General features: G+C 38.5%; 12 protein-coding genes and 1 pseudogene across 22 annotated transcripts in view; 4 read left to right on the forward strand and 9 right to left on the reverse strand.

Annotated features, from left to right (window-relative positions):
* Positions 1-13787: 13787 nt before the first annotated feature.
* LOC103706250 (vacuolar-sorting receptor 1-like) lies at positions 13788-20783 on the forward strand. Of its 4 annotated transcripts, XR_015968368.2 has the most exons (13): positions 13829-14630; positions 15640-16332; positions 16449-16537; positions 16641-16710; positions 16795-16878; positions 16981-17057; positions 17139-17220; positions 18866-18948; positions 19045-19102; positions 19362-19490; positions 19906-20012; positions 20352-20570; positions 20676-20783. XR_015968368.2 is itself a non-coding variant. In XM_008790304.6 (12 exons), exons 1-12 carry the CDS (start codon positions 14327-14329, stop codon positions 20448-20450), a joined length of 1875 nt encoding a protein of 624 aa, XP_008788526.1. In that variant the 5' UTR covers positions 13788-14326; the 3' UTR covers positions 20451-20783. The 4 variants fall into 4 exon arrangements, 2 of the variants coding, with proteins under 2 accessions (XP_008788526.1, XP_088559525.1); XM_008790304.6 differs by having other exon boundaries at positions 13788-14630; positions 20352-20783; XR_015968369.2 differs by lacking the exon at positions 19362-19490 and having other exon boundaries at positions 13844-14630.
* Positions 20784-22536: 1753 nt separating this feature from the next.
* On the reverse strand, positions 22537-29997 carry LOC103706251 (protein FATTY ACID EXPORT 3, chloroplastic-like). 3 transcript variants are annotated; one of them, XR_015968370.2, is made up of 9 exons: positions 29250-29997; positions 27989-28376; positions 27675-27842; positions 24924-24970; positions 24766-24803; positions 23076-23177; positions 22913-22951; positions 22730-22829; positions 22537-22631 (listed from the first exon to the last, which is right to left on the reverse strand). XR_015968370.2 is itself a non-coding variant. In XM_026804355.4 (6 exons), exons 1-6 carry the CDS (start codon positions 29505-29507, stop codon positions 23090-23092), a joined length of 987 nt encoding a protein of 328 aa, XP_026660156.3. In that variant the 5' UTR covers positions 29508-29997; the 3' UTR covers positions 23075-23089. The 3 variants fall into 3 exon arrangements, 1 of the variants encoding a protein (XP_026660156.3); XR_003385530.4 differs by having other exon boundaries at positions 22537-22829; XM_026804355.4 differs by lacking the exons at positions 22537-22631; positions 22730-22829; positions 22913-22951 and having other exon boundaries at positions 23075-23177.
* Positions 29998-44523: 14526 nt separating this feature from the next.
* LOC103706252 (uncharacterized) lies at positions 44524-49018 on the forward strand. Its single transcript, XM_008790307.6, has 2 exons — positions 44524-46534; positions 47237-49018. Exons 1-2 carry the CDS (start codon positions 45093-45095, stop codon positions 48699-48701), a joined length of 2907 nt encoding a protein of 968 aa, XP_008788529.4. The 5' UTR covers positions 44524-45092; the 3' UTR covers positions 48702-49018.
* A 5871-nt stretch (positions 49019-54889) lies between these two features.
* LOC103706253 (uncharacterized) lies at positions 54890-70187 on the reverse strand. Its single transcript, XM_008790308.5, has 4 exons — positions 69587-70187; positions 69241-69490; positions 64839-64963; positions 54890-56065 (listed from the first exon to the last, which is right to left on the reverse strand). Exons 1-4 carry the CDS (start codon positions 69707-69709, stop codon positions 55607-55609), a joined length of 957 nt encoding a protein of 318 aa, XP_008788530.4. The 5' UTR covers positions 69710-70187; the 3' UTR covers positions 54890-55606.
* A 4321-nt stretch (positions 70188-74508) lies between these two features.
* On the reverse strand, positions 74509-80630 carry LOC103706255 (elongation factor P (EF-P) family protein). The gene is made up of 7 exons (XM_008790309.5): positions 80348-80630; positions 80173-80250; positions 79352-79458; positions 77326-77403; positions 75340-75441; positions 74959-75040; positions 74509-74846 (listed from the first exon to the last, which is right to left on the reverse strand). The coding sequence occupies exons 1-7, from the start codon at positions 80481-80483 to the stop codon at positions 74728-74730; spliced, it is 702 nt and encodes a 233-aa protein (XP_008788531.3). The 5' UTR covers positions 80484-80630; the 3' UTR covers positions 74509-74727.
* An 803-nt stretch (positions 80631-81433) lies between these two features.
* LOC103706256 (U-box domain-containing protein 62-like) lies at positions 81434-90558 on the forward strand. Of its 2 annotated transcripts, none has more exons than XM_088703401.2 (8): positions 81434-82273; positions 82356-82635; positions 83812-83893; positions 84592-84649; positions 88099-88187; positions 88292-88387; positions 88463-88533; positions 90090-90558. In XM_088703401.2, exons 1-8 carry the CDS (start codon positions 81814-81816, stop codon positions 90178-90180), a joined length of 1227 nt encoding a protein of 408 aa, XP_088559527.2. In that variant the 5' UTR covers positions 81434-81813; the 3' UTR covers positions 90181-90558. The 2 variants fall into 2 exon arrangements, with proteins under 2 accessions (XP_088559527.2, XP_008788532.4); XM_008790310.5 differs by having other exon boundaries at positions 90106-90558.
* A 2110-nt stretch (positions 90559-92668) lies between these two features.
* On the reverse strand, positions 92669-95094 carry LOC103706315 (vicilin-like seed storage protein At2g28490; annotated as a pseudogene).
* Positions 95095-97241: 2147 nt separating this feature from the next.
* On the reverse strand, positions 97242-101347 carry LOC103706316 (vicilin-like seed storage protein At2g28490). The gene is made up of 5 exons (XM_039124902.3): positions 99368-101347; positions 98980-99164; positions 98794-98874; positions 98293-98700; positions 97242-97848 (listed from the first exon to the last, which is right to left on the reverse strand). Exons 1-5 carry the CDS (start codon positions 99714-99716, stop codon positions 97396-97398), a joined length of 1476 nt encoding a protein of 491 aa, XP_038980830.3. The 5' UTR covers positions 99717-101347; the 3' UTR covers positions 97242-97395.
* A 953-nt stretch (positions 101348-102300) lies between these two features.
* On the reverse strand, positions 102301-105416 carry LOC103706257 (taxane 13-alpha-hydroxylase-like). Its single transcript, XM_008790311.6, has 4 exons — positions 104915-105416; positions 103586-104154; positions 103005-103198; positions 102301-102908 (listed from the first exon to the last, which is right to left on the reverse strand). The coding sequence occupies exons 1-4, from the start codon at positions 105397-105399 to the stop codon at positions 102594-102596; spliced, it is 1563 nt and encodes a 520-aa protein (XP_008788533.5). The 5' UTR covers positions 105400-105416; the 3' UTR covers positions 102301-102593.
* An 8657-nt stretch (positions 105417-114073) lies between these two features.
* On the reverse strand, positions 114074-119219 carry LOC103706258 (putative serine/threonine-protein kinase PBL1). Its single transcript, XM_008790313.6, has 5 exons — positions 118952-119219; positions 117379-118057; positions 116241-116498; positions 115497-115616; positions 114074-114914 (listed from the first exon to the last, which is right to left on the reverse strand). The coding sequence occupies exons 2-5, from the start codon at positions 118018-118020 to the stop codon at positions 114285-114287; spliced, it is 1650 nt and encodes a 549-aa protein (XP_008788535.4). The 5' UTR covers positions 118021-118057; positions 118952-119219; the 3' UTR covers positions 114074-114284.
* A 7178-nt stretch (positions 119220-126397) lies between these two features.
* On the forward strand, positions 126398-129319 carry LOC103721160 (chalcone isomerase-like protein 2). Its single transcript, XM_039124904.3, has 5 exons — positions 126398-126539; positions 126662-126742; positions 127753-127908; positions 128536-128762; positions 129019-129319. Coding segments are annotated over exons 1-5 (627 nt in total). The 5' UTR covers positions 126398-126538; the 3' UTR covers positions 129181-129319.
* Positions 129320-130415: 1096 nt separating this feature from the next.
* LOC103721156 (RING-H2 finger protein ATL74-like) lies at positions 130416-133791 on the reverse strand. Of its 5 annotated transcripts, none has more exons than XM_089925079.1 (3): positions 133509-133791; positions 132673-133223; positions 130416-132545 (listed from the first exon to the last, which is right to left on the reverse strand). In XM_089925079.1, the coding sequence occupies exon 2, from the start codon at positions 133216-133218 to the stop codon at positions 132673-132675; it is 546 nt and encodes a 181-aa protein (XP_089781205.1). In that variant the 5' UTR covers positions 133219-133223; positions 133509-133791; the 3' UTR covers positions 130416-132545. The 5 variants fall into 5 exon arrangements, with proteins under 5 accessions (XP_089781205.1, XP_089781202.1, XP_089781204.1 ...); XM_089925076.1 differs by having other exon boundaries at positions 132673-133234; positions 133509-133745; XM_089925078.1 differs by having other exon boundaries at positions 130643-130780; positions 132673-133234; positions 133509-133746.
* Positions 133792-134282: 491 nt separating this feature from the next.
* LOC149753066 (uncharacterized) overlaps positions 134283-142646 on the reverse strand; it is a 9757-nt gene continuing 1393 nt past the window's right edge. The window contains exons 2-3 of the mRNA XM_089924972.1: positions 140405-142646; positions 134283-134336 (exon numbers count right to left, since the gene is read on the reverse strand). The exon at positions 140405-142646 is cut by the window's right edge and continues 663 nt beyond it. Of these exons, the coding sequence (XP_089781098.1) occupies positions 134283-134336; positions 140405-142646 (2296 nt within the window). The remainder of the gene's footprint in view (positions 134337-140404) is intronic.

Below are 142646 nucleotides of genomic sequence, written 5' to 3' on the forward strand. Positions count from 1 at the left end.
TAACATTTTATTGACTCATGTATGATTTCAATAAATATTTATATCAAATTATAATATGTTTATTAATAAAATAGTTTAATTTCATGGAAAAATTTATAAATTGAAGAGTGCTAGAGTTACAGGTGCATCTCCGAAGAGAAATCCTTCATGTACTGTCTGCTTGACACAGTACAAAGACATGCTCAACCTTGATTTCAAGTTAAGTTTCATCGCCTGATGCATGTGGTATATGTATCAGGCAAAATTTGTGCAATAAAAATCAGCAATCCAACAGCTGAGGCCAAGCAGCACACTGAAAAGCACAGGATTTTTAGACTATGAAATATTGCTTTGCAATATGCAAACCAGTTTCTCTGCAGCCAATTCAGTCTGGATTAACATGGATGTCGGCAATGTCGATGCTTGAATATTTTCTTGGAGGAGAGAACGCAATTCCTGCTGGTATCTAAGATTTGAGGCTCTGGCCTCTCAGGTTGTATTCCTCAGACATTGTGATTAATGGTACATGACATCAAGTTTATGTGAGTTATCGTATAAAATTTCGTGTCATATTTTACCATTAAAGTATCATCATGAAGAATGTTGTCTCTCACCTTCAATGGACAAGGTATCTTGATTCATCCTTAGAAGCTCATTAATTAGGCCGCTTAAGTCACTTTTCGTACCTCTTCAACCTATAAATTAGAAATCAAAAAGTAAGTGATTAATAAGATTAGCAAGAACGCTGCCACATTTTATCATTCAAACAAATAAGAACTTTTCACATGACACTTGAAGACATTACCATCACCATCAGTGCTCGTATATGCCCTACAATACATTTCTAGCCTTTCTTCTTAAAGAGAAAGAGATATTAATGCTGCTAGTTTAGATGAGAACAACTTGGCATAGAGAAATAAATTCTTTGTCTTCAAGCTCCAAATAATTAGTAAGCACAGATGACTGAAAAAAATAAGAGGACATGAAAGCAGTGAAATATTAGAATTCAATCAAGGGATTTTTTTTTTTTTTTTTTTTTTTTTTGTGTGGTAAAAAGGATGTGGCAGCATGTCTGTAGTTTTATTATGTTCTTTTGAGAAAGTACATCCATATGGATTAGCATTTGCAAGAGTAGATAGAGCAGATAAAAGATTTGCTACATCAAATAATGATGTGAAGCCCTGAACCCCTTCTCGCAGCCAACCAGTCAGCAGGTTTGTTGCATCTTGTAAAGATGTGGGTAGTAGAAAGAATCAATAATTGACCAAGGGTCCAATAGTAATGGATTACTAGAATCAGGACCCACTCTTGGTCCATTAATGCAGGAAATAAAATTGTTGCTGAATCAGCACTCTTGATGGGTTAGGTAGCTTGAGAGCCAGCTCTGTGTAAGTCCCTCACAAACAGCTCCGAATTCATCCTGCGTCACATTACCAATGCGAAGATGTCTGCAACCAGCAATGAGAGCTCTGCCTTCGTGGTTTTGTCGTAGAACCTGTAGTCCCACAAATCAAGGGACAATCAAAGATGACATGATCAGCGTCTTCCACCTGAGTTGGGAGGTCCCAAGAGATCATGTATCAAACCCCTGGTGGAGAACTGATATTATTTGACTACCAAATCCATCAGAAATTGGCATCTTGCATGGAACTTGATTCTGCTCGTCCGATGGTAAGGTATAGATATCCTATAAATGAACTGTAGTGGAAGTATTGTTGTTCCAACGCATAACATCATGTTGAAAATTCCTTGGAATAACTAGGCAGTGAGGAAATTCAATGGACCATATCTGAAGGAAAGATTTGATGCAACTTCAAAACATATCCCAGTTCCGGTCTGTAGTCAGAAAGTCTGATGCTCTTAGATTTTGAATATCAATATCCATGTTGAGAGGCAGAGGCCACCGACTAGGAGTGGTGGTAGTGATCCCAAAGTTGATAGAAAGAAAACACTGATATCAGAACCTGAAGAAGTGATCCACTTAAATAAAAAAATGACTGGAAACAAGATCAGTATACATTGTTTAATTGTCCAATTTATGCATCTAATTCTCTTCAAATTTTTCTGCAACTCTGCAGCAAAACTATAGCTGTCTTTTGAGTCAGTTACAACTTACAAGGTTGTAGGTAGTAATTTCTCAAGGCACTCTTCCAAGAGGAACTTCACCTATCAAGCCCCAATACAGTCTTAGCTGCGCGCTGCCAAAATATGGGGTGACTTGAAAAAACAATACCTAACAAGTTTATTGTCTCAAGAACCTGGTAACTCAGGGGAAGGGAAATCCATCCACATAAATTGCCATTGTTGGATTACAGCATCCATGGGCTCCCCATCGTGGTACCAGACCCTTAAATAAACCATCCTTGGAATGAGGTTATGCATTGTCAGCCAACCACATTACCAAGTAGGATGAAAGCATGGGGCTTGGTGGACTTTTAAATGAACACAGAATAGGGGAAAGGAAAAGTAAAATAAAAAAATAAAAAAAATATTATATGATGATTTTTTCCACCAACTAAATGCATATCTGACATAAGGGCGTTACTTTTCATTTTCCTCATAATTTTAAAATGAAAAATGTGTCAACAACAAATAATAAGGTCAGGATAAGCATAACACTAGCACCAACTGCATGCTTTAAATTATAAAAGCCCCATTAACGATAAATATTTTTTACAAATCACAGCTTTTAGTGTAGAAAAAAAAAATGCATTACTTAGGTGAAGTGCATGCACACACTCTTTCCATAATGATTTTCATCTTCTAGATTTCTTTGCTTTTCATCTCTAGTCCTTTTTTTCATCTTTCCCTCTTTCCCTAGTTATTTTAAATTCTTAATTAATGATAAAAATGAATGGAATATATAAGAAGGCACACCCTCTTTTGAGAAAATAGCCTGGATCTGATAAGTGGTCATAATCTATTTTCAAGTCATTTCTTCTCTAAGGCATATACTTTCCCTTCCAAATTTATTTTTTCCTTAAAATATGAACTATATTCCAGTTGGTGGTATTATACAAAAATAATTCTCCTAAAGTTAGTATGCATAACTGAGGATCATTACTGATAAAACTCGCATATCAAATTTCCTAAAATGAAATTCTTCACTTGGGTGGGAAGGGTAGCAGTTATTAAAACTGTTCTTCGTTTAGAGCACCTTCAGCACATCACATCCTTGAAAGTTGTATTGGAACTGAAGTTGGTCGAACTCAATTTCCGTACAAACATTACAATAGTTCTCTCATGCAAGCCTCCTTTGCAAGGTGACCAACTACCTCGTTACCTTCTTTAAAGATATGATTACAAGAGAAGCAACCCTCATACTCCTGATAAACCGGGTTTAATGGGGGATTTTTATCATTTAGCCAAGCAACTACTCAGCCTGGTGTCGAAAAGCCGAAAGAAATTGGAAGAAAGGTAGTGCTTCCCAAGGGTGGATACAAAGCCTGCCAACCTAATTGGTAGCTGCTTCAAATTCCATATATCTATGTTTTTATTAAAGCCTTGATAGGGACCTCGTAGCACACAACCATGCCAAATACACTAGAGCACAGCAATGAAAGAGAACCAAGCTCGATAGGGAATGTTAAGATAGTGAGCTTCACCAAAAAAAAAAAAAGAAAGACTGTAAGTACAAGATCTTCTTTTAGATGAATCTCCTTCCATTTCAATCTTATGTGCCTGTATCCTGTGTATAGCAATTTTTAACCCATGCCAAGAAGACATTTATGCTGTCGCCCTGCTTTTATTTCCCTAGGCCGGCAATTGGCACGGCCAGATTTGATGGTTATATTTTTCAGTTGGGCCGGGGCAAATTTTGATACGTTCTGCTGCTAGGGTCAGTAATTTCAGTAGGTTGATCGAAACAAGGTTGAGATTTGTACGGTGTTTTTTTTTCAACACCTTTATGAAACAAACTACAGCACCTGACTTCATTTAATCTACAAACCATGCCTTCTTGAGTATATAGTAGGTTCGAACTTTAACGTATAAAGTGGCCTCATCTCGAGTGTTTGAGATGTATTGGCTATGTATCTAGACCAAATGGTGCCAATTACCAAAGGCCTTGTAACTAAAACAAAATAAATCATGTGAGGACTTATGAAAGAAGTATCTATAGCTCCAATGGTAATCTGCACACTACCTTAGCTTTTGTGGGTTGGCTTACCGAATGTCCTTTAGGCATTTCTGGTTGTTTTGCTTCAGGAAAAACCAACAGCAACAATGGACTCCATGAAGTGTGCACTCAGATGAGTATTGTAATATGTATACAATGGACTTTAGCTACCAAGGAGTAAAATCTCAGTAGTCAGTGGAAAGCATATTATATAACTGGTATTCTGAAGTTGCTGCCAAGAGTTTAAACTCAACACACAGAGTAACCACAAAACATTTCAAGGATAAACATATCTCATAAAAAGCAAGAAAAATGCTGATGAAAGAGAAGAGTCGCAAGAAAATAGGTCTGAGACATCTCTCATCCACTCACCCTAAGGGCTTCTTACCTACAGTGGAGAGCATGTGAGGAGAGAAGCCCTTGAGGGAGAGCAAGTACTAGATGCCTCCAAAGAACACAAACTCTCTTGGTTATATTTCTCCAGTACTAATTGCTTCTTAGGTTGCTTCACATTGAGGACAAGCCAGATTCTTCATATAAATCTCTGTATAAGGAACAAACATCAGTGATTAAGATCTCCCATTACAAACTGGATAGAGAATAAGATCCTCCTGTCGCCCACTAGGCGCGCACTTTTCCATTACCCCATTGAGATTTGTTATCAAGGGAAATCAGTCTTGGCATTATGTTCAAATTTTCATACTTTTGTTGTGGTTGACTTCTCAATGCTGCTCCTTGTTGGTCTGACCCTTGGGATGCACCAAAAAAATAGTGTATGCTATTATTAGAGAATAAAGGATAAAGAATTGAAATAATGTTCGCTGAATTCAACTTGATGTCTTTGAGATGGGATGCAAGGAATGCATGGATGAAGATGCGATGATTCAACTTGCTTCATTGGATTCCAAAGATTATCTTTGATGGGCTTCCTTTGCAATTTTTAGTTGGACAGTTGACCATGATGCATGGAACTTAGGATCATTATTTCATCTCACCATTAAAATGTCCTTTTAAGTTGTTTTAAGCTGATTGTATTCTGTTCAGTTGTCTATAGAGCACCAGCTGGTCATAGGTAACATAATCTGAGGATGGTCTATTTTAACTGCAGAAAATGTTTGTTTTGATTTTTAAGTCTATGGTTATGATAAGTCGTTCCTCTTCCGAGGACCGCACCTAATCAACTTCTAATGCCAAGTAAGACGTAGTGATTAGCTTTTGAGAGACCATCTTAGACATGGACATATATAGTTCATTATCTGAGAAAGCTCTTACAGTCAGTACTTGAAAGATTCAGCCTTGTGAAGATTAGGACACCAGTTTTAAGGTGTTTATGTATAGAAATACATTGTGTAAGTAACTAATTATAATTACAAATAAAGGGCATATATTGCTCGTTTAGGTAACAACTTCATCAAGAAGGTCTGATATTTTTATACTGGAAGAATGGAATTGTAAAACTTGCAAATATAACTGCTGCGATCAATTTCAGTCTAGGAGCTTTTCCTTGGTATATATAGCTCTTTTTTCGAGAATTTTGATATATATAGCTCGTGTTTGCTTGATCTTTTCACTGCATACTTTCCCTTTTTAAGCATACACTATTGATGCTTTGATAAAACATGAAGCTAGTTCATCTGGTATTAGCTGTCCATTCAGCCAATAAACCATTAGACTATAAGAGGTAGATGTTAAATTTTACAAACTTATATAGAAGACCCTTTGTACATTTCATCATTTTCTTCTTATTTTGAAATGCCAGTCATTTCGATAACATAGTTGCTAATTTTTACTGTAGGATCTGGGCATCTCATCAAACCTTTTTTTTTATGACCATATGCGGTTACATCATGACCTAGACTCTTTGAAGTCATCATATTGTGTCAAACTTACTCATAGTGGATATCAAAGCTTTATCTTCATTGATCAACTAACCAAAGAAATTGAAGACATGAGTCTTGCAATTTTCTCACATCTTTCAGGTTTTTTTTCCTTGTTTTTATTTTTATCAATAATAGTGGGGAAAGACTTGATGATTATGGTTATAGTATTGATCAAAGATGATATACTATATAATAACAGGTAGAAAGGGAAAGGATTACAAAGGGAAACATAGAGGCCAAATAATTGAATAAGAAGACAAACTACAAAAAGCTTCTAAAATGACAAAGAGAGCCAACGAATTCATGAGTAAAAGATAAATCATCAGATATCGCTAAATTCAATAAGACCTTTAAGTTCTTGATATTTGAAGTTGTTTCTTCATGCAAGTGTTTAATCATCGAAATCATCTCCAACAACTATTAGTAAGCTTTAATGAGTTTCTTGATTTTTCAAAATCGTAACAGCGAGCAAGTTATGGCTTGCTATCGATCATTATCCGCAATATGCTTAGCTGATGAAGAAACACTTGTTCTTCCACAAGGAGGGCTTCTTTCTCTCCTGCCACCTCATTAAATCATTATTTTTTAAACGCCACCTACTCATCCTTCACTTCACTCTTCTTAATAAAGAATGGCCATTCCAACTTCTAAGAGAAGTCTAAAAAATTATTAATGTTACTTAAAACCATTTCATGTGCCAAAGTGATGATGTATTACTCCATCCATTTTATATTTTTGGTAAATACATCCTGATTTATTTATTCTTTCTTTATAGCATTTACTTGTTTCTTAGAGAGAGCTTTGAACAGTGATGCCTAAATTTCTTTCAGTGCGCATCTGATGAATATTGCATTGTTAAGTAGGAGAAGCCCATCTTTACATATACATGCAGGAACATGTTTTCATTATTCATTTCGTTCACATGCTTAATAAATAAAAATATATATACGATTTGAGCCTTTGATACATTCTAAATGCTTCCATATCTATCAATAATTAATCAAAAACTTATGATTAGTTCTCTTGTTTTATTTTTCTAACAAGAGTTCATCATCTGTTATATTGCACAATATGAACTTTAAACTTCCATTTAACAGGAAAAAGCAAAAACTAGAAAGAAAATTACAGCTCCTTGTAAACTCATTTTCATTGCACTTCTTAAAAGAGTATCAGAAGCTTGTTTGTACAAATTATATCCCATTAAACATAAAGAAGGGTTAATCAATTTCAAGCAGTGATTGATGGAAATCTACTCTGTTGTCTCTACCTGGATAGCTAACCTGGATATATTTCAACTTTAATAAATGGATTCAACAAGGGAGTAGGATCTTCTACAGGGGAAAGCTTTGAGCCTAACCGGAAATTTAGGTACATATTTACTGGTGATTCACCCGTTATCTTAGCTTTGTTGGTTTCAGTAAAGAATGTCCTTTAAGGAGCATGAATTCTATGGGCATGCAAATTGCCGGCTGTTTTGCCTCAAGAAAAGCCAATAGCAATAGACCACCAATGGAAGCTAGTAGCAGCCTAGCAGGATTTATTGATGACTGATGAAGAACCAGATTTTAGACCTTATGAAAGCATAGGAGACTGTTTTACCTAGATTTTGTCAATCTTTCGATTAAAGGAAATCATAACGGGATTCTTACGAAAACTACTTAGTTTTTGATTTTTATGATCTCAATGTTTTTCATTGAACTCAGCAACTGAATAGTTCAATCTAAAGAGAATAAGCATTATTTGAAAAAACAAACCATGCCAGTAGTACAATTATTTTCCTTCCCTCAAGAAAAAAACAAATTATGATTGTTTGCTCGAGTGTTGCACTTGATGCAGAGTAATTGCACAGCATTTACAAACATAAGCTACTCTAGAGGGAAGCCAAGGAAATGCTCAGAAGAAAAGGTGATAGCAAGTACCAAAGCCTGAGACATCTCTCCTTCACTCTACCCTAAGGGCTTCTGACCTACACTAACAAGCATGTGAGGGGAGAAGCCCTTGAGGGAGAGTGAGTGCTAGATGCCTCTGAAGAACACGTCGTCTCTTGAAGCGTACTTGTGTAGTGCTTGTTGCTTATTAGATTGCCTCATATGAGGACTCATAGGACGCTTTATATAGATCTCTGTATGAGGATAAACATCAGTATGTAAGATCTTCCATAATGCACTAGATGGAGAATAAGATCCTCTTATCCATCCACCTGGACCTTCTCCGTACTCCCATCGTGATTTCATTTCAAGGGAAATCGATCCTAGCATTGTGCTCTAAACTTTAGCTTGTGATTGACCTCTCAAAGCTACTCAACGTGATTGAGTTTTATGGTAGCTTTTATGTTGTCTTCTGGAGGACTTAAAAGAGGTTGCATTGTATGATTCGGATATGGGGACCCTTCTGAACTGGCCCTTGGGATATATGAGGAGTTAGCTTATTCTATTATTAGAGAATAAAGTTTGAAGAATTGGAATCATGTTAGCTGAATTCAGGTTGATATTCCCCCCATATCTCTAACAAAGGATAAGATGATTCCCGAACTCATTTCCTTGGCATGCAAAGGTTTTCCTTGATACATTCCCATCACCATTCAGATACAGGTAGGTGGCAGTTACGCGCGACTTCAACGTCAGAGAGAGCAAACCTACTCGTAAAACATGCAATCCTTTATAGTTTCAGGCAATCTGTCCTTTGGTTCGGTTGTCTCGAGTCCAAGGCATCACCCCAGATATATATACTATGGTTCAACAACATGACCACTCCGTGATCACGATGTTGTTGAGGCATTGTACTTCAAAACTCTACATCTTAATTAATTCTAACCTATGAGTTCTATTACAGTAAATTGTTTCCAAGGACCGCTGCAAAAAATTGAAAGTAGTTAAGGTTGAGATCCAGGCAATGCTCATGAATCATGATCCGAGAATGCATCCACACGTAGCTTTCAACCTTGTGTGGACACCACCTTTTTTATACGTTAAGACACTAGATTTTAAGGTGTTCATGTACATTATCTACGTAGCTCAACACTGTTGCAAGTACAAAATAAGCATGTTGATACTACCTTATTGGTGATCTCCTTCGTCAAACATGTGTTGTATTACAGCTGAAACACGCCGGACTAATATTGCATGGCTTGGTTCCTTCGAAATTGTTATTGAGAGCACCATCTGACGGTGAAATTGCTCCCACAGCTTCTTATGCTTGCAAGCACTGATGCATTTTGTTATAGCTTGATCTCCCCTTATATTCAAAAAATAACAAATAAAAAAAAGAAGAAAACTGTGTATATCTACTGAAATGAACAACTGATGCCGCTTGTGAAGTTATTATTCATTGTTTTGCATGAATATCCTCCTAAATATTAAATTTTTCATGAATACCTTTCTAAAATTAATATTTGCATGTATACCTTCGTAAAACACTTATTTTACTAATCTACTTTTTTTTTATCCTTGTTTTTGCATATGTACTCACGCTATCTAATACCTTTAAAAATTAACGATTTCAGATTAAAATTAAAATGATTAAAATATTCTTAATGGGTAGATGTGCAAAAAGAAATATTTATAAGGCGATTGTGATTGAAAATAAAAAATTAATTTCAAAATTTTATTTTATTTTTAATTAAAATAAACATGGCTTTTATTAAATATGTTAGAAGAACCGTTATTAGGGGCATTTGTGCAAAAACAGTATTTTATGAGGGTACAGAAATAAATATAAATTTTAAGAGGGTATTTACATAAATTTAATTTTTAGAAGGGTATTCATGCAAAAAAATCCTATATTTTTATTTATCAGCCTATGAAATTTTTAGATTTGCATATTAACTCTTGTGTTTTCTTATATTTATATTTTAATTTCTGAAATTTTGTTAGGTTAAATTAACTAGACGATAACAAAATATTCTGCTTATATTCTTCCAGCGGTATTGATTTTATATTTTTTATTTTCCTATTTTTATCTCTATCGCTTACACTTAGTCAACCCCTTAATCCATGCCACTCAACAGTTGGATTTTATATTGATTTTATATCAACTCTCTAAATTCCAAAATGCTTGCCAGCGAAATGGGCCACATCCCTTACTAATAATGTAAGATTGAGCCTCGTAAGAATGGCTAAGACAATTATCGGCCCAGTTTTATTGAGAACAGATCCAACCCGACCCAATCGAGCCTAGTTGACTCACCATGGACCGGTCCAAGCCTGGTGATGCTACATCTCACCATGGATCGGTCCTGGGGCATTTGAAGATGATTATTACCCAAAGAACGCCAAGATGTTAGCTTATTGTGCTCGCCCTGTTGGAAAACGCTTGCAGTATTTATTTACGGGAAGGCCCGTGAAGATCCGTGTAGGCGTATGTTTAGTTTCATATCGATTATTCGTTAGATAGATTTTGGATACTTATACAAAATCAAAAAACTCAAATAATACATTTTAATTAGTTTTTTTGGATGAGATCCTGAGTTATTTCAAATAGTATCAAAGTGGACTTGGCCTATAATCTATGTGGACTAGAAGACATTGCAGCATGAATTTATTAGAATTGACTACTAGCCGATCATGGTGCTTGTAATTAAATTTGAATGAATTTGAACTCTTAACCTCACGTGGATTTGAATGGATCAGTGTAGGTATATGTTTAGTCCCACATCAATTATTTGTTGGATCGATTTTATATATTTATATAAAATTAAAAATTTTAAAAAATATTTTTTAAAGTCAAGGCCAAAGCCACGGTGCCCGCGCTAAGTACACGTTTTTTTTATATATATACAAAGAGAGAGGACGCCAATCAGGGCGCCCGAGAAACTTACGTGGCGAAAAGGTATTGGGAGGCACACGTGCGGCTTGAGGCCTCTTCGCCAGAAATGTTGCAACGCCCAACAATGATACCAAAATGGATCGCCGGCCTTCATGTGTCTGGGGAGGAAAGATGAGAGAATGAAGTTTAAATGACACTTATTAGAATTGGAACGAGTCGAATGAATGACACACATCCTCTAAATCATAGACCGGCAATTATTAATTGATACTTTTAAATTTTCACAGAGACATCAACAATTGAAGCGATATCATTAGTTGATATTATTTGCACAGTATTATCGAACTAATGCTATCTAGATAGCAGGTAATCCGTGCCTTCGATGAGGTTGATGAATGGTAATACATGGTGGGGTGAGGTTATGGGATGGATTGGCCACCGGTTTCCCTCTGAACGCTTGCAACAGGGAAGGTTTGGTATCGCAATTGGGCCCCCAAGCACTCCTTCCATTTGGAGTTGTTTCAATTCACGTGGTTCACGCCTAGAAGTCCAATTTTGTCATATTATCACGTCGCTGTCGGCCGTGCGTCCTGCACCCAAACCCTGGTCCCCGCGTCATTATTTTTTACCGGTCGTCATTGGCTCATTGCACCTTAGTTCAATCATGCGATCTTGGTTAATTTTATGTGTTTTCTATTTTACTAATTAAATGCCATTTACTTATTACCCTCTGATTCTAATCACCCAACACTAATCACATGGAATGGAAAATGTGAATGAGGGGCTCCACTGTTAAAATGGAGATCTCTATTATACTTTCATGGTCCATGATAAATGGCTTTCCAGGTGCAACATTTTGCTCCACTTTTTATTTCTCCTCCGAGAAAGAGGAACGAGAAAATGCTAAGACTTAATCTTGGATGATGCATCTTCAAAAATCTAGACTTCAATAACTATAGTGTAAATGGGTCCCCTCCTCCCTTTCTTTTAATAGAAATTTTATAATGCAAGAATTTTCTAATCTCACATGTGTGGCCATCGATGTGATTAGCAATATTTACACTCGATGTTTAGTAGCCATGCATGATGTAGATATGAGCAGTGCTTGATCTATAAGCATATGATATTAATGGCTCCCTCGTCACATGAATTTTGCTCATCAACTTGGATATTGTACATATCATGAATTCATGCTTGATGTATCGTGGTAATCCCAAACAAAAGAATTTCTTGGGCAGTATTTTTTATTTATATCATCAAGCTTTTGCACATGAGATCAGGGTAGGTTCCAAATGAATTTCACGTAGCTACGTGTAGTAAAACAATTGATTTAAGAATCTATGTTGGTTGTTTGCCACTCAAACACATCTCCATGCATTTGTCCACTTATCAATAAATTCTCCTTAATCCCATCTATGACCCATCAATTGTACATAAATTTCTAGCCTTTGTTTGCATTTGTTGGGAGAACAGGTGGGAGATCCATTTTCACTGATATTACCTAGATCTGGATTTCTAGGGATGTATTATCTAATTGTTAAATAACATCTGATTGCTAATTAAACAAAGTAATGTGATCACTGAGACCAGCTCCTGTTCACTTTGGTCTTTGTTTTCATTATTTCATTCCTATAATAAGATTATGTTGATTGGCTTGCTAGCTTTCAACATATTAAAAAAAAAACCTTTGCTTATGCATGATAGATACTTATGATGCAATACATTATATTAAATATTAATATATTTATTAAACTCATTCATTGAGTCAATGTTTTGTTTGCATGGAAAAGTAGTTGATAATGATCATAGAATGATAATGATAAGTAGTCAAAGGCTAATCTTGAGTCTATACCATGCATCACTAGTCCATAATACATCGTGAATTAATCATCTACCTTGGTTTCCTTAAATTGAGATTATGTGCCATTTTTCTAGTATCTTTGTTAAAAGATTGCTATATTACCAAGTATGTAATATAACTTTGGATAAAAAAATTTATAGTTAGTGTACTATTAAAACATTATCATTGTTTACATCTATTGTTTGCTCCTAATTGCTGTTAAGCATGTCTTGAATAAAATTGTTTGATAAATTAATATTCATAGAGTTAGTTTTAATTAATTGAGTAAAGTTTCGATGGTGATGATTATAGTCATGACATAACCTGTATTTAATTAGTCTCAAAAACTGTATTCCGCTTGTGGGACAATTTTATTAAAATTATCCATCTGACAAATATCTTTAATCATCATTATACTAATTGCATTAAAAAAATATAGAAATACCCGTCCAAGTTTGGGCTATTTACATTTAAACCTTAAAAGTTTAAGAGTACCAATTAATCATTAAAACTTCAAATTTGTTACAATATGGTCAGTCGTCCATCTAGATTTTGACACCATTGATAGAGTGAGAAAGAAGATAAAAATACCTTTGATTCAAAAGAACCGGTTTGTAGCTTTCTCGAGATCTCAAAATGCTCCATTCAAGATCATTCATCTATCTATAGAGATCTTAATCTGCTACATCCTCTATCTATTTGCTTGCATAATTTTTAAATTTCTCTATTGCTATCATCCATCCACTTATATAGATATCAAAATACTCCATCTTTTGTCATCCATCTAATTGCACAAATATCAAAGTACTCTATCCTCTATCATGTATATGTTTACACAGTTGTCAAAGCGCTATGTTCGTGTGACTCTTTTCTCTTCACCTTTCAATTTGCATCAAAATAAAAGCTCTTGCTAAACTAGCGGAAGGATGGTTCTAGGATTTTTAAAAAAATTACTTATAAGGTGAAACCTCACGTGATAACATTTAACAATGATGGCTATATAATATTGCAACAAATTTAAAGTTTTAGTAGTTATTTTATTATTTTTTAACTTTTGAAATCTAAACGTAAATAGTTCAATTTTTAAAAAGTATTTATAAATTTAATTTTCTATATATATATATATATATATATATATATATCAAACCGTCCATCATATTTGATCAGGAATATTAATAAATCTTCCTTTGGTTGGACCGTCGGTTGAGAAGATAGATCATAATGGTTAATGCCTTGCTATAAATATCCGTGCGAACAGTTGTCAAGTTTGAAAATTCCAAGGAGAGGAAGCTGCAAAGGCAAACACGTCGCTGCGATCAGTCCTGCCGCTACGAAAAGAATACCACCGCTTCGCTCCCATCTCAAACCCTAGAACCAATAAAAGACTCCCCTTTTTTGGAGAGATCCGACTTTCCAATTCGAGTTTGCTTCATTTATTCCGTCCATCCTTAAATAGCGATCAATATCACACCAATCGGTTATCTTCAAAATCTGATCTTTCGAGGGGAAAATTAGCTATCTAGACGCTGTTTTTCTTGGATTTTTGAGCTGCCCGCAGAAAAATTTGGTTTTCTGATCTGATTTTTCTTTCTAGATCTAGTTTCTGAGCTAAAGATTGGATTTTTATGATCGTGGTTTGTCTAATTGAAGTTTTAGACGTATCGATCTGGATTTTTCTCCCTAAGTGAGCTTTTAGGGTTGAGTTTAACTTATCGTTTTTCTGGGAGACTACGGTTGGGTTTTTGGATGTGGGGAACAATGAGAGGAAAGCTGTGGTTTTCGGTCTGGGTTCTGTTTCTCTGGGGCTCTTCTTTGGGGAGATTTGTGGTAGAGAAGAATAGCTTGAAGGTGACTTCACCTGAATCACTGAAAGGGATCTATGAGTGTGCTATTGGGAATTTTGGTGTTCCCCAGTATGGTGGGACGATGGTCGGGATCGTGGTCTATCCGAAGGCGAATAGAAAAGCTTGCAGCAAATTTGATGATTTTGACATCTCCTTCAAATCTAAGCCAGGAAGTTTCCCCACTTTTCTTCTTGTGGACAGAGGAGGTGAGATTTGATGTTATTTATACTAAATTTAATTTAGTTTGTGTTTCATTTTGATCCATATGATTTTCCATCAATACGGATTTTCTTGAACTTTTTGGTGCGATCTTTTTCTGCTTAATCTTGAATTGACGAGGAAAAAAAAAATTTGTTCAACTATAACTGTGCAGATATTTTTTTCTTTTTTTCATTCGGCTGGGTTTAAATTGTTGCAGTGATATTTTTCCCTCTTGTTGCTGTTTTTTTTACCATAAAGTGGTCTTAACTTTTTGATTTTTAGTTTCATGTAGTGCATGCCTTATGTATTTGCTCTGGTAAAACAACTATTAGGAAATTTAAAAAATTGGGCTGCTTTATGTTATGTTGGGCATCTTTTTAGCTGGAGTCCACATATGTTAGCTCTTGCTCCTTGGGTTGGTTTATGTTGTTTGAGTACATGTTTGGCCATTGATTGTGATAGTGGAGTCTGAGAACTGATTCATGAAGTTGCTAGCTATTAGATGTTTCCATGTTCAGCATCTTTAACATGGTTTTGGTGACATATATTTGCTCATGAGAATGTGGATCTTCTCCTAATTATAGAAGGCAGTCTGAAGAACTGATTGAATTTGGGAGCTAGGTATGTCAAAAGCTAGATGTCTACATCATGCTGAAAATGCAAAAGCTTTCTATTTCTTTGAAGAGTGCTTCATATGATCATCTGTAATTGATTGAAGCAGCCCACCAATGGAATCATACTCACTCCCAAGTATAGTTTGATATTCAAGCACATTATGAATGTTGGCACTTCCCTTAGCAATTCTATTTGATTTCAAGTTTTTAATTTTTTAAATAGAAAACCTTATTTTGCTAATTGCATTTTCTTCTGAACATTGCAATGCAGACTCATCTGCAGTTTGCAATTCATATCTAATGATGACAGGCTGTTGATGTTGAGTCTCTTAATATATTGGTTATTTTAGGTGCCTCCATGTGAACTAACTAATATTCAATTTGTTCTCATGATGAGCAGATTGCTACTTTACGGCAAAGGCATGGAATGCACAGAATGCAGGAGCTGCTGCAATCCTTGTTGCTGATGATAAGGTAGAACCTTTAATAACAATGGACATGCCTGAAGAAGAAAGTGGCGGGGCAGATTATCTTCAAAACATCACAATTCCTTCAGCACTTATTAGCAAGAGCTTTGGTGATAATCTAAAAAAAGCACTAGATAATGGTGACATGATTAATGTCAATTTAGATTGGAGGGAATCTCTACCTCATCCTGATGAGCGTGTGGAGTATGAGTTTTGGACCAACAGTAATGATGAATGTGGCCCAAAATGTGACAGTCAAATTGAATTTGTAAAGAGCTTCAAGGGACCAGCACAAATACTGGAGAAAAAGGGCTATACCCAGTTCACACCACATTACATTACTTGGTACTGTCCTGAAGCTTTTATCCTGAGCAAACAGTGTAAATCGCAGTGCATCAACCATGGCAGATATTGTGCCCCTGATCCAGAACAGGACTTCAGCAGAGGCTATGATGGGAAAGATGTGGTGATCCAAAACTTGCGCCAGGTCTGCGTATTTAAGGTTGCTAATGAAAGTGGGAAGCCTTGGCTGTGGTGGGATTATGTGACTGACTTCTCAATCAGGTGCTCGATGAAGGAAAAGAAGTACACAAAGGAATGTGCTGAAGAAGTAATCCAATCACTGGGTAAGTTTGACAGTTCTTCCTACTATCTATGCTGTTTGATAGGTTGCTTTACTGATGAGGGAAAGCAGATCTGTGCTAGTGAAGCAGGATCAGATGATTTTTGATGGTTTTTACAGGTGTTGATCTCAAGAAGATAAATAAATGTGTTGGAGATCCTGATGCTGATGAAGAAAACCCTGTGCTTAAAGCTGAACAAGATGCTCAGGTGAGCCTGACATTCTTGTACTAGGTTATAATATCTTAATCATGTCTATGGCATTATCTATCCACCTGATTTATTACTTATATCTTGTAATTTCGAAATTTAGATTGGGAAAGATTCACGTGGTGATGTTACCATACTACCAACCCTTGTCATTAACAATAGACAATACAGAGGTGTGTTTTACAAGCAATTATGATGTGCACAGTGGTTCTATAGGACTTTGGTGAGCATTTCTTTAAATCACTTGTTATTGTTAGGTAAGCTGGACAAGGGTGCCGTGCTTAAAGCAATCTGTGCAGGTTTCCAGGAGACCACTGAGCCAGCTGTTTGTTTGAGTGAAGGTAGCTGAGATTTATTTGTAACTTGTGTTGCATTGCTAATCTCATGATATATGTGTAGGAGATTTGTTTGTATTTATTTCTTATTTGATGTTGATTTTGCAGAGATAGAGACAAACGAGTGCTTGGAAAACAATGGTGGATGCTGGCAAGATAAAGCTGGAAATATCACTGCTTGCAGGGTATTTGTTTTATCATGCATCATGTTTCGTCCCTTAATGTATTAAATCTGTGTTTTTGTGCCATAATTTTGCATATCACAGGATACTTTTCGTGGAAGAGTATGTGAGTGCCCTGTCGTGCAAGGTGTAAAGTTTGTTGGTGATGGATACACCCACTGTAGAGGTATGCTATTGATCAAATCATTAAAAGGAGCTCCAATTATGTATTTATCTATTGTTCCTAATGTTAAGTTGTACTAGGTAGCATTTGGATCAATCAGGTATCTGCTCTGTGATGTACTTGTGCTTTGTCAGTATTTATTATAAACAAATGGACATGTATCATGCATTTGAAGCATGGCTGCTCCATATATCTCCAATATGATGTAGCAGCAAGATGCTGCTAATCCCATAGCACCTAAACTTCTCCATCTAAACTTGATTGTCTCAAACAGTCATTAGGCTATCCTGTTTCTTGATAGTTAATGTGTTGCGGTGAGTTCCAATACTGATATGAGCAGCATGTTGACTCTTAATAATAGTCGTGGTCATCATTGTCGTTAATCTAAATTTTAGGTATTACTTTTTCCACCCAAGGTGACTGATAATGTTGTCATATAATAACTGTATAACGTCCATTTCAACTCCTAACCTAAGCCTGAGGTTGAGACTGTCGGCTTTCTAGTTTTTATGATCTTTTATGCTTAGACACTCATAAGATATGCATATTCAGATTTTGATACAAGCTCAAAAATTAGACTAGACATAAGACAAATATATCACTTATGTTTAAATATTCCAAGTCTCTTCAGTGTCTAATTAGAGAAAGGTAAGTATATGTATTGAGTCAAATGCAATTTATGGATTTTTTTTTTTTTTTTTTGGTCTGAAGTCTAAATATTTGTCAACCACCATAATCGTGTTTTGAACATGCCATCTCATCCTAAGAGCTTAAATGGAGAGAACTATGAAAGCACATGACATGCTTCTTTCTAAAACAATTTCATTATTTGTAAACAGTGTATACCTGATATTTTTTGTTTGTTTTGTTCTGTATGTTTTTCAGTTCAAGTGAGTTGTTGTTGTTGTTCTACATAAATAATCAATGCTTTCTGGATCAGTAAGATAGCAGAAGATTAAGATTTATCAGTTATCATTGGATCAACAATTTAAATTTTATATGCATTTGTAATGGAGACCATGAAAGATGCTCATCTTAAAAGGAAAACCATGCTACTGGCTTCGACAGGGTCAAATTTGATGACTTATTACGAGATAAACCTTGGCTTTGAGAACCAGAGGATTATCTGGAAATCCCATAAGTGATCTGAGGGATATACAAGTTGCAGCAGATAAAAATATTTTTGTGAGATTGATTTTCAACCCTGATTTTTGCTGTGAATCAATAGGATGGTTTTTGATGAACATTTAGAAGTTTTTAGAACCTTGATTGTATCAAACCAAACCAGCAATACTTATCCCTTCAGGAGTGGTTGGCAGTGTAGATGAACATGCGATCCATCAAAAGTTCGAGAACATTATACAACTAGCTCCCCATCTTAGAGCGATTTGAATGCACTGTAAATGCCTCCTTTGTGCAAAGCTGATGATTTGTTCGCCATGAAGGTGCTCTCACAGGCATATCCAAATGTCCAAATTTATCTCAGTTCTTGAACGAGGCAACTTTCATAAATGTCAAATTTTGCTGCCTTTTCATGTCTTTTCATTTATAGGCTCATCTTTTTGCTGTCAATATAATTTGCATCCTTTAGAAGCAAAATCACCATGTACAACCATCAATTTGTGGAAATGAACTTTTTGTACTTCAGCTTCTGGATCTGGACGGTGTGAAATTAACAATGGAGGCTGTTGGAAGAAAACCAAAGATGGCAAGACATTCTCTGCCTGTGTCGTAAGTGTTTCAGAGGAAGGGCTATTTTGTTTTAAAGAAAACATATTTATTTAAGCGTGTCCTTCAATTATAAGAATTTTATTATGGATAATGCAGGATGATGGATGCAAATGCCCACCCGGCTTCAAGGGTGATGGGGTCAACACTTGTGAAGGTATTTTCTTACATGAGCTCCCTTGTATTTTTGAACAACTTAACTAAAGATTTATCTGTTTAGCTAGCTTTCGAACTTTCTGGGTCGCTTCTTTTTGGACATAAGGTTATGCATGCATGTGTATAAATCCAATCGTGTTCATTTTGGCGTTCTGGTTCAGTTTGCACCGCTGAAAGGTTCTCAGGGTTGCTGCAGACATGGCATTCATATGCTTGAGTTCTCTATTTTATTATGCATTTCTAATCGTAATTCTTTTCAGATATTGATGAATGCAAAGAAAGGATTGCTTGTCAATGTTCAGCATGCAAATGCAAGAACACGTGGGGAAGTTTCGAGTGCAGCTGTAGTGGTGATCTGTTGTACATTAAGGAGCATGACACATGCATAAGTGCGTATTTGTTGTATCTCATATTTTAAATGTTTGACGCCTTTTTCTGTAGTACAAAACCAGAGTAATGAGAAATGTATATAAATATTTTCTCGACAAGAAACTACTTATAAACATCAAGGTGCAGCAAAGTATCAAACTTTTACATATTATATTACTAGAAGTGCATGAACATTAAGCTGGGGTCAAAAAAGGATTAGTTGGCATCTATGGTCTTGGACTTTTAACATTGTCATCTTAGTCATGTATCACTACACCAGTTTCTAAATATGATGGATCAGTGAAAGGATTTTCAGCTGCAAAATTTTATTTTGGAGTTTTCCTTCCCTAATAGGTTGTAACAGTTAATAGTATTGCTATGCCAGTTTGTCTTATTCAGTTGGGGTTGTGTGTTGCATGTGGAAATGTTGTCCAGGTAAAAAGGCAGCTGCAGAGATTGGCTGGAGCTTTTTGTGGGTTATTTTCTTTGGTCTGGCAGTAGCAGGAGTGGGAGCCTATATGGTGTACAAGTACAGAATCCGGGTAAAGCCTTGCTTGCTAACCTTATCAACTTTGCTAAATTTTATCATCTTTCTGTACATTTATTCATGCTTGATGCTTTAAAGTTTTGAATATGCTTGCATTAATAAAAATGTGTTCTTTTCTGCAGTACTTTTAAAGAGAAAATAGTCAAATATGTGAAATCTTTTTTTTAAATCTTTGCGTAATCTGTATTCTGTACATTAATCTATTATGCAATACAAAGCTGCTTGATTTATGCATGCATAAGTTAGACTCTGTACAGGTTCAGATTTTTGCTTTCGTTTAATGAATAAATATTCTAGACCAGCAATCTGATTTTGGTTCCATATTTTTGGTCAGAGCTACATGGATTCAGAGATACGTGCCATCATGGCTCAGTACATGCCATTGGACAATCAAGGGGAAGCCCCCAATCATATCCCTCATGGGGACATCTGAGTTGCAACAGCCTCTTGCGGGAAGGAGAGCGATTTTACAAAAACAACAAATGCTTGTCTGCCACCCAGTTGCCTGTTTAATTGGGTTGTATTTGTACTAGTGGGGCTAGGTTTCGCTCAGGTTGGTATTGTTGCTACTCCCTTGATTATGGGGAATCTAGGCAGCTTTAGTGTAAATTTGAAGTTCGTTCTTGCCACCATTTTAATCTCTGAAGTGGTGGTGCAGGTCTGTAATGCTCTCCTGCTGTTGTAACTTTTGCACCACATATCTACCTGATGAATAATGTGAATTTCTCCCTCATTAAATTGTCAGATAAAGCAAAATTGAATCTTATGATGTTGCTTGAGGGTGTTATGGTTTGTCAGGTGAATTTCTTACTGATTATTGGGGTGGAAACAATTTCCTGATCTGGGTACGAGTAACCGGAGTGGGTTACTTGCACGACTTAATCACAGGCTGAACACTTTGTGACAAGGTTGTGCTTCACTGTTCCCTTCTAGTGTGGGGTGCCCAGATTGCTTAAGGGAAATTGCTTGCTGAGGACTTTGTTTTATAGTTTTCTTTTGGTTAATTAATGTGGTTGCACTAGAGATTGAGCATTTTTATGCCAACCGGTTCTATCATTTTTTTTCTTATTAGATTTTTCTGCTAGCTTGAGGTTGCTCTAGTGCTCATTCCTCTGATATCGGTGCAAGTCTTGCAACCAACCGTGGCTCCACTTTCAGCCTTAACCTCTTCTCACAGGTCAGAGCAAGTGTAGAATCATGAATAGAGATGGGAATTATGATTTGCCTGATTTCTATGTGAAATTTTACAAATATTTTCTGCTTTTTGGGGGAGTAAATTTGGATTATAATACCAATCTAGCAAAAATGCATCGGTGTGAATCACAAAATAAAATTTGCAAAAAATAAGAAGGGATATCAATCAGTGCTTTCATTTTTCTGTAAATATGCATCGTTTTAAAAGAATATATCACTTCTCTATAAATATGTATGTCTTAAAAGAATATAGGATGGAAGCCATTCTCCTACAGTCCTGAATCAATGGCTGGGAATTGATTTCAGAAATTGGTGGATTCAATAGCCACCTAATCACAATCAACAAGTCCTATTCAAGAATAATACGATTTGCCCTCAGATATTATTGCATACAACAGTCCTTTCCATGCCCTATGCAACTCAGCAATTGCAACCATTATCTTAAAACTAGCTGCAATCATTGCACCGCAAACTAGCTCTACGAAAGTCACCCGTGCACTGCTTCGGCTTCTAATATAGAATATTTTCTGCTTTCACTTGTCATTTTGGAAATTGAAGTAGGGCCTCTCAGGATGGCCGAACAGCTTGTGCGATGAGCATTCCCTATGTGGCTAGTAGTTGGACGATGATGGAGGCAGGGAGCAAGAAAGTTTTCTAATTAAAAAAGTTCCTTGGAAGAGGAGGAAGATATAAATCATCATTCAGATTGAATGGGAAATCCTGTTTTTTATTTTCTGTTTCAGGATTATGTGCTTGGGTGAGTTTTGGATCTCAGTGTTTCTTCCTCTAGACTGCTTATTTCCTCATATCCTGCAAAAGAACACGCACTGCGAATGGCTTGTGCTTGTTCCTGTAAATTACTCTTAACGGATCTCAGCTCGACCAGTACTTTAAAAGAACCAACGTCAGCTTGCTGCCCCTAGTCCTTACTGACATGGACGAGAGACACTTGGTTCTCTGCGAGAGACCGTGGAAAAGGCTTTCATCAAGCTGAGCCAAAGATCAAATGCGTATTTCTTGAGACTGCCTGCGTTTGGGGATCAGCACCGGCAACATGCATAAGTGATAACCTTTACAAATGGTGGGGGCGGAAAACACTAATTAGTCTGCAGAATTGGGGTGTTTTCTGAGGCCATGCAAATTTGCATCCTGAAACACTGCAAAGCAACACAGCAAACTTCCTACAAGGCGAGCTTAATGGTGAAATTGGTACGATGTTGCAAATATCATTTATGGGTCACCCAACATTAGCAGCCGCCAGTAACAGTGATCTGATAGCTATGGTTGAGATCTGAATACTTGTTATGAGAGCTACGAGAACAGCATACAAGGAACTGACCTGATTAAATTTGCCAAAGATATGTTCCTCGAAATGGTGCCTGGCGCATCGAGTTACACACGATTGGCCCTATAACAGCACCTGACAATTGGACAAATGGAAGGTGCTATGTGGGCTATTTTCCATGAAGATCAAAATTCTAGGGAAATCTGTGGAATTACTGGAGTTACATTACATGCCTAAGAAGAAAAGGAGAGAAGTTCTTCTTGATTCAAGGATGGGAGATCCTCTCACACAGAAAGCAAATTCTACAGACCATCAGAATCCAGCTTTTTATGCCTGATGACAGAAAAAAGAAATCAAGAAATTAGAAGAAATCCTAGTGAAAGAGAAGGCAAGACAAAAAGATGGTGAGCGCTCACTCTTCCTGCTGCTGAACACTGAAATTGACCTATTTATTCCTGATGCAACATTTTTAAAACATCCAAGAGTTAGATATCAGATAAGACTTAAGAGGTCAAATAGGACGGGATGAGATGACTCCAATATTTCAGAAAAGCCAACATATTTGATGTAATAACTAACCTCTACCCAGACCATTAATTCTCTGATCTTTCTTCTGTGGCTGTACCTTTATAGCGACTGTCCATTAAGATCCAGTAAACATAGGAAGCTACCATTGCTCCACTGCACTCCATAAGTTTAACAGTCAGAGCACAAATTAAGATACCCAAGCCAAAATCGAGACAAGGTGGCCACAAAAAAAAGTAGACGTTACTAACCGAGGAATGAATCTCTTGGGGCCTCGGGTTGCAAGCAATTTGTGAATTTAATAAATTGAAAGTATTGCTAACATCTTCATGGAAGTATATAAAAACTGCACAAGAACTTTTTATGATATTTTTTGACGAACCATATATGCACCTTTTCTATCAGTAGGGGAAAAAACATGGACCTCACAGAGTTGGTCCCCATTCACAGGGACAAAAATAAAGAAAAAGGAAAAATTACATATTTTCAAGCATGAAAGATGTTAAATCTGCTGAGATAAATGACCATGATATTCAATGGCAATGATTAAACTATAATCAAAATTTGTCTGTTAACTAGATAAAGACGAGTGGCTTGCACATGCTTGGCAAAACACCTATCACACATTATACTAGGAGGGTTTGTTTATCTACTAAAGCAAAGTTAAGAGTGAAAATGACAATAAAAACTGTGATGTTCAGAAACAGCTTAGGCAGTTGATTTAAGTGCGTAGAAGATTTTATTACCAAATGATCACTCTTTATAAAGACAAGCAACCAAGCAAAATTCAGTTCACCAAACAAAGAAACATCCAGGAAAATAAAACCAGAACAAAAGAACAAACTACACTATTGGAAATGATCGCCAATTTGCTAAAGATTGAAACACTTTCATATTAGAATCAAAGTTGAGGAAAAAGAACAGTTTTTTCATTACGAAACATCACCAGTGTCTCACACATGCGATGCACATGATTAAAATGAATGAATGGTTGTGATATTTGATTAAAAATTATTTATAGAAGCTAAATAGCTGCAATTTATTTTGTTGATGATACGCAAGAATGCTTATTTGATTTGCCAGTTTCGAGGAACAAAGATTTATTGAGAGTCATTTATTTCTTCTTTCATTCTCATCATTGTATTATGGATCATCAGTTATACAGGATCAAAGAATTCAAATAATACTTTTCAGCTAGTCTTTTTGGGTAAGATTCTGGGTTGTGACAAATGGTATCAGAGCAGACCCGACCCATAACTTATGTGGACTGGAGGACACTGCAGCACAAATGTATTTGAGCTAACCATGAGCTAATTGTAGTGTTTGTGTTTGGATTTGAATGTATTTGGATCTTTAGCCAGACAAGGACGCTAAGGCTTAAACGGGGAGAGTATGTAACAACCTGTGTGGACGTATTTAGTCCCACATTGGTTATTCGCTGGAGAAATTTTGGATACTTATACAGGATCAAATAACTCAAATAATACCTTTCAGCAAACCTTTTTAGGTAAGGTCCTAGGTTATGACACATATTCAAAGCATCTTGTTTATAAATAATAATAGGAGATGCAGTGAAAATATAATGGATTCCCAGACATCTGCGAGTGTTAGTTTGTGTCATTAAGTCAAACATCAAAGTTTCCTAATTCTGTCATAAAAGTTTAAAGATGATCCTTTCTTTAGTTAGAATAAAACAGTGAAAAACAGCAGCAAAGGTAACCAACTCAAGTTTTTTAACACTAACCTGATGATGATCATTAAACGAGATGGCAATGATCTCCTCTGCAAGGTAAGAAATAAGTCATTACAATCAGGCTTATTTTCTATCTTGTTTCAGACAAACCTACATACTCCAAATATATTTTAAGCCATTCTAAGGTTTAAAACTAGAAAAACTTTCACCTGACAGAACAACAACCACTCATTTATGCTGATAATCGACACAATTGCTGCACCACCAGAGTTGTAGGTCAATTAATGTGATTCTAAAAGTCAATATGCCAGAGAATAAAGAAGGAATTGACAATGAATAAAATAGTTATTCTTTCACACTGAATTTAAACTCGAGATGATGATTGAAGAAATATCATCTAAAATCAGAATCAATGAATGATGATGTAACACATTAATAATTAAAGCCCCCAAAAGTTAAAACAGCATGATAACATAGATCGATCATTTCTCTCTGCAGTTCTATCTTATCTTTTTACATGTAGCTTGAAAATACGTCCTGCTGACTGATGCTGTTTCATCATACAGGTGTACAGCAAGTCTATCAACCAGATTCTGCTTGCATAATGTATGGAGCAATTATAGCATGTTGTAAGTCATATATTTTGGATGATAAAAAATGATCTTGCATTGAAATATACTGAAGTGAAGGGTAACGAGATCCTTAATTTTGAAAAGTAATCACCTATTTCAAGCCACTCTTTTGGGCAACAAGTATTAATACCACTTCACACCTGTCAAGCTATGAGGACAGATTTAATTTCTTGCTCATACGTTGATTAGTACGACAACAAATAGAGATACTGGTGCAGTGCAGATGTGCAGCACATCCATATGCATGATTTCTCTGCATATACAAGCGTGCATCTTTTATGAGAGGTTTCTCAAACTTAACATATATTTCACCACTTTCTCCTACTTTGTAAATATCACAACATGCATTCAGTCTTTGCCCTATCTGTTCTCTTTAAAAAACAGCATTATCAGCCACGGCTACAAAGATTTGGGAACTTTGTGAAGCTAATTACTTGCAATTTAAACCCATGAGAAATATTAGGAGCATTCTCATGATCTGCATGGTACACGTGAATCCTTTCCCCCTGTCAGTATCAGCAACTTTTAAGGCAAAATTGACTGCTTAGAGGTTTCAAATGTTTTTTTTAGGATGTGAAAGACATTTTACCATCATAACAATACATTTTAATTAGTTAATGTTATTGATAATTTTGCAGTCTTAAACACCTTGTTACAAAAACCAAAACTGTCTCCTCACAATGCCCTTTATCAGATCAGGGAGAGAGATCCTCGCATTCAAAGAAAGCCCAAAAATTGGCACACAAAATCCCCACTAAACCTCCTCCTCGATAAGGGGACCATCATGTTCCTTGTCATTGAAGGAATCACCATGCTATTCGGATCCATTCCTACTTCTTAAGTCATTATTTTCTTTCCAGATTTTATGTATCTCATGTGCTACAAGATGAAAAGCATTAACTAGAGCATTCTTCCTTTTCTTTACCCAACAACCTTTTTTGGAAGAATCCATACAAACGCACAAACTAGTCTTCATTGGAACACACATGGGAGAACCAATCTGTCAGAGCCATTATCAAAACTTAAAAGATTCATAACATTATGTTGCACATTTCCTTTTTCTTTTAAGGTTTTGGATGTCACACCTCAAGCTACGTGGGCCTACTTAACTGTGCATACCACTTGAAATTGTGCATTTGCAACCGATCCACAACCAAAACCATGCTAGAGCCATGATTGCCCACTCTTCACCATTAGAAGCAATACAAGTCATCATCTCCCGTAAACACAGTGAGAGTCATTTCAACTGATGGGCTCAGCCAATATGGTGCATCCCATTCAAGTATGTCAGGCTGGCATATGCATTGTCTACTTCCTTTCGCTATAAAACACATTCTCTTTTTTAATGTCACCCTCTCCTGCCCCACAATTTCTGTTTTTATTTTTGAGAAGAATTTGTATTACCAATAGAAACACTGCCTCAACAAGTGGTCACACCATAAAAATTTTACATAGATATCTTACTTTACAGCTGTATGTCTAGCAGAAACTGAGAAACTACTTGTGCTTGCCATCCATTAACAGTCTTGCTAAAATTTTCAAGTTAAACTTAAATCACCTATAAAACACATACTTAATCCTAAGTCACATACTTTTATCTCATTTTCTCAACAAGTTCCACGATTCATCATCAATTATTTCCTAGAAGTTATCATCATTCATGGCTAAATCAACAAACCTAATTTGTCCCTACCTCAATAAGTCACCTCCCTTTTAAAATCATTTATAAATCAGAGATGTTTATTGCTTCCAATTCACTATGGTCAAAGGATAAAAGATATGCAATTTTGCGCTTAATGATGAATTACTAGCAAATATGATTTGCGGTAGAAAGACCGACTTTTCTCAGCCTGCCCTTAAAATATATTAATTAATAGTGAATTTTAAATATGACATAATGTGTACATATGGTGCTCATCACATCTCAGTTGAAATAGTATAAATATAAAATATCACATAAGCAACAAAATATACAGATAGCCTAATTCTACTAACAAACAACAGTAGCACCAAATGTGTCTTTTTTAATAAAACCTAGTTACTTGCATGGCTCTATGGGATTATTAACAAGAAATTGGATTATAATATAATGTTATTGGATGATTTTCACTTTATTACAGGTGAATTGCTTTTGGAGGTGTTTGTGATGCAATACATTCAGTAAGGGGTCTTCTAGAGCTATTTGGTTGAGGCCTTGTGCTTGTAAATTGTAAGACTGTGCCCCAGGAAGCCCATCAGGCTTCTGCATCCCAGCATCTTACCTTTAAGGCTCAATTACCATTTAATAGTATCAGCAGCAGCAGTAGCGATGGTAATAATTGAACTTACCAGCTTGCCCTTTCAAATTTAGTGCAGATGGTTGTCCACTCTTCCATGATCTCAGACTTGATATACCGAGAGCCAAAAGTGCAGTACCAAGAATGATACCAAACCGAATAGCAGGAATGCTTCCAGTCACCATGAAATGGAGAAAGCCTCCAATGGCAAGAAAGGTTCCTGCATAAATTAAACAATTTTTTGTGTGTAAAACTAACCATAACTAATGACAGTGACACAACCATATAAGCAGCTAAGATAGAGAAGAAAAATGCAATCCTAAAAAGGATAGTTTCATTAAAAAAATATATATGACATTCACATACCATAAGGAATGCCAATGTGGTAATCTCGGATCTCAGATATGTTCTTCAATTCACTTAATGATATGAAAGTTTCCAGAATATCCTTAACTGAATCAGGATAATTTTTTGCTGTTGTATTAAGATATTCTTTTCCTTCCTTACTGAGTTCTTTTGCTATTATACTCAAATCATGCTGTGCTTTTTCTGCCTGAATCTTCAGCTTCTCAGATGCTTCAAGCAATGTCTCCATTGCTTTCTTGGAGTACACTTCATATGCTTCTTTGGAGGTGGCTTTCATTTTCATGGCTTCTGCTTTAGCATATTCTAATAACTGCTTCCATGTTTCCTGTGAAATCTCCATCTTTATTTCAGTTTTACCTTCCCCCTCCGCTTGAATATCTGATTGGTCCTGAAGATAAAGATATCATACAACCATCAAAAATTGGTAGGAGTATGAAATCTAGTAAGGACGTCAAGAAACATAGGTCAATTCAACTGATAGTCAACATAACATTCTTTTAATGATGACACAGCACTCCCTTTATATGAAATTTTGTTGCGAGGACAATGCTAAAACTAAAAATATTCGATATAAACTTCTAGCACATGACACTCATTCATTTCCAATGACATATTAACAAGGAATTATCATTTACCATGCGATTTATGTGAAAAAGTTTTAGTTCTGGTCAACATTCCTTTGATTGTACCCCCTAAAAAAATGCTGCCAAATATCGCAATCTCACTTTCAAAATTCTCACTCTCATAGAATGGTTGTGCCTGATCCACTCAGTCTATCTAACTCATATGATCTACTGCAGGTGCATTCTCTCATAGATTAAACCATGTGAAGATTGGCACCAATCGTGCAACATCTCGAACTTGGTCCAAGCCCAAATCTCACCAATCATTCTACAAGATTGACTCCATACATCGATCAAATTCAGCACCACATTTCCTGGTTCAACATCCTCTAAAATGAAATTAACTTTTTAAAATTTAATCTTTTTAATACTCATTATCACCACATGAGCAACAGTTCATAATTATAAGTTGCGATCGAAACCCTATCAAAAAAAAAAGGCCAATTTTCCTAGTTCCAAAAATCACAGAACAGTAGAAGGAAGAACAGTATCAAATTAGAACAGCATAGAGCGCCCACTCTCAAAAGAACCGAAACCAATCCCACCAATCGGTAAAAAAATAGCGTCGAAATCAGGATCCAACAGGACAAAGCAAGCTCCAGAAACAGCGGAGATAAAATCACTCAAGAACGGCTCACCGATTCCTCATGCGAAGCAGCGAAGGGGACGGGCCTCGTGGCCCGTCGTTCCACCGCGACGAGACGAAACCCGGGGCCGGGGCTTCTTTTCAAGAGGGAGGATGGAGCCAGACCCAACCCGCGGGGAGGAACGACTTCGAGGTGGAAGAAGGGCGAGCAAGAAAGGCGGCAGAAAGCCTGCGGCACCCTGATGCCATAGAGGCTAGGGTTAGTGCCAGGGTGTCCGAGGGTGGCGAAGCTCTGGAGAGACGCAGCCATGGCGAACTGCGGCCAGAGAGAGCAGAGCTTTGGAGAGCGAGGAGATGGCGGACAGCTCGAAGAATTGGGTTCGTCGGGAGGTTTACTGGGGCTTCATATGGACGTATGCAAGCATTCAATTATGCACCTGAGAAGGTGGCCTCCGAGTTGGAGTGTCAACTTGCAGCACCAAACCTATCATCGAGAAACAGCCACGTGTCCAACAATTCTCGGATACTCGTGGGAACGCTACGAAATTTGCCGTTACGGGACGCGTGGAGGCCCGAGCGACGGGCCGGACGTGGAGAGGCTCCTGAGGCGACCCGCAAATCGCGTGCGGCACGACAAGCACGCAACTAGAGAAGTGGGACCCGCGGCAGCCTCCACGTGACCGTGGGTCCAGCAGAAAAGCCTCTCAAGATTTCATGCGTTCCAAAAGCTATACGCGAGAGCTCGGCCGTTGAAGTCCTTGCAATGAGCAGCAAGGCGCCATAACTCTCCTCATCTGGTTAAACAGGGTTTGATACTGCTGCTATTTATGACGGCAACCTCGTCGATCAATATGCTCTTTCCCGTTCTATTTTTTAACAATAGCAGTGCATCCGCATATAACTCTCAGCGGCAGCAGCAGCAGCATTTGCTTAACAGCACAACAGTATCGCCGACTGCACTGTTTTTACGCTTTTCGAACATCGAGACACCTTAAAGGCAAAGGTGGGAAGTCATCGAGGACAAGAAAAGAACCGATGCTTCCTCATGGCCGCGACTCTGGCTGGAGTGAAGCAAAGCACCTGTGCTTCTCTGTGCAGCAAGTAAGCAAGAAATGAACACTCCATGCATGCAGCAAAGCTTCAAAATCACTGGGAAAAATGACAGGCACCCCAAGTGAAGTGCACTTCGAATGCTGCTTGCAACATGTAGGGAATGCTCCCCACCAGAATAGCTGCTGGCTCCCAGCAGCATGGATGTTCTTGCTGTCATTTTCTTTTCAACATCAAATGGAATGTCCATGACAAATGCAACAAAGTGGTTCTTCGCACGGTGATGATGACTAACAACGGCCTTTTGCTGGAATCAATATTTATAATTATGCAAATATCTTACAGTTTTTTATTTTTTTTTGATGTCTTTTTTTTTGATGCAAAAGGGGAGGTAGAAACTAACCACCCGATTTTTATTGAAGATTTACAACAGGGATAAGGGGCAGTGATGAGTTATATTGTGAAGAGAGGAGAAAAATAAATGCGAGAAAAAGAAGCTAAATAGTTACAAACCAAGTGTCTATAATCAGTGGAGGAAAGAACCTCATCCAGACTAATAAGCAGAAGCATTTATTGTCTAAATGTTTTAAGCAATTTTACAAAGATTTAAAAAAAAAGCACCAGAATATAGAATGGCTACAAGCTCCAAATTTTCAAAAAAACTTGAGAAAATTACTTATTGAAACAAGTAACAATCAATTTTCTACCACCAATTTTCATACCACGTCTGATACTTCCTCTGTAGCATAATATAATACAATCTGCTAGAAGGATATCTGCTCAAATATCTTACAGTTGATCGAAAGACTTGCATTTTGAGATGCATGCTTTAAAGGAATCACATCTTTTGTCAGAAATTAAGAAATGTGACCTACAAAATTGGCCAGCTATGAAGGCACTAAAGGAATAGCACCTTCCTGCGTTGTTCATCAAGCAAGAGAGAATTTATGGGTACAGCATTATGTAAAATGGCAATGACGGTAAGGATTGATGATCTGCTCGCTTGATGCTGCATTGGCAATGGATGATGTGCATGGGCCAGCAGATGTCATGAATGGCAGTCCCTTGTATTTTGCTACATCTGTCATTGGTATGTAGATGCTGAATCCACCATTATAACAAAAAACAAAAATCTAGGTGCACACATGCAATCCTCATACCGAGTCACATGTGGCCAACGAGTTTTAGCATTCATGCTCGATCCTTTCTGATGCTGAAAAGAACAATAACATAAAGAAAATAGCTGAAATGGATATTCCTGAAAGAAGGTTGGACAAAAACATCAGCATGCCATCAGAAAAAAGACAGGAAATGTATCACAGAACGGTCTCGGTATTTGAGCCCAAGCCCCACAAAAGACGAGCAAAATACCAGCACAAGGGATAGAATGGAAACTGTACATGTTGGAGTTAACTTGGAATTACCAATAAATACAAGAAATCAACCAGTTCTTTAAGTAGCTAGTAGTCTGGCATATGGGTAAAAAGTTCAAATCCATGCCAATTCATACACAAAAACATGCATCATCACCCAAGTTGTGATGATTTTTCTTTTAAAAAATGGGAAGATTTTGTCTCACAAGTAAATATAGATAGCACTGAAGGAAAATGATTTGTGATTTCAGTCTCAAGAGTTTATTATCAAACGTGGCTTTCCAAGCCTAGCAGTTCATCTGGGCTATAAAACTTTGCAAGACAACCAACTACCTGGCGCAAGTTGCCTTCTCCCAGGTCTATCTCCTCAACCAATAAACTATAGAATGGACTAAAAGCTATGAAGTTCTTCTAAAAATTTAAGGTAGATGCCTTGAAAGAAACAGAACTACCTGTCAGCAGATGGATGCTTCCATGCCTTGCAAATAACACCGACATGTATATTAAGAATAGTAATGCTGCATTCTGCTTCCTTCTCTGCAGACTCTTTTTCTAAAGCTTTTTTTTTTCTCATTGGTTTTATTACTTTTTGTTGATGACTCAGTAGCTTTACCATTCTTGAAATTTTCAATTAACCAACTAATGATGTCGCCAACTGAACAGAAACAATTGTAAAAATGAAAAGAAGGTTATGACAAAGGCAGATAAGCAAAACAATGTAGAAATAGCAAAAGATATCGCATTATGTGATCTTTGGAGATGACTTTGCATTTCTGTTTTATAAGCTTTTATATGCTTAACACCGGTAGCAATAGCACAACATTATCAACAAGGAAAGATATGGAGGCATTACACAGTAACAAAATTGTGTCATGAGCACACCTGAACCAAATGGCCCATGAGCACATAGTAGCTGATGGACAGCACTCCATTAAGGTAAATAAGCTAAACAAAAGGCATATCGGCATTATTTAGGGCACAGATTACCTCAGCAGCACCTTTCTTTAGATCAATATTTCCTCCAGGCTTGTCTGCATTCTTAGGACCCTGAGTAACTTCTTTTCAAGTCAGATCAGCATCAGTCCTATCTGCTTTCTTTGAGCACTGCTAAGTGAACCAAATAAAAAAGTCATAATCATTCTCCGCTGTTCAAAATGCATGGGCAGCATCTAATGTTGCATGACAATCAGTGCAAAATTTATTTTCCAACCATCAAACAAAAATTTTCAAGAGATCTGCAAATGCTCCCAAACCATGTTTGCCATCCTATTTCTATCATAGCAAAAGGCAGCCAAAGGAAATCAAGAACAACTTTTTAACCATTGAAAATAATAAATGATGAAAGTTTGTGAACAACAGCCAAAAATAATGTGTGATTGTAATAATACAGAACACAATTAGTGCAGATTAGCAACTGAGGAATGTTTGAGAAGCAGAAGTGATGGCTATAACAGAAGTAATGTTTGAGTCATAACTAGCAAGAAAATTCTATTAAGGGCTATAAGATCTACTGCAGGAACGATTTGGAATATCCAAAACTAAAAACAATGGTATTTGCTAGCAATAACATAATGGAGGCAGTCAATCAATATAGATTGATCCGAAATCTGATTCAAATTCAATATAGCATCTATGGGTGCATAAAAAATGTATCAAATCAATTCTTTTTAATGATCGGTGTAACTTCATTATCTTGCAAATCCTTTCTCACAAGTTACTTTTTCTCCTTTTTAAACCTTCAAAACAAACTGAGATAATATAGGATAGATAGTTCCTGATGAAAATCACAACATCCATTTAGAGAAAAAGTCATGAAGCCATGAGCAGATGCATGGAAGCATATTCCATATTGTTTCTCATTATGGAGAAACTAGTTGCTGGAATGCCTAAGTTTCCAAACCACTCGTAAGAGGTGTGTTTGAAACGATGAGATACAACAAAGAAGATTTACATGCTAACTGCTAAGGTATATGATGGAGGTTGGGAGGAGGCCTTGTATCAACTCCCCGAGTACATCTATATGAAGAAGAGATTTTTGCCAGGTTAACAAGATAAACGACTGACCTTAACAAAATAGTTGAGAAGAGATCCCAATTTCATTAAAACTAACAGCAAAAAGGTGCCAGAAAAATGTAGAATTGCTGCTCATCAACTCCTATGGCATTCCAAAAAGACGAAATCTTACACATAAAATTCCCTAGACATGACATACAAAAGCACGTCAAATGTAGTACGGACTAAGCCTCTGAAAGATGAAATGCATATGCACCGCTTTGATTAAGTATTTTTTTATATATATTTAGAAAATACGGGTTTTGTAAGAGATGTAAAAGAGAAAATGAGATGTAGTTGAGATGCCCACTCTTCTTTCTAACATGGGGACTTGGGAAGTGTTGCATAACAACCATATTTCTAGAGATTCTCAAAGAGTCCATGCAAGAGTAAACTGCAAATACAATTATCTACGTAGATTTAAAAGGGATTCTCAAATATTTACACCTGTGAAGCTTAGGACTCTAATAAGGAAGAGCATGCTCTCTCTTCACACGCTTATCATATGACAAGACCATGGAATGCCCTATCGGCATGACGGATGCTCTGAAGTTCTCTTTGTAGATAGTTCATATGGTGTATAAAAAGAATGACTCGCTTTTTATATAGTAAACAGACACAAATCTTGTTATATTGGCAGCTTTGTGGTTAATGGGTAAACAAGCTTAACTTATATGATGAGCTCTTCAAGCGAACAAAATATGTTTACAATGTTAAGAAAGAGAGGAAGGACGAACTTGGAAAAAGAACAAGAGCGCAAGCAAACAACCTGAATGTAGTTCATTGATCTCATCACATTTGAGAACTTTTGCATATCAGAGTCTGTAAGTTGGCTCTGCATAAAGCACCATGCCCAAATAATTATAATGAAAGGAATTATGATCTAGTCTAAATTATAGTTTGTTGATCTAGTAGAAGCAGTAACAGCACTCACTGAAACTTTATAAAGAAAACAATGAAAGAAGAAACATCTCAAGTTGCATATATCTTGCATGCCGTTTGGAACAAAAACAGCTCCAAAATAAATAAATAAATAAATAATCCATATAGAGTTTACATCATATAGTTTGTTCTTCTAACTGCTTGTAAGATCCATATTTCAAGATGCACTGCCTGCCTGCCTTCACAGACGCAGGAAAAGGCACTGAGACAAGCACAAATTCATTCCTAAACATATTCATGGATATGAATATATACTTGAATGCATACAAATTACATTAGGGGCAGATATGGAAGAGCCTGAGAATCATGTCATTTCCTTTCTAAGGTTAAACTGCAAAACCATTAATTAATATTAAAAATAAGCTTTACCTAGATATGAAATACTGACTGCAGAGGAAGATAACCAAGCTGCATTCTGGTAGAAAGAATACAACAAAATATTGTAAAGAGTTCCAAGCATTAATAGATGAAGACATACCGCAAATGGATGCGGTGCTGAAAACATAGCCATATCAGCCATTGAGGGTTTAAATCAATCACCCAATAAGACAGCCCTGTGGATCAAAACTTCATTCAGACCTTTGAGTGTTGTGCGACAAGCATGAGCTTCGCTGGGAAAGTTACTGAAAAATGCTACCCATTTCATAATCTGAGAGCAGAAATTCAACAGGTTAGGTTGAGATATTCTACAGATGATCAAGACAATAGCACCCCAACTGTAACAAATGTATCATTGCATAAATTTAACTTTTACCTCATCCTGATTCTGCAAAGGAACATAACCTGCTGACAGCTGCAGAATGTTTGAGAGCAGGCTCATAATGTCATACCCTCCAATGCTTTCACTTGAACATTTCTTTAGTGAAATTCAATGTCACAAGCTACTTATCAGGTTTTCATTTCCATCCTGTATTCCTGTACAACAATAGTCATCCAGACCATGAGAGGATTTAGCTTCCGGGTTGAACTAAATCAAGCTAGCTGAAGCTAGAATTTGTTATCGATATATTAACCCTTCCGAGTTCCAATTCATACTCGATACACTGGGCCAATAGTGAGTCCTGGCTAAGTCAAGGAAAAGGCTTTACTAACATAGCCTGTTTCTTAGAGTTAGGTTCATCATGTCATCATGATAGGATGCAACTTTGGCTGGAAAAATGATGATTAATTAGATTGTATTTGTCCAACTTACTAATACGACAATTTGGCTATGAATGGGCCGGGGCAGCCCGAGTGGCCCAAAGATTTGACTGGTCAAAAGGTTGCAGACTCATATTTCAAGCCCTGAAGCCTGATTCGACCCAAATCCTGGGTAAGTCCAGTTATGGATAGTAGCATGGGATCCATCTAATGTTTGGATGCCGGGAAGTCTGCATGATAGTTATATCATGGATCAAGGGACCTATATTTAGATGTCACTTCACACATCTTTACTTCCAGATACTAGGGCTATGTGGGTGACTATCTTCAAAGTTTCAACATTATACATATCCTAAGAGAAGGTGCAACCAGCAAATTGGCTGGCTAATAAAGGTGCAACCAGCAAATTGGAGATAAGCACTGGTTGACATCTGCATCCAAAATTAGCTTCTCTTGTAAAGACCCTGAATCAGAAATTAAATTCTCTTAAAAATAAAGACTAGAATTTTTGGATGTTCATGTGCCAATTGATATTTTTGAGAATTGATTTCCCTTCTTACCCCCAACCCAACAAAAAAAAAAAACCAAAAGTAGTGTCACGCCCCGAACCCGGGGCCCGGGGCGCGAGCAGACGCCGCGCACCTGCAGGGCGGACCCCGCAGGCACGCAAGGCAAATAAATCAGATCAACCATCAATAACTAATTAAAGATAAATTCCAGTTTTCATATCAAATGTCCATATATATACATAAGTCAAAGAAAGTCCATATCTACTAGTTAAATACATCATGATCACTCCATCCCGTAATCCCTATAATCATATGTCATCACCTGCAAAAATGTAAATAATAGGAGTGAGCTAACAGCTCAGTAGGCAACATCATGCAATAAAGTCGTCATATAACATGTCGTGATGCATATAAAAAGCAACTAAACTCATGAATCCAAAAATCCACACGATAATCCGTAAACCCGATCTGAGACTCAAAATAACTTAACCGCATGACTACGGCCACATCACCCAGTGGCATGGTTACACCGAAGTGCCAATACAACTCTCCGAAGAGCCGCTCCACTGAGCCAACGCACCACTGTGCCGCACCCCCTGGTGCTAAACTCACGCTCCACCGAGCCGCTCCGAAGAGCAAAACGCACCCCTGTGCCGCCACTATTCTATCACCGGTGGTCGTGGTGTCGGAACTAGTTCCTCAGTACAAGTCGACATGGCCAACGTATCATCCCATTGGCGGGGCCTAGACTATAGTCACGCGGATTTTAAAAATCAATAAATCAACTTTCTATATCAAAGTCATAATCATACTCCCAACAGTAAAGCACATAACAATTTATGAAATTTAAATATTTAATTTTAAATCTAACATATAATGCCAATAATAAATCATAACATCGACATATGCAAGATACATGTTAAAATTCTACTTTAAAGCAATAGGTCACCTACCTGGGCTCGCTTAAAAATCCCTGCCACAGATATCACGAACCCCTGATTAAACATAAATATTAATTATTTAATTAATTAAGAAACATAATTTAAACTAATTCCAACTCCTTAAACTCCTACGTTCAAAGATCCAAGAATGGGTCCCCAAAATCAAACATAGACCCTAAGAACAAGTAAACTACATCCCAAAAATCAGAATCCTTTAAACCCAAACCAATTGTGGCCCAACACAGATTAGGCCCAATTGAACCAAACCAGATTACAGGTCCAGATAAGATCTCGGGCCCAAACCAACCCAGCCCACAGATCCAATTAGGTTCAACTCAGCCCAACACAGATTCCCCAACCCAAATTCTTGACTCAGATTCAGACCCTAATCAAAACCCATTCACTCAAACTTGGATCAAACCCCATTCACGGAATAGGTGGAACCGGTTCACAGTTTAGACCCGGTTCAAAGTCTGGTTCGCAATTAAGGCACGGATTTCAAAGCAAGGAAAAACCCAGGCCGAATAAAGAAGAAGAAGAAGAAGAAGAAGAGAAGAAGAAAGAAGGAAGAGAAGAAGAAGAAGAAGAAGGGAGGAGGGTGGCTGGTAGTTCCGGTCGGCCCTCGGCGGCGGCGCTCGGCCAGCCGCCGTCGGCCACGCCACTGTCACAAGCGGCGCCAGACGAGAAGAAGGAGAGGAAGAAAGGAAGGAAAGAGAGGGACCGGGGCTGGGAAGCCCGGCCCCCCGTTCGCCCACCTCCGGCCGAACCCGTTTCGGCCGGATTGACCCCGGCCGGCCACTGTCGGCCGGCCGGATTTCACAGAACTTCTCCGAAACATGGGAGATGAAACAGATCAACAACCTTCATTCCTTCCCTTTTTAAATCCATAAAAAGTAGTAAATAGGTGATCTTTCTCACCTCCGGTCGTCGACGAGTGGATACCCGGCGGCGGTGGCGGCTCCGGCGGCGATGGTGGCTCCGGCGATCCTCTCAAAAAGAGGAAAAAAGAGAGGAGGAAAGGATTCAACTCTCAGAGGGATGAGGGCTCCTCTAAGAGTTCACGAAGAGAGAGAGGGGGAGAGAGAGAGAGAGAAGAGGGGTGCGGGGGTTTCGCTGGCTGTTCGGCCGGCGTGGTTATCGTGGGGGTGACCACGATGATCCAACTGAAGTCGGCACTCCTTGCCGACTTCAGTTTGTTGGGCCCTAGGACGGGCCCAATTCGGATCTTCACAAGTAGGTCAGGCCCAACCCTAGTTTGATTCGCAAATGGTAGTCTATTTGGTTCTTTGTTTACTACTTCGTTTCTCAAAACATAGAAGATAGTTAAGATTTCTTCCTCTAGTCCGGCAATGTAGCTCAACAGCTGGAAGCATCACTTTTGTCCCACCTTCATGTTGGAATGATAGGAATATCCCACAAGGATTCCTTTGGTTTATAAAAAAATGCAGGAGAAAATATGGTCAACAAAAAAAATGAAGAAAAGACTCGTATTTGATTAGAGTTTTCAAAAAAGAGATAAAAAAGTTGTTTTTTCAAAATAAGAATTTCACATTTTATAGAAAAGAAATATTCATATGGGATATAAAGAAGTTAAATTCCACCGGCTGAAAATTAAAATATATTTTTTTCAAATTTAAAATACTTTTCTTCATTAAAGACATTATATGTATTTTATATAATTTTTTGAAAACAACCAAATATGAATTATTTTGGAATATACCAATTTTCTATAATCAATCAAATATACAAAAATTATTTTTCAGCCATCAGCCTTTTAATTGGAAAATAATAAATAATAAATATCCTATCCGGCAGTTTTGCAATTAATCCACTAGCTGAGGGCCATCTTTTGTGCAGTTCTATCCCGCCAAATTCCAGCAAACCAAAAGTTTTTGAACCTCGTCGACTCGGCCCACCAAAGCCCGCGCACCGGTCTTTCCGAAGTCGATCTTAACAACGGAAACTATTCACACCCAACACAGGCCCCACAAATGAAACCCAATCACAAAAGTCCAACAAATTCCACGTGGATGACATGAACAGGCACCCAAACCTCCAAAAGATTTCAAGCCTGGAGTTAATGCACCTGTGTCCTGCTGTCTTGGAGTTCGGTTGGCGTCAACGACCAGAAATAAATGCTCATTTAATGAACTTCAACACACATCACATTGCACCAAACGGTACAAATCCGCAGACGGCAACAGCATTGGGATCGCATTCCCACAACATCACCTAAATGATAGCCTCTAAAGAGACCCAGTAACGGGACTCGCCAACTCCGGACCCCGCCATCTATCGAGGACTACACAGTGTCATGCCCGAAGTTGTGGCCAAAAGATACGGGTTCCCTTTTCACGTGACCTCCCGACGAGATGCCAAACCGAGCCAACGACCGCATTCCAGATCGGCGATTATTTCCCGATGAGTCGTGGGATTCTCCGGGCACGACATCCCGGGAATCGTAAAGCTGGTGACGTTTTACCTTTGCTCGGGGAAATCGAAGAGAATGGGGTGGCCACGGAAACCGGCTGCACCCGGTAAACGCGGCCGGGTTGGATGAAAACCTAACGACACTGAGCCTGGGAGGCAGAGAGAGAGAGTGTACGTTTTTATTTATATTTTCCTTTTTTTAGTTTATTTTTATTCATCTCTCCTATGAATCTTCTCAGCAGCAAAACGACAAACATTTGAAGACACGCCATTGGAATGGAGGCTTGTTTTTCTGAAAGAGAGTGCCTGCCGGTTGTAGACTATTTTTTAAGGTCTTCGATTGTCAACGGCAAGAGAGCATGATAAATTGCATGGTCTTTTTTGTTATGGTTCTTACACCATTTTTTCTGATGTATATTTTTTTTATAAAAAAAAAGCTTAAGTTTTTTTTAAAAAAATAATGAATAGTTGTATAATAAAAAGGTTATTTCTAGAGGTAGCTCTACTTAATTCCATTTCAAATATGCTCCAAATGTTTTGCACGTGCAAGTTGACATAATCATCTAAATTAAAAAAAAAATGGTTTTGATATATACATATATAAATCTTTTTAAATAATATCTCTCAGTCTCAACCATGTATTAAATTGCAATACTTGGTAATTGAAAACTTGATGTATATTCTGAGTTTTTGGATAAAAAAGTATAGATAACACCCATGATGGTAAAGATAAGGCAACATAATTTCCTCTAGAATTATATATTGAGTTGTTGTATGTAGTTTTTAATTACATTTAGCTGGATATAAATTTTGTATATTATTTCAAAAACTAGTCATTTGTATCAACTGGCAAGTCACCATAGCTTGATCTATATTTGGCATGATCAATTCATTAGTAGATGCAGCCATACACATGATGCAAACTTGCAAAGTATATAACCTTGGTTTAACCCACAATTCAAATGAGATAGGTTTAAGAAATATCACAAAAAATCGTGTAAAAGTTTTGGAGAAACATGATTTTTGTCCTATTAAGTGGTAACACTTGCTTTGGCATTTTGGGCCAAGCTTATAGCATTACAATATTAGATGGGGATTAAGCCTGGAAAGTGACATCCATATCAATAGTTAATCGAATAATGGATTTCAACTGAGATTCAATGATGCATACATTGCTTGGAGAACAAATTTTATGCACGGGAGCAAAATCCAAATTATCAAAGGATCGCGGCACAAAGTAATTGATGATAATATGCATCCATAATTATACACTAGTTGTATGTTCTTCCAGATGTGAGTGGTAGCTTTAATGATGCAAAACCTCAAAGAATTCCCCTCTCGTTCAATTACATGTTAGTCTGAATGATGGCTGCACGCTACTCCAATGTATATATCATTGCTTAGATTAATGCTGTTTTCATGCTTTTATTTTATATTACCTAGTTTTCTTTCTTTGAGAAGCATAATAAGAACCAGCATGAGCATGCATGCTCGTCCCTAATGATGATGTCCAATGTAATAATAGAGTGTGGTTTCTCCCAGGCCTAGCAATTACAAACTAAACTAAGAAGCTTCCCCCTTGACTTTTTTTTTTTTTTTACTTTCTCTTATTCACAAGGCATCTCCCTTGAAGCCTCTGAATGGCAGAAGCCATCTTTTGCTTCGTTGATATGAACCGGTTCGCAGCTACTTTGAAATGGAAGTCCTCGAAGAAATCTATACAGTTATATAACAAGCAATAAATGAAGCATATCGGGCCAAGGGAGTGCAGTAAATGAGAGCTACCCCACATCATTTAAAACTCGAGAAAAGGGTGGAAAAAATAAAACCCTCAGATTCTTCCTCATTAAAGCTGTTCTCAGAAGCTGCCTCGAGAAAAAAAAATATTATCATAAGGACTCTACCATCATTGCTCTTTACTGTAAATGACTAGTAGGCATTCCATGTGAGGAGAAAGCCACCATGGCTTTAAACAAGGGAGGACAAAGAAGAATGGGGCCTTTCGCTGTTCAAGCTGCGGCTCAATAAAGAAACCAGTGAGTTGGTATTCTCTCACCGAACCAATAAAGGCTCTCTTGTCCGTTCATCCAAGAGCATTTTAATGGGGACTGACAGAAATTAAATTTTAGTTGCTTCCGACCAAATTGTCCCCACCCTAAAGACTTGGGCCTAGAAATTTACTTTGGTCATGTTATTGTTCGCAGTGCATTAATTACTTCACATGATGCATGTTTGGAGGGATATGTTACTAAAGTTTATTAGGTTAGATGTTGCATGAGTATCCACACCATCCTCACTCCTTAAAAGAAAGCTAGAGCTACTGAGTGGCCATGCTTAATATTAGTACTGAATTACATAGTTTAGATGGTAGACAAGAATGGGTATAACTTTCAAATTAAGTGTACCGTGTAGCTTGTAAAAGAGAAAAAATCAAATGAGTAGAGGTGAGATGTGCACCTTGTAGAGAGACCGTCGCTCAAAGTTAACTAATTTTATATGGTTCAGCATAAGAATGATTGATGTTTCTCCCACAAGCTATGGAATTGACATTTCTATGCACCTTGTAAAGTAATTAAAGCAGACGATATAGGTGCACTTGATTGGTAACGGTTGCTCAAAGCATTATTGTAGTGAGCCTATATCGACCTCAGCTTGGACCTTTTTTAAATTTTTTTTGTTATGTTAGAGTGGCTTAATTTCACACAAATTCTTCGGCATTTCTATAACAATGTTTCTTTAGTTTACAAGACTCATAAAATCATATGATGATATTGTCGAAACTCATTTTCTTATCATCTGCTACATCGAGATACTTACGGGGCAATGAGCGCATATGATAGTCATCGTTTCAATGTAAAGCCTAATGTTTGGAGCATTGCAATAACTTAGGAACCTCATGCAAAACATCAGCTATAAGATATTATTTAGATTATTTAGTTTTAAATAAGTATCAAGAATTTACTAATTATACAGCAAATATAGGACTAAACACACATCCACACGAATTCTGATATACTTCTCTTATTTAATATTTTGTATCATTGCCAGGCGACACATCCAAATCTATTCAAATTCAATCATAAATACCATAAATTTAATTTTGACCCATGCTTCAGTGTCCCAGTTTCAATAAATTTTGAGCCGAATCTATTCTGATACCATTTGTAACGATCTAAATTTTTATTCAAAAAACTAGCCAAAAAAATATTATTTAATTTTTTTAATTATATATAAATTTAAAATCCATCTATTGCACAGCCGATATGGAATAAACATACATATGCTCGGATCCTCACAAGTTATTTTCATTTTTTTTTTCTCTGTTTTATCTACAGAGCCATATAATTAGTAGTTATGTTCACAGAAAATACTACTTAAAATACGTCCTTTATCTAGTACTTCAGTAGAACAAACAATAACATTAATCTTTTCTGTCCGAGTACCGGCATTTCTCGCAGTGGGACAACTTTTCTCTTCGAGAAAACAAACAATGTCATTTACTGAGCTTAGTACAACAGTACACCCAAAACTCACTCACTTGATCAAATAGATAGAGGGCATTAGCATGTTGAAGGAAACGGGAACGCGGCTCCCTCTAAGCAGATCCAAATCCAACAACCTCGAGATTACCGAACGGGGCAAACAATCCACCGTCCATTTACAGCACCCTTCTCCCTCCCTCCCTCCCTTCCTCTAAGTTAGGCCTATATACATAAATACTAATGAGTAGCTTTGACGTAGACCAGTCTAAAATTTTGATAGATTAATTTTTTTTTCTTTCTATAGAATTTAGGCCGGCTCATTCCTAATTTACTTCTGAATATTCATAAATATAGATCTAACTCAGTATGTAATTTTATGATTTTACTAGTTGTACTAGCTAATTCATAAATTTTATAGAATTTTTAGTCCAATTATTCAAATAAACCCTTAACAATATTTATTATCTTTCGTAACAACAAAGATAGAAGTCCAAGTTGACTCTGGATTTTGATCAAAAACTACGACTAAGTTAATCCTATCCAAACCATTTGCATTATAATGTAGTATTAATAACAAATATTATGAATAGTTTTAGAAGCCTTCTACTGTACTTTATGTTTGTATATAGTGGAATTTTATACCATTTATTATCTATCCATTATAATTACCATGATATGTACATGTAATGTGGACAACAAATATTATTTGAGTTTTTTTAAAAAAACTTATTACATGATTTTTTTTATTGATATGTTTTACTTATACAATGATATTTATTTAATTAAATAATTAAAAATATTTTACAAAAGTAATAGCTATATTAAATAATGTTACCATTTACATTGGTTATCCCTTATCTTTTTAATCACAACTATTCTTCTGTTACACTAGTCATCATTTTGTTCAAGAAAAGAAAAAATCCAATCAAATGCTGCACTAGACATACAATGATCGTTTCTATCTTGTCAAACAAATAATAATGATGTCAACCCTAGAGAGGTCACCAACATTGAGACCACAAAAAAAAAAATCCAAGCATATTTCCCCAGCCCTCTAACTTTAGCAACGTTCAAAAAGACAAAAGAAAAAGAAAAAAAGCAAAAAGAAAAGCAAGGCCCACCCAGTTGTCTGGTTTGGAAGATTGGGACTTGGAAGAAGCCTTTTCCGGGAGTACGAACATCAAACTTGAACTTCATGTTTGACATCTGGGCCCCAATGTTTACATCCCATATCTTACACCTTTGGTGCAAAATTAGGTGCTAATTAAACGTGCAAAAGCAAAAATAAAAAAACTTTCATTTTTCTTTCAGCAGAGAGTTGTGCCACGTGTTATCCACGTGGGGTTACAATGACCATGGCCGCGTGTCCGGCCCCTAATAAAGAGCCCGAGCGACCCCCTCCTCTTTGTTGAGGTGGAACATAGAAGAAAGCAGTCCTCTCTAGTTTCCGGCGGCCGGCCGTATTCCGGCGAGAAGTCCTCCTCTTTCCGGCGAAACTCGACGTCCCTCCTCCGAGGCTCCTCTTAGATCAAAGCTGCCTCCCTCTCCTCTCCGACACCCTAATTTTTCACCTCTTACTCTCTATTTTCCGAGCTCCGAAGCATTTCATCTGCTGTTCTTCTTCTCGTTCTTCTTCTCATTTCTGTCTTCGCTCCAGGGTAGCGAGTTTTCTTTGGTTTCCTTTTTCTATCGTTTAATTTTCAATAAACTTGCTTCTGACGGCCAATGTTGGTGTTTTATTCGCGCTCTTCTGATTTTTCTCTGTAAAAGTTTCTCCTTTTTGGCTTCCCCTGTTCCATTCTCTCGTGCCACCTAAAAAATTCGTGGTCTTGGAGTCGGTTTCTTGAGAGCCCAGTAGAAAAATCGAAATCTTCGAGCTTGGTTTTAGATCTCGTAATGGAGAACTAGCATGTCAAAGAAGGCAAGATAAAGGAGGAACTTTTCCACGAAAAAAAGGGGGAGAAATTTAATACGAGATGAGAAATCTACCGCTCTACTGTGTTTTATTTCTCGTTTTCTTTCCTGTTTTGACAATGTCCGGCGCTCTCAACGACGACGTCCTCGGCCTGATCGTCTTAAAGGCCGACCTCGAAGACCCCGCCTCCAAGCTCGCGTCTTGGAACGAGGACGACGACGACCCCTGCGGCTGGGTCGGCGTCACGTGTAGCCCCAGAACCAACCGGGTCACCGAGCTCAACCTCGATGGCTTCTCCCTCTCTGGAAAGATTGGACGCGGTCTCCTCCAGCTCCAATCCCTCCGGAAGCTATCCCTCTCGAAGAACAACTTCTCAGGCAGTCTCAATCCCAATCTCTCCCAGCTTGAAAGCCTCTCGAGTGTGGATCTGAGCGAAAACAATCTATCCGGCTCGATCCCGGACGAGTTTTTCCGGCAATGCAGGTCCCTAAGCAGCATCTCGCTGGCCAACAACGCATTCTCGGGGGAGATTCCGCCGAGTGTCGGTTCCTGCTCGACGCTAGCGGAGCTGAACCTGTCCTCGAACCGGCTTTCTGGTCGGTTGCCGAGCGGTCTCTGGTCTTTGTATGGCCTCAGATCACTTGACCTCTCCGGTAATTCTCTCTCTGGTGATATACCAATGGGAATCAGTCGGCTCTACAATCTGAGGGCAATCAGCTTGCGAGGTAACCGGCTTTCCGGCGGGTTGCCGGATGACATTGGAGGGTGTTTGCTGTTGAAATCGCTCGATCTCAGTGAAAATTTGCTCACTGGTAAGCTCCCTGAAACAATGCGGAAGCTTTCTTTGTGTAGTTATTTGAGCTTGGGCTCGAATTCTTTCTCCGGTGAAGTTCTGACATGGGTCGGAGAAATGAAAGGTTTGGAGACTTTGAATTTGTCGAGCAATGGGTTTTCCGGCCAGGTTCCAGACTCCATCGGCAACCTTCAGCTAGTAAAAAGATTGGACTTTTCCCAAAATAATTTCACAGGAAGCTTGCCACAATCGATAGGCATCTGCAAAAGCCTCTTGGAGGTGGATTTCAGCCAAAACTCCCTCACCGGTGATCTCCCAACATGGATTTTTGAGTTGGGCTTGCAGAGTATTTCAATGTCAGGGAACAAAATGAGCGGCTCTATACAAATTCCTGTCACTACCGATCAGACCCTGAAGACATTGGATTTATCCAGCAATGGTTTCTCTGGTGGAATTCCAGTTGACATCGGGAACATTCATGGCTTGCATTTCCTGAACCTATCCTGGAACTCGCTGTCGGGTTCTATGCCGGCGAGTCTCGGGGAGTTGAAGTCATTGCAGGTCCTTGATCTAAGTGGAAATCGGCTCAATGGAAGCATCCCGCCGGAGATAGGGGAAGCAGTCTCTCTGAATGAGCTGAATCTGCATAAGAATTCACTCACGGGAGGAATCCCAACTCAGATTGGGAACTGCTCTTCCCTCGCATCTCTGTAAGTTCTCTCTCCTTCTTCGTTCCATTCTCGACGTCTCCCATTTTTATTGCTTTTGGTCTTACTTCATCTAGATTCGATTGGTTTTGGGAGATAGATATGAGGATTCTTCCCATATTTAGATCAGCCGTTCTGGGATTCTGGTTTTTTTCATCTCTTTCACTTTTTTTGTGTGTTGAACCTCCCTTTTATGGGTATCTTCACCATATTCTGATTGTTTAAATTCTCCCACCAAAAAATCCTCTGTTTTTTCGGTTTTGGAGCAGCAAGCACTGTTTTGTTACACCTGCTGTCTTAGTCGCAGCCTTTTTTGAATCATCCATCTCGTTTTCAGCATGATGCCTCTGTCCTTTATTACCTCTTCTTTGGGTGACTTCCCATGCATGTTAAGTTTGACTGCCGCATGGTATAACAAGTCGTTTGGCTCTCATTCATGAAATAAGCTCTCACTAACCTCATAGTTCTTTGAGTGAAAGTGTTCTATATATCTATCTACATTGGAAGTTTGCGACATTTTTGCTACCAATTATCATTAGAATCTTCTTTTATTTACATATATGAACATGAACTTCCTAAACTTTTGGATTTGTTTGCCTTTATAATGAGTGAGATTTTTTTGTTCCTCTTGTTAATTAGCTTGCTTAGTTCATTTATCGAACTGATTCTTGTTGTTCATTTTGCTTGTTCGATTGTTTCATGTAGGATATTATCACAGAACAATCTCACAGGCCCCGTACCCTCAACCTTTTCCAATATCACCAACCTGCAAACCATAGATCTCTCCCACAACAGGCTTACAGGCACCCTCCCAAAGCAGCTCTCCAACCTCCCCCACCTCCTCTCCTTCAACATCTCTCACAACCTCTTCTCCGGGGACCTCCCTGCTGGAAACTTCTTCAACACCATCCCTCGCTCCTCCATCTCCGACAACCCTGGCCTCTGTGGCTCCGTCGTCAACCGCTCCTGCCGTGCCGTCCTCCCCAAGCCCATCGTCCTCAACCCCAACTCGTCCTCACCCAACCCCTCTTCCAATTCAGCCTTCTCCCCCGGGAGCCTCCGCCACAAGAAGATCATTCTGAGCATCTCCACTCTCATTGCCATCGGAGCTGCTGCTTTAATCGCGCTTGGTGTTTTCACCATCACCGTCCTAAACCTCCGGGTCCGCGCGGCAGCCGCCTCCCAGTCTGCTGCAGCCCTGGCCTTCTCCGATGACTACTGTAGCCGCTCTCCTGGGACTGAAGCAGACTCCGGCAAGCTCGTCATGTTCTCTGGAAACGACCCTGACTTCAGTGCTGGTGCCCATGCCATCCTTAACAAGGACTGCGAGCTGGGCCGTGGTGGATTCGGAGCAGTGTACAAGACCATCCTACGAGACGGCCGGCCTGTGGCCATCAAGAAGCTCACAGTCTCCAGCCTAGTGAAATCTCAGGAAGATTTCGAGAGGGAGGTCAAGAAGCTGGGGAAGGTTAGACACCCCAATCTTGTAGCCCTTGAAGGTTACTACTGGACTCCATCTCTGCAGCTCCTCATCCACGAGTTCGTCTCCGGCGGGAATCTCTACGGGAACCTCCATGAAAGCTCTGCCTCGAACTCTCTCTCTTGGCAAGAGAGGTTCGATATAATTCTCGGGATTGCGAGAGGTTTAGCCCACCTCCACCGGCTGAACATAATTCACTACAATCTCAAGTCTAGCAACATTCTGATCGATGGCTCGGGCGAGGCTAAGGTGGGGGACTATGGACTGGCAAATCTACTACCAAAGCTGGACCGCTACGTGCTCAGCAGCAAAATCCAAAGCGCACTTGGATACATGGCTCCTGAGTTCGCCTGCAGGACAGTGAAGATTACTGAGAAATGCGATGTTTATGGATTTGGAGTGCTGGTACTGGAGATTTTAACAGGGAGGCGGCCTGTGGAGTATATGGAGGATGATGTGGTGGTGTTATGTGATGTGGTGAGGGGGGCATTGGAAGAAGGGAGGGTCGAGGAGTCCGTGGATGGGAGGCTTGGTGGAAAGTTTCCGGTGGAGGAGGCTGTGCCGGTGCTGAAGCTGGGCTTGATTTGTACGTCGCAGGTGCCGTCGAACCGGCCGGATATGGCGGAGGCGGTGAACATTTTGCGGCTGATCAGGTGTCCCCAGGATGGCCCAGAAGAGGAGCTGAGCTGAACTGAGCTGAACTGAGCTGAGCTTCCTCCTTGAAGCTTCTTTTGCTTTTCCTTTTTGTTACTTGAAATCTAAGACATGAAATGAGAGAGAGAGAGAGAGAGGTATAGGGTTTTTACGATGAAGAGGATTCCGGTTTGGCTGTTTGAATGAGAGGAAGAGGACTGCTATGAGGTTGTCTCATGTTAGTATGAGGGAAGGTGGTGTTTTCCTCTGCTCTCCAGGTTTGTGTTGGCCGGATTCCCTCTCACCGGGCACTTCGCATTGTGGGACCCCTTAAAAGAGTTTATTCCTTATTTTATCTGATTTTTATGTGCTTCTATTTGGCAACATTGTTCTGAGATTGGACATGGAGGGTGGTGGGGATTTATTTTGTTGGCTTCTTGGATATGCATTGACCTTCTAAATCTTCATTGTTATGACATTACATTGAATTGACATGTAATGCTTATTTATGATGACATATACAAGCATGCTGCTTGATGTGCAATGGCTGTGAGACTGCCAAATATCTGATACCTTTGTGACCTTGTGACTCTTAGCAAATTGGATAAATAGTGAATAGAAGATTTACGCATGAAGTAGATAAATAGTGTATGTATTGGCGCTGATGAGTTCTTTTAGTGAATAGAAATACAATATTATGGTGTATGGTATATTTGAAGTTCCATTGTGAGCATTCTAATCATCAAAAGTTTGGCCATGTCCTAAGAATTTGTCTTCAGGGAGGGAAATAATTAAGTCTTTCTTGTAGTGTCTAATGTGATAGACGAGGCATTTCAAGATGTGTGTTGGGAGCATGATCGGATTCTGATGGTGCTGTAAACTATAAATAGTCCCTGCCACGGTGTCTTCATCCTGAATTTCGAAGTATTGCTGCACATCCAGCCGAAAGGCATGAACTTTATTTTGCTTTTTATGTGAAGCTAATCTATCGGTTGTTTTTATTTCTGATTTTCGATTTTTAATTTCTATAAAAATTAAAATCACTTTTTATTTTTATTTTTTAAAATTAAAATTTCAAATTTATTTGGAGGGTGTCTTGGTGAGCAATATTGTTCCATAGTTTAATATGATCTAGAGGCTATAGGGTTGGAATATGAAAATAACTTTTTTGAGCGGAATAAAGTTGCATAAATGTGATCATTTTTGGATCTCGCAGCTACAGTGAAACTGCTTTTTTTTAATAAAAACCTGTTTCATCATCACTTAAGTTGTATTAATAATGACGATGATGATAGCAGACAATAACCAACAACAGTGTAGATGAGCAATAGTGTGTGGTGACAAAGAGTATTTACGGTGGTTGCAGTGGTGGCCATAGAGATAGTAATAGTGTCTATAGGTAGTTTTACTTTATAAAAAAAATGAAAACTAGATTTTTTTAACTTTCATAATTTTTGAAAATTAAGAATATACTTTAAAAAATTGAAAATGGAACCAAGGCACCAAAAACCATTTCTATCGTGGTGGCTGTGTTTTTGGAATAAAAACTTGAAAATGAAAATTGACCATGATGCCAAATGAGAGCTAAATAACTTTTTTACATTTTATTTTTCAAACTCAATGTATAAGTTTAGGAATTGTTTAGATGCTACCGTCATTAATATTTCATCAAGAACGGTGGCATCAGCAATGAAATCCTATCTACTTACGATGTCTTCACCCCTACAATCACTCCGCTATCATGGCAATTAAATCCGAGAAGAAACAAGCGATCCATTCACATCTATCTTTAACTGAACCTCGGCCTTCAGTGGGTTTCAGAAAAGTGGATAAAAAATGGGAGTTGGAGTGACCCATCATTCCCTTAAGCCTGCATGTGATTTTGAGCAACATAGCCTTTCTTTTTCTACTTTACAGGTGAATGCATGTATTATGCTTGAATACATAAATGCACCCGGATTCTGGACCAGCACCATTCTAGCCTATTTTAAAATTAAAGACCAACAACTTCTCCTAAAGTCAGAAGCAAGTGAGGATTGATGGCACCCAAGCTGAGATTCTCTGCATTCGTGGCCTGAAGTTAAAAAAAGGTGAGAAAGAAACAATAAACAAATAGAGGTCCATGAGTTGGAGAAAAATATTCAGTGCAGAACAGGCTATTGCAATGGCAGAGAGAGAGAGAGAGAGAGAGAATCATGCAGTGTGTTGATGCGTCCGTAATAATAGCAGTCATCTTTTTTTTTTTTAATCATAACACTCCTCCCATCAATCTGTTGGAAGGGGTCCAACTGAGATCCACTACATAAAAGAAGTGTTTCTTTAATCATATTCAGGAGCAATCTGCAGCAGTGTCTTAAAAAAGTTTGGAAGGTCGGCCGGGTTCTGTGACTTCAATTTTTAAACTTCACCTTCTTTTATGAGATTGGAAGGGTGTAAGAGAAGAAAGAAGGGCTATAAACTTTACCAAGTAATTCATCAAAAACCGAAGGCGTGGCGGTATACTTTAAAACTCCTACTCATTTGGCTTCGCACAGGCATCACGTCTATTCCAGGGCCATAAGTAGCTGGCTCTGGTGGTCGTTTTTTTTTCTTTTTTTCTTTTCTATATACGTACATGTATGTATATATATATATTGTTCCTTAGAAATGAGAATATTTGCCCTCATATTGTGCATATTTATATTTGTAATTTTCATGATTTTAAAATATTTATTTCCATGTGCTCGGGTTAGGGAGCTACAAAGGATCGAGGTATATAAATCAATATTAAGTATAACAAAATATATGGGATGCAAGTTTTGCAGGGGATTTTGCAATATGTAACATTGATATCTTGGATGTGTTATTGAAATATATGAATAGAGGCAAAAACACATTTAATTGCATATAAGTGTGGTATGGAAAGTAAAGTTGCTTTATAAAATAGTATAATTTTTATGTGTTTAATATTGGAGCAAAAAATTGATGACAATAAAAGTTTAAACCTCTTTTTTCTTACTTTATGCCTGCTTCCTTGTCCTATTTTAATGATGGTGATTTTGCCACTATTTTTCTGGAAAAGAGTAAAAAGGTAATATTGTATGAATTGGATTGTCAAGTGATGAAGAGTCCAAGCATAGAGTGAAAGCACAATGAAAGTATATTGAGGAGGGGAAAAATTATCATGAATATAAATGAGCATTTAGACTATTTGAAATGGAAATATTTATAATTAGAGAAATGAAAATTCTTTTAATTACATAAATGGAAATAGAGAAATTTCTTGAAATTAAAAGCTATACAATGACATAAAAAGTCTAAGAAACTTTATGCCCGATAATTGGAAAATAACATTTTGATTATGGCTTAATGTATCATCTTGACTGGAGAGAGATCTTTAATATTCATTAGAAATTCCATATGGAATAGTTTGTGAATATGATTTCTATTTGTTTATCCATTGCTAGTCCCTTGATATTTAGAATCATATCCCTTCGACCAAAATGAACAAATTCCTTTCCGAGCACGACTAACCCACTCTCAATTTCTTTAATCACAATATTAGATTAGCAACATATGAGTTGCCGGGGTTTAATGTTCAAAAGATTATCCTCCCTTGCATCAGCTTAGCCATATGTGGTCCAACCACAACATTGACATGAGAGCAATTTGAGTATTAAGTGCTTTCTGTCTGTCATCTTCACAATGGCAAAGAGAAAGGGTATCTTTGCCATCTTGCTTTTGTTTAAAGGCAATTTGAGAATAAAACTTCTAACCCCCTCAATTATTTATAGAATAATGACTTCTTTTGATAGAAGTGTGCATAGGCAACCATCTAAGGTAGCGTTCTCCCAAATATCCCCGAACCCCAAAGACCTGGTAAAAGGATGATTCAATCACAGGCCATTTGTCCCAATGTCAAGAATTTTCCTAGCTTGATAAGCTCGCACCACATAGAAGAATGACTTGATGATGAAACTTTTGACTCTCTAGTATGTTCATATAGGCTAAACCTCCCTTCTTGTTCTCCTCAAGGAGTGTTTCATAAGCCTTAACTGAAGGAGGGCTAGTATACGGGTTTGGTTGTTTCAAGCTCATCAGCATTGGAATTTCTCACCAAATGACAAAGTAAGTCAAAAACATATACATGCAAGTCTAACCATTTTGGCATTTTCTATTTGTAATGGAAATGACCTGCATGTCACAAAGCATTCTATTGGGCACAAGCCCTGTAAAGTCACAAGCTTGCCAGCTCATCAAAGCAATCAAGAACTATTCATTCAAAGATTTGCTTATCCCAACCCCCAGCCCTAAGCCTTCTTGAACAGCAGATAAAGGTGATGGAAGGGGCGTGTATTGGGTTGGTAAGATAAGCCATGATCAAAGGCCCCAAGTCCAGAGAGAGGGACAAAGAGGACAGGCATCATTTAAAGGTATAAAAGGGAGATAAAGGTGAAAAGGATAAGGGTATTCATGAGGGGTGGGTGGAGTGCAGGCCTAGAATTTAACAAGGGACTGCATGATGTACCCTCCACAACTTTCACCAGGCACATGAGGAAGGGGAAAAAAGAACCACTCCAACAAGGCATCCAGTATCCCACTCAGCTGAACCAAGGGTGATGATTTAAATGTGGGTTGTTTAGCTTTATACTATCAAGGCCTACAGCTCACATCATTACAGGATGGGAATCATTTCTTGTGTGGAAGGTCCATCCTATTGAGTTCCATAAATCAATTCTTTCATGCACTTTGTTCTTTTTTTTTTTTTTTGTTACTTTATCAATAAAATGAAAGACATGTATATGCAAAATCTGTACAAGAAAGACGCAAAAGACAAGCTATCATCAATTTACTACATTAAATTTTTAAATCTTCATGCCTGCAATATACAAATCCTGTGCTAAGCAGCAAATGGATGATAAATGTTAAAACCTACCCAAGGTATGGAAAACTATGGAAACAAAATTACAAGATTCTTCGGTCGGCGAGATAGGTCAAACGAAAGATGCTTCACCTCTTGTTACCATACAAACACATGGGATAAATTTAATACATCCCCTAAACACTGCCTATGATGTTACTATGGTAACTATTGGTGCTAGTGAAATTTGTAGATTATCAATTGCCTGTGTTGAAACTGTTATGAAGCAAATACTTGGCTTGGGGCACAGGTTGTTTTGTGTACTCCACTTTCCAGAAGGTACTCCTTTGTTTTTGACCACCATACAGTCTGGAGATGGCCATCAAAAGAGTGTTTTAACTACTGAGGTGGGAGAAAGTTTACTATGATCAAAAGATCTCCATGGCATCCTTCAGAAACCCAGCTATTCATATTTCACAACCTGGACATCATATAAATTTGCATCTGCCAAGTTCTACCAGATTGAATTTGCAGAACCATGGTTGAATAATTTCTGGGCTGAGGAACTGCACAGCATCGGGTGGTTTTATTAAAGTTCGACTCGGATGACAACTCCAAATCCCTGAGGGTTTGCAGTGCCGATCCAGTGATGCTGGAGCTACAACAGATGAAGCAACTGCAAGTGTCATTAATTCCCTTAGCTTCTTGCTCTAAAGACTTATCCCTCAAAGTTACAACTTTGGAAAGATAATTTTCAATAATCAGATATGACATGCTTTCAGAAGACTAGGAGGAACATCAGGCAACCTAGCAATAAATCCTGCTCTAAGGTTATCAGATGATAGATGATGAAAAAGAAGATTGCAAATCATGAATCATAAAATTTCGTACTATCATAAATATAACCACAAACATATAGCAGGTAAATATTAAACATTCCTATATCAGAATCTCGTAGGGAGGATATAGAAATAGAATACTGAAATAACAATTATTCATACATTGTCAAAAGAAAATTTTAGAATCATACTCAAAAGCGAATTGCAGGATATCTAAAACTTAAACATGACGATGAAAACCTTTTTCAAATAAAAACAAGATAACAACATTCACACCAACAACCAAGAAAGTTTGTTCTTCCATTTTATTGGAACAATCTCGCAAAGATCAGAAAAAACCCTAGAAGCAACATAAGCATGCTGTGTGGACCTTTACATACATAGATTACAAAGACAGAATCCACCCATGACCTGTAGTAACAGTCTGTTCATTAAAACCAGCGGCATCTCTGTGCACGTGCGCCCAAAAAAAAAAGAGAGCCATCTTAAGCCAAATAACCAAGATTGAAAAGCGTAACAGTAGCTCACTTGAGACATAAGGTGGGTTCAGACATCAATTGAAAATCTTTTGTCATCTAATTTCCTTCTTTAATTAAATCCGAGGCATTTTCATGCAAACAACAAAAGTACAATGACAATCATTGTCACAGTACATAATTTTAACACTTCAAACAGACATTGGATGGCCCCAATATAGATTACAAATAGCAGCATCCCGAAATCCACATTGTTTTGCTTATTTTATTCAAAAAGTATAGATCATGAACGATGGTGATTAGTGCTGTATTGGTGCTTCACTCTGTACTCTTGACAGGAGGAAACCTATTATAGCTTATGGACTTGGCAGATGGGTGGAGCATTGGTAGCATTAAAACTGTCCAGGTTGGATTAAAGCTCCTCATCAAGGATGGGCAGGTGGCAGCCAGGCAGATCCCATCTGATGTCTGCATGGAAGGTCCCCTCAATTCAGAAGCCTTCGCGGCAATCTAAACAGATACAGCCCCTCAAAGGGTTTCCAATTCAACTAACAAACGTCTTGTTCAAACACCAATTAGAAACATAAAAAAGGAAAAAATCTATCATACAAAATTTCTTCCAACAAAACTCCTGTTTTCTTCTTCCACAAATAGGCTGAACATCCTAAACATGAACATCTTTTCTTGGCACTATCATATGTAAGTTTTTCCCAAGGAAGCCACAGTATCGATAACTTTCTTCTAGGGATAGCTTATGATCCTTTCCCTCTCCCTAAATAACAACTCTCTTTCTGCCTTGTTGAGGGACTAAACATCCCAATCCACATCCCACCCATCTTTTCTGGGAGATCTTGAAGTGAGACCATTTGCTGAAACACTTCCTGTGGTATGTTTTTCTGAAGGCTGTGGCGCTGCTTCATCCTCATCCCAATCCTCATCCCAGCCCTCATCCCAGCCATCTACTGTGTCTGAGTCAACAACTGCTGAAGTAGACTGTGCTTGCGTTCCCATCTCAAGCTGCTGATATGGTATTCTATCAGCTCTCCTTCCCCTCCTAAACTTGCAACAAGCCCATGCACCTCCAGAAATAACCATGGTAACAAACAAAAAGTAGGCGCCATAAATGGGTGTCAGATGGGCAGCATAAGCAGGCAACAGCTGGAAAGGATTCCAGTCAGAAGAAGCCTTGGTTTGAAGAGCACAACTCTCATTTCCAACATATAGAACAATTGTCATTTCTAAGCCTTTTGCCGCATTTATTGGAATCTGAAACAGGCAACATAGGTAATAATCAACCTAAGAGCATCTTTTCCATACATTTAAAAGAAAAAAAAGTCTTGCAAGTACACAAACTAAAAATTACGGGTCATATATGTGAAACTACCAGAGTGATTGACAAATTAAAATTTGAAAACAAAAAAACAAAAAATCCATTGCAACCGAGTTTTGTCAAAATAATACAGGGGTCTGTACCAGCCATCTACCGGTTTGGTATGATACTGGCACATAGCACACCGACCTAATGCATACCAAAACCAAGGGGAGGGGAAGAAAGAGAGAGAGAAGAGGAGAGAGATGGGAGGTCAGAGATAGAGGGAGAGGGAGAGGGAGAGAGGGGGAGTGAGAGGGAGAGTGATAGAGAGAGAGGGCAGGAGAAGGAGAGAGGGAGAGAAGAAGGGGGGGGGTTGTTGCCATTGCAGCAACAATGGCAAAAAGCCAAAAACCCTACCAACGAGTCGTGACCTTGTAAAGGATCGTGAGTGAGAGGCTGCGCAATTGAGCGAGAATGGGATGCAGTGTTTAAAGATAACTGGGCTGGTTCAACCCTCGAACTAAGTTGAACCATTCGAAACCATGTGGAACCAGGCAGTTATGCTCAGTTCAGAATGGTTTGGTCACACTGATTCTCGAGCCAAACTGCTGACTGACTTGGTTCGGCACCGATGTGGTTCGGTACACCTTGATCTAGATAGTTCGGGTCATGGCAGGCATTGATTGCAATCACTGTTGTTGATACACGATCTAGATCTTGTGATCTTGATCAAAATGACAATGAATAAGCTGCATCTCATCTCTTGATCATGATCAGTTAGAATAATAAGATCTAGATCTGTACTAGCGGTTACATAGTCCCTTGGATCATAAGATCAGACTTGATTGTGTTAATTCTAATATTGAATGATGTGAAAACCTATTTCCGTAATTTATTTGACTATATGGCATTTAAAATTACTCCCTTGTTCTCCCCCACACATTCTACCTCAAAGGATAATTGAATTAGTAGGTAGTATAACATCTTGAATAACTAGACATGATGTTTGCTTCATTGAACATGCTATATATAGGCTTACAATGACAGGGCCCACACATATTGTATGTATGGCTTTTTGTTCTACAGTACATTTGGTTCATTTTTTCAATTTTTGTTTATCTTTTATTTTTTAAAAAAAATGATATAAATTAGCAAAATCTTATGATTTGCAATCCAATTCATGACATCATCCGATCTGACCTCTTTCACGATTTACAACTCAATCCCAATCTTGACAATACAGACAGTCAGGGTGTCATGTAGACTCCGCACAGCATGGTCAGGTGGTAAGGATGGAAAAAGAGGACTACCAATATTATAAGATGGTTTATGTGATGCCTTATAGCAATAAGGTTAGATACAAATAACATATCAAGAGATAATGTCGAAGGACTACATTAAGAAGCCTTAAGCGGAAACAAGCTCGATAGACGACACAGAAAGGTAGGAGAGGAGGGAATGATATAAAGAAAGCATGAACCAAAATGGCTAAGGCTCCTCAAAAACCATTAGTCTTGAGCATAACAACAAAGTGGGGATTCTTTTGAAGGTGGCGATAAGTTGACACTTGATAGAGATACGATACTACAAGTAAAGCTTAAGCTTAGTTATTTAACCAAGAAACACCTAATAGTGCAAAAGAGATCTAATTGTGTTCGCTAGCAAGGGAATGCATCTATGGCTTTGCAAAGATATAAGAGAACAAGGATGGAACCATCCAAAGCCGTGCAAGTAGCCTTGTACTCCAGTATCTAGAAAGATACACAAGCATTGATAACAAGCATGAGGCAAATGATTCATTGCTAGAGTAGGATTTAACTCTTGATTGTACTGGCCATGCACCAACTAGGTGCCAATATGCCACAATTTGCCCAATCCAAGCCCAAATCAATTAGTATCATTCAAATATCAAGCCTTTTGAGACTCCATTTTTAGCATTTTCTACCATTTGAAGGCGAGAACAATTAGGGAGCAAGCAGACCACTAAAAGACTGACAGCCCATTAAATACAAACTTACCTACATGGATATCATTTAAATAAATGTCTATTTACTTGACAAATTCTACATGTTGATAAGAATGATGCAGATAATATTGCTCAAACAAAAAATAATGATGCAGCAGAATGTTAATAATCTTCTAAATTACTCCAGGGAATGATGAAAAATTCAAGCACATAGATGAAAATTAGCTAAAATCAAATCAGATGCAGATCACAATATCCACTATGCAGCATCATTAAGCTCATAAGATTTCGAGATGATTACCACGCTGGGAACCATATAATTGCTCTAAGGTTCCTTTGGCTTGGATATGATTCCGCACATCGACCCCCCAGAGCCAACATGCTCGCCCAGAAATCATAGTGATCAATCCTCTCACTAAGTCCCTTGAGCAGTAGGAGATAATGAGAGTTTGGTAGGATGAAGATATGTACCGGGTTTAGGGTTTAAATCATAGCAGAGAAATCAGTTATAATTATGGTTGCATAAAAGTGTTTTATTAATGGCTTTCAGGTTAGATTCAAAGAGAAATAAATAAGAATGGTAATGACAAATTGATTTATGCAGTTACTATTGACCTAAGAAGCAATTTGGGGGTTAGGAAAGGTTTCTAACAGGTACTGTTTGGGATAGTAAGATTGGAGCTGGCAGGGATTAAACACTGGAGAATATGGAGGTCCATCAGGATCAGCAAAATTACAAGAAAAGGATCTTCTACGACAGCCAAACTGTTTTGGCTTGTAGATAGGCCTTGACCAGTGGTTGGATGTTTGCACTAACAATATGTTTTGTAGGAAAAAGGAAAATGGCTGTGCGGTGCTAGTAAGGACGTAAAGAAGGCTTTGGGATGCCAAAATAAATTAGGGTTACCATAATGGTAGGAATCAACGAAAAGAAACATAAGAAAAGAAATAGAGGGGAAATAAGAATACTGAACACACTCTGCATAAAGTCTGGTACCTTGAATACATGACAGGAAAGAGCAAAAAGATGAAGAGTCTTTATTCACGGTGCATAACATCATCTAATTCATCTTCTATCAAGAGACTAATATTTATTTGTCCATGCTTTTGGTGGGTCTTGAAGGCTTATTAATCCCCCATCAACTCTCTTGTCTTGGAGAAATTCACCTCCAACGAATGAAGACTCCGGTATAGCCCATGTAACTTCGAGTTGACAGCAGAACTGTCCCGAACCGAATGGTTCCGGCCGTTCCGAGTCATATCATAAGCTCACCGGTACGGTTCCGGTAACAGAAACAAAAACCGTTGCCGGAGGCGGAGAAGGAGAAGAAAAGAGAGGAAAGAAGAGAGCGAGCGGAGGAGAGAGTAAGGAAGAGGGAGGGAAGCTGGCGGAGAGTGGCGGACGCTGGCGGAGAGCCAGCAAAGGCCGGCGCCTGGGCAGGAAGCGAGGCTGCGGCTGGTTCCTCTATTTCAAATGAAACAGGGGTTCGATCACGGCCTCGTCTCCCGCCCAAACGCCGGCCTCCGCCACCTCCGCCCTTTCTCCCCCTTCTCTCTCTCTCTTTTTCTCTCCCACGATCTGTGTTGCCCTCTCCTCTGTCGGTACAGGTCCGGCACGGCACGATGCAGACTCGTACGACTCGTGCCACTGGAGAACTGGTACGATACCCAGTACCGGTTCTGCCGACCCTAGTCAATCATCTAGGTTGGTGGTCCTTCAAGACCTACCAAAGGTGCCAATGAGGACTAATAGTCTTTGGATTAAAGACGAATAGTTTTTACATAATGTTATGCATGGTTAAATAAAAACTTCTTTTCTTTTTTTTGCTTCTTCAAGATGTGAAATCAATAGTAGTGAGTATAATATTGTGTTCCTCCTCTCTACCCTCTTTCCCATCCAACCTCTTTTATGTTTCCTTTAATTGATTGGAATAGCCAAAACCCTATCCTGTTTTGCATCCCAACACCTTCTTTATGTCCTTACGAACACCCACAACCCTTCTGCTCTCTCAAGCTGCAAGACACACCATTAGTGCAAACATCCACTTGCTAGTTAGGGCCTATCTGCAGGCTAGAAGAAATCTGCTATCAAAGCAGATCCAATAAAGTACGAGAAAAGGATCTGCTTTGATGCTATCAAAGTCTCTAGTGTTCAATCCATGTAAGGCCCAATCCCTGTATCCTGAGCAGCACCTGTTTGAAACCTTTCCAAACCTTCATTAATCCCCAAAATGCTTCTCAAATCCATAGTATCTGCAGTAATCAATCTATTTGTGACTATTCTTGTTTATTTCTCCTTGAAACTAACCCCAAAAGCCATTAACAAAACCTTTTTATTTGGCTATAAACAAAAAATGATTGCTCTGCTAAGATTAAACTCTAAACCTGCCATCCATCTTCATCCTATTACACTCGTTCATGCTCTTGCAGCTTGAGGGACAAAGCAACAAGGCTGATCGATCTGATTTCTGCATGAGCCTGTTAGGCCTATAGGGTTGTTGTGCAGATTTATATCAAAGCCAAAGCAACCTTAAAGGATGTTGAATGCTTCCGAGCATGGCAACCATCTTGATATCCTGTGAACTTGTTTCAGTTGATTGTTAACTTTGGGCTCAAACCTTGCATCATTTCTAAGATTAGTTTAGAAGATTAGTAGCATCCCCCAGCATCATTATATTTCTTTTAGCATCAATGTCTCCATCGCATATTAGATTCATTCAATCATCTAGGTTTTAACATATTTTCTTTAGTTTAACTTTCAGAACTAGCCTCATTGCCTGCTTATTTGCATTGGTACAATATTAGGTGAATATATAGGAATTCCCTTAGGTCTATCCTACATCCCTCTCATTTCTTCATCTTCTGCCATTCCCTCTCCAGTCCTCCATCACATGTATAGAGCTGCAATGATTACTCTTTCAATCACTATCAAGAAGTGACCAACATTCTCATAAGATATAGATCCAAAATTTGACATATGCTTTAAAAAAGTTAAAACTTCCACAATCAGTTGGCTATAAGTTTGCAAATTCTAGGAAAGGGGGGGGGGGGAGAGAGAGTTTCTAAAAGGATGGACAGGAATGCTCATTCTAGTTATTAACCTAAACCAAAGGACATATGCACAATGGGTTACATATCACAGGGACTAGTGTGCAAATAACAATAATTGAGAGACTGAACAATAGCACTGCCATGGGGGTGCTTGACATCAAAAGTGGTGAACATACAGTGACAGGTGTTTGAGTTGGAGCCCACTGGCAATAGGGCTTTGAGTCCAAGGCAGCGCAGGGTGATGTATCAAAGCGGTGGATGAGATAGATAGTGACAGTGACATGGGCTCAAGTTTAGTGAAGAGAGGAATCGTGAGATATTGAAGGAGGAGGAAAAACTGAGGCATGGGAGGAGTCGATGAACCATGGTATATGAAGGAGGAGATTTGAGACAGTTGAACCATGGACTCATGAACCAGCACTAGTAGGGTTGGTAGCATCAAAGGATTCAGCACATTGCTTAACACCATACCTTTTGTCCTCCATGCTACAGCCAAACCCTAACCTTCAGCCAAATGGGGTTGCGATTCCAATTGAATTGTGAGATCACACATCTAACTCTAACTGATTTCAGACTTGAGCTACAGATCAACCAATCTATCAGATTACCAAGTTAGCTCAAGCAGATTTTCTTCCCCAACCTCCTTCCAGAATTAATTGGACTCTGACAACCACTGATCTAATCTATATCTCATATGTTACGGACCTAGGCTTCATGAGCTATCAGATTAGGTAGATTTCCTTTTTTTATCATTTTTTAATCTTTATAAATCTCTTAATCAATTGAACTTGGATAACCCTTGATTCAATCCAAATTTGATCCATTAAAGGCCTAGACTTCATGACCTAAAGGTCCTAAGGCGAGCCATACAATACGTATCATGGCCAGATTGCCAGAAATGTCGAATTAACCTGCAGTAACCTGACAATTGATGTCATTTATCCTGCAGTTGCACAAAACATTTTCACAATTACATCTCAGCAACCTGCAGTTATCCAATTCCAACCAAGCAGACCTCGCCCTCGCCAAAAGCTGGGCCAACCTCAAAAGGCGGACCTCAGGAGGCCGAGCAGACCTCAGAAGGCTGAGCCGACCTCAGAAGGTTGAGCCGACCTCAGAAGGCCGATCTCATCGTCCACATGCTGCGGCCATGCGCTGCAGCAGCCTCACCGCACCATGTTTTGCTTGCTGGCCACGCCACGACATATCAATCAGGGACCATACCCTGTCACATCTATCAACGCCTTACCGTTCACAGAAACGGCGTATGCCGTGCGCATCAAGTAAGCTCTAGCAGCGCACCATCTATCTAAAACCTATCTCCTCCCATGATGAGGACGGATCATACCTCCGCCACCTGGGCACCTCTACGGGGACTATAAATAGCCCCATCAGGTAACACCTAGAAAATTTTTTGGGGACCTTGTTTGGGCTAACTAAACTCCACCCTAACTTGAGCGTTGGAGGGCCTCAGAAGGTTGAGCCGACCTCAGAAGGCCGACCTTAGAAGGTCGATCTCATCGTCCACATGTTGCGGCCATGCCCTGCAGCAGCCTCACCGCACCATATTTTGCTTGCTGGCCACGCCACGACATATTAATCAGGGACCATACCCTGTCACATCTATCAACGCCTTATCGTTCACAGGAACGGCCTAAATCGCCTTAAGCAAGCTTTAGCTACGCACCATCTGTCTAAAATCCATCTACTCCTATGATGAGGATGGGTCATACCTCCGCCATCTTGGCACCTCTACGGAGACTATAAATAGCCCCATCAGATAACACCTAGAAAATTTTTTGGGGATCCTTTTTGGGCTAACTAAACTCCACCCTAACTTGAGCGTCGGAGAGCCCTCACCGGAACCACCGGTGAGGCCTTGTGCAGGTACACTGTCGCGCGGAAGGTGGCTCACCTTCTTTCTCTATATTCCGGCAGCTCTCTCAACTCTCCCGGCGTGGTCACCCTCACGCCAAATGTGAACCACAACAGCGCCAATGATCCAAAACCGACTTAAAGAAGGATGAGAGAATCCTTGTCACACCCAATAAGAGTCCCAACCTCTTGAAAAGGCCAATGGATGAAGAGTGGTTCCAAAACACTTTCCAAGACTATTCATCAATCGGCAACAAGGGCAAAGTGATAAAATTGATAACTAGCATCTAGTACTTGAGGTCCTTGGCGGATATCAAACTGCTGCCTTTGCCTTGTTGGACTCAGTGACATTATTGGCCAATAGCAACTGTGTGGTAATATCTGACAACAGGCTGAATCTAGACAAATTTGAAAACATAGCTGCCACCACATGGAATGTTGACTTATTCAGATATAATGGAAGAAAATATGATCACCGCATAGAAGGATGAACTACTCAGATACAGTGACATATTGGGAAGCATTTTATGGTGAATTTCCAAAGTTACAGCAAAGGGTTCGAGAAAATGATTTCAGGTTTTGATGTCATGCTGAGCAAGTAGCAAGAAAATGCCAAAAAAATGCAGGGAGGAGATGGCAAGACAATTCCCCAATATGTGCAATTAAATGAGCCATAACATCTCACTTCCATTATCTTTTATAATTCGTGATTGTTTTTCTGAGCATAATACAACCATAAACATGCAATTCTGTCAATATAGAAAACCATATATATAACAACGTTAACTCCACCACTCTTGTTGGTATTTCCTAGTTCATACCATGCATCCATCAATAAATAAACTCAATCACATCCTATTAAAGGCATATTTGCTTTGACAATTGGTTATTACAATAGAAGAACATTGAAGTGGCTTCACATCAACAAAATTGAAATTCATCCACTAACAAGATAGTCACTTAAGATGCAGTCTTCTAGTTTACTGTGATTTTGCATTAAATAAATAGTGAACGTTACATGCATTTATGCAAAAGAAAAATAATGCAGCAAGTGGCATGGAAATCATCAGGTATATTCATCTTGAATTTTTACACATGGTCATGTGATGCCTAACCAAGCAACAGACAACTTATCCGAGAATTTCTAAATACTCTTACTTGTCAGCTGCCTGCTGATAAGTGATTGGAAGTGCTCTTTAGCATCCATAAGTTAATCACAACAAAAAAAATAAAATAAAATAAAATTCAAAGAATGCTCTTACAGTTCCTACCGTCATTAATCATACTTCAAAAACAAGTGCTTGTTGTGAAGCTTTCTTTTTTAGCATCCTTTAATATCAGTAGTACATGACATCTTAGGTTTTGAGAATCTTGTTATGATTTATAAAAATTAATAATGACGGGAAACCATATTAACCATAAGAATGCCACTCCGACAGACCAAGAAAAGCAGCCATAGAAAGAGGACCCATGACCAGAAGAACATGGCAACAAGAAAGAGCAGAAGTAACCAGAACTTTACCTTAAATAATCTACTTGGCAAGGACTTCATTCTTAGTTTGAATTAATTATATAGCATTCTGATATATAAAATAAATTTCTTAAATAACAAATAGATGTACAAAAAGGAAAAAAAAAAAAAAAGAAAAGCTCTTGCTTGGTGGCATGTTAACTTGATTGTCATCCAGAATTTCTAAGCAAGTTTGCCTTTTGAAGACATAATCTGCACATGTGATGGATCACTGCTTACCTTAGGAATTCAGGGACCAGGGAAAAAAATCATCCTAAACTTTCAATTTCTATTGTTAAAAAGGAAATGCTAAAAAGGCACAAACCTTTGTGGTACTCCCATTGGCTATTTGTTTCTCCCCATCATTAATTTTGATAGGTGATGCTTTAATTTTCACAGTCATATTATTCTCCCCTGTATTCTGGACTAAAAGTAATAATTTCTTGGAATCTGCAGCAGAAGAGAAGAGAGGATAAAAAGGATGAGCCCTTAATAAAATTATAAACAGAAAAGGGAGATAGAGGCATATTCAACTTGAGATTGGAATAAACAACATCATGACAATTTTTTTATCCGGTATGTAAGAATATATAGTTTACTGTCTAACCAAATGCTCACCAAAGGAATTTGTTGAGAGACAATAGAAAGTTAGGAAAATGATTGGCATTGTCATGCCCCATATCCGGGACATAACATGGCCATGCTACCGAGGGGTATAACTCATAATAGCACGAAGCCAACAATCATAATCTCAAATAAAATAAAAGATCCAAATCCATCATTCATTAAATAATTAACTAAACACTGGTTTAGAGCAACTAAATCTAAATTTAAATACTAGAATCCATAATCTCAAAATTCAGAAAGTTATTAACTACAAATCTATAGTCAATTAAAGAGTTAAAACTCTGCTACAAAATCACCAAGCTTGCTAGCGCGAACCTAAGCCTAAACCATTCTTCATTCCTAATGACTCTATTCCTCTAGAAAAAAAATAAAAAGAGATATAAGCTATACAACTCAGTAAGTAAACCTTATATTACCTTATAGAATCAAGCATAAGTTTTCATATGAATCAATGCATCATTTAGAGAAAATAACTGCCATCACAAAATGGAAGACTTAAATATAATAGTATCATAAAATAAGTCATATATCAATCATGCTTTGGCATATGCATAAATCATGCCAATTTTATAAATCAAGTCATTTCTTTGTCATTTTGTCACATCATAGTTCATAATAATTCTTTCAAACTAAATGCTAAGGTCATCTTACACCTGTGACAGGACCGTAATCGACAAAATATTAACTACTATTAACTGCTGGCAGGATCATACGCCAACTACTATTACCCGTTGGTAAGGTAGTACGCCAATAACTATTATCCGTTGGTGGGGTCGTATAGAACTATCTCTGGACGTCGACTTATCCTACTTATAGGAATCATACATAGCTATCTAAGAGCCTTTAGCTATATTTCTTAAATCATATTTTTTTAAGTCATACTTTCTTAAAACATATTTTCCTCAATTATGCATGAATAAATAAGTTGAAAGATGTTAAATAGCTTTATAAAGTTCGGAGTCCACAAATAAATCTTTAACAGTAGAACAATCATGAAATCATTCTTTTTCATAACAAGATTATAAATTTCATAAATATGAAGTTCATATTTCGTAAACAAGTCGTTAATTTGAAATATTCATGGAACCAGTATTTTACGACAAATCATAAGTTTCATAAGATTATATGCTTAGTCCATAATTTTAAGAAAACATAATATCATCAGAATTTAATATTATTTTTGTATTTCACATAAATCATAAGCATGGAAAATATGTGGCAATTTGAAAACTAATAAAGAATATCAGGATTACTTACCTCTTCCGCTTTCGAACCTTCAAAGTTCAACTACGCAAATCACCAAACCTATTTAAAGCTATTAAAATCCGTCATCAACAACTTTGAAACCCAAGAGAATTGTGAACGGGTTAAAATTTGGCAAAACGATCCAATTTTGGCTACTGAAGGGTGTCTGGTTTCATACCTGAACCAAGGTATAGGAAGGACAAGGTCGGCCAAGCAGCAGTGCCCAATTGCCCAGTTCAGTCCACACAAGGCGAAATCAACTGGTCAAGATTAATTATGATTTAGGTAACTCAATAAAGATCAATGGTGACCAAATTTCAGAGGTACCCATCCAAATATCGGGACAGTTCAGGACGTCCTCACTAGGGACAACTTAGATTCATAGTAAAGGAAGACAGAAACTTGAACTGAGATCTCTTTTATGCAGAATGTTAGCAATCCTTCAGGTTTAGGATTATCAGAAGAACAGGTAAACATTCCAACCTTGCAATCAGATTTGAACTTGGAAAGAAAAATAGCTTTTCTATTGTTGTTTTTATATAGCTTAAGCATGAAAACAAAATTCCAAATTTGAGAAAAAAAAATAAAGGATTTGAAGAAGCCTAACACACTCAGTAAAGAGAGTAAGCGGATCCTAGGTAACTTTTCTGTGTCTTCACTACTTAAATCAGGACTTCCAAAAACCCTAACCTCCATAATTTTGTCAATATCATAGTCCAAGCCTTTTCGCATTAAATAGGATTTGCTAACAAACATGACATCAAGTTGGCAAGGCTCCACAGAAAGGACATATGTTTGCGATCTCCTCATCTATCAACATGACAACAATCCTGGAACCTAGGTCATACAGATTTAGGATAGAGAGGGGTTTACTGTCAAACCTAGAAAGTCATCTGGCAGGTATGAAGATCTTCATCATGTTTATGAAACATAAAGCAAACCCTCAACATTCCATAGACTTTGGACATAATTGGATAATGGAAAGCGCCCCAAAGAGTCAAATGGAAGCAGAGCCCCAACCAAACACTCCACCACTACAAGGAAAACAATTCAGTGCCAGTGTCCATGAGCGGTGGATATTCACAATGTAAAAGATTTATACCTTAGAGTATTTTTGTTTTCTGATGTGAAAAAAAAAACCTTTGTTCCAACATTTTGAATCTTTAGAAATATACGTCAGACCATCAAATCTCTTCTATTCAGATCTTCATAAAATTAGTTTTCATGATTTTCCTTGAACCATCATGACAAGATCCCTAGGTGTAACATCAGCAGAGCCATAGTGTCCAATGTCCTATTTATAACATCAATCTTTGGTAAATTGCAAATAAGCATACAGTGTACATAATTTTCCCTCTTTTAAATATGTTGCATATATCTATTGTTGTTCTTATTGGATATACAGTAATGCCATTGTTCATTAAGCATTATGTTTCTCCTTTAAAACTGGTCTGACATAATCCTATCTTGCTATCAAACAAACACTAAAAAAGAGTTCTTATCAAAAGCAGGCTTAAATCTAAAAATAAATTTCCAATTGAGGAGGAAAAAATTGCACTGCCCTAGAAAAAAAAACAGCAAATTTCTGTACAAGTTACGCGGTAAAAAGGAAGGAAATATAAAGAATGCCATACATATGAATAATCTCAAAGGACCTACTAGTTTAATCTATAACTTAAATGGACTACTTTGGCAATTCTTTTCCATGACAGAAATCCTAATGATCATATTAATCGATAGATACAAGAAAATAGAAATCTTTCAAAATTTTACTAGCCTACAGACCACTATTGAATTTTAAACAAGCTAATTAACTCAGCAAGGAATTCCAAACTTGACCAAAATGACAAAATTTATTTCCATACTTAGAATGATATATTCAAAGGCTCCCTCACTTGACATTGAACAAATCAAAACACTATGGGATCTATGATTTCACCGGACTAGCAAAGCCTCTGCCGCTAAATCCAAGGGTTTCCTTAGAATGAAAACTCATTAAACCTGTGTTAAATGGAACCAAAACTTGCACATGAAAAGTTCATTTTCGGGGAAAAAAAAAAACCTAATCTTTTGAAAATCCTAAACATCAAATTTACACATATAATGTGGCCAAAAGGGGATATGGCATTCTTACCACGAATGCTGCATGGAGGAAAACATGGACATGAGAGTCGGGTTCAGACATACGACCAGTGCACGGGGGGAAAAAAAGAGAGATACAGGGAAGCACATAAAAAAAGTAACTAAATTATATTTTTAAAAAATATATCTTACGAGAAAATATTAAAAGATATTAGCTGGAAGGTCTTTCCTAATAGCCTAAGAACAAAGAAAAATGGCATCTTGCTAAATTATTTTAATAACTATATTCTTGACCAATCTCTAAAAAGAACAAAAGTTCCCTTCTAACATAACTATAGCTGGTTGAAATCATTGTTGGAAGTGTCATACACTCTACCAATATTTAAAAGATGAAGCCAAAAAGTTTGATAAGTATCCAAGTTTCTGACAAATATCCAATTCAGATACATATCCAACATGGATTCTTGGAGCTGGAAGCGAGTATCTAGGTAACATGGATTGCCATAAATTTGCAGAATTTTTCACATCAAACATATGATTCCTCTAGCACTAAACAGGAATACTAAATCAAAAGTTAATGAGGTAGGGTTCCATCCCAAATCCCATCGCATCCAGAAACCATATTTACTGAGAATTCTTAGCACGACAAAATACGAAACTGAAGCCGCTAATAGGACACTATATAGGTAGCATAATTAAATATCCAGCAAAAACGCTATTTATTATCATATTGCACAATAAACAGGCCAAGAACAAAGAAACATCTGTATTACCATTTTCAGAATATTGAAGACAAGCAATCAATTCACCCTTTTGGCATTTTTTTGATGATGCATGACATGAATCCACCTGACTTCTATCCGTAGGGCTTCCCGACTTGGTAAGATCTTCACTTCCGTCAGGGTCCCCTGTAGAGGAATTCGTAGCGCGTGAAGGGGATACGTGTGATTTCTCCTGCGGTTTCTGGCTCGACCCAGAAACGCTGGTTTCTGGTGAAGGATTCGGAGTAGGAGACGGAGACACCTGGATACATTCCCAAAGCCCAAGAATTGCAGCGTATGAGACGACTCCTAAAGCCCCAAGTCGAGAACAGTGGGAAAGAAGAAGCCAAGTTTTTACCTTTTCCGAGTCGATCTTCCCGCCTCCCCTTCCATCGGCCATTAGAATACGAGACGAAGCATCAGGCACTGGTGCCACAACCAAAACCAAGAGGATCGCCGCCAGAGCTCCAATCCTCTCCATTCCCAGCTTACAAAATCTACTTTAATACACAAATATCTAACCTTTCGAAGGAGAGAGATCGCAGATGACTCCAGTTCGGAGATCGGAACAAAGACGAACATAAACCCTCATTACTGGAGCCTTCTAGCAGAGATCAGCGTTAACAATCCCACCCTCGATCGGAGAAGAGAAAAAGGGGGAGAAGATATCGGAGTAAGGAAGAAGATCTAAGGCGTTAAGATCTATTAAACTGGAACATTCTGATCTTTGGCGGGCGAATCAAGGGGGACGGCTAGGGTTTTCTTAAAAAGAAGAGATCTTGGATCGGATGGAACGATGGTTAGGGTTTTGATTCCTGTTTTCTGCTTGGATTTGGAGGATACGAAGACGAGGACTTGTCCCTCGCCGGAAGAGAACAAAGTGGGGGCGGATCGGAAGGAAAGAACGAGGTACGATGACGCCAACGTAGGGACGAGAAAAAATTTACGACAAGCAGTAGGAGGGGCGGTGGCTTGCGTTTTTCTAATACTTCTATGACGGGGCCCACCGGAGTGGTGGGCCACCTAATCGGCGCGCGGAAACCATATGGGCCGGCGAAAACCATGTGCCGGTCTGCATTGCCTCGGATCGGATAATGAACAAAAAGATTTCATTATTTTTTCGTTTATCTTTTTCTTTTAACGAGAAAAGTATTTTGTTCGTGGCTTTGTGCATGTTCAAACTTCGGACACGATTGTTGGATTCGGGATTTCATCGGTCCATCGCCGGTATACTTATTTTCCTTTCATTCTTATGCATGTCCAACACCAATGCTTCTAAATCTCATGGTTATCTCATTCTTGGAGAGGGTTAATTTAAAAAGAGATATCTGCTATAAAGAAAATCAAGGTAGTAGATATGGTGAATAATTGGCTGATTGGTAGATTTGCTCGCTAATTTCAAGAGATTGCTATCTAAATCTTTTAGTGAGCTAATTATAGTTATTCTAAGGATGTCATAGTAAATATGTAGTAAGCAATGCGATAAAACTCATGCTATTGTATGAGCACATAAAAGAAATAACAATAAAAATCTCCTTTGAGGTATATGTTAAGGAAAGCAACAACTCCTTTTGAACTCTTTTGATCACTAGAAAGTGGAAAATAGGAATATGAAATGAAAATGGAACGTTATGTAGAACAAAATCTTTGGACTCCTTGTCTTTCCTTTGATGCGCAAACACAATTATTTTTTCGTGTGCATGCGCAATCTTTTTTTTCTTTCTTTTTTCTTCTTTTTTTGATGATAAGGGAGGCAACAGAGAAACTACCACCTAGCTTTTATTAAAATGGAAGTTTAAAAGAAAATACAAGGTTGGCCGGCATAGCAGAAGTTGCTGACCCAAAGAAGGTAACAGAGCACAAAAGATTATGTGAGAAGAAACGAGAGTCTAATATAAAGAATGGTCAGTATATGCACAGAGCTTTGAGTCTTGGCCCTAATTTGAACAATGCTTCAACGTTAGGTACCTTGTGAAAGTGCCAATCAAACTGATGTGCCATCAAAGAGAAGGGACAACCCAAACTTCAGCATAGCCAATACCATAAGAAAGCCAGCTAAGTTCTCGGACTTATGAGGTTGCAGCAGTGTCAGAGGCCGACGGTATGCTGGCTCTCTTAGCAATTAAACTTCCTCCACACTTGGACATGTTTAGGATCATCAACAGCCAACAGGGCATCGAGTAGAAGACCAAAGAGGCTGGTGAGAAGTAGCAGACTGCAACCAAGTTAACCAAGAGTGTTCTGCTGCCCAAATAAATTTCTGCAGATCCATTAATCCTTTCTTGTTCAGTGAGAGATTAGAGACTATAATAACAAATCATTGGCTTTTGTTGTTTAGACTGAACTCCATATTTAGTTATCTGAAAGCAGATTGGAAAGATTTCTAAACTTGGACAAAATTCCAGCAAAGGAAGAAAGCAACTTGATGTTACAGATGAAGGACTAGTCATTTTTAAGTATCGAAGTCCATCAACTGCAACCGATGCTTCCGAAGAGCGTTTCTGAAGAAAAATTCTTGTATTCCTTTCTTTCGAACATGACTAGGCCACTGCATCCATTAACATGAGCACCGCCTATGTTTGTTTTGTAAAATTCCTGATTTTCCAACTCCCTCGTGGAAAATTAGTACCTGGTTGTAGCACACTTGGTGCAGAACAAATTGCTTTCCGTATTGTTGAAAAGAGAATACAGTAAGAGAAAAGGTGGTCCACTGTTTCTGGTATTTCTGGTATCTGCGGATAGAAGATATGACCACCCAAATGCTTCCAAAGTTTCCTCCCTATTAGATCCCTTATGTTTAGTCGTTTCTTCCAGCATAACCAAGAAAGCACTTTATCTTTAAGGGTATTTGAAGGCTCCAAAGAGATGCAACGAAGTGGCATTTTATCTCCCTTGTGTTCAGAAAGAGGTAAAAGGATGCAATAGAGAAGGTCTTCTTGTTGCCCCACCTTCCAGCTGAGTTGATCATCCTCCGGGTTCAGAGCTACAGAATCTAAGGATGATGCCAGATGGTTGTATCGTGTCAGAATATTACTGGTGGGCTAAAAGGTAATCTGATCTTCCAAGTTCTAGATCTAGAGTTCAGGATGTCGACCACTGTCCCATTCTTTCTTGTACCAAGCTTATATAGCAAAGGGAATATGGATTGCAAGGGGGCATCGCAGATCCAGCTATCCTTCTACAATAGTGTGATTTGACCATTGGCGATCACACAGCAAGAGTATTTTCAACTCGTAGATAGTTTCACTTTCCTGTGGCAGGTAAGCTGAAATTGATTTTTTTCATTAGCTCTTTCCATTAGAAAGATATCTCTATCCCCATTTAGCCAGTAGAGGCTGGCTGAAATGACTTGGGTCCCCAAGTCCACCCTCCTCCTTTAGAAGACACCATTTTTCGATTTACTTTTCAAGAGAAACCCTTGGCCGTTTCTTTACCTTGTCCCAGGAAGGATCTTCTAATGCAACCAATCTTCCTGATGACCCGTGTTAGAACTTTGAAAATAGACATGAAGTAGGTATGGAGGGAAGTTAGAGACTGAATTAACGAAGACAAGCCTTCCTCCAAAGGACAAATATTTGCTCTTCCATGATGCTAACTTGGTTTCAATCTTCTGCACTAGCACCATCCAGTCTACTTTTGTTGGTTTGCTACCTCACAAGGGAAGATTGAAGTATTTAATAGGGAGAGGTACAAGAGAGCAATTGAGCCAATTTGCGCAGTCCACCCTCGTGGAAGATTGCTGACATAGGCAGAGATTGAATTCTTCTGATAAGGGATAGATAGACCTGAGACCATAGCTTTCTTGAATCTTGCAGGGGGCATAGCTTGTGGTTGACCATAGCTTTCTTGAATCTTGCAGGGGGCATTGAAATCATCTCCAACAACTGATGGCCTAGGAAAAGATGTTCTAATTTGCCTCGCTTCTTTCTAGAATAGTCGTTTGAGCTCAAGGTCATTCGGACCGTAAACAACAGTAAAGGACCAGCTGGTGTTAAGTAATTTGTCAAACCATTGGATAGATACGGAGAATTGAAGAACTACTCTGTTCATTTTGCTGGATATGGCTCCATTCCAACCAAGTAAAATGCCTCCAACAGATCCGTCAACACCACGATTGATCCAAGAGTCAATTTTTCTGCCCGAGAGAGATCTCAGAAAAGAAGGAGAAGGAATTCTCAATTTTTGATTCCTAAATTCCAACCGCATAGCATTCATAGGTGGCCAGAAAGTCCTTTACCTCCCTTCTTTTAGCTGGTTCCCCAAGTTCTCTTACATTCCAACATATTAGAGACAGGAAGTTGAAGTCAATTCTCAATGAGCAGACCACCATCAGATGGGATAGCACAGTAACACTTAAGGTAGTTCAAAAGGAGAAGTTTCCATTGAATAGAATCGGCATTCTCCATATAAAATGTGAAAGAAAGATAGTTGGCCTGTGCATAAATCTACAAGCAGGAAGCCTTTTTCAAAGAGAGACGGACGCCCGCCCGCGCGCCCGACGCCCGCCCGATGCACGCGCGCCCGACGCCCGCTCGATGCACGTGCGCCCGATGCCCACCAAACAAGAACGCATGCATGCCTGCCCGCCTGCCCTCTCTCTATATATGCATGCATGTATGCCCATATTAGTTTATATATACATATACATACATAAATACACGCACACATACATATGTAATTGAAATGACTAAGAGTATGATTAGTGAAAATTCCGTGGTGTGATGCACATGGGGAACAGCTATGTATATACAGAAATACAGATATATGTAATTGAGGAGGCCAGGAATACTCTTGCTGAAAATTTGCATTTGTCATGAACATGGGGAAGAGCTAGCTATGGTGATCCTGTATAAGATACTAAATACCAAAAACAAGTTACGATATATTGGATTAACTTTCGCATGGGGAAACATAAGAATCGAACAAAAAAATGCAAAGAGCCATAGTTTCATAGCTATCCTGGACAGACATGAGTCATGCAGCATAGGTGCAGCCAGAAATTCCAGAAGAGAATCTCAAGCTGATAGCTGCAATTCAGTATATCACAATATTTGTACTACTCATATGCTCTCAAGCTCATGTTTAAATGGTTCCTTCTACTCATATTTGACTTCATCATTTAAGATCAAGTTTCATCTTTTTGAGTTGATCATTGGGTGTCAAACACCTTTCGCGAATGATGACAAGTTCCTGGTGGACCTCTTTCGATGCTTGCTTCTCACAGTCTCAACATTTATCACTATGAGATCATCACAAGAGAAAGACAACAGAGTAGGCATGTTTGTTTGTAGGAAAGCTGAAAAGGTATTCATATGTATATGATGCAAAATACAACATAAAACTTGTTCTGGTAATTCTTTTGATGAAATTGTTCTGATAATTTTTTTAAGCAACAAAATTGTGAACCCCTTAAGAAACTCTGCAATTACATGGTTTGTGTATCAAACAAAAAATGACAAAGTGAAACCTCAGCTGAAAAAGAGAGAATTGCTATGTCATCTATGCCCGGCTCATATATTGGCCAGTTCTAGTGTCCACTAGTATCTCTTCACCAGCACTCACAAACAATGGTACATTCACAACAGCACCTGTGTCAAGTTTTGCTGGCTTTGACCCCCCTGCAATGAATTTGGCAAGTTATTTTCACAAATGGTAGAACTGAGATGAGATGTTGCAAAGTATATGAAAGCTTACGTAGTCAATACTATGCAAAAGACCTGTTGCCATTACCTTGTGCAGTGTCACCTCTCACACCAGGATCCACATCAACAACGGTTAGCTTAACTGTGATGGGAACCTCGAAATCAATAACCTACCAAATAGTACACTACTGTTTAGACCATATCTTTGTTGATATAATGCATGGGCACAACAAATCATACATCACATAATTCTCCACACACAAGCAGGCACCTAAATATATCTAGTTTCTGCATGACAAGAAAATGTTGAACAAATGACTGTTCAATTAAAGCAACAAAACATCACCCAAATCACACAGACGATATATCAATTAATATGAACAAACATCACCAAACTCACACAGAAGACCTATCCTTCACGCAGATGATGCAAGGGCTGGAAAAGTAGAAGTCACTAAATAGAAAATACCCGGCCATTCCAGAAGAGCAAATTACAGTCCATTCCCTCTTTCAACCATTTCTTTTTGTCACTGACTTCTTTCTCACTTAAACGACATTCTTCAAAAGTGGCCTGTAGAAATATGAATATCAATAGATAATTACTTTCTGCTCTAAATTGGGAGCATTACAAAGTTTTCCTAAATTTCCATTATGATGCATTGAAGCAACCATTTTTAAAAGCATTGCTTCATATCAATGTTGGATGTACATAACCATGCGACATCTAGCTTTGAAAGTAGAACCTGTACAGTTTATAATATCATAGATTTTTTGTACTAAAAATAATCAATCATGGGCATCAAGGGGAAATTAACAACTTAGAACAATCCGGAAGCTGACATTCCATAAGATTCCAAGGCATAACTGTAAGGAGCCAAAAACCAACAATAAAGAGTCAAATTATCCCATCAACTTGAAATCAACTGTATGAATTAAACATTAAACAAAAATTCAAAGAATAAAAGGTGTCCTTGAAACAATTCCAGTTACCTCTAACCAGGTCTTCCTTTGTCTCCCCCCCTATTCTGATCAGTGATCATTCAAATTGGAGTGAAGGCTGCTGTCTTGGCGGGTCATACCTACCCGGTACACCTATGGACCATCTCAAACTATTTCCATTCATCTGATCATTTATTGGTGCAACAACCTGCCTTCCTGTGTTCTACTTAATTTTAATTTTGCTCCCTATTAATTCAAATTTAGGGATAATTACAGATTACCCACTTGTGGTATGGTCAGATTTCACTAAGCCCACCTGTGCTTTAAAAAGTCGCACCTAACCCACCTGAGGTTAGCTCCATCAGCTTCCGTATGCTCCGTTACCCACTTGTGCAATGAAATACAGAATAGAGCTTCTTCTACGTGCGATTTTGAGACTCCATTCATCCCCAAATCACCCAAGCAAAGAAGACTTCTTGCTAAACCGAAAATTCTTCTGTGAAATCGAAGCCTCCATTCAGCAAATTGAAGATTATTCTGCCAAATCGAAGCCTCTGTACGTGGGGGGTGAAGTAAACAACACTCTAGCAATATAGACCGGATTTTATGATTCCAGATTTTATGAGATGATTTTCGTTTATTTTTCCAGAAATAATGGATGGAGACTGGGATAATATTTTTTGTTTTTTGCTTTTTCTTTCTTCACCCTCTCTCTCTGTGGAATGTAAGATTAGAACTACTTGAATTTAGGATGATTTATAAGGCTTGGAAGCAGAGGTGGAATGACCGATAATATAGCAGGTGCATTACCAACAAAATAACCTTGGCCAAAGGAGCAAATATCAATTACTGGAATGTGTACAATGGGATCAGACATGAATTGTATTAATGTTGGAAGTTGTTGTGAGTTCAACAAGGTAGCCAGTAAAGAGAGGGGAAGTGGGAAGCAAACAAGTGAATTCAGGAAAGAAGCTCAGAAGTTCGTCGAGGAAAGCTCAACAGCATCTATAGACAAGCTGTTGGCAGTTCTATGTGAGGAAAGCTCTTAGCCATCCTAACCTTAAATCCCTCTAAACCTACCAAACATTTTGCTATCCATCCCACTTCTTTCACCTGCCTCTCCTTAACCTTCCCAAAACAAAAAGAAAGCTAAAATCAGGAAGTCTTGGTAATTGCATATCGATACGACACCATTAGAGAAGAGGTTGATTTTAAACGGGCCAACAGTGATATATATAAAAAAATGAACACATCAAAGTAGTCTTATGGTTTCAAGAAGATGTTCTCATGATTGTGAATTCAATTTAGTCAAACTCATAGTATAAAATCAAATAAGTAATCTGGCAAGTCAGTAATATCATGGAAAGTCTCACAGGAAAGGAAAAAAATCTTCCAAAATAACATCATCAGAAAGTGGCATGTTTATGATTTTAGCATATTAAAATACTAAGAAATTACTTCAAAGGAGTTAATAAGCAGATCACAAACATAAACTGTTAAGAACATCATTGATTACCAGGTCCATGAACACGAACTGGGTCCCATCCTTGTATGTGAATTGTTTGGCTTCCTTTACTACATTTGCCTCTTGTATCTGAAAGAGTCCAGTAGCATGTGAAAAAGTTGTTAGACCAGAGCTAAAGCATAATAGCTTTCGTTTGTTTTTTTGGTAAAAAGACTATAGAAATTAACAAATGACAGAGGAAAGAAAAGCCATCTTTAAAGCAAAACCCCCCATCAAACATAACATAAGAAACCAGTTCATATGCTCCAATCAACAAGGTTCATTCTTTATGAAAAGCTTGTAGTCCATGAATCAATGCTCATTGTCTCCCATAGTACATGTGTCTCTGCTGACATGTCAGTGATAGATACAACCTACCTACCCTTCACAGTAAATACAAGGAACAATGTATTCAATGGCAACAGTAAGTGAAGCTGAGCTGTTCTCCAGTATTCTCATGGACGCCTCGGAAGGTTGATGTCAGCACAAATTGTATATCTACAAGGTTAAGTGTGGAAACTAAAGTTATAACTTATAACAGTTCCAACACAGAGCACACAGTATACAAAACCTGAGCAATATAATGATGCATGTAGTTGAACATGATCGATGGTGGCTTGCTGCATTAAAATACCTGTCTAAATTTTTCTTTGTTTCTAAACTAAACAAATCAACCACACAATAACTGTGGCTTTAAATTCTTAATACTACAACATATGGCACTATTTTATAAGCTAGTTACATAAACTATGACCTTTACTGCACCTTAACACAAACCAAACTAAATCAGAATTGATATTTGGTCCATAGCAAGGCCACCTTAACCGAGGTAATACCATGGGACAGGGTTGTCCTAGTTTTTTCATGAAATAGAATGTGTTGCATTTCGACACTTGGGATGGTGGATGTCCTATCCTATCCTGGTCCATTTCTCGACTCTTCTTAGCTTGACAATCAAGACGGTGGGTCTCTTCATCGTCCCACCAGCATTTTTGAAACCTTGACCTTAAGTCCTTAACAATATAACTTATGCTCGTTTTATTCATCAGCACTTGATATCTTCACACCAAACTTTCATGGAAAATTGGTGTTCTAAATGGTTGCGGCTTGTACTACAGGACACAATACTTTCACCTAATATAATTATCTTTCCTTGAGTTAAGAAAACACATGCACATTTACCCAATGCAAGCTTCCAAGCATAAAGTTTACATCCAAATTTCAATTATATAGTTAACAAGCGCTGGAAAACATGGCAATGCATAGCAACCAAACCATAAATAAAAATGAATCTGGATAATACAACTTACTAGGCTCATCATCTGTATGCTATGCCCAACAATTACAAGGAAATGACATGGATAAACATAGCTTCTGTTGCCCATCACATGAATATCAGGTTGGCCTTTCAAATTTTTGAGAACCACATAAGGTTAGGAACAATGGTGTCATATAAGATCCATCATGTACAAGCTCATGGAGGCCAAGGCTGCTTCAACTAGGTCCATCACTTTCTCTATATAAGCAATTAAGCGTTATGCTATTTATATCTTTATTTTTAAAACATTTATGGTTAGATCGTTGCATGTAGATATGTGAGCAAGACTCATAAAATCTAGCAATAAGATGACAAAAAGCTTGTTGGCTGATGTTATTATTGTCATATGTGTTTGCTCTTGTAATCTGCAAGAGCTAATTCCTTACGTATTATACACCCAATTTTGCTAATGGTAAGGCAAGCTTCCCTGTTCCATAGAAATTATCATTAATTTCTTGACAAACTAATCTTTGCATACAGAATAGCCAACGACTCTTAGCTTAGTAGGTTGGCAACTCTTCCCGAAAGGCTTGCGCTTGGAGGAGTTCCAGAGATCAATCTTGGGTATTATTAAAAAAAGTATTTATATGAAAGCGGTACTACTTTGATGCTTTGTCAACTGAGTTACAATTGATGCTATGAACACAGGCGCCCCCCAAAACAATCCCAATTTATAAAATTCTAGACATGCATCAGCTTTTAGATAAAACTTATATTTACCGTACTGCCAGCTCGAAAGGTTTTCTCAACTGTGTTGCCCGTTACATAATTGCGCACTTTTGTCCTCACAAATGCTGCACCCTTTCCAGGCTTGACATGGAGAAACTCTACAATGGTCATCACAAGAAGAAACGAACTTCGAGTTCATAAAGCTAGTTTTCATCCAGTGAGTAAGCCAACAGAAACAACAACTAGTCATCAGTCCATGGGATAACAACTACCAATATTTGATAAAACAAATGCTTCATCATCATCATTTCACCATTACTATATTTAGCTTTAAAGTTCCAACCTTCTCCTTTCTTACCACTAGAGCATTAGAATCTTATATGCACTTATAATCAAGCTATCTTATAACCTGAAATTCTCTTTCTCATATACAGTGGACTCCATATCAATGTATGCCTTGAAAACAACGGGAAAAAATAAACATCCCATCGTTTTCTTCCACACATAATAAAAAAATAACATATAATATCTACTAAAAGATATATCTTTAAGACTTCTGATGGGATTATGCTGAAGATAAAATGCAAGTCTGTACTAATATGCATTTATTCAAATACTTTAGCTACAAGACGTCCACATACATACAGAACATTCTTGTTTCATGAGATGCACATATGTCCAATCCTACAGTTCATCTGCCTTCTCTAGAATAATATGCTTACACGTAAACTCGCAAAATGGAACCAACAAGTCTCTCAGTCTCTCTCCACACCCTACTCGCCGAGTGGGTCAATCCATTTCATCTCCAGCTTCACTACGTAAAAACTAAGCAATAAAACCACATTGCTATAAAGAGAGCAGAAGCCCCATACCGAGAACTCTCCAGGGAGCGCCATCCACCTCGATATTCGAACCCACCTTGATGTCATTGCTGGAGAAAGCATATATCCCTGCATACATAGAAAACTACCATCAAAACCCCAAAAAACCAAGAAAAAAAAATCGATAGAACAAAGTGAAAAAGGAAGTAAATGGGGAGGTACTCACTGGGGAATCTGGAGCGCAGGGGCATTGCGGGAAGAACCCGAGACCTCATGGGCACATGCGACGGCCTCCAAGCAGAGATGGGGGAGGCGCGGAGGCGACCGTTGGAAGCGAGATGGAGGGAAGCCATTCCCGCCATTTCCTCTCTCTCTCTCCCCTCCCTTTCTTTCGCAGATCTGGAAAGAACGCTGTGGAAAAAGCTTTCCCCCGGTGTTGATAAGGGCTGGCTTCACCTCCATCGCAGGCTCCGCGTAAAGTCGGCTTGATATAGTTACTCCCATTTTAATCTCCACTTTCTTTGTTTTTTGCCCTAAAGAAATGGGGAACATAAAAGCGGCAGGAATGCCGATTTCATATAGATACTCCGATTTTAACCAAATATACTGCTTGGTTTGGTTTGTTTTGCCCAGATAGAGCAACAAGAAGAGTGCGATACTGAAAAGATGGAATATATTTATCTATCCCTTGATGACTGCATGGTAGGCTAGCAGGCTAGTGGAATTTTTTCTGGATGGAATATTTATTTTTTTTAAAATGATGCCCAAAAAAAATAATTTTAGCATATTTTATTATTTTATTGATTATAAAAAATCGGTATATTTTAAAATGATTTATATTTAGTTGAGTGTATAAATATATCTATATTATTATTATTTTTATAAAAAAAGTATGCTATTATTTTTGATAAATAAAAAATCTTATGAATTTTAATGGCTTAAAAGTATTTTTTATAAAATATTTAATTTCTAATAAAAAATAATTTTTTTATTTTTTTATATTTTTTTAACGAATATGAAAATTTTATTGGAACGTTACTTTTCCACCTTGAAAACTCTGACCAGACGCATTTTCTTCTTGTCGTGCGGACCAGGTTAGTTACATAGGTGCTAAGTGCGAAGTTATTCACCATTAATACTCGTAAATAGAATTATCTGCGAACGTTTGATCTGCCGTCCATTACTTGAACACGAATCTGTTTGCCACTTAGAAAAGAACGGGACAGCGACCTATCGTTACCTTGTCTGTTTTCTATGCGGATGAAATGGACGAGGGCTTATCTAAGCGTATCAAGATAGGGACTACATCGGCAGATCCGTCTATGATATGGTGCACCGAATCAACGGCGATTATCGCCTTGTTCTCCGTACGCAGTACGGCCAAAACCCAAGCCGGCAAGACCCATGCGCCCCTCGCTGCGCGAATCTTGAAGCCGCTCCGCTTTGACGGAGACGCCCTACAATCCCCCACCCCCCTTTCGATCCGCATTGTCCCCGTCCTCGAGTCCATCCCCCGAACCCTAAGCCCTTCTTAGACCATTCGCCGTGAGGAAATCCACTTCGATTCCCCTCCATTCTTCGATCCCTCGACCAAACCCTCGTTCTCTATCTCGAAAGCTCTCTAAAGATGCTAGCTTTGTGGCTTTCCGATGGGATTTGAGGCACCGTGGCGTAGGGTTTAAGGAGACGATCATGGCGTCGGAGGAGCTGGATTTGGTCCAGCCGCGGAGGGCAGAGAATGGGCTGAGCTCGCGCATGGTGTTCCAAGGCGACGCCTTTCCCTTCTCCCGCGGCGACGGAGACCACGCCGGCGCGCGGAAGTCGCGGGCCGTGGGCGCCCCCGCCTCCGGGTTCGCCGTCGACGGCGATAAGATTTTCTCCGGCAATCGAGACCCGCGGTTCTTTTCGAACCAGAGTTGGGGCGCCGTGAGGGATGAGGGCTCGCCTAGTGGTGACGGATCGGATGGGGAAGAAGAGGACGAGGAGGATGATGGCGATGACGATGATGAGGATGTCGATGAGGGGGATGGCTTGGTGTCGGTGGACGACGGCAATTACAAAGCTAACAACAATAGCAGCGGTAGTGTACAGAGTAGTTCGGAGAAGATTCACGACGACAGGGCAAACTCACAGGAGCGTCATTCGTCTTTTGGTAAAAAAAAAAAAATCCTTTTATGTGCTTTTGGTTCTTTAAGCTATAATTCTTAGTGGTTTTTTGTTTATTGGTGTTTTAGGGTTGAGTAGAGGAGTGGTGGCGAAGGATGGGAATGGAGGAAGAGGAAATTTTGGGGAGCAGCAATACCAGCAGGGTCGGATGGATGGTTACGAGAATGCTATTGCTGTCGTGGATCCTCACCCGTACTCCACCCATGCGATCCATGGGGGAGAGGGATCAACTTCTGCGCAGAAGGAGGTGGGAGGCGAGAATGGATGTGGGTTCAGTGGTAGAAGGGAGGTTGGGTTAACAGCTGGTTACTGGGAGTCATTGAGGGCACACCTCTCGGATCCAATAACGTGAGTTTATGATCTATCTTTATAATCCTAAGTGCTCTGTGGATGCTTGTGTACTCCAGAAACTCCATACCATCTATTAGATAGTGTGTAAAGGTGGATTATGGATTTCTGTACCCAAATTCACTGGAAGCATCCTGTGCATTTCGCTGAGCCTGTGTGTTTGTTGGTTGTTCTAAATTTGGTGGTAAGTGGAACTAATTTCAATTTTTGTGAAGAATGTCAAAACCTAATTCAATGAACTTTGCTGATCTGCTTGGAGTCAGCTGGTGGATTCTTTCCCTCTCTTTTCTGTTAAGGATGTAAACTTGTTTGAATGCCACTACTTGGCTATTCAACTATTTAGGCGACTTTTACTTGGGTAAACTTGGACAGGGTAGATATCCCTTTGAAGGCCAAAGTACTGGCTTCGTATGAAGGAAGAAGTAACTACTAAGGTAGTGGAGCTGTGCCTGCCCTTCTCTGCTTGGTTGTTTGGTCATCATTAGCCCTAGTATGTGTAGAGATTTTGTATAACTTACTATTAAGGATGCATTTAGGTAAACCAAAGACCCATGTACTTCATTAATTTAACTTGCAACTCTTTATGTTATTTGAGATTATAGTTTATGATTATATACAATTAGGTCGTTTGCTGTGTCATGAAAATTCATATCCTCAGGATCATGTCTGAAATTTCCTGCATAGACTTTTCCAAGTCCGTCTTCTTCATCTTACATTCCTCCATTTTTTTAAACTAAGTAGTTCTTAGAACTCAAATTTTATGTCTTTTTTCTTAAATTTTGCAAAAAGAAATAGTCACAATTCTAGAACTAAATATCTGCAAATGCAGCATACACTATTTATCCCAAAATGTTGATGGTGATTTGTACAATTATCTAGAAGTTAGGATAATATTGGCATGAATATTCGGTGTGGGATATATTATGCATGTTTGGAGACTATCTTGAGATGTATTAAGGGGCAAAAAAAGAGAAAGTTATTGTTTTGGTGACTGCTAACTTTTGCATTGGTACAATTATCTAGAAGTTATGATAATATTTGCATGAATATTCAGTGTGGGATAAGTTATGCATGATTGGAGACTATCTTGAGATGTGTTAAGGAAAAAAAAAGAAATCATTGTTTTGGTGACTGCTAACTTTTGCATGTTTTCTTTTGCTAAATGTGCATGTTTAGAGGTGCTCTCATGGACGATGCAATGATATTATCATGCGGACATTCTTTTGGAAGTACTGGAATGCAGCATATATATAGAATGGTGCGTTCTAGAAGCATTCATACTCTGTACATTTTTTTCCTAAGTTAACTATTCATTTAAGGTCATATAGATGATTGTCATTGGTTCGTTTTATTGTGGCAATAAAGACAATTGCTTGTTTGTCAGTTGCTGTTTATAAGTGCAAATGCTCAAGCCGGAGTTCTTCTACAATGAATTCTGGCTGCAGTGGTTTTGCGATTATATTTGCTGTTTTGAATCTTTCTAGGGACCAATATCATAACTTTTAATGAAATTTACTAGGTATATTTGTTAAAGATACAAGACTTTGTTAAAAGTTTCTTCCAGGATTAGCTCTAAGAGCTGCCAGTTTTAGACCTGAGCTTCAGATTGAAATATTTTAATTGGCTTTTTATGACACCAGTAGGCTTCTAGTATATAGCAGTGAAAGCAGTGGGTTGTTTTTTAGTAATAAAATTTATGCTATAGAATTTGATGACATGCTTGTCATGCCAAAAAAGTGATGCCCTTAGTCTAATAAATCATGTTTGCTGATGCTAATGAACATAAATATGTACAGAACAAAATATTAGCAAATCCTACTCATAAGTTAGCATTGATAACATGATATTGTTAAGTGAAAAGAATTTTAACAGAGCTGAAACCATTAAATACAATATACAAGCTAACATCAAATAAATTAAAGGTTCTTACTAAGAAGTCTTGTCTTGTACATGCAGAAAGCTTGTTACGAATGTCATCGGCCAATTTCAGAAGATTCCGTCCGACCAAACTTGGGTATGGCATCAATTGTTGCTTGCAATTAGGTAGTAGAGACTGACAAAGACAGATGGGTGAAGGCTTCATAATTGTGCTATATTGCTATTTTTTGCAGTGGTAGAGCCTTGTTGTCATTTCAATTTTTGCTTCATCATCATGTTCTCATTGTTGTTAGATTTACTGCTGTAGTTGCCACACAGCAAGATTGAGCAGGATATGTGGAGAACTCTTCTTCTGGATATTTGCCTGGAAAACTATATGCTGGACCTGGATGCTGCCTTTTTTGCCTATTGAAAAACATCCTTTTATATATCCATGAATGGGTGTCATTCCAAGCATCACTTTTCCTTTGGAATGAGTCATCTCCATAGCAAATGATAAGCTAACAAAGACACGGCAAATGGCAGATCTGGAGGCTGCATAGAATATTTTGTTCATGTGTCTGCATCATAGCATTGTGCATCATTTCATTTGCCAACATCAATAAGTGTTCCATGTAATTGCTTTTCAATCAGATATACTATTTTCTTTTTCTCTTGCTGTTATTAAATCTACTAGTGAGAGGCAACTTATAGGCAGCATTGATTTATTTGTTGTAATTCAAATCCTGATATATGAAACTAAGTGTTTGGAACAAGGCTTCATAGATATTATTATGGTTTATCTGTTGGACTTTGAATCATTTTGCATCTTATACCCATTTGTAACAAACTGAAGTGAAATTCACATTTTAGGCAAATTTAAATCGCATTTATTTCATGCGATCTGAAGGTTTCTATGCTTCAATCCTGTTGAATGGCTAGGTTTCTCGGTGTATCACCAATGGTTTTTCTCTATGCTATTATTAATTTAGAGGAATGTTAGGAAGCCACACCATGGCATCCCAAAACTATGCTACCTCGTCCTCTTATTGGCAAAGGCAGTTGGATCTAAATAAAAACCATCAATTAATGAAGTCTCATAACTACTCATTGTAAATCATCGTTTACGCTGTGCTCTATTTCTAGCTTTTCGCCTCCCACACCTTCTGTTCTTAGGAGATATCATAAACAGAGAGATCTCCATTATAGGAGTGAGAGCTCATCAGTCATCATCATCCAGTCAATATTGAAATCTACTAGTAATCCCCCATCTGCTATTCTAATTTCTTCTTCAAATCAAATTTTATCTTGCTGTTTGTTCTAGTCTGGACTTTCCAAACCAGAGAGCTTGCAATGGAACTTTCTTTATCTTCCAGAGCTCTCTCGCTCATCGCTAACCTTGTGTTTTTCTGATAAACAACTATGGCACCATGACGATGACGAATCTTGATATTTCTGTCAAAAAACTGGTGCTTTTATCAAATAAAGACAACTTTTATGATGGCCATAAAGTCATAGAGGAAAAAATATCATTTCTCATGTAACAGCTAATGAGATGGACTTGGACGGTGCCTCTCATTAGAGGGGAAAAGAAAAGGTCTGTGTAGTAAATGGAAGAGTTCTCTTTTCCTTGGCTCATTCATTTCCTTCCATCTCACTTCCTCCCATTAGTAAAGGATTTATGAGAAGGTGTTGAACTGCTCTCCCATATCTTGTTACGAGGAAGGTGCTGAACTCTGCTCTCATCTTTATCTAGGATAGGAATGTCATTTTGATTTTCTTTTTCCTCTAATCATTGTTTTACATATGAATGGAATCTCTTTTTTTTGGGGGGTGGGGGGCAATGGGTAAAATCTGCTGAAGGTATTGGGTATGCGTAAGAGAAGGGAGGGAACAATGAAGAGAGTATGCAGAAGTGGAAAAATGGAAATGGAGCATTGGTTTGGATGATGACTTGTGATGCGTAGTTCTGGAATTTTACCAATTTTCAATTCACATCAAGATCCAACTGGCCTCCAATTAGAGGGTGAGGCAAGTTGGAATAGGATGCTAGGGCATGGCTCTTTAGTATCTTGTTAATTTAATTCTACACATTGTTAACGCATCACATTCTTAACTTAGACAAGATGATACAACTTAAACCAAATTCTATTGCTGCAAAGTGCAGTAAGCCATCATTCGACATCACTAATAATGCTTTCAACATTTAGGATATCTATAAACAAAAATTTTAAATATTATAGACAATAAATATTTTTGTCTGATTTATGGATCAAAGAGTTCAAGCCTGATGAGATTTGTTCTGCATGAATTTCAGTAGCATGAATCATGTTGAAGGATGCGGATTCTAGATATATGACCAAACATATTCTGTCCACCTCATGAACACATAAGAAAGCTCCAATACAATTGACAAACTAATTATTAGATTAGGTGATTTTCATTAATTTTTGACCACTTGAATTGTTACTCCTCTTCATGCACATAAACTTATATTTCCATGCAAATATGTGACATAATAAATATAGACCTCCTTTGCCATTCAGTGATCTCTAAGACTGTGTGGTCTCGTACTCATAAAATGCTACTCTTTCTAGTGCTTACAATTTCCATGCAGGTTTGAAGGACTTTTTTGGTTCTTCAGGCATTTAAATTTTCCTTTTTTACCATATAATGCTAATTTAAAAGATGATAAGGGTTTTCAGTGTGATTACTATCGTGATATTTTTCTGCAGAACAAGAATACAACCTCCATTATGTTTGTTTCTGCTGGAGTGGTTGAACTTAAACATAATAGACCAATTGACCTGCTAAGTTGGATTGATAAGTTCTTTTTTCTTAAAAAAAAAGAAATCTTGGGAATCAGAGTGCTTACATCTACATATTACAGTTAAAATTCTCAAGGCATTTGAGGACATCAAAGTTATAAACATTGATGCATAACAATTAACTTCTGAAGTTGTATATCTACATTATAGTAAGGGGTAGTATTTGAGCAAAGTGAATGTTCAGGCCTGAAGTTATGTGAATTGTGCATGGTTGTGGTTTACATATCCTTTCTACTGGTCTTGTATGTATTGGGTCCAGGGCTCTGGTCGATGTTTATTGGTGCGTAGCTGGTTTATATTTTGCTTTTAAAATCTTTATGCCCCACTTTTTGGAAATATATAGAATTTTATTTACCTTAATCTATTGGGATCAAATCTGTTGAATCTTTGGTGCTGTTTGGGAGGTCTTTATCAAAACTTAAAAACTTCTATTCTATGAAGATTCTTGTTACTGAATCATAATTACTCTCCTGCCAGCATCTTCATATAACTTTATTTAGCAACATGTACGTTGTGATAATCCCTAATCCGAGCGAAATGGAGGAAAAGGATTCATGTAGCGGACCCCAACTAGTTTGGGATTAAGGCTTAGTTGAGTTGAGTTGAGTTACATTGTGATAATACTACAATGCTCTTTCCTGATTCGGCTCAACTGGTAGCTCTTAATTTAATCTTGTATTTTTCTTCTTATATATACAGAATTTGGTGGTAGTTTAGTTATGATTTTCGGTTCATCACTAACTTCATCTTATCTCACTTTCTTATTGCACTTCTTCAGCTCTTCGTTCTGCAGTTCAGGCTTTCCGCCGCGAAGAAGAGTCACAATCATCAAAATCATCCAAAAGAAGAAGAGATAGGTTTGAACAAGTATGCATTTTCAATAGGTTGCACTTTTCAAAATTGAGATTTTTTCTTTTAATATTCAATGATGTTCTGGCATTCTAAAATCATCCACTTCCTTTCTTATGAAGGACAAATGTAGTTTTGTTGATCCTTTTCCTGTGGATTTTTCTCGGGGTAAAGGTGTTCAGTTTCCATTTTCAGTTTCTGATCGGGTTATAATCAAGGTATGATAGCAACTTCAGTTTTGTTTTTTTTATTCCATTACACTAAATATTTTAAATGCTGTCTGTGTCTCTCAGGGTAACAAGAGGACACCACAGCGGTTTGTTGGACGTGTGGCAGTTGTGACAACACAGTGCTTAAATGGATGGTCAGTTGTTTTTCCAAACATTTTGATTTATTTTTGTGAAGGACTGCTTATCATAGTATAGTTGCACCACTTAAAATGCCAGGCATTCGCATCCATATATTGCAACTTTTACTCTCCTCTTTTGTCATTTTAACGAGCATTCATCTCTCTCTCTCTCTCACCCTTCCTGCCTCCCTACCCTTTTCTCTCCCACTCCCCTCCGTTTCTCTCTTGCTCTCTCGCTTTCTTGCTCTTTCTTTCTAGAATGATTTGATCTTTTTGAGAAGGGATCGTGTCACTGCTTGTAAAGGGAGAGGGAATCAGAATGGTTAGGGAAGGTACGTTTAAAAGGATCAGGTCTCTTCATTGATACTACACGTTTAAGACAATTTTTTGTTTGTGAAGAAATATGGATAAACTTTGACTTAATAAAACCTAAGTAAAATGCTTTTTTTTTTTATTTTTTCTTTAAGATTGCACATATTCACTTATATATGTATGTACATATGTTTGCACATATGTACATGCACACTTGCATTAATGCATGCATGACGATGAGTTTGCTTAAAGTTGGTATATGCATTAGGTGCATGACAAATGTGGATTGCCAAGGTGGTTATTATTAGTTACTTTGGCCATTTCATGGTCTGAAATTTCACTGAAAATGTGTTATTCTCTATGAAAGATTTCTTTTATTCTCCACAAAGCCACCCCTGAGCACAAGGTGAAATGTGAATCAGATTGTTAATTCCTTGTTGCAGCTTCAAATGTGATCAAACAAGTCCGTTCTGTGAGGGTTTTAGATATAGCCAATTAAATTTTGTCTGGAAATGAATCTTCTTGAAACCAAAGTCAGAGTGCAGCCAAGGTTGTTAAAACTGATGAAAAGCAGCCAAATCTTGTCACCTTCTTTTCAGATTGGTTGCCACTGAAATGAGTCAACTTTGGCAAAATATTCCAGAGTTTAGGTTGACTAAATAAATGTATTCTCGATTTTAGGGTGATGGAGTGAATACTAAGATTGTTGGTCACATATAGACTGACCTAACAATAGATGCATTGACCAAGGGAAAATTTGGTGATTGCCTTCTTTTGGTATCCTGGTGCAACCCGTCTCATATTTGACTCCTAAATTAAAATCATAGCAATTTGATTCTATTCATTCCAATTCACCATGCATTAAGTATCAATTAACTATATAGATTCATTACACGGCACTTATACATAATTTACATAAAATACCTTGTATGTAATCAACAATTATCCCATTGAAGTGACATGTTGAACTTGAAGGATGGCCTCAACAACTTTAAATTGTTTTCAAATTCAAAGAGCAAGAAGTTAAATTTGTTTATTAGTTTATTGAGTAATATCTGGAAAAATTTTCAGTAACTATTGGTAGTATTACAATTTCAGTTACTCTATGCTTGGCGACTGGCTGATTGGCTGTACTTAGTTTTTCGTATTGCAACAATAGCATTTATTGGCACCATAATTGTATCCAAGGTTGTGTTATGGAAAGCATTTCACATGGAAGCAGCAATATATGTAGTATTGCGGAACTGATACCATCCTAGTATCCATCATAAACAGGTATGTAGTGAAGACATTGGACAACGCGGAGAGTGTCAAATTGCAGTATCGTTCTTTGACAAAGGTTACGGATGATCAAGTCTCAAATATGATCTCAAATAAACCTCATGCGCCAAATTGGCTGTAATGCCATGATGTACAGATGGAGTCATGCAAAATGTTGAACTGTTGCTAAGAAATCTGAAAGCCCTATGTGTTTTGTTAGCGAGATACATTTAAACATACAGAATTCTGGACAACTAAACAAGTGACCTTGATAAGCTGGCGTGCTGTCTTTTTGGCAAGTGCTCTGTGGTCGGAGGTCCCAGAATTAGGGTCATATGTAAAGATGTACTCTTTTGTACCTGAATAGTTTTAAAGAAAGTCTTGTATAATTTGGCCATTGGGTCAAACTATTTTGTTTCCGACTGATTTGACAGAAACAACGGAGTGTTCAATTTCAGATTGGCCAAAGACATGGTGTTGAACTTTGCGATTTATTGGAATTTTGCAAACTGGCTTTACAGGATATGGTGTTTTCAAACCGGTATCGCGCCACAACCTCCCCACCCCCCGTTTGGGCTCCAGAGAACCATTTTAATGTAGCAAACTGGTTCTTCATACTCTATGCAGTTGGAAGACCCTTGAATCCAAGTATTCAAAAACTTTATTGGAACATAAAATGCTGATATTACTGTTGCATAGTGCATGTTATGATTGTGCTGTGGTGAAGAGATTATGAACCATGTTTTGTTTTTAAGGGCTGTTAGTTTCTTTTAATCTGGACTCGGTAATGTGTCTCAAATGATATTCACTTTTGGCATTATTTTTCTTATATGGTGAAGCAGCAGTCTTGTCCTTGTCCCTCTGAGATTCTCAGGCAGAAAAAATAGTATTCCTGTTATAACTTGCAGATCGAGAGGGGTCCCATGCGCGGGTTGGATTTCTTAGGATAGGAAATTCCATTTGAAGTTGGATATTAGCAAGAGAAATATTAGTTTCTGGCTAACATTTCATTGCATCTTTTAAACCAGCATATTTCACAGATGATTTCAAGCAAATCAAGTTTTTCATTCCAATAAACATTAAAGCATGCGTTAGCAACACCAAATAAATAAGTAAAGCATACTTATGAATTATGTTCCTAAGATGAATCACTCCAGAGTTCAAAGCTTGGATGCACATACATTGATCCAGTATTCAACTCTCATAATGGCTTAATATAGCCAAGAAAAATCTGCAATAGGGCAATTTCTGCATCACAGAATGAAATGAAAACAAAGTTAAGAAATCCGTGAAGCATGATATTCCAATCACCGAAATGTTATCATCGAAACAGAGCTATTTCCACTGCTGCGGTATTTGGATGTCTGGATTTTGTGTTTGTGAGGTACATGACAGGCTGTTTCCGAGCAATCGCAGATTTTTTTTTTCCCCATCTTTTGAAGATGGTAATCCATCAAATTCATCTAGTAAATGAATCAATACAAAAGGAAAACAGACAACAGGGAGGTCGGGTCTGATTCTGTGAACTCTGTTTCGCTCTGGGCTTCAGAACGAAAACGAATCAAAACAAAATAAAAAGACAACGGCTAGGATGGCAAACAATAAAAAGAACAAACAGAGGAGGTTAGATGGAAGTCTTTGGAGTTGGAGGAGGAGATGGGAGCGGACAACAGGAATAAAATTGTTGCAAAAAGAGATCCAACTCGAAGTTGAGTCCTTTACATAGCATCCATTTACTTCAAACGTGTAATGCACGTCAAGATCCAGTTCAGCAAGAACAATACAACTATCATCCTCGACTGCGAGCCATAAAAGGATCTAATTGGATTACTTAAAGGAAAAAATTCTTCTTTGTAATAAATGAAAGATAAAAAGTGTCCAAGGAGGGAGGCAATGGTTGCAAGCTCATCAAAGATGTCATGCCTCAAATCCGGAGTATGACATGGCTGCACTCATCTTGCAAGACAATTTTCAGACAAGAAAGGATTGACTCTCAATAAAACTTTATTTCCTTGCATTTTAGTTAGTGCTTGTTTTTATGTATGTTAGGCATTGGAGGACCAAGCCTCACTCCGAAATCAGAGAAAGATCATGTTTATCCTCCTAAAATTTTGTAATATCTCAACAATGAACATCGCCTAAATTTCAAGTTTGACCATTTGATATATTCTCACACCCAAATAGGTAGCCATGAACACTACAAAGATATACATGATTATATTAAGTTCACATATGCTAGCTCTAGTGAAATGATAGTGCCTTCTTCTTTTTTTTTCTTTTGGTAAGACAAATGATGGTGGCTTTCCCTATCATTGTTTTTCCAAGAAATTGCATGCAGCTAGCATAAGTGGAAGATTGCACCTCGTTTTAGCCTCTGAAAAAAGGAGCCTCACTTTAGGTTAATTTATGGAGTTCAACAAGCTTTCTCGAACTAACAAAAATGATGACAAAAAGAAGTAAACAAAACCCATTAACAAAACCCATTAACAAACGAAAGATAATAGAAATCCCAAAAAGATGAGCTTGTGGTAGTAGCTCATGCAAAGAACCCCCTCCTTATTACCAACTTCTCCCCATTCTACTTCTCCTTCTGCTTCCCCTTCTGCTTGTCCTCGCTTTCTCGATGAGAAGAAGTTGGAAGTATGAAAGCCTCCCTCTGTGCTTTGACGAGCCTCTCCAGCTGCTCCTCGCTCACCCCAAACGCAGCTGCGAGATCTGGACCTCTCATGCCATGCAGCAGCGAGCTCGCCCCCACGAGGAACTGCCGCCGGTTCCTTTTTGCCGATGTTGTGAAGCCAAAGAACTCAAGCGGTGCTCCATGGGACGCAACCTGGCAGAAGGGGAAGTAGCGTGGTATCCCGAAGACATCCCCCTCCGACATTTCGGCATTCATTGCAGTCGTGCCATTGGGGAACACAACCTGAAGAGTCCCAGATCCACGAAGTACGATGCCATACTCTGTCGCAGTTGGGTTAACATGCGGCGATAGCATCGATCCCTGCACAGAAGTATCATTCTCAATTGGTCATATTACTACCTTAGAGAACTAATCTGACAAGAAGAATTGTTATAACACATAGAAGAAGATGTGATGGGTACATACAACTAAAATAATATATATCACAATCTTCTTCTTTTAAGAAGAGATTACATTGATTATATAGACATCTTTATAACAGTCTACTCGATCCTTTTTTGTGGAACCTTCTTTTGTTTGCAGCTTTGCTCAATTTTTTCAAATCCTATTTTAAATCTTACTTTGATGATAGAAAACAGTAACCTTGTACAAGTCTAGAAAAGTAGCAGAACACTACAATATATCATACAATTCATCACTTCCATAATAATCAGTTAATACTGTATTGATTAATCAATCTTAATCTCGTTATGTCATCTAACAATAATCATGGTAATATCTTAGAAGAAATTACTGACCGCTTTCAGATTGACGAGATAGATCTCAAGGTCCTGACTGCCTCAGAGGGGAATAGTCATGTTCATTGATGGCAATGCTATAACCCTTCTTGTTCTCAAAGCTTGGCTTCGCACCATAAAGGTTGTACGATTCCGGCGAATGGACAGGCTCGTGTCTTCTCTTTATCTTGCAATCTCCCTCCCCCAGTAGAAAGTTAAGAAGGCATCGCCACGTCCATGCATCATCTTTATCTTGTTGGGCCTCGTAGTCATCCAAATCCATTTCTTTATCTTGGGCCACCCTCTCCTTCACTTCCAAATAGAAGACAAATGATTAGCTTGGTCGGCCACCTCCCAGTTTAGATGAACAATTGGGCCTCTCTTCTGGCTCCTCATGATCATTTCTAATTGATCAGAGCTAACCTGTGGAAATACGGAACTCCTAAAGAATAAATGCTTTGTTATGCGTAATCGTAGCAGATCAATAAGAGATTTGAATATAATTTGCTCACATTGAATGCAGCTGAGAGCGTATTGACATCAAACCCAGAGAGCACCGACCTTGGGAGCATTCCTCCGCCAATGTAGAACGACTGCTAATTGACAGCATGAAGGATGTTAATCTAACATTTTCAGCTCATTTGAAGAATTTCTTGCAGGGAAATTAAGGAAGGAAGGATAACTATACAACGCACCTGTGGGTAAGCACCATATTCGATGCACTCCGAAGTGTCGATGCTACAAATGATGTGCAATCTCTCGCTGGTGCCAGAGTTAACAATGTAGAAAGACGACCCGGCCGGAATTGCATTGATGTGGCCTGATTCAAGCCGCTTCTCCACCAACTCATTCTTATAGATATACCCAACCTTTGCCTCACCTTTATATACCACCATGCACATAAAATCAGCATAAAATAGTTGATGACATATGCAGTGATGATGATAATATTGTTATGAACTATTAGTTCATGTCATCTTATAGCCAAAATATGAGTCAACCAAACATCTTCATGCACGAAGGCATGCATGCATGCTTGCTTGCATTTCAAAAAGCCATCTTACGTGATGTCTAGGAGAGATGAAGAGAGAGGAGGAGGGATATCGATTTACCTCTGCGGACAAAGAGGATGAGGTTGGCATCATCGTACTGGGGGATGTAGAGAGTGTTAGGCTCCATGGTGATGAAACCGATGTGCATGGGGCTGGGGTTGCCCCTGTACCGGTATCCCATCACCAGCCGAACCTCGCCAGCATCAGTCTTCAACACCTGCTTGGGCCTCCTTAGTATGAAGAGGCCCCTGCGTTCTGGATGTTTGGTAATCTCCTCATCATCCCCTTCCTCTCTTCCAACCATTCCTCTTCCTCGGTGTCCGGTCACTGCCATCAAAGACCAGGCGGAGAGCAGCAGCAGTGCGAGGATCGCCGGTGCAGTACTCCGATCTCCCATGGCACTCGCCATCTTGAATGGATATCTCTCTTCTCTTCTCCTTAGCTAGCTTTCTCAGTTCTCACTGTGGTGTGAGTTGAGTTGAGAGTGGGATAACCCTGGAGGGGATTTAAGACTCGAATCCAATAAAAGGCTCCGATGCAGGTTAATAAAATAAAAGGCTCGAATCCAATAGACCTTACATTCAATATAATTTATACATGTTTTATTTTTAGTTTTTCTTAATTGTAATAGTAAATCTAAGCTTTTCTACTAGTTTCTTATATGTGGATCCATTAGCTGCTTGATCCCAAACTTAATCCATACCCGACTTGATCACAAATCTATAGACCCGATGGGTTTTATAGTTCTGTACATACTCGGACTAAAACTTGACTCAATTGATTTCTAGCTGTTTAGACCCAATCGATCCCTATTAGAATCCGGGACTGGGTTGGATCGTTCTTGAACCCAACTTGGCTCGATGACACCCTCAAAGTTAAGAAGTTTTACAGACTTGATTTGCGGGTTTGGCTTTCCATACAAGATAGGCTATAATATAGACGAGATAGGTAACCAATAATTCATAGTACCAATTTTAGGCATTTGGTCACATGGCAGATTTCCATTAGATCTTAAAAAAATCTAGATGCCCATGAATCAATTGGATTACCGTATGAAGTGTGGACCTAATAAAATTCTAAGTGCTTTTAGAGTAACAAGCGAAGCTTGTGAAAAAAATTAAAGAATTTTCTAATTAGTATTAACGTGAGGATGCTATATATACAAAGAACCCAACCCCTTGCCTCAAGCATCACTCTAACCATTCTTTATTTGAAGTACTTGGCTTTTTTCATTATCTTCACTTGCATACGGGATACATAATTTCAAGTTATTGTGAGTTTTGATTTCCAAGCTCTGATATTAAATAGACCAACTGTTTAGATATTCAATAGACGAAGTTGCCAAAGATAAAATAAAAAAATCTCAACTTAGATAGTAGCAACCTAATTAGCTATATATTGCACTCAAGATTATTAGTTTATCTGTGCACTTAGCTATCGTTAATGAACCTAGGGACATGTAATATAATGTCACCATGCAGTTCAATATGCATGATCTTACTTCACCATTTAAGAAATCAACATGTTTGAAAACAAAATCCTTTTACTGCTCAGAAAATATATGCTTGTAGAAAGTATAGCACTTCTTAGTGGCATGTACTGATCATCATCTATGAAGGAATGTTAGCTTGGCATTGGTCTCACATAGAGATTGCTCTTACTAGGACGTTGCATAATAATAGATGCATTGTTGTATCCAATAGACCTACCCTTCCTTTATATTGAAAAGAAGTGGCTGATATTCTATTTGACTGTCATTTTATGTTTAATACTTTTTAAGTGAAATTTAATTCATGTCCCATGATTTCTACCTGGGTTCCCCACATATAAGCATAGCTGAGTGAAAAATAAATATAACTGTGTAGAAGACAGGTAGAAAGTTTGAAAAGAAAACAGGAAATTGGGTGCACAAATGTTTACAATGTTAAATATAAAATGCTCGGTATGTAAGGGCTAAAATGTAAAATGGCAGTCAAAATGAGGGGCAAGTAGTAGTCCATCTGTGATAATGGCACGCCGGGAAGTCGTGAAATTAGGTGCCACGGTATTTGGTTGCTGAAGTGACCTGGTTCAAGTGGTACTCATTGGATAGGAAAGGTTTACGCTGTTGAAACAATAGAATTCATAAAAATTTGGACGTGTGTTCCTGGTTTTCTTTCATTCTAGTCGGTGCCAGCTTTTATATGGATAGATTTATTAGGGGTTGGAGGGTCAAGTTTCAAACTAAAACTAAATGAAAAGTCACCTTTATACTTTAAATTTTTTTTATGAAAATTGTGCAGATACGTATTTAGTTCTTTATTAATTATTCGATGAATAGATTTTGAAAAGATCAAAAAAAAATTCAAATAATATCTCATAGCTAGTCTTTTTCAATAAAATTTTAGATTGTGACAATATCAACTACATGTATTGCCCAAGAAAAAAAAAAAAGCTTGGAATGAGATTTTAAGTCTCACCCTTTGACACATATTCTCATGAAATAGATAGGCAGCCATAGATGAATACTTAAAAAATGTGATTATATTTGCAGAGACTTTCACTCAACCTAGCCCTAATAAAATGGTGCTATCTCTCTCTCTCTCTCAATTATGGTGCTGGTTGGTGCCAACATTTTTCTCAAAAAAATTGCAGCCACAAGCTGTAGATGGCACCTCATTTAGACTAGCAAAAGATGGAACGTCATTTTTCGATAATTTATGGGATTCAACAAGCTTTGTCAAAATAACAAAACCTGTCAACAAGACACTAATGATGAACGTAGAAAACTAATTAAAACCAATAACCACGAAAGAAAAACAAAAAAATTCCTAAAGAGAGCTAATGGTAGTAATTAAGCTCATGCAAAGAGCCCCCTCTTCATCACCAACACCTGATCCCCCTTCCGCTTCTCCTTCCCATTTTCCTCCATTTCTCGATGAGGCGAAGTCGGAAGTATGACCGCCTCCCGCTGCGCTTTGACGAGCCTCTCCAGCTGCTCCTCGCTCACCCCGAATGCCGCCGCAAGCTCCGGACCCCTCATGCTATGCAGCAGCGAGCTCGCTCCCACGAGGAACTGCGGCCTATTCTTTCTCGCTGATGTTGTGAAGCCAAAGAACTCAAGCGGTGCTCCATTGGATGCAATCTGGCAGAAGGGGAAATAACGAGGGATCCAGAAGACATCCCCTTCTGAAACCTCAGCATTCATGGCGGCTGTACCGTTGGGAAACGCAACCTGAATAGTTCCTGATCCACGGAGTACGATGCCATACTCTGTCGCAGTAGGGTTAACATGCGGCGATAGCATCGCACCCTGCATGGAAGTGTCATGCTCGATGGTCATATACTTAGGTTGATGTAGAACTAAGTAACGTGACATGAAGAATTTGTAAGGATAAATAGAATGGAATATGTGATGATACATATTTCCAATATTAGTTTCCATTCAGTTAAAAAGAAAAAGGACCATATCAATTATATTTAAATTGTTGTAAAAAAGAGTTTAGTCAATCTTTTCATGAAGTCTTCTCGACTTTGAGACGCTCGATTGTAATCCTATTTGCACAAAGACTTGTAAGATGCTTGAACATACATATATAAAATGCTATAGTAGAAGATACTTAATAAAAACTACCATGCATTGTGGAGTGTATATCCAGTTGGTCAATTCCATTATAGTCATCATTATAATATGGACTAATTAACTTTAATCTTATTATCACAGCTAAGAATAATCATGTTAACAGAAATTACTGACCGCTTCGAGGTTGACGAGATAGACCCCTAGGTTGGAGTGCCTTAGAGCGGAATAGTCGTGCTTATCAATGGCAATGCTATACCCATAGTCGTTCTGATAGCTCGGCTTTGTGTCATAGAGGTTGTATGATTCTGGTGAGCGGACCAACCCGCGCTTTCTCTGCACCCTGCAGTCGCCCTTTCCAAGTAGAGAGTTGAGAAGGCATCGCCATGTCCATAGATCATCTAATTCCTCTTGTTTGGCTTCATCATCGTCATCGGAATCGATTTCTTCCTCTTGGGTCATTCTCTCTTGCAGTTGCTTTATGGAAGACAAATAGTCAGGTTGGTCAGCCGCCTCGCTATTAAGACGAATGATAGGGCCACCCCTCTGGCTCTTCATGATCATTTCTAATTGATCAGAGCTGACCTGTGGGAATCCATGACGCCCAGAGAATAAGTATTTTGTTATATGCCATTAATTGTACCAGATCAATGAGAAAATTGGATATAATTTGCTCACATTGAGAGCAGCTGAGAGCGTACTGGCATCAAACCCGGAAAGCACCGACCTTGGGAGCACTCCTCCACCAATGTAGAACGACTGCCATTGACAGGACGTACGAAAGATGTTAATCCAACGTTTTTAACTCAACTGAAGAACTTCCTGTAGGGAAATCGAGGAGAAAGGTTAAATTCATGACACGACCTGCGGGAAAGCGCCATATTCGATGCTCTCCGAAGTGTCGATGCTACAAATGATGTGCAATCTCTCGCTTTTGCCAGAGTTAACGACGTAGAAGGACGACCCGGCCGGAATTGCATTGATGTGGCCCGATTTAAGCCGCTTCTCCACCAACTTATTCTTATGGATGTATCCAACTTTTGCCTCCCCTTTACCACCATATACAAAATCAGCATAAATGAGTTGATGGCATACGAGGCGATGATAATGTTATGAAGTACCAGACAGTGTCATGTTATAACCAAAATATGAATCAACTAAACATCTTCATGCACGAAGCCGTGCATGCATGCAAACGGCCGTCTATTGTGATGCCTAAGAGAGATGAAGAGAGAGGGGGAGGGAGGTTTACCTGTGCGTACAAACAGGATGAGGCTGGCATCAATGTATTGGGGGATGTAGAGGGTGTTAGGCTCCATGGTGATGAAGCCAATGTGCATGGGGCTGGGGTTGCCCCTATACTGGTATCCCATCACCAGCCGGACCTCACCAGAATCAGTCTTCAACACCTTCTTAGACCTGCTCAGCATGAAGAGGCCCCTGCCTTCTGGGGATCCGGGCGCCTCTTCTTCGTTCCTTTTCCCTCTCCCTTCCATTCCTGATCTCCCTTGGTATGCCATCACGGCCATCAGAGACCAGGAGGAGAGCAGCAACAGTGCAAGGATTGCCGATGCCGCACGAGCTCCCATGGTACTCACCATCTTAAACGGCTATCTCTTCTCTCCTTTCTTCGTTGCTCTCTGATTTAGCACAGTGGTGTGAGTGAGATGAGGCTGGTTGGCCCCAGAGGTGGGTTTAAGAAGGGCGTGAGGGAGGGTGAGGTTCTGACACGTATCCTGCATGCGCGGGAGATTTGTGGTGGGCTCGACCAATTCCACCGCAAGGTCCGAAAGATCTCATTCCGTTTATAAACTGTGTTGACTGTTGACTATTCAACGGGGGGAAGTTTTGCCGAGTTACCGGGCCTTCCGTGCAACATTCGTTCTTGTGCAAATCCTTTACAACCCAAATTTGCTAAAAAAAGGCTCGTTATCGACAAAGCCACTTATATATCTGTATCTCCTAGCATCTTCCTTGCGCTAGAAGAAGTCCCGGCAGAATCAGCAACGCACCCAAAATGCTGCGACAAGGAAACCATACCTGAGGAAGCGAAAATCCTCTTATTAACATTACATCAAACGTATGACAGGCACATCATATCTGCTGCCTCAAGCAAGCTATCAGTCTCACCCACAAGCAAACCAACCAAAATGAGAAATATAGTGGCCAACACGGTCGCAAGGACCAGCAACACGATGACAGAAAAACACCAAGCATTAGACAGACACGATCGAAACACCAAGCGTGCGTTGGAAGCGAACCCAAGCGCATTTATTCCTCTGTCATGGACCCATGTCGCTCCGCTGCTGTCGCCTCGCTGCTGTCGCCTCCTTCTTTTCGAGAAGGATAACGGTAATCCTAGTGATCTCGGGGGGATTTTCTTGCCAGTGAGGTCTTTTTGGTGGTGAAAACCAAAGTAGCAGAAGAATGAAGCTAAAGTGACAGTAGTTAGGATAAACAAAGGTAGTCCGAGGTTAGAGAGTTCAGAAAGTGAGAATAGAAGGATTACGGTCCGGAGATGTCTTGTGGTGTTATCTCATGCCTAAGGTGGTCATATAAAGCCTTCAACAAGAAGAGAAATACACCAAAATTTGATGAACTTGGACAATATTGTAACCCTCTACTTTGTTGCGTTCTTCCTATATGGATCGAAGCAAAATTGGATGCGAATGCATGAATTTAAAACAATAGGTATTTGGATTGTACCAGCCTTTATAATTTTATAATTGCTGCAGGTTTTTAAATTATTACTTGCTATTTAGTCGATATAAAAGTATTTTGGACGTGGAAAGTTCCTTGCTCTTGCACTCTTGAACAGGGGCGATATAATTCTACATAGAACAAGGACAATGGAAGAAGAAGACAGACTCGTAGCCATGAAAACGGAAACAAACTAAGATGGATAACGACATAAAACTCTTTCTTAAAGTACAAAGATTCCATTGATCTTTTGCCGCCCTGAATGAAGAGGAAAATTTCATGCTCATGAGTTTCCCAAGATCCAACACAAGGGAATATTATAGCAAATCGGGATATAGTATTAATTAATCCTAATGTCTTCTAAATCATCACTCTTTCTTAGACACTTTGTCCTGTTAATCTATCCTTTTATACGATAAACTAGATTAGTCTCAGATATAAATCATTTTGATATGGCATATTCTTGGCATTTGTTACAACTGCTCTCATTGTCCATAATTGCAGCGATTATATAGGAAAAGATACACGAATTAATCGTATCGCAGCTTTTGTTTATTTTGCATGGTCACTAGTACTGGCTAACAATCTGATAGATGACTTCAACAATCTTGTTGTTGCTTCTCTTAATAATTGTATGCAGTGGTAAGATCTTTTCCCGTGATCAAAAATAACTTACATTATCTATCAGATGGGTGATATAGATGGGAACCCCTTGCATAACTTAAGATAGCTTAGACTTTGTAGATAATACCATAGTTTAGAATTCTAATTATTGAATACAGAAGTGGGTTAGAGTGCTCCACAGCCTAGGAAGGCTTAAGGGGTTTAAGGAAGTCTCCCCTTGCATTTTTGGCTTTCAAGTTAAAAAAGAAGTTCGCTTCATCCACAAAAATTTTAATTAACAAAATTTACATACAAAAAAGAAATTAATCTTTAACTATATGGGATCATGGCCAAGCACTATATATGTTATAAATGTCAACCAACAAAAAGAACAACCAGCCATGTCTTAATCGGATTGCAGTATCCCATGGATGGGGACATGCACTTGTTAGCAGAGTTCAGAAAAAGGTGCCAAAGGAATTTTGGTGGGTTGGTGCTTTAGCGCTTGTCCTTGCGAGAGGTTTTGATTTTTTTTTTATTATGATCTTAAGAACAGGGAGGACTTGAGTTTGAATCTTGGGAAAATAGGTTCCCACATTTATTCTTGGAAGTTCATATAAATCTAGACTTGACTGAATAGTTCTCTTATTAAAATGAATATGAACTCGGCTAAGTTATTGAACTACTCTGCTTGCCTTCAATATAGAGTTCAGATGACATTTTGCCACTGGGTTTGTGTTGTAATGGTTATAACCCTACACATCCATTTTAGCTTTATGAACATTACTCCTGACCTGCAAAGTGCCAACTATCCTTTTCAATTCTCATCTCAATCATTTGATACCTTAAAGGCAAGCTCATTTGCTTTATATCTTCATGAGCTATAGTGGCCACTCCAGTATTTCAAGACATCAATTTCTCTCTAAAACAAATAGGTCATCAATTGAGCCCTGAATGTTGACTCTCTAATATTGACCCAGCAAATATAAATGTGCTAGTCTAGGCCTCAATGTGACAATCCTTAATCACAGAATACTGATTTATATCGCAAACCGTACATATTAGTGCATGTAATACTGGAATTGCATGCCCATGGAACACCTTCTATAAAGATCATCTTTAAATAAAAAGGTAGCATCCAATCTTGAGTAAGATGAACTCAAGTTTTCAGCGAATCAAACAGTTCTGAAAGTTCTTGGCTTGAGCTTGATGGGAAGACCCTTGGATGGATATGGCATCGGTTGGCATGTGATCGACTCCTCAGGGATTAGCTGAGACCACTCAAAGTTTGTGACTAAGTGGTGCATTATACCTAGAGCTTCAATTCTAGCAAACTCGTTGCCTATACACTTGCGATGTCCTGCTCCAAAGGGAATGTAAGCAAATGGTGGAATTGGTTTTGATGGATTATCAAAACGAGACGGATCAAAATTCGTAGGATCTTCGAAGATATCCTTGTTCATGTGGGTTCCACTAGCTTCCCAGAATACCTGTCCAAAATTAATATATATGGCTCAGTTACATGCATGATAGCTTACCCCTTCTATTTGTTCTTTGAGGAATAAAAATGGAGATCACAGTGGTACCTGCCATCCCTGGGGGATATCATAGCCTTCAAAGCTGATGTCTTTGAGGGTTTTTCTGAAGTTGCCAAACACAGGGGGAATCATCCTCATTAGCTCCTGTGCAACTCTCCATGTGTATATCATCTTTTGGACTTCACTCCATGAGAGCTTCCCTTGTGTTTCATCCTCTCTCTCCCTTATGATGCCCATTTGCTCTAGTAAGGAAGGAAAAATAACATTAGATAAAACATAAGTTTTCCTCATGTCAGCTTGTGTTTAATTATCTCATTCTTAAAACTTGTTTTTTTTTTCTTTCCAAGAAAAATCTCGTTCTTAAAGCATGTCTATAAAAAATGCCCAAAATCATTTGTTCGTTATATTCTTCTTTTTTTTTTTTTTTTGAGTGCCTACTAGAGTCGATACTAGTTTTCTCTTAAGTATATTTTTTTCATAGAAACTTAAGCAGCACCAGAAGATTTGTTTTTGTGAAAATGAAACACAGCATATATGAAGAAGCCTAAACAAATCAGAGAGTCTTAACATGTACATCGATGAGAAGTGGAACAATAGATTCTATGTAACACCACGAAGTGTTCGATTACCTTCCAAAACCTTGTCATAGATCTTAGGGTCTCTAGCCAACTTCCAGACCATCAAACTCAAAAGGATTGCTGTTGTATCATGACTTGCGATTAATAATGCAATGAAGGTATCTATTACGGCCTCATCACCAAATGGCTCGTTGTTCTCATCCCTTGATGTGAGCAAGGAAGAAATTATGTCATCTTTGGGACTCACAATTCCCTCTGTAATTTGCTCCTTTCTTCTCTGCAGGACGGGCAACATGCACTCGACAATTCGAGATCTTCCCTGCAAAGCTTGGTGATAGGTTGTCCCCGGGAGATTGAGAGGAAAAGCCCACAAACCTTTGAAGGCTTTGGAGAAGTCCTCAAACAAAGCTTCATTTGTGGACTCATGGTGCAATCCAAATAGGAGGCTGCATGTTACCTTAAACGTGAGCTTTCTCATAAACGGTACTGCTAAAATGGTGTTTTTCCCTTTTGTTGCACCAAGCAGCAGGTGTTTAACTAAAGCATCCATATGCCCAATGTAGTCTTGAAGATTTTCTGGTCTTAGGAAGCTCATTAATGCACCCTTCATCCTTTTATACCTGCACACATTGCACCAACGATGATAATAATAATTGGACAAATTGTATACGTTTCATAAATATGTTGATATCGCTGGTGTTTGATGGATTAATATGCAATTAATCCTTCTTGTTCTGGCAGGCAATTAATCCACAGCATGTCACTATAAGGGAAAGCAATCTCATGGCACTACTTAAAATTACTTGTCTCCTTTTGAGGGTGGGGTTACTCCACCGATGTTAGCTAGGACGGGACAGCAAAACAGAGTCTCATCCTGATGGAAGCAATCCAAATAAAGATGTGATCCTCTCACGAGAAGAAACAATAGAAATAAAAAGGAAAGAAAGTAAAAAAGAAAAGAAGTAATGGCTAAACTCCAAAAGGATAATTTCATGATGGTATTATGTAAACAATATACAAACCTCAACCAACCTTTCGATCTATGTATTGCAGGACAGCCCATAATGCTCTAAGGTCCATGCTGTATACGGTACGACGTCTTTGTGATACATGGGATCCGATGCCTCGAAATCGCATGGTTCGATATATATTCTTCAAGTTATGTGCTATCTAGGTCACATGTAACGATTTTCTAGTTCATTGAAGTGTGTGTATGATGAAATAGGAGGCTTAGCCATACAAATTTTTATTGAATCGGTATTATTTACAATGGCAGAGGTATATGATAAATATATAGATATGTGGACATATATCCATATATATTCTCTCAAAAGTAGATATATCTGGGTATTTTGTTTGAACAAAGACCAGCATTGATACCTCATCCCTGTGAGCTCAACGAAATTCTGCTTCCCAGTGACTCTTGCGATTGAAGGCGGCTGTTTCATGCTGAGGAACTCACTGCCGCAACCGAACACAAACTTGTTGCCGGCTTGGCCAGTGATAACCACGGTAGGGGAGCCCATGAGGGAGGTCTTGAAGACACGGCCGTGCTTCGCCACCCTCCTCTGTATCCACTCACTGCCCTTGTTCTCCCTCAGAGCCTTGACAAAGCTCCATGACTCGCCTATCACCGGGAAGCCAAACGATCCCGGGGGAACGTTCTTTCCGGCGACGTCCCTCCGACGGTGAAAACCAAAGAAGTAACAGTACGAGGAAGCCAAAGTGACAACAATTAAGATGAGGGTAGCCAGTCCATGGTTGGAGAGTTGGAACGGTGTCAGCATGGTAGCTGGTGGAGTAGAAGAAAGATGATCACAATTGTGGTGCAGCCCTGCACCATGTATATAGAGGCAACAAGACATGATCGCCTCCGGAAAGTGCAACCGAGCCTTAAACCCACTTCATCATCTTAGCAACCTAGGCCCTCGCACGTCACCCAGCCATTGGGAGGAAACAATTTGGAGGGCCCGATTGGGATTCACGATAAGACCCAGTGTGAGGACTGTGCGGATATGTATGTAGTCCATACTACAAGAAAATACACTTTCAGCGACCACTTTCGACGACTAAATGAATAGTGGTCGCTGCAAATAAGACTATTTGCGAGCAACATCTTTGTTAGTTACTGAATGATTGTCCTACACCGACTAAATGCATATTTGGTCGCGGAAAATCAAAACCAAGTTGGTGGGGTGAAGTTAAAACGTTTGGCGACTAAAGTTTAGTCGCTGAAAATAAGGCTATCTGCGACCAACATTCTTGTTAGTTACTGAATAATTATCCTATACCGACTAAATGCATATTTGGTAGTGGAAGGTTTCCGTAAAACCGAACAATGTTGTACTAGCCCCTGTAAGATGCTAATTTCTAAGTTCAAAAAAAAAAAACTGTTTATTTTCAAACGGTGACGTTTAACACCTTAATTCACTTAGGCATATCCTCGTCTCTTCGGCTGAATCCCAATCCCACAACTTTTCTTCATACTTAAATTCTTTTTTATTTTTATTATTATGATATAATTTTAAAAGCTCGAGCTCGGTGCTTGACTCCTTGTTAAATAAATATACGGATCGACAGGATACGCGGCATGCGGACGTGGGAACGGAAATCCGCTTAGAAATATATAGATTTCTTGGACATCCTACGGGCAGGATCGAAAATCCACTTAGAAATAAATATGCACGCATCCTTGTTAGTTACTAAATGATTGTCCTACACCAACTAAATGCATATTTGATTGCGGAAAATCAAAACCAATACTACCAGAAAACAAGCGTATAGTGACAGAAAATTAGTGACGGCCCGTTATCAGTCACTATTTGTGACGGATTAGTGACAGACAGAAATTTGGTCACCGTGGAATGAACTTAGTGACATATTAGTGACAGACCGATCACAGAATGCGCGGGTAGGATGGACGCCAAAACTTAGTGACCACCGTAGTGACAGGGTATGTGTCACAAAACTGGTAATCAAAATTGCAATCAAACAGTGACAAATTCAGCCGTCATAAAAATCGTAATCCAAGTGTTTATAAATTTTTAAAAGATTATTTTTGGCAGTGACGGATTATTAACAGAAATTTACATCGCCAAATTTAATTTCTAATTTTAAAAATATTAAAAATATTATTTTTGAATAATTATAAATAAAAAAAAGTAAAAAGTGGGAAATCCAAAATGGAACAAAGTGTCTTACGCCCCACCCAAATCATAACCCTTAAACCCTGCAACCACCCCCCACCCCCTCCCCCAAACCCTGCAGCCGCCCCCCACCCCCCATCCCTAACCCCTGCAGCCGCCCCTCAACCCACACCCCCCCCCCCAACAAACCCCACCCTCCCCACTGGCGATCCCTAACCGCTCCTCCTTCCTAACCCAAATCCAACAAATCCCTAACCGGAAGGCCGTCCACCCGCCGCTCTACCTTCCGACCTTCTCTCTCGCTGGGAGCCATGGCGGCATTCTCGTGGGCGTCCTTCCGGTTCCGCACCGGCTGATGAAACTCCTTTATAAGAGCCCGGAGGTTGAGGTTGTGGCGATGGATTGGATTCTGAGGCACCTGGTGTTGGGCTTGGATCCATTCTATTGCTTCTCTTCTCTACATACTCTTCGTGGTTAGTTTTTTTTGAAGCTTTCTATCATATATCTTCTATTGAAATTCATTCAAGAAACTTCAATTTTCAGATAGAAGGAAAGATTATGGATTTATATGTGATGTATGGTTAATAGGTATGCTTGACTTTAGACTTATAGATGATGATATTTATAATGAATGATTATGGATTCTCTAACATTGTGTATACTTCTATTTGGATGAGCAAATGTATTGTGCAATATGGATATTGGATAGGCTATGTTGGTTGTACAGGATTTGGAACGAGCCCAAAAATAAATATTAAGCTTATAATTTGAATTGTTAATTAAATACAGGTTAATACTTTCTGCCACCAAAAAATGTTTGTTGCCAATGCATTCCAATACATTCTGCGACCAAACTATTGGTGGGGGAAGATAGACATTCAATGACAATTTTTTTGGTAGCGGAAGACACATTCCACGACCAACTATTTGATCGATGTTGAAATTAGCGACAACAGATTTGGTCGCTGAAAATTTTTTTCGGCAACCAAACGTTGGTCGTTGTTGGTGTACCTTAGGTGACCACACAATATTGGTCGCCAAAACCTTTCAGTGACTAGGGTTCGGCGATAAAGGATATGCTAGTCGCGAAAAGGTTTCGGCGACCAAATATGGTTATTCGGCGACTAGAATCTTAGTCGCTGAATATGTATTTTCTTGTACTGCCTACATCGATTATTCACTGGATAGATATTGGATTATTATATTAGATTATGGAATCCAAATAATATTTTTCGGCTAGCCATTTTAGTTGAGGTCATGAATTTTTACAAATTGTATCAGAGCGAATTTGGCCCATAATCTATGAGGACTAGGGGACACTGCAGCACGGATTCATTGTGACTAACCACGGGCTAATCGTGGTGCTTATGATTAAATTTGAATGGATTTGAATCCTTAACCTGATGAGGATGTCATGGCTTAAACAAGGAGAGTATGTGAGGATTTGTGTGGGAGTGTGTTTAGTCTTATGTCAGTTATTCGCTAGGTAGATCTTAGGTACTTATACAGAATCAAGGAATCCAAATAATACCTTCCAACTAGCCATATTGGATAAGGTCCTAAGTTATTACACTCAACTTCGAATTGGATTAGCTTGGCCCATTGGTTGGCCTAGACCAGAGAAATTAGCTCATCAACATGGCACGTACATTGCACGTGCTGGAGAAGGAGAAGACTCCTAAGACTCCTAATGGGAGTCTCCTCCGTTGAGTTTGGAAAAAAGTTAAGAGTTCTCAGGCTGTTGGAGATCCTGGGGCTCCTCTATAAATGGAACCCCTTCCCTTCATGGCACTCCATCACCTAAAGTTCTCCATGTCTCTTTCTCTTCCTTTTACTTTCTCTCATAGTTCTTTACATTTTCTTAATTATATTTTATTTGGGATAAATTTGTATATAAATTTTAATTATTAATTTTATGTTATGATGGCAATATCTTTTGATAGTACGATCTCAGATTTAGAATCTGACATCCACTTTCAAGACAAGGTGTCCACTTTATGTTGGTGGTGAATGATGGGACACGACAGACATCTATTAAAACCTACAAGTTGACTCATCCCAAGTCACACTTGCACAAACTAGGGATTTCGTTCTCAATTTGTGGCAGACCTGATCATTACATCCATATGAGGGAAGGAATCCTATGAGATAGTGTTTGTCCCAAGTGGTAGGCCTATCATTGAGTTATATTCAGACTGAATCCAAGTCAAATGCCAATTTCCAATAATCTACACTAATAATTAGATTATGACAATCTGAGTATACATGCCCTTCCCAAATCCAAATCTTACTTGCTTCTAATTTCATCCCCAACCATAAATTGGATCGTTGAGTTTTATGCAGGTTAATTGCAGGGTTTGCAGTCCACACGCAGTTTTAGGTTTAATAACGATAGTTTAGCAACAAATACAATAAATCTACATGGAGACTATAGTGCTTGATGTGTTGATTTTTTTGAAAAAAAAAAAGATGTGCTGTTGGTGTATAATTCAAGAATAGGTATCAAATTATTTTGGGAGGCAGGTTGGGGGCACGCTTCTTTAGCTTGCTTGTTGAGTTATTTGATTGTGTTGAGTCAAATTTCTAATCGGCCAATCCTAAGCCGATTTTAGGTCAAAAGAGAATGATTGATGCGTGAGGAACCTTAGACATCTCACCACATCATTCTGACGTAATTTAGCCGTGTCAAATTTCTTTCTTCTTGCAGTTTTCAGCAATGAGAAATGGAATTCTCTCTTAAGGAAAATGTCACAAAGAAATCAACGTGAAAGCAGAGACTGGTGGGAACGGAAAAAAAAAGACAGACAAATCCAAGAATCAGAATCCTGCTGCAATCGACAACGACGCTGTGTATTTTTTTCTCCAGTGCAAAGATTCCACTGGCTCTTCGATAACGAGGAAGGCTCCACCCCTGAAAGTTTCCAATGATGCAGCGCCAGGGATTAGACATTTGGTCATTTCAATCCATTCTTATGCAGCAAACGTTGGATCTGGGATCGAGCTCGGCGGGATATGACCCATCTTAGTGGATTTTTCCAACTGTCATTGATGATTTCATTTGTTGAGCTCCATGGGGTGCACCGGCCTACATGAGAAATACAGCGAAAGTTTAGAAGTATTGGAGACATTCATTCATATAATCTAACATAACAATCTCAAGATTCTCAACTATATTTTATTCTTATAATTAAAATGCATTCTACTCCATGTAATATATATTAATTTATAATAAATAATTATCAATTTTATGATTATAAAAATAAATATTTATATAGATAACAAAAATTAAAATTTTATAAATTAGTATTTTGAGCCTATTCGAGTCAAGCTTAAGCAACCACAGCCTAGCTCTAGCTTAGCTCATTTCATAATTGAATGAGCTGAACTTGAGCCAAATCTCGATCTAAACCCGAGTTAGCTTGCGAATAGTTTACTTGTTTGCCAACCTTACTATCATCATCTGATGATGACTGTCAATTTTGAATATATGATATGTTGATGCCTTTCTTCAAAACTATTCATTAAATATTTATTTTTTTTTTGAGATCTAACATGTTTTTACTAAGATAAGAGAATCATACAATCAAGTACCGTAGCCCAAGGCCGGGGATTAGAGATACCAGCAACTTACCTAAAAGATACAAATCCCAATTTTCTGAACAACACCTCGGTTCATTTTGTCATTCAAAGTAACTTTTTGATCCACCTTGTTTTTTTTTTTCCTTGGAAAACAGTATTAAACTACTCCTACCAAGAAACCTTTATTAAGAAAGAGAATGTGGTGGAAGAAGTAACAAAGCAGCTTAGTGCAAGGTCTCCTGCTATTGCAAGGTCTAGAAAAAGGGTCAGATTCGCGCTACTTCACCTTTGCATGTCGAGAGATTATTTCTATATTTCAAACCCATAACCTTCAAGCGACGGTAGAGTAATTTTACTACTACACCGAGATTCACTCTCACACAAGTGAACAAACCAAAAAGGAGGTTAATTTCCGGACATGAGAAAAGCCAATCTTCAATGCCACCAACTTCCATAAACTTGCTATGCTAGTGCTGGAGGAGCTACCCCACTCCATGAATAAGATCAGAGCTATCTTGAAGACCAAGTTGATGCTACTTCTCTTTTGAAGAAAAACTCTGGCAATATTCCCCCCTTGTAAGATGTTCCAACGGTAGAAAGCACAAGTGAACCACATCCTTCGTTGGGAGTCTTCTTCACCCTTCCCGATTCTCCATAGAGTCATATATAAAGGAGAGCGGCAGGGTGTCCGATGATACCCAAACAATTTTTAACTGTGAATCAGATGCTCTTACTAAAAGAGCAGTTGAGAAGGAGGTGTGAGTTGGTTTCCTTTGCTGCACCACAAAGCAAGCAATTTGGAGAGACCATCCATTTCTTTTTGTGAAGAACTTAATTTCACTGCATGGATGTGATTCCTAATTGCCAATCACATGAAAATTTTTATTTTCTTTGGTGCGGGCGATCTCTACGAAGGGACCCTTGAGCCACCACTTCATTGCATGAATAATTCAAAGATATCGCCACTCAATTGGTTTAGATATATTATTGAACCATTACATGTTGCAATTCAAATACATTAGGTTCCTTGCAGTCTATTTTACTTTTTGTCTTTTTCCGCAATACTCACATGTGTGAGTTGCTAATGTACCAAAAAAATAAATAAATTAGGCCATTATGTATTGAGAATATTTTTTTTCAAATGACATTTTGATTGAAATATGTCGCAGAAGCGCTCTAGTGTGGTGTCAAAATCAATCTTTATCCTCTATGAGATGCATAGCTACCGCAATCGATATGTGCTGATTAAGAATCTGATCAATCAGTCAAATGATCCTGTTGTCATCATTGATGATTAATGATCTGGATACAACACAAAATTATATGATAATAGGTTATAGTGTTCTTTATCTATTGTAGACTATCTGGATCATATTAAACAACAAAGATCATATGTTCTTTATTCATTTTGACTGGTATCATAATGGGAATTGCATTAAATTACACTTGTTTTCATTCTAATAGAAGCAGTTATCATGACCAGATTTTAGAAACAGACCACAGCTAGGGTTTTAGAGGATTCAAACTCCACATTGAATATAATGTCTGACCTTGTGATTTTGCATCCTTGGAAAGCATGCAAAATCTTGATCTACAATATATACTTTTTTGATTTGAAGCTGATGATTTGAATTCCTAGACTTGATGGCAGTATTATATTATAATTGAAACAAAACAAAAATTATAAAAGAAAGGAAAAATGTAGAAATTAAGAGTCATTAGAATTCCCTATTATGAGTATCATAACAAGACTATCGTAACGTAACACGCCAACTTTTCTTTTTTCAAACTTATAATACCACATGGTTTAGATAAATTCTGAGAGCTCCCATGGACTGGGGAGTCTCTTGGATGGACGGAAGTGGTTGACGTGTGATGAACTCCTCAGGAAATAGCTGAGACCATTCAAAATTTGTGACTAGCTGGTACATAACAGTCATGACATCAACTCTAGCAAAGTCATTGCCTGCACTCAAACGAGGTCCAGCTCCAAAGGGAATGTAGGCAAATGGTGCTATTGGTTTTGAGGTTTTGATGGTTCAATCTCAAATCGATATGGATCAAAATTGGTAGGATTCTCTATTATATTCGTCTTTGTATTAATTTCACTCCACATCAGTTTCCCTTGTGTTTCATCTTGTCTCCTTTAGATTTTCCCTTTGCTCTAATGAAGAAGGAAAAAAATAGCATCTCTATACTTAGTAAACGGAAAGGAGAGAGAAAAGTCAACCTTCCTCCAAAATTCAGAAAAATTAGAAAGAAGATTATAAAAATATTGTCCATGCACACGCGCGCGCAAACAAAAAAAAAAAAAAGACAAATTCAGGAAGAGATAACCATGCATAGAAAAAAAAAAAAAAAGCCGCTAGAAGGAAAATCTTATGGTGCAACACAAACAACAGGCTGCATGTTACGTTAAGTGACCTGCTTCATAAATGGCACCATGTCCTTCTCTTTTTGTCTCACCGAGCAACCAACCTCCAGAAGTTCATGCCTAAACAACCAAAACAAATTAGCATATATGTTTATGAGTTTTACTGCTTCTTTTTTGATGTTGCTAACAAGAAATTACTTCTTGTTTTAGCTTGCTCAAAGATAATAAAATGATGTTCTTATCCTAATCTCATCTAAAATTTCTGTCACGTATTTATTATTGTTGGTAACTGAGTAGTTTAAGACAGTTCAAGCTACTGCAAGCTCCTTTGTTTGGACAAGCACCTAAAAGGATAGGTGTTCAAAGAACCGCATGATCACAACTGGTAATCAAACCAACTCTAAGAGAAACAGATCTTGTTATTAAACATACACGCATACCTACATACATATGTACATATACATAGAGAGGGGGAGAGAGAGAAGATAAAGCTAATATGAGGGCGTTCACACAACAATCCTAGAAAAGGTCGGACATGGTGCTAATGTTGACACTTCGAGCTATTGTATGCGATCTACTATCTCCGAAATGCCAACCATTAAAAAAACTAGTGATTCGGAGATTCTTGAAGTTATTTAGGTGTCCAAGATTAACCTATTTGCTGAAAAATACCCAAAGTTGAATCAAAACCATAGAAGGTCCAGACAAGAGAGGCAAAACTTGCAATGGCAGGTGCAAGCAATGCAAGACATGTAGTTCAGACATGGAGGCTGCGTGTCTAACTTGCAGCCAACCCAACAAAAAAGGAAAGGTCTGATGAAGATTAATACAAAGCCTTAAGGTATTGATGGGGCCCCAAGGAGCTGCAAAGCATGGAGGTTGCCTGAATTGTGGACCCAAAACCAAGAACCGAGTGGCAAATGGAAAAGCAAAGAGGGGTGGCTTAGGTTAACCATGACATCTTTATAGACCAAACCAAGAGCTCTCGGTACTCGAGGGTAGTTGTACGGAGGGCAGAAGTCTAAGAACCTTGAATCTCGAGCGTTCCCGCATCTTTTGTCATAAAAAGAGAGAACCTGTGCCTACCTTGAGCCGACCGCATAGTTTGATGATGTGTTGAATGGCGATTGGAACCAACGTAGAAGTTAAGACGCCGGACATGAGAAAAGATCATAAGAAATTGTAGAAAGGGAGGGCCCAAGCTGGAGGACAAAATAATGCTGCAAAGAACCGGCCAGCTATATATCCTTGGCTGAGAATGAACTGAGTTATTCCGCATAACATGAATTACAGCAAGGCTGCGAAACTGTTATCATCAACTCGGGTAACATTCTTAGACCCGCTATAGTCAAATAAGCAAAACGAGGCCATCATAGCAGAAAAAGAGAAGCCGTGAGCAGCTCACAATGGAGAGGCTAAACAAGGTCCACTTGACACTCCTTGCAAAAAGCTGAAATCCATTCACAAGAGAAGGTTGACACTCTTCTTTTATACACAATTTGTCATCATAACCCCATGAATATTCCTGTGGGTTAGATGGGCAGATGAACAGACATCATACAATTTGTATATCTAATCAAAATACAAATTACAAAATGAAAACAAACTAATAAAAATACCAAAAAAGAATAAGAGAAAAAACTATGAACAATTAAAATCCTTCCACCCCAGGCCTCGGTAGCAGCACGGGAGAGGGTGATTTCCTAACAGCATTTATCCTATTCTCTTCCATTGAGATGGTGGAAGAACAAGTTCGAGGGGGAAGAGGCATGCTCATGGACTCTCTTGGCGACAGCAATGTTTGGATTCGTGATGGGGGTGAAGGTGAAAAATTTGATTGTGGCGGCGGGATTGTGATTCCATTGAGGCTTGGAGATTTCAGCATCTGTTTGCCTGCCACAGCAGATGGTTCTTGCAGGGGATAGCGGCAGGGGTGTTTCATGTCCTGAACATTTTTGAGGGATTCCATGATGGCCCTCATGGTGGGCCTCTCTGAGGGGTCCTTCTGAAGGCATTTAAGGGCAATATCAGCAACAGTTCGAGCAGCTTTGGGAGGGAAACGCCCTTGGATGCGGGGATCTATGATAAGGGATAGACGGTGATCATCAGCAAGAAAAGGTCTGCTCCATTTGACGATGTTCCGTTCTTCTCTCTGATAGCGTGTGTCGAGATTCTTCCTGCCAGTCAGCAGTTCAAGGAGGACTATGCCAAAACTCCATACATTACTCTTGGGAGTAAGCAATCCTTTCTCCAAGGTCTCCACAGATAGATTTGCAGTAGCCTGAAGAGTGGAGGTTTACCCAAGATTAAAAATCAGGGAGCAACCACAAGTTAAAAGAGAATTTTTCCTCCAAAAATTTTTAGATTATTCACATATGCAATAACCAGATAAAATCATAATTAAATTCCCTATAATCTGATTTCCGAAGTTCTTATGGCGTTACAAGTTGATATACTCCAAGCAGATGGATAAAATATCTCTGGAAAGAAATCAGAACAAATAAACGATAATGATTTTTTTGAGAAGTAATAGGGGTAAATGTAGTTCTAATTTAATAAGAAAAATTAATTGCTAATCTGCATAGTCAAGAGGATCGCTCAAGTGCAAGAGGTTGCATGGATTGGAAAACTTCGTGCAAAAAGTCTTTGAGATATGCACCCATGATGTCAGTGCAGATGAATTGGTTGGACATAAATTGATCTACAGATGTAGACAAAATTAATGTTTTAAATTATGAACAGTTACAAACATTATATACCCTTAATACGAAAGGATATTGCATCTGCACATGCCATAGTTGACTAGAGTATAACATTGGTAATATGTGGTCATATTTTTATCATATAAAAAAATGGCACTTACAGCGGTCGACTTTGTAATCTCCATCTCTGTACTGTGGCTCACACATCCATATCCTGATAGCTTTGCACTGAAATCTTTGTCGACTTGTATATTTGAAGTTGAGAACTCATTGTACATAGCCTATAAAAAATAGCAACACATTATAAGATAAGAACCAGAAGTATACCTAGAGTCCAAAACAGAAATAAAATTGATCGTCCTTAGATTCCCCTACACAATTTCCCAAGTAAGAAAGGGGAGCACAATCCCATCTATTTTTTGATGAATTGATACTATATTTAAATAAAAAATTGACTATATCAGAAGAAAATTTGCTGAACCTGCCTTTCAGAGGCTATATGATTTGGCATTTATGTCATTTCAGGGTAAATTAAGTTTCTAAATATATTTTCTGAATCCTGCATTAATGTTTAATCAACATCAAGGATTTCAGGTTTGTTACAGTCAAAATTTCACCTTATTGTATGGCTAATCGAATGGCAGACTAGTCTAGCAGTCAAACTACAAAAAATAAAATCATTCTTTTATAATGTAAAACCACTTCAAAAATTTCTGGAAACCATATACGTCATGAACAGAACATTTTTTTAATACAGGTCAAGTTGCTGAGCAAGCCAACTGAAATAAAACCACAATTCCTTTTGAGCTCCATTTGTATTACAGCAAAAATAGCACTCACAGCTAAGGTTCAAATCGTGATGTTCAAATCAACAATAAAACAGGTCAAGGATGAAGTTCAGTAACCTGAAAAGGTCCTTCTTCATGCAAAAATGCAAGGCCTTGTGCAGCACAGAGGGCTACTTTCATCCGTGTACTCCAGTCAATGCAAGGACCATCAGATCTCCCATAAAGCATTCGATCTAAGCTTCCATAATAAAGCCTCTCATATACCAACATCCGTTCATCAGAGCCCTCACGCACATGGAAACCAAGCAATTTACAAAGTTGAGGATGTTGTAAGGTTGCTAATGTGTTCATCTCATTCAGAAATTCCTTCAAGCCCTGCAAGATTTGAAACATGCATCTTATTCCAAATATCCTCCGGCAATTCGATCAGATATCAGATCATAAATATACAAATAGGTAGGAAAAGCACAGCTTTGGACTAGATAGGCATACAACAGAAGCAAGTCATTTCCATCTGTTTGCAACTCTTTGATCCAGTTTTAGACTATAGTAATTGTCAGATCATGCAGAACATTACAAGAATGTTAAATACAGGTAGTACTTTCGGCCTTAAACATGGCACTCGCAAGTGTATTCAAGCAAAATACAAGTACATCATAATTCATAAAATATGCATTGCGGGCAGTGTAACAAGTTAACCATATATAACCATGTAAAAAGATCAGCAATAGTACTAGCGCTCAGATTCAGGAAAATATGTGCAAAAGGGATTCAATTACGCAGAGTATGACCCCCAGGATGTCAACATGCATGGCATGCAAGTATATTGCCAGAGTTTATTGATCTGGTGTCCTTCAAGTAGCAAATAGTGATAATAAGCAAACTGCAGAAATCTTAGTCTTTGGGCAAAATATAGAAATGGTTGAGAACACTTGTCATGATTATTAACTGGCTCTAGATGGTGGAGGTTTTTCATGTGTTATATTGTAGAAGTTCTATGGCGTCAACTTGGTTGGCTAATTCAAGTTGTTATACAATTCACTTTACAAAGATGTGGTTTTGATTTTATTGCAGATCAGTCTTAGTGTCCTAGGTAACTGACATGAATCTTCACCATTAACCATAAATAGGGTATTTTCACCTTCATGGATTGCACCTTCAAGGCAAAGGTCAGAATAAACAAAAAGCAAATATAAATGAAAAGAATGCCTTGGTGCACAACTATGGGCAAGTATGATATCTGTGCATATGTTACCTGGGAGGAAGGAAGCAAACGAGTGACAGTGGCTTCAATCCTCTTGGCACCCATGGTGTCGTCACCAAAGGTTGCCTTGTAAACTGTGGATGAGATACCTTCTGACACACACCGATCAACGGAGAATTGCTGGCAGGCAGAGGAAATCTCTTCGAAGGAGAAATTTCGAAGCCCTCCTCCCCCTGATGGGGGCAAAGGCAAAGGACCAGAAGTCAGAATAGGGCCACTAGCATTGCTCAATTTGAAACTTCCCCTATTCTTCAAGGCAGAGGTCGCCTGAGGCGATGGTAGAGGGAGAGGTAGGGGATTTGAAAAGCGCTGCTCTTTTACTGATCCTCCTCTACCCTTAAATTCTTCTTGGTCATCCAATTCTATTGACGAGAAAGCATCCTGATAGGCCACAACAAGGCTAGAAGGAGCAGACAACGCTCGGGCTCTGCTGTTAGCCACTCGACTGGCTGATCGGGACAATTCGGTTCTGTTTCTGAAACTTGGAGGAGCCGATTGGAGCGATGGACCACGAGATTCTGGTTCAGGAAGAGAGGTAGCCACATTCTCCTTACTAATATTAGGTTTCTCATTGACGAAATGCCCGCTTTTCTTCTTCTTCTTACATTTCAAAGCAGTGAAGCAGCCCACCATCTTGTTGAATTTTAAAGAATCAGATTTATCTCGCTTTCTGTGAGACCAAAGAGTAGGATCAGCAGAATACAATTAGAAAACCTCAAATTAAGGGGAGGACTAAATTGAAAATCGTTTATCCCGGTTAAGAGAAAGCACCAACCCAGCTGGTTTGCATCAGCATAACAGTTAGAACTAATTGTATGATTGCATGCTTAAGCCACACAATTCCACGGCTTCCATTGTAACTTAATGACAGAATCAGCTAAATTGGACGATTTGAAATTTCAATTACTAAGAAGAGTGTGACCTAATCCATGTCCCGTATAATAATACAAACAAAAGATCAAGATCATGCCCACAAGATCGCCTGAAAATTTTCAGCCTGCCCCCCCCCCCCCCCCCCCCCCTCCTCCTCCTCCTCTTCTCCTTCTCCTTCTCTCTCTCTCTCTCAAAAAAAAAAAAAAGCGTCTAACAAGCGGTCAATTCCAATTTATATTCCTTCCCTAAATTTCACAATTATTCCGAGAAGAATCGACGATTTGATGCAAATTCTCATTCAATTGACCAGACCAAGTTACCGCATCTTCATTGGACGAATCCCCAACTGCCTCCAAATCATTATTCAAATCTCCTCATCAACAAAATCCTAAAAAACGATCAATAAAAACCTGTAATTCTAATTCCACCCAAAACTCCGTAAAATTAGCAAGAAGATCTACGATTCAAGATCATCCCATCAGCAAGACTCGGACGAAAAAAAAAGGAAATAAATAAAAACCTAAACCCATCAAACAAGATTCCGGATAAAGCTTCAATCTTTATAAATTTAACAGATAAATAAAACCTAAAAACAATCAAGAATCCCTCCTAAACCCCGATTCCTCTTTTGATCAAAATTCCTCGAATCATCACCAAAAAGAGCAAAAAAGAGGGAAGAAAAGAATCCAACCTTGGAGGAAGGCCTTCAGCTTCGCCACGCGACACCGTTCCAGAAGCAAATATTTCAGTGGAAAGATTGAGAAACCCTGATAAGATGACAAATGGAGAGAGAAGGAGAGGCGGAGAGGAAGAGGAGAGGAGAATTAAAATAAAATAAAAGCTAAATTGGGGGAGTATTAGTAGTAGTCAAAGAGGTGAAAAAAGGGGAAAGAAGAAAAGTATACAGAGAGAGAGAAGGGGTGGAAGATGATGGTGACGCAGCGGCACTGGTCAAAGCCGGAGATATTGCGAAAGGCACAGCCAGACGACTTTCTATGTTCCTGCCCTTCCTACCCTTCTAAGAAAATGCCCCTGCCACTTCAGCTGAATCTCAACAATGCCATCGATCCTGCATATTGATTGAATTTTGTTTTTTTTGGGATAATTTTGTATGGCCATAAAATCTTTTCATGATTTTGACCTCATTCTAACACCTATAAATTTCGATTCAAATAATTCCAAATTTTTTGGCATGAGAAGCAGCTTAATAACCATTATTAGATTTTAAAAAAAAAATAATGATGTACTTTGTTCGAGAGGTCATCTATAAGTTATATTCATTTATTAAAAAAAAGAACAAATTTAAAGAGGCTAAAATTTAAAAAATTGAAATAAAGTGATTAAAAAAAAATTGTTGCTAAAGTTTGACTAATAGTATAGAAATTACAAGAATTTATTATTTTTTATAATTTTTATATAATTATTAATAATTTATTTTTAAGTAAATCAGTTTGTTGAGGCTTCAAGCATTAACTATTTAAATAACTAAAAAAAAAAAGCATATTACAGCTCGATATTTAAAATATCAAAAAATTATTAAATGTAAAAGGTAATCCATTGTGAAATATAGGAAGTTAATGATGTGTGGTATTATAAAAAAATATTTTATTAAAATTTATGTAAAATTATGGTAAGTTTGCCGTCCTCATATTTCATAGAGTATTGCAATCTTTTTTTTTTTACAAATTAATTTAAATATTAGGGACTAAAGCGTAAATGCGAAATATAAAGAACCGATGCCATTTTGTAATTATTCGAAATACGAAGGGCATAGGGAATATGCTCAGCATATTTTCGGGGGATGCAGTTGATGGGACAACCTAGTCAAAGACGGAAAATTATTTTCGCTGGCCGTTTAGGTGTAGTCAAAGCAACGCCGGAATGATAGATTTTGACCGCTTTCCATCCGTCGGATCGTCTTCGGCCGGAGAAATAAACGGCCCAGACTTCCCGCCATCCACGGTGGGACCCAGGGTAGTCGGCCTGCAATGGCGGTGTGTGTCACGATGGCGAGATGAGCACCGCGAAACGCAATGAATACATGATTAGATTATATCAATCAAAATTTCTCAATTTGCAGCTAATCTTGATCTAATCATTAGCAGCTGATGGAACTTCATCCACAGCCGTCAAATCGATGGATCATGTGCTACATGAAAGCCTGAGATCGGTATATGCGGGTAGCTTGGAATACCAATAGATTTACAAAGAAGATGTGCGCGGACGCAATGCGTATGACTTGTATCTTACCTGGCCATGAGCAGCCTTGCATGAAAAATTCTCATCTTCAGTTCAATTTTAAATGGAAAAAAAGTCATACTTTTGGGTCTAAGCTTATGCTTCTATCACTATATTTATTTTTATTCATAGTTGTCGTTTTGATATTTAATGTATTAGTTTTGATAAAATTTCGTAGACATGCAACTATGCGAGAAGAGACCATATATGATAGAGAGAATGGTGAATATTATAATATCAGAAATATATATAAGATTGTCATATATTTAATTAATTTTAAATTATATTGCACTTATCTGGTGTGGGGAGATGATTACAGTTGAATGGAAGGCCCTAACAAGCTAAAAGTTGTCATTAATGGATTTTTTTCCTATGTAAGGCTAATGGATGTATTCTACAGATTCCTTGATGGTAAATGTCAAAGATGATCATATACTTCCCTGTAGTTAATTAAGGTTTACCATATAAATTATTTGAAAGAGGCTGTCTGACTCTTTGGAAACATTCTTTAATTGATCTCATTTTTTTACTATTTGTATATAATGTTCATAATGACATTCTTTGTGATGACCTTGATAGTCATTAAGCAATTAGTTACAATTTTTTACAGAAATATTTAGTCTGGTCATCGGGAAAAAAAAATGGAAAGCGAGAGTACATGTAAAAGATGACTTATTTAGCATGGGAAGTATTTTCATATCATAACCATCTAAATCTTGGAAAATCCAGCATAGGTTACATGGCTAAGTTCAACCAAAGAAAAGCTTTATTAAAAGAAGACCTATCCACCAGACACTGCTTCGAACCAATTTGGTAATTAGTCTAGAAATTTTTAAGAAAAAAATTGACTAAGTAATTTTATATCATATTATTAAAAATTCCATTTTTCTTAGCACTACTATCTTTTGGAAGCAATTTTGCTACGTTGCTAAGGCTCCAAATGGGATGGGTTGATCCGTGACCCGACCCGACCTGCTTAGACCCAGCCCAATCCGCTTAGATCTGATCCGACCTATTTTGAAGGACCCGTGGGGCCGGATCATATCCTAAAATTGGACACGTTGCATTTTTCAGGTCGAGTCTGAATTTACTGAATTTAGACCCAACCTAACTTAATCCTACCCAACCCATTTGAATTTTGGATAATTTTAGGTTTCCAACCCTATGACCCAACTCAACCCAGAGTTGAACCTGGTAAACCATTTGGGCTCAAAAAAGTTCGAACCTATGTTGTTCTCTAAGTTAAACCTTATAACTGATGTGCATGTTCTATATGTGAGCAGTATTTTGCATCTTGAGTTATAGCTCCAATTCAAAACATAGAATGTTTCATACAGTTTCATTACTTGGTTTTGAAAGATTACTAAAGAATAATGAGCATTTTGTAGCAATAAAGCAACAACTGGGTCTCGAAAAAGCCTGAGTATGAAGATATAGGCTATTTTTTAGATAATCTAATTTGATGAGCACTACATGTTTTTGCAACCAATCAACCTTATCTGGTTTGCGATTTTTTGTCCTTCAATATTCAAAAGGGAAGTCATTAAGGCTGTTTTTTGCTTCACAGATACTATAATCATATGCTTTCATATTTATTTGGACCAATCCAAACTCGAACCAGACCCGACCTAGACCTAAATTTTTTGGATGAGGATTGGGTTTTACATGGACCTGGCCCGACCCGAATGATCTGTTGGGTCAAAAATTTTAGCGGTAGATTTGACCTGACCTAACCCGATATTCTATTGGATTGGGTCTGGATTTAACATTAGAACCCGAACAAGAAACCAGATTGGGTCAAAATCATTTATGACCCGATCCGACCCGACCCATTTATATTTCTATTCGTTGCTGAATCTAGTATTATTCTATTACTAGAAACGGCTTTTCTTTGATGAAAGTTATTTTTTTTTCCTCATACCTTTTATTTAAAAGGTTGTCAAACTAGTATGACTTGTTTAAAAGAATAACATTATTAATAACCAATATTGCTAGTGAGAGCGTGTGCATAACAAGAATATAATTCTATGGTTTGTAAAGTCAATGATCTGAGGTCTTACAATTTGATAGAAAAAATATAATATGGTTCTCCTAAGTTCATTTTTATGACTCTCTTGCTCCCCACCCTACCCCCTCCTTTGGCTATTCTTGCAAAAATATAGAATCCATTCTCCATTTAAATTTTGAATAACAATCAATGTTAATGATTATAGCTCCATAAAAATTGGCAACTATATAATGGAAGCTAATGTCTTCTATCTTTAAATTATTTATATTATATTGCTTTAGATTAAAAAAAGAGAGGGAATCATCAATGAAAGCTAGCCAAATGGAATGTTAGGATGCAGCTCATATGGTTTGAACCTCAAACTTCTCTCCAACTAGGGGACTAAACCGATAGGCTACAGTCCATTTTGCTTTTTTTCCTTTTTATTTTTATGTTTATTGTAAATTTTATAGATATTACTGATGTATAGATACAATATATTTAATGTATTAGAAGTATTTCTCCAAAATATGGTAATAGAAATGCGAGCAGCACGAAAGAATTGGTGACAATAGTGACATACTTTTTTTTGAACAGTTTTAGTTAGCGAGCAAGGAGTAATTTGTAATGCATGTACTACTTATTCTTCTTCTATATCATACGTATCCATTGAAAGTGTCAATTTTATGTAACTACAAGGATTTTCCTAGTTGTTGCTTTTGACCACTTATTACCTAGCCAATTTCTTAGCATTGATTTTCTAGCCTAAGATTGAGCCCCACATGTGTCAGTGCAGGAAGCAAACCATATTGTTTAGTCCAAAACTGCCTATGAATGCAAGAACATACATATTATCCAAGAAGTCCAACTAGAAGGGTTGCAGAGTTTGGCTATATGCATGGAGTCCTAATTGTTGATTAATGTATCAACTAATACTAGCAACTTAAGGATGCATCATCCTCACCTACCCTCCAAATGAAAGCAATTAGCAAAAGATCCCCCATCTCCAGTCTCATATGGTAGAATGCAGAGTTTCGTTTGGCTTAGCTGCCTAGGCTTCTATAGATCCAATTCAAAGCAGTATCAACCCAAAGTCAAATTTGAACCGAGGTTTGAATCCAAAGCACTAGAAGTCTTTTAATATCAAAGAATAATGATAGCTAGGCGCACTTCGTCATCGTCCAATTTTCTACAATCTAGATTTTACACGCCTTCAATTCAAGCAGCTTGGCAAGATGCGAACATGATAGGTTTGGCTGGCAAGAACCATCTTTTTCGGATTTAGCACTAGAGTCCTTGGGTCGACTTCCTTTTTTGAATTCTAGGCCAATCAAAGATGCGTTGGCCTCCCAAAGACTTACTTTAATATAAGGACGGGTCCGGATCTATGTGAAAGACAAACGAAGGGATGAATCACTTGGAGCCCCTCCGCAAGAACTACACAATAGGATCCAAAGAAAGTAAAAGCAGGAAGATGATATCATGGGAGGAAAACTTTGTAACGGATCTCTTCTAGGAAGTCCTTCACCTTATTCAAAAGGAAATCACTAGTGAGCTTGATGACCATATGTGTAAGAACCTGCTTCTTTTTCTCTTTTTCTTTTTATTTTTTATTTTATTATTTTATTTACAACGGATGATTCAAATTTTTCTAGTATGAATACATCCAAAAAAGTCAAAATACAGCAAGTCTCGAAGCATTGCAAGCAACTTCCTCTTTCTAATCCTCAGGCTTCTTTCGAAGTGATCAGCTACATACAAAACCACCCAATCTATTTTATTGGGCTGGATGTAGCATCTTTCTCACTAGATCCTTACAAGGAAAAGAGTTAAAAGAGAATATACAGAGTATGATAAATTCGCTGCCCTCACCGTCAACCTCAACCATTTAATGGTTACTAAATGGTGCTCGGAACCACAAAGAATTAGTAAAGAATAACGATGTTGAAAGTCTTTAAAAATCCATGTCAATCATGCACCGCCACATCAGCGAGTAGATGCGTGCATTAGCAGCAAGTAGAAGTGCACGTACGAAATCCTGTGCAACGCACGCCAGTTTACTTTAGATTGCAACTGAACGTCTCTCCCTAGTCTTTCTTACCACTCCCAGATTGCTCCAAAATCATGCATTTGCCGGAAAGAGTTTATAGCTGAGATTGCTCATAAATGACAGTAAACCTGGTAGGGAAATATATCCATCAGGCCAAGCTAATTAATCCAGGGCCAAACTGCATTAAATCATGCACTCGCTGGAGAGAGTTTTATAGCTCGGACGTGACAAATTTGCACACAGACTCATTAAATGGCCGTAAACCTGACCCAAAAATGTATTGAGGCCTGGCCAAGTAATTCAAAGCCTGGATTTGCCCCCTGTACACTAACACTACAGACCTTCGAAGTTTATCGGAAGAAACCACGCCATATCATGTCTTCTTTCTTGATGTTTTGGAAACTCTTGGTGATGCGTGTTACACGAGTATCAATTGTAAGGTCTATCACCAAACATACAAGTCTATCTACTTTGGCATTAAAATGTATTTATTTTCAAACTATATAAGATGGAATTTCAATTCAAATATTTTATTATGTAGTGCAGCACACATATTTTTGTATCGATATATAGGTTAGGAAACCTCAAAATATATGATAATTAATTTATAGATATTTTTTATGGTATAGATCATGATTAATAATATAGATTTTTTACTTAAATTCTCTATTATTAATTTTGAACTCGAGATGAATAGATACCAACTTGCCTTGAGAGAAACATAATCCATTACTATATATATAAAATTAGATAGTGGTAGTTGAATTTTAGATCTGAAGGTTCATGGTATTAGGGTTGTTATTAGGATTGTTTCAAGCTTGAATGTTTGAATCCATCAAGTGGTAATCCAGTTTTGAACCAAGTTTGCCAAGTTTTAATTCAAGCTTGAACCGAGCTTGATTCGAGCTTGAATTGGTTTCTAGCTCGATTTAGGATTCTCAAGCTCATTAATTAGGCTTGCTATTTGACTCTGCTTGGAATTAAACTCGCATCAAGCTCGAAATAGTGACAAATGAATCAAACTTGATACTAAAAATAAGCCTGATCAAGTTTATCCTAATTATATGCCGTGGTCCCGGGCCTTAGGTAGCTCAAGAAAATTGATGACCCAAAACCTAGTGTGTAATGCTATAATCTATTGACGCCACTTTTCCAAATATACTTTCAAACTTTTTGATAGGATGGGGCAAGATTTTTCTTTTTATTAAGAGTATAATAGATATTTTACATAATTTTTTTAAAAAAAATGCATAATCAAATATAAATCACTCTACAATATATCATTTTTTATAATTAATTAAATATATATAATATATATTTTTTAAGCATCATATATTTTTCTACAAACCAAATGTGCTCCTGGTTAGCCTAGACATTCAGCTCATTTTACAAGCCATTAGCTGTAAAGTAAAATCTTAGTTTAGGAACATAACTGATTTAATGGCGACCACCTATTTGGCTTTAAAAATAAAGAAACAACGGTACTTGCTTCTTTTTTTTTTTTTTTTTGCTGCCAAGACAGATGGATCATACCTAACGAGTACATATACATCCAATAAAATCAAATAATAAAATACCTTGGAGTGCCAGAAACAACTCTTTATCTCCAACCTATAAGATCTTAATGAAGTGACTGGCTATATAAATAACCACCCAATCTACAATTCTATTAACTTCATGAAAAATATGTTTGGTCTGAAACTGAAGGCCCCTCCATGGCTCGCCATTGGTCTACTTGCTTTCAGGGCCAAGGACTAGGACCCGTCATGGTCTTCAATAAGATACATTGTTGGTCACATGTTTTACCAACTCACAACTGGATGAAGTATGACCGGAAGAGGAGGTAGTTGGGAGAAGCACCCTCTCAACCACCCACCTCCTCTTATTAAAACCCTCTCGCCTTCTCTCTAAAACTTGGCCTCCATCGCATCTGTGGAGTTCTCCTATCGCTACAACTCTGCCTCTCTGCTCTTCAGTTCTCCATCTATCCTTTCCTTTTCATCAGTAAGTAATCTTGGCCATCTCCTTTCTCTTCTTCCGTACAATTCCACTCGCAACCAAATGAGCTCAGTTTGCTGTCGAGTTTCTAAGATTTGGTTTTCCAATTGTTATTTATATATGTGCAGTGGGCTCTGAGATGGTGATGGTGGATGGAGTTCCATTCCCTCCTGAGATCGTTGCCAAACCTTTAGCTCTCCTTGGTCATGGTAAGAAAGGAAGCCTTCATTTTAGTTGATGATTTATTCTGGATGTAATTAGTCCAAGCAAACCACATTATTAACTAGTGGCTGTACTTTTGTTTGGCAATCCCCAATCCACAATATGTCATTTATCTGTTAAAAAGGGGGATATTACACACACACACACACATACACGCACACACACACACAGAGAGAGAGAGAGAGAGAGAGAGAGAGAGAGAGATGAGGCCTTTCTTTTGCTCAAAAAAGAAATGAAGGTTTTATTAGAAAAAAAAATAAAAAATCCCTCCAAATATCAACTTTAATGAGAGGCTTTCTATGATCAGATTAAATTTAGCTGTCCTAACACGACATATAGCAGGTATTTTTGGACAGTGAGAGAGAAAACAAAAATACTTTCTCAGAAAAAAAAAATCAGCTTTATTTAAAGGTTTTGATATAAAAGAAGTTTTCATAGCTGGGTTGCCTTCAAGTCCCCTTGTCCTTGGGGCGAATTCTTCTTGGCCGAGGGCTTTTATGAACCTGTCCCAACCCAAACTGTGCACACCCACCAGACTTGACCAAATTAACTGGGTTGGTAGCAGTTTAATTAGTTCTAGATGCATGGGAGGTGCATGAATGTCTCATCCATCTTTTATCCAATGCATGAGTACTGCAACCTAGTATTGTTATTCCTGCTATTATTTTTAAGGTTTTTCAATTGAGAATTATGATGGAAGCACCATTTATCAGAGTTAACTAACATTGGTCAAGTATTTAGGAAACAACACCTGCCCATCCTATATGGAAGAGTAAACTACCACTTTATAGCCCACTTTGCAAGAATGGTTGACATCTCCAATAGTCTTCTTATAATTTTGCATGTACTTGTAGCATGTTCTCCAAAACTTTTAGCTACTCTGTAATATTTGTATTCTTGAAAAGAAACTAGTGATTGAATTCATTTTTACTCAACTTTTATGTAGGAAATGTCTAATCTAGAATGGCTATTATGTGTTTGGTGTTTTCATCTTCAGGTATTACGGATATTGAGATCCATTTCCTTCAGATAAAGTACAATGCAATTGGAATTTACATGGAGAAAAATATCATCGAACACTTGGGGAACTGGAAGGGCAAAAAAGGAGCTGAGCTAGCCGAAGACGATACCTTCTTTGAGGCTCTTGTTGCTGGTGAGAATGATGCAGCTACTTGTTAACACCGTTTCAATGCGGCAAAACAGGATTAGTCGTGAAGTGAAAATTTTTGCTTGTATTTGGATGAAGAGTTAAATGTGTCTTGTGCCCTCGATGAGCTAGCTTGTCATTGTGCATAGAAGGATATTTGGTGACTGATATAAAAATGTTTAGGATAATACTAATAGGTCTTACAGGCTGATGTAGGATACAGTTCGGCCGAGCAAGCCCTACACTGAACATATCTTTGCTATGGTAAAATTGTAGAACTAATAAGGGAATTAATTGCCCTTCTTCTTTTAACGTGCAGAAGATAAAGGCATTTTATTCATGTTTTTGGATGTATCTACTACACAATGAGCTCTTAGAGTTAATAGTAAATTCTGCAAAATGTAACATGCTAGACTATATCCTTCAAGACCTTGCTAACTAGTCAGCTGAATACTTCCCTAGAAGTAAATGTGCTTTTATCTCTAGAGCCTAATTTTCAACTCTCATGTTTGTCTAATCAAGCTGTTAGGTTAAATTCCTCAAGTATTCATCATCAGCGAGTTATTTTTGTTAATAATACCCTTATTTCTTGTTGCAGTTTACTAATTTGCTTGTTCGTTACTTTATGTCCAGCTCCTGTGGATAAATTTTTCAGAATTGTGGTGATAAAAGAGATAAAGGGCTCTCAGTATGGGGTGCAACTGGAGAGTGCCGTCAGAGATAGGTTGGCAGCCATTGATAAATACGAAGAAGAAGAAGAGGAAGCACTTGAGAAGGTTTCTGCATTTTTCCAGTCCAAATATTTTAAGAAGGATTCAGTGATCACCTTTAATTTTCCAGCGAGTCCTCGCACTGTTGAGGTAACAACTTTTGCACCCTTGTCTTCATTTACATTTTTATGCCAATAACAAGCAAGTTAGAGCTGAATACTGGTTTAAAGTGGAGTGAAAAAATTATTTCCTTGAAGTTTTATTATGATCATGTGTTATGGTGAGCAACAAGCCATCGACTAAGTCTTGTTAGTAGCCTAAGAGAAATACTAACCTTAGAGTACGTATTTTATGTTGGACTACTTCACTTTCAACCTAAATTTATATTTGTGGACTTGTTCTACAGATATCATTTGTAACAGAAGGAAAGGAGGAAACAAAGATCAAGGTAGAGAATGCAAATGTGGTTGAGATGATCCAAAAATGGTACTTGGGTGGGAGCAGAGCTGTGTCTCCAACCACAGTGAAAAGCTTGGCTGAAAATATTGGAACAATGCTTTCGCAGTAGATCTTACATTTCTCTTCTGTAGTTTGGGTTTGGTCACAAATAAATGCTACTTCAGTAGGTGTGCAACTTTTGTTGTTCTTGTTTTGTTGAAGTCTCCATTGTATCTCCTAAAATGACTAAAAATCTACTTTCTATCTCATTCTCATTTTGGTTGGATCATATAAACGATCTCGGTGCATCCTTAGCTACTGCGCAGGGGGTTTTTAAAGAGGGGAAGTATGAAAACTGCTTAGGCATAGCAATCGGTCTCAATATGACTGCATAGGATCAGTATATTTGGCACAAGAGGCACAGAAGTAATTAGAGACTTAAATGATCTAGACAAACTTATGACTTTGGGAATCTAATTGGGTTCACATTTTTATCCTTCTCTTGCTGATATACTAATTGCCTGTGATTTAAAAAAGGTTGTAAAGAGTAACTTTTTGGTCATGAACAGATACCTATCATGCCTTCTAAGGTACTTATTATTGGTAATATAGACATTTGGGTAATATTTGTCCCAAGACATCCATAGGTTAGATGGTACCCATCAATATCATATCTTATGGTTTTATTCAAAAGCGGCCACTGGTGATTGATTGCATGCTGAGCATGTACAATGCAGGTGCCTAACATATATGCATTTGAACTGAAATGTTTGCAAGAAAGCAACAGAAGGCTTTTATATTTCAACCATATGGCTGTTGATGTGTAACTTTAAAAAGATCCCTGGACTGAGCAAAAATATTCAGATTGATGATATGAAAAGATGGATGGATAACAAAGGACTAATTCATGCCCATTGGCCATCTTGTTTGAACAGTTCTGCTGCTGGGCATCACTCCCACCAGAACTCCTGAACAACCTTTCTATTTGGGTAGACAAAGCGGCACTATCAGCCCCGGCCAAATCACTTTTCTGTTTTCTTAGATATAATACAATCTTTATCTATCTATCTATCTATCTATCTATCTATATATATGGCTTAGCTCATTTTTGGTTGTTTATAGTGGCTTCCTCAATTCGATAGGTTCTTACTATAGCTGAAGAGCGCACCAAGGTCGAACAAATAGGCGACTCATAACTAGAACGGCATAATGTTTTGAACCATATAGGTAGAGGAAAATGGACATAACTTGTTTCTTGTAACTAGTTGGTCATTTTTCATCGGCAAACAAGGTCGGCGATTATAACACTTGCCATCGAAGGAGTCAAACAGAGTTCAGCCTCTTGGAGGTGATCTTTGATGCGAGTGAAAAGAATCGAAAAGACATTCATAAAGCTAAGCTAAATAGTCAGAACATAGAACATTGTTACAGTAGACAACTCCATGCTTTCATCAAACTAAATACCCTTTGAAATGAAGCTTGCAACCTCCACTTTTTTGTTTGCGCATCGTGTTGAATCCTTCTTGATGAGGCTCCACATTGACCTTGCTGAAGTATGATTCCATGTGCACCTCTGAACAAGTCTTTTGTCCCAACGTTCTGTAAAGTCCGTGACAAGGATGATTGAGACCAATCAAATGGACAAGGACGTACATTTGCGTGCCCCTTGTACGGTACACTGCACCTCTAGTGGCAAGAGCACGAACTGATGACTTATCTAAAGGCGATTCCTGATTACGAGCATGGAAGGGGCTCAGTCCTGATTCCACTCTATTACCTGAAAACAGGAAAATCTTGAAAGGTTCTTGCTCTGGCTCACTCGCAGAAATGGTGGTCCAATTGATTCTAAGCAATGGTCCCCAGTTCTCAAACAGTACACCACACGAAGAATTCCTTGGGGAGCAAACTACTTGTCGAAGGACAATGGTGAGTGCAGCATTCGTTTATGCTTTCGTGGGGCTATCAAACCCAACAAGGAAGGGTCCCTTTGGGCACAAGAAAGGAGAGAAGGGATTCATTGCTTGTGCTCACAACTGAGGGAAAGGACAATATTAGAGAGAGACGAGAGCAATAAAGGTAAGGGGACCCAATACGGTGCGGCATTTATATTCCTCTTTGGCTTTTTGCACGGTTCAAACAGGTTCATGACATTTCATTGAACGGAAGAAAGAGATGGAGTACCATTTGAAAGGAGGGGACCTAATGTTGTCTAATCATGTGGTTTCACATATTCTCTCTGTTCCAATTCATAAATCACCTTAAATTAAAAGCCAGCAGGTTCCAATTAAGCCTACCAATAAGAGCTTGCATGAACCTCTATTAGTGCAACTAATGCAGGGTTATCTTTAGACTATGCCATATTTATAGTTTTTCAGACATAAAAAACTAGTGGTAGGCACTTGTCCTCCGAATGTGAGAGAAAGCATGGATGACTATAATCACCTATTCGACTGGAGGTCTATTTTGTTTTACGGATGTAACTTTCATTTTCAAAGGTTATGCTTTTGGTTAGTGCGGTTCTAGTTAGAGGAAAATGCATGGAGTCTTCAGAATTAAGCTTCGTGATGTTCTATACAAGATAAAAATGCATTTAAATTTTAACATCATATTGAAATAATTCAGGATTTTCAATATTTTAACAAAATATTAATTCGATAGAACCAGGAACTGAGAATTTGGTATGTGTTCAATTATCTTAGAGAAAAAAAAGGAGCACAACATTCAGTTTTCATGAATTTTTATTCTGTTAAATATAGTCTACTTAACTATTTTAAGAAGCCAATCTTAACAAAAAAAGATTTAGAAATTCTGGAAATAAAGGAAATGCAAATTTTAAAGCTATTAAAAAATCTTATGAGTACAGTTCAAATAAAGGAAAAGAGTTCAAAATTAAAAAAAATAAATAAAAAAACTTTTTAGAGGGCGTATAGTGCTGCTTTGGAAAGAAAAAAAAAATAGCAGAAAGAAAAGGGCAAAGAGTGCTCCCATGAATGTCCAGGAAGAAAAGGTATAATATAAGGTTAGATTGAATAACAAAAAATATTAAATTATATGAGAAGATGTTCATAGGAGGAGAAATTAACAAAATGAAATCTTCTATAGCTTTCCCTCAAATATAAACATCTAATCCTTTTGACAAAACGTTTTTTTACTCATCATAAAAACTTTGACTTTGTTGGCAAATCAATGAAAGATGAGAAATTAATAAAGCATCTATAACTGAGAAAACGTAGAAACAAGGCAAGAGCAATGTCAGAATCTTTAATTATTGTAAATATGTGTGAAGTAATACCCATTTTTAGAGGTCTCCTACAACTTTTCAGCCTCCACCTGCATTCATGGATAGCTCATCATGTTTTTTTTTTTTTTTTTAATCCCCATGATACTGCACAGAAAAGCAAACCACAGAATGAACAAAGAAATTAAAAAAAAAAAATCTACTTCCCATTCTTTCCCCCTTCTATCTTCACTTGCATGATTTGTCTACTCCTCAGCCTACAAATTTACAATCAGAACAAAATAAAGGCACAACAAAACATCATGAAACTCTCCAATATGCATGAACAAATCTAGGAAGCTTAGAAGCAACAAAAAGACCTCCAATTGGCCAGGGTCAGCTCACCTAATCCACCACCACCGCCACGCCGTTATCCTGCCTTGCCGACCTATCTCCGACATCGGCGCCGTCCCCGCCACCGCAGTCGAGCAGCGAGTGCCGGCAGGTCGGGCACGACGAGTGCGACGCAAGCCATGTGTCGATGCAAGAGACATGGAAACCATGGTGGCACCTGGGCAGCACCCGGACCTTCTCGCCGTCGGCGAACTCCCCGAGGCATATTGGGCAGTCCGTGGCAGGTATGTTGGTCCCCGGGCCGTAGACTGCAACCGGGATGCGTCGCAGCGCCCGCTTCTTGAGCCCGGTGGCGGCGAGCCTAGCAGCAGCCTCCTCAGGGGTCTCGAAGGCGAGCCGGCGGCCGCATCGGAGAGCGCACCGCACGATGGAATTCAGGCCCAGAGCGCATATTAATGCACAGAGCAGCGCAGCGAGGATGATGACCATGTTGGTGTCGAAGCTGGCGCTGCCGCCTCCGCCGTACGCGCTGCCCCGTGGTTTGCTCCCATTTGCCGGTGGCGGCGCCTCCAGGGCTGCGCCGAGGAGCTGACGCATGGAGTCTGTTATATAACTGTCAAAACTCTAAGCATGGATCTGATGGGAGTCTGCTGTGTTTTGGGAATTGTGATATTGGGAAGTGAAAAAAAACAAAATTTTGAAGTATAATCGCTTTTTTTTTTCTTTGCTTTTCTGTAGGTTCTCGCTGATCTCTTTGTGCTGAGGGAGAGTGCCTTTTGGGTTCATGGATTCTTTGGAAGATGGAGACAATTGAATTGGCATCTTTCCACTTAACAGAAGAAGAAGAGTGAGGTGAAAAGAGGGTTAGAGCTTGCACTTGAGCTTACCTCTGATTATTTTTCTTGCAGGAGTTTGCCGTCCCCGGTGAGCCGAGATCTCGGCAGTGTGTGAACCAACCGAGGATGAGAGATTTATCTTCTCCACCCATAAGGCAAGAGGAGGCTTGGTGATAATTTTATACACTGCACCGTGGTATCACTTTGATGGTTTGGATGGTCTTGTGACACTGGATGGACGGGCTAGGTGACTTGAGGGGTAGGTGGGGGAGAGAGAACATACATGGAAAGATATAAAAAGTGATGGTAGAGATCTGAGTTTTGCATCTTTCTTTTGATTATTGAATCATTTTCCACATTTATGGGGTTGGCTTTCAAGTTTTGATTAAAGGAAAATAAAGTTAAAGGTTGTATGAGCAGGAATCATCAGACTGGAGTAGCTTTCAATGTCATCTGGCTTCAAGTGTAAGAGTTGCTCACATTTTAGCTTCTTTTCCTTTGCCACAGGAAGAGAGGTAATTAATATATTAATACATACATCCCCTTGTGTCACAACTAGGTCCTCTTCCAAGTGCACATGACTGGATGAGGCTTGATCTTTAAGCTGGACTCTTTTGGGGTCTTTGGCGTGTTTATCCCCTTAGGATTGAGATCTCTTGCAATTTATCCACTTGTTTATGGATATGGCCATGCGACATCATGCGGCTACCCCATGGGATCTTGTGCCCTGGCTGCATATAGACTAATGAAGATGACAGGATCACAAGGGTCCACCTCTTCTGCTTTGCATCATGGCCATCGGTCAGCCTTGCACAACCACACCTCTTAGGCCAGGTTCAAAACCATTGGCTGTATACCATCAGCTACTTCGCAGACACTCTGGAAAGCATGGTTTTAGGTAGGATAGGATAATAGCAAGAATACTATACCAACCATGACTATGTTATCCATGCACTTTTCTTTCCTTAATAAAGCCAAGAGGTATGCACCTACCGTCGGTTTTTCATAAACTAAATCACTAACACATTCGGTGCCACGGCATCAGCTCATGACGGCGATATCATTTATTGGCCTCCATTTCTAGTCTACATGATCTTTGTAACAACCAATGATCTCACCTAAAAAGACTAGCCGGAAGATTTTATTTAGATTTCTTGATCCTATATAGTACCCAAGATCTATCCAGTGATCGAATAACCAATATGGAACTAAACACATGCCTGCATGGATCCTCACATACTCCCTCATTTAAGCCCTGACGTCCTCGTCAGGCTAAGGGTTCAATTCCATTCAAATCTAATCATAAACACCACGATCGGCCCATGATCAGCCCCAATGGATCCGTGCTGCAATGTCCCCTAATCCACATAGATTATGAGCCGGGTTCGCTCTGATACCATTTGTAACAATCAAGAATCTCATCCAAAAAGACTAGCCGAAAGATATTTTGTGTTTCTTGATCCTTTATAAGTACCTAAGATCTATCCAGCAAATAACTAATGTGGGACTAAACATATGCCCACACAGATTTTCACAATCTTCATGTAAAATTGAACAGGATTGAGGTGCAATAACCTAATCTGAAGTTGATAAAGAATAGTAATTAGGTCAATGTAAACAAGTCAAATACCTTTTTCTCGATCTTATCTTGGTCTCTTATTTCTTTGAATCGGAGCAATATTCCATATAGGTAGGCATTGTCCTTGCCTTCCCAATGCTGATTCCCTTATAATGTTCAAGAGTTCTCTGATCTTTCACGTCATTTGGACTGATCAGCATCTCCAAAGCAGGTGGGGCAAGTGCACAGATGAAGTGGAGAGTAAAGGACAAGCAAGCTCACCTTGCTAGAAGATTCAAGCTCCGGTGATAATTAATTTGACATAATATCATCTTTACATCTCTATTTCCACAACATTGATGAATTGGGGCTTGCCCCAATGGTCCCATATATATAAGTTTCACTACTTATATTTGAATCTTTATATGGTGCATGGTGCATCTCTAAATATTGGAGTCCAAGTAACTGTAATTATTATAATATGAGTAGTTTTCTCTCTTTATATATAAAAAAAGGGTCCGGTTCAAGTTACACCCAATGTAATTTTATAGAGTTATATATTTTTTGAATTATATAATAGGATATTATGTCAATGATCTTAGCTATGAGCTATTAGATATGATATGTTATCTCCAAACTGCTGGCATAGTAAAAATTATTTGGTTCGGGGATCTCTAGCCTTTGTATCAAGCGGCCAAAAATTAGATCGTTTAAATAATATTAAATAATATATATTTTTGACTATTCGATGCATAAACTAAGAGTTCTAAAGTTTATAATTTTTAATGTGTAAGTAATTTAGGGATGATAGATCATATTGAATGGCTTAGACCATCATGTGACATCTTCATCATCCAACTTGAAAAAGGTGTAACTTTATAAAAGTTATCCCATGTGTGATTTGATCTCGACTTGTGCTAAAAAAAAAATATCGTGGTGAACCATCTCGTGGATGTTAAAAATTAGAACGACTTGGGGAAGATATAAATTTTTATGGTAACAAATTTGTGATGGCTCCCACAATTGCGGACACTATTAGATGGGACGAAGATCACATAGTATTTTGGAGTTTGTGACATAAATTTCCATGGAAAAGAAGGACGATGACAAATTTGGGACGGCTCACGACGCTGCATATGCCTTAATATGAAGAGAAGATCATACAGTACTTTGGACTTGTGTGATGCCACGCGTCGTAACTATTTTGTCGTCACGGTATAGCTCAATATCTATTGAATTATTTGAGATCACACTAATTGCGCCAAGGTCACCGTCAGACGATGTCATATGCACGTGACTTGCTTTGGAGATGTGACGCGTCTAGCGTGGGCGGTCGAGATTTGCCTTAAAAAAGCATGGACGGTAAGAAAAATTGATGTTTTTCTACCAATAACAAGTTTTATGTTCGACGTAGTACCTAAACTAAAAATTACGATCAAGAATTATTCTATCAATCACCATCTACTTCAAAGATGCCTTCTGGAACATTTTTCAAATCCAAAATTTCAATGTCTTTCCACGAATTAGTGAATCAGGCAAGGTTCTCTTATGCAGAATAAGAAATGACGGGTCAATTTTTGAAAATTTCAATTAAGCACTTGGACAGAAAAAATCAATGATTGTCTGCATAGAGTCTTCCACGCTACGAAATCCCTACTTGGATTCCTCAAGTGTGATGGCAATAAGGTACACATTTTGGAATGTAATATAGAAAATTTTAGAGCAGATAATATCTATCGAAATCAATTTCTGTTGTATATAGATTCGTTTCCCCTATTTTTGTATTCGAGTCTATCTGAATTAAATTTTAGAGCAGATAATATATGTTGAGATCAGTTTCTGCTGTATCAGATTCGTTTCCGCTATTTTTCTATCCGAGTCTATCCGAATTTGAATAAAAATTTAAGCATCCGACTAATATCCATATCCATATCTATTAATAAAAAAATGAATATAAGTAATATTATCTAATGCATATCAGAATATCCGATTTTATTAACTCAATTTATCTTTTATTTAGTAATATTTTTGATTTTATAGTTATAAAGTTTAATTATGCAACTTATATCCATACTTTTTGATTTGTATCCGTATCCATTTAAAATAAATATGAATATAAATTTTTGCATCTGATTAACATTCATATCCATATTTATATCTATCAAATAAAACAAATATAGATATAAATATTTTGGTATCCGATCCATATAGGATTTTAATATCCTGCAAGATGTATCCGATCCAAACTTTTCTTTAATGGGGGAGCCCAACATGTGAAATTTTTAATAATGGAGTTAAAGAGTGCGGAGACACGGTTCGAACTCAAGACCTTTGCTCTGATATCATGTTGAAATCACCACTTGTCCTAAAAGCTTAAACTGATAGGATGAGGTAGATTTATGTATATATTTTATATTTTCTTATTGAGCAAAACAGTGGAGAGCCACCTAAATTCTGTTGATGAATTAATTAATAAAAATATAAAAGCGAAACAAAAAATTAAAGAAGAGGAAGAAGCAGAGATGATAGAAATGTAAGAGCTAGATTATATTCAACCTAAAAATCAAGGGCCAACCCAATTGCAAGCAGCCTGCAGAGCAAAAGGATCCATCCATGAGTTCGATCAGTCCTGTCTCCATTTTTTTTAGGGAAATCGCAATTTAAAAAACAAAATTGGAAATTGGAAATTCTAATGTCATGGCACAAGCCACATACTGAACTTGAATATTTTGTTCATGCCATGCGCCCCTCCAACAACCCTCCACAACATTGTATTGTGAAATTAAGTCCCTGATAGAAATTACTATCAGAAGAAGGAAAAAGATCGCCACATCTATATCTGGCCTGCTCGCTGCTGCTTTCTCCTAACTCCAGCCTCCTCCAAACCATCCTCCTCAATGTTTCACTGTGCCACTAGCATTACCATAAGAGACTAGTTCTCTCTCACACTGTCTCCCCTTGTTCATTCGCTCTACGTGGCATCCATCGCCTCCACGGCCACCATCCATATTTTCTTTCTTAGCATGATTTCTCTGAGAACGTCATCTGCACCATAGGCCTAGCTATCTTGTTGCTCATAGTCACATCAACCTAGCCATAATGATGCTCCCATCACTTTGTTGGCCCATTTGGTAGAATTTCCGGAATGGGCACCTCAACTTGAGATGCTGATTTGTTGCTAATCATGGATTGTGAGGAAACATTGCCACTATCATGCATGTAGCTAGATTCTACTAGCACATAAGAGACGAAACAATCTCCTAGTATCGGTAAACCATGCACCGCAAAGAATTGCTAAATATTATATTCCGTTTCACCCTTTTTGTCTATTTTGTAGTCTTCATGTTGGAGTTCGTATACTCCTAGAGATGATGATAGATCAGGTATAGATTGAATAGGGCATTGTCCGCACCCATCCTATACTTTTTTTTAGGATAGGATGGGATGGGTAGACTTAGATTAGGTGGATTGGACTGATCGGATCAAGTAAAGCTACAAAAAAAAATCATATAATTTTTTTTTATCTTAAGACAAAGATTTGTGAAGAGTTATATGTATCCGAATTGGATTCAGATATTGTACCCACTTTGGATCAGCTATGAGTCAGGTAAAATTATCCTATAAATTGCAACCCTTAGATGCTCCGCTATAAAATTTTTAAATCCGATGAATGGCTCATTGTATTGTGGCTGAGAAGTTTCATCTATAAAAATGCTGGGAGCCAATGGAGGCATATTGGCTACTACTATTACATGTTGGGTAATGATAGCTGGCCTTTGGTGACTTCATGTTATATAAAGAGAGCATTTGGTATAAGGTGATCATCCCAAAATCAAAGATGATATAGATAGTGGTGATTAGATCACCATGTTTGCTTGTACCATGGTGATCATACATAGAAGTGAACCAAAATCATTCTCATTTCTCAAATCACCGTCCAACCGAAGGATATCCATCTTTGAGGTCGGATATCCAAGATCACCCCAAGGCAGTAATTTTGGGCTAAAATTTGAGAACAAAAATACCCCTCAATCCAACAAAAAAAATTGGTACATCAGTATACCATTAATATATTATATCATATTAATATTGTATATTATATTTATGGTACATATTATATTATAATATATTATTAATCATACTACTGTCATATTATTATTCAAATATAAATTTAAATTATAGTAGAAATATATTATAGTGCTTGATATTTATATAATAAAATTATTAAATATATTATTATATTTATATTATTTTCTTAATTAAAATAAATATTTATATGAAAAATAATATATTATAAGTATAAATAAAAATATTAATTATATAATAACAATTAATATATCTTTATAGGATTAATAATTTATTGAACTCATAAATATATTTATATGAAATATAACAGAGATAATTTTGGTATTATATGGTAAGTAATCTTGGATTCCTATGAAATACTAAATAGTTTTTGGATACTTAGGAATCTTTAATTACTGAAATATAGCATACCAAATGCAGTGATCTTAGATCATTAAGAGTCAAATTATCTTGAAATATGGAGCGCCAGTGATCTAAGATCATTTTGATAATTTTATTTAGGTCACCAAATGCCAGGTAATATTGTAATAATCCTCCTTCGTCACCTTCTCTCGCAACACGCACTCACGCGTAACATGGACCTTTCAATCTTGAACTCATTTCAGATCCAAATAAAGTGAATATACAATCTATAGCCACCACGGGATATACATCTATGGGCAGGCCCTATCATTTATATACCGAAAATGATCGAATTTTCGGGCTGTTCCGGTTCCACCAGCAACGGTTCTATATCCGATAATGGTTAGAGCTTCTCTTTTTTTTTTTTTTTTTTTTTTTTGGTGAAAACGGCAATTCATATAGCTCTAAATTGAGTACATCCAGCCATATCAAAATAAAGTAACGAGTACAACGTAGAGGGAATATCTCCTGACGAAGTCCAGATGACCTCTCCGGAGTGCCGAGCGGCAAAGGAGACGACCCAGTCTGCTGCACTGTTCGCCTTCCGAAAAACATGTGAAGCCTGGAAGACTCTCGCCTCCCGAGCCAATCTCCGAATCTCACGGATGAGAGGATGATCATCTCCATATCTGTCCACTCCCCGAATTCACTCTATCACCACAGAGGAATCTCCCTCAAGGCAAATGTGCTCAGCACGTAGTACCCGCCTCGCATAGGATATCCCCTCACAGGCAGCCCGTAGCTCCGCACCAACTACGGTAAATCCCGGCGCGCGGCGTCCACCAGCTGCTATCAAGCTGCCGAGATGGTCTCTGATAACAAAGCCAACTCCTCCTGACACCCCATCAGCCGACCTACTACCATCAAAATTCACTTTGAGATGACCAAGGGGTGGGGGTACCCAAGAGACTAGGGCGAACTTGGGCGCTGTGACAGCAGAAAGAGTACCCCAGGTGTCCCTGGCCATCTCAGAAGGAAAAATAACAGCAGCGGAAGAAACCTCCCTAGCAAGACGCATGGCTCTGTCCACCACCATCTGCGGGGAAAACCGCCTGCCCTCAAAAATGCCGGCATTCCTATCCAGCCAGATAGAATGAGCCAAATATGCCCCCTGGATCCCGGCCTCAACTGTGCTAGGCCGCCGTAAAGCCACTCTCAACCAATGAATCAAGTCCTGTGTTGACTCGACTGAAAGGGGTAACAGTGTGGGCGATCGACTCCAAATGCCCCTAGCTCTGGGGCACTGCAGAAGAACATGATCCATCGTCTCCTCAGTCTCCGTACACTCATGACAGCACTGAGTGATCCGCACCCCTCGCCGCGCCAGTAAGCTCCTGGTCGGTAGGCAGCCCCACGCTACCTTCCAGATGAAGAGCGCCACATGCGGGTGAATCCGCATCCTCCAGATCCAACCTCCCTCTATCTGTCGTACTGGCTCTCGGCTCAAAAAAGTATGGATATCCCTGGCTCGCACCTGCGATCGCCCTGTCGGCATCCAGACTAATCTGTCCGCCCCTCCCTGGGCAGAAATAGGTAGGGCCAGGATCCTCTCCGCCAACTGCTCCCCGAAAGCCTCCCTGATCAGCTCCATCCTCCAGTGGTCCCCCTCCGGCTCCATCAAGTCACTGACCCTGAGACCGGCTAACCTCGATGTGTCCACTGTAATCGGAAGTCTACTCATAGGCTGCTCCGTCACCCACCGGTCCTCCAACACATCAATAGATCGACCATCACCAATGGCCCATCTAATCGCCGGGAGCACCAACCCTGCTCTAGCACAAATCTCCCTCCATATCGGTGAGTGGCGTCGCCCCGACCGGGCACCCGGCACTGGATCGCCATACTTGGCCCTCATAAGTGAAGACCACATGCCATCAGGCTCCAACACCACTCTAGCAGCGTGTCGTGCAGCTAGAACCTCACGCCTCGCCATCAAGGACTGCACACCCAAGCCACCATATCTCGTCGGCTGACATACAACCTCCCAAGCCATAAGATGGATACCCCTTCTGCCTCCAGTCCTTCCCCAAATAAAATCCCTGAAGATCTGCTCAATATTCCTAACTGTAGCTGCCGGTATAAGAGAGTTAGATAATAAATAAATCGGGATCGAGGAAAGAACTGACCGTACCAATATAATCCTGCCCATCATGGAGAGAGAGTGTATCTGCCACCCCTCCAGCCTATGCCGGATGCTGATCTCAAGAGGGGTACAATCACTGCTGCGCAGACGCTGCCCAGAGATAGGGACTCCCAAATACCTTAACGTGCCCTCCTGCTCTCCCACCCCCAGAATCTCCAGTATAGCTGTCTTCACATCAGGTTTGGTCTTCGGGCTAAAACAAATTGCTGATTTAGATAAATTAACCCGTTGACCTGACATAGAGCAATAATCCCGCAAGATCGTCCAAATAATCCCTACAGCCTGTCTAGTCGCACGGACTAGCAGAAGACAATCATCGGCAAATAGTAGATGGGATATCGGGGAGGCATCCGGCACAGGCCTATAAACCTCCAGCTCCTGGGTGGTCACTGCATGCCGCAAGGTCCTGGAAAGCGCATCTGCACATATAATAAACAGTAATGGGGAGAGAGGACAACCCTGACGCAGCCCACCAGAGGACACAAAGTACCGTGATGGCGTTCCATTTACCAAAATGGCAAAGGAAGGGCCTCTAATGCACCCCATGATCCATCTGATCCATGCCTCGGGAAATCCAAACCCCTGCAATGACTGCTGTACAAAATCCCACCTCATCCTATCATATGCCCTCTCCATGTCAAGCTTGACCCCCATCAGACTCCTCCTACTCGATGCCCTGCCAAGATCATACATGAACTCCTGGGCAATAAGAACATTATCTGTGATACTCCGTCCTCCCACAAAAGCCCCCTGCTCTGGACTGATCAATCTCGGAAGTATGATCCTCAATCTGACAGCTAGTAACTTCGCCGTCGCTTTGTACAAGGTAGTACATAGACTGATCGGGCGAAAGTGACTAGGCTCCGAAGCATCCAGACGCTTCGGTATCAGAGTGACAAGGGTCCTCTGCCAATCTGTAGACATCACTGCTGTGCTGAAAAACTGCTGTATGGCCGCCGTCACCCCCTGACCAACAATCATCCAGTACCTCCGGAAGAAT

Source organism: Phoenix dactylifera, chromosome 8 (genome assembly GCF_051530095.1).
Source record: "Phoenix dactylifera cultivar Ajwa chromosome 8, Ajwa_hap1_PhDact_Kaust_v1.1, whole genome shotgun sequence".
In the NCBI taxonomy this organism is placed as follows: domain Eukaryota; kingdom Viridiplantae; phylum Streptophyta; class Magnoliopsida; order Arecales; family Arecaceae; genus Phoenix; species Phoenix dactylifera.

Coding starts and splice junctions, on each gene's coding strand:
- LOC103706250 (XM_008790304.6), top strand. CDS start 14,327: ATGTGGGGAACAATGAGAGGAAAGCTGTGGTTTTCGGTCTGGGTTCTG. Junction 17,221..18,865: donor TGGATACACCCACTGTAGAG/GTATGCTATTGA, acceptor TTTGTACTTCAG/CTTCTGGATCTGGACGGTGT. Junction 19,103..19,361: donor TGGGGTCAACACTTGTGAAG/GTATTTTCTTAC, acceptor AATTCTTTTCAG/ATATTGATGAATGCAAAGAA.
- LOC103706251 (XM_026804355.4), bottom strand. CDS start 29,507: ATGGCTGCGTCTCTCCAGAGCTTCGCCACCCTCGGACACCCTGGCACT. Junction 24,971..27,674: donor AAATTTGAAAGGGCAAGCTG/GTAAGTTCAATT, acceptor CTGGTGGTGCAG/CAATTGTGTCGATTATCAGC. Junction 23,178..24,765: donor CGTTTAATGATCATCATCAG/GTTAGTGTTAAA, acceptor TATGGAGTGCAG/TGGAGCAATGGTAGCTTCCT.
- LOC103706252 (XM_008790307.6), top strand. CDS start 45,093: ATGAGAAATCTACCGCTCTACTGTGTTTTATTTCTCGTTTTCTTTCCT. Junction 46,535..47,236: donor TGCTCTTCCCTCGCATCTCT/GTAAGTTCTCTC, acceptor TGTTTCATGTAG/GATATTATCACAGAACAATC.
- LOC103706253 (XM_008790308.5), bottom strand. CDS start 69,709: ATGGAGAGGATTGGAGCTCTGGCGGCGATCCTCTTGGTTTTGGTTGTG. Junction 64,964..69,240: donor TCTTCAATATTCTGAAAATG/GTAATACAGATG, acceptor CTTCTGCTGCAG/ATTCCAAGAAATTATTACTT. Junction 56,066..64,838: donor CCAATGGGAGTACCACAAAG/GTTTGTGCCTTT, acceptor TGCCTGTTTCAG/ATTCCAATAAATGCGGCAAA.
- LOC103706255 (XM_008790309.5), bottom strand. CDS start 80,483: ATGGCGGGAATGGCTTCCCTCCATCTCGCTTCCAACGGTCGCCTCCGC. Junction 75,041..75,339: donor TGCTCTTCTGGAATGGCCGG/GTATTTTCTATT, acceptor ACTATTTGGTAG/GTTATTGATTTCGAGGTTCC. Junction 74,847..74,958: donor GAGAGGTGACACTGCACAAG/GTAATGGCAACA, acceptor AATTCATTGCAG/GGGGGTCAAAGCCAGCAAAA.
- LOC103706256 (XM_008790310.5), top strand. CDS start 81,814: ATGGCGTCGGAGGAGCTGGATTTGGTCCAGCCGCGGAGGGCAGAGAAT. Junction 88,388..88,462: donor CTGATCGGGTTATAATCAAG/GTATGATAGCAA, acceptor TGTGTCTCTCAG/GGTAACAAGAGGACACCACA. Junction 88,534..90,105: donor ACACAGTGCTTAAATGGATG/GTCAGTTGTTTT, acceptor CATCATAAACAG/GTATGTAGTGAAGACATTGG.
- LOC103706316 (XM_039124902.3), bottom strand. CDS start 99,716: ATGGTGAGTACCATGGGAGCTCGTGCGGCATCGGCAATCCTTGCACTG. Junction 98,701..98,793: donor CGCTCTCAGCTGCTCTCAAT/GTGAGCAAATTA, acceptor GGATTCCCACAG/GTCAGCTCTGATCAATTAGA. Junction 97,849..98,292: donor ATCTCGTCAACCTCGAAGCG/GTCAGTAATTTC, acceptor ACTTCCATGCAG/GGTGCGATGCTATCGCCGCA.
- LOC103706257 (XM_008790311.6), bottom strand. CDS start 105,399: ATGTCTTGTTGCCTCTATATACATGGTGCAGGGCTGCACCACAATTGT. Junction 104,155..104,914: donor GTTGAGCTCACAGGGATGAG/GTATCAATGCTG, acceptor CAATGTGTGCAG/GTATAAAAGGATGAAGGGTG. Junction 103,199..103,585: donor CTATGACAAGGTTTTGGAAG/GTAATCGAACAC, acceptor CTTCCTTACTAG/AGCAAATGGGCATCATAAGG.
- LOC103706258 (XM_008790313.6), bottom strand. CDS start 118,020: ATGGTGGGCTGCTTCACTGCTTTGAAATGTAAGAAGAAGAAGAAAAGC. Junction 116,499..117,378: donor GTTTGCTTCCTTCCTCCCAG/GTAACATATGCA, acceptor CAAATCTTGCAG/GGCTTGAAGGAATTTCTGAA. Junction 114,915..115,496: donor AGATTACAAAGTCGACCGCT/GTAAGTGCCATT, acceptor TCCACTCTTCAG/GCTACTGCAAATCTATCTGT.
- LOC103721160 (XM_039124904.3), top strand. Junction 126,743..127,752: donor TTTAGCTCTCCTTGGTCATG/GTAAGAAAGGAA, acceptor TTTCATCTTCAG/GTATTACGGATATTGAGATC. Junction 127,909..128,535: donor CTTTGAGGCTCTTGTTGCTG/GTGAGAATGATG, acceptor CTTTATGTCCAG/CTCCTGTGGATAAATTTTTC.
- LOC103721156 (XM_089925076.1), bottom strand. CDS start 133,609: ATGGGTGGAGAAGATAAATCTCTCATCCTCGGTTGGTTCACACACTGC. Junction 133,235..133,508: donor TGCAAGAAAAATAATCAGAG/GTAAGCTCAAGT, acceptor GAGTTTTGACAG/TTATATAACAGACTCCATGC.